At 38.6% G+C, this 140938-nt stretch overlaps 12 protein-coding genes across 23 annotated transcripts; 7 read left to right on the top strand and 5 right to left on the bottom strand.

Moving 5' to 3' along the window:
* Positions 1-2293: 2293 nt before the first annotated feature.
* On the bottom strand, positions 2294-13430 carry LOC148082438 (uncharacterized). 2 transcript variants are annotated; one of them, XM_087789615.1, is made up of 9 exons: positions 13266-13430; positions 11702-11812; positions 11347-11577; positions 9525-10118; positions 9362-9422; positions 7951-8021; positions 6609-6663; positions 5729-5923; positions 2294-5187 (listed from the first exon to the last, which is right to left on the bottom strand). In XM_087789615.1, exons 1-9 carry the CDS (start codon positions 13402-13404, stop codon positions 4539-4541), a joined length of 2106 nt encoding a protein of 701 aa, XP_087645741.1. In that variant the 5' UTR covers positions 13405-13430; the 3' UTR covers positions 2294-4538. The 2 variants fall into 2 exon arrangements, with proteins under 2 accessions (XP_087645741.1, XP_087645742.1); XM_087789616.1 differs by having other exon boundaries at positions 11702-12166; positions 13266-13339.
* Positions 13431-16740: 3310 nt separating this feature from the next.
* On the top strand, positions 16741-20382 carry reeld1 (reeler domain containing 1). The gene is made up of 3 exons (XM_087789612.1): positions 16741-17115; positions 17181-17317; positions 17998-20382. The coding sequence occupies exons 1-3, from the start codon at positions 16865-16867 to the stop codon at positions 20043-20045; spliced, it is 2436 nt and encodes an 811-aa protein (XP_087645738.1). The 5' UTR covers positions 16741-16864; the 3' UTR covers positions 20046-20382.
* A 1077-nt stretch (positions 20383-21459) lies between these two features.
* Positions 21460-28144, bottom strand: slc10a7 (solute carrier family 10 member 7). Of its 2 annotated transcripts, XM_087789628.1 has the most exons (13): positions 27923-28144; positions 26526-26608; positions 26321-26457; positions 25931-26006; positions 25555-25593; positions 25440-25475; positions 25281-25364; positions 25043-25208; positions 24473-24524; positions 23680-23753; positions 23416-23561; positions 23279-23326; positions 21460-21953 (listed from the first exon to the last, which is right to left on the bottom strand). In XM_087789628.1, the coding sequence occupies exons 1-12, from the start codon at positions 28020-28022 to the stop codon at positions 23306-23308; spliced, it is 1014 nt and encodes a 337-aa protein (XP_087645754.1). In that variant the 5' UTR covers positions 28023-28144; the 3' UTR covers positions 21460-21953; positions 23279-23305. The 2 variants fall into 2 exon arrangements, with proteins under 2 accessions (XP_087645754.1, XP_087645753.1); XM_087789627.1 differs by lacking the exon at positions 23279-23326.
* A 5963-nt stretch (positions 28145-34107) lies between these two features.
* On the top strand, positions 34108-37917 carry LOC148082441 (endothelin receptor type B-like). The gene is made up of 7 exons (XM_087790207.1): positions 34108-34542; positions 34743-34870; positions 34929-35127; positions 35845-35994; positions 36157-36290; positions 36368-36476; positions 37795-37917. Exons 1-7 carry the CDS (start codon positions 34108-34110, stop codon positions 37891-37893), a joined length of 1254 nt encoding a protein of 417 aa, XP_087646333.1. The 3' UTR covers positions 37894-37917.
* Positions 37918-39794: 1877 nt separating this feature from the next.
* LOC148082442 (transmembrane protein 184C-like) lies at positions 39795-45019 on the top strand. 3 transcript variants are annotated; one of them, XM_087789624.1, is made up of 12 exons: positions 39804-39957; positions 41036-41208; positions 41395-41525; positions 43017-43053; positions 43124-43329; positions 43405-43479; positions 43592-43685; positions 43773-43885; positions 43953-44052; positions 44263-44340; positions 44449-44542; positions 44620-45019. In XM_087789624.1, the coding sequence occupies exons 2-12, from the start codon at positions 41092-41094 to the stop codon at positions 44886-44888; spliced, it is 1314 nt and encodes a 437-aa protein (XP_087645750.1). In that variant the 5' UTR covers positions 39804-39957; positions 41036-41091; the 3' UTR covers positions 44889-45019. The 3 variants fall into 3 exon arrangements, with proteins under 3 accessions (XP_087645752.1, XP_087645750.1, XP_087645751.1); XM_087789626.1 differs by lacking the exon at positions 41036-41208 and having other exon boundaries at positions 39795-39957; XM_087789625.1 differs by lacking the exon at positions 39804-39957 and having other exon boundaries at positions 39967-41208.
* An 897-nt stretch (positions 45020-45916) lies between these two features.
* LOC148082443 (NACHT, LRR and PYD domains-containing protein 3-like) lies at positions 45917-51126 on the top strand. Of its 4 annotated transcripts, XM_087789620.1 has the most exons (10): positions 45917-46013; positions 46467-46524; positions 46902-46973; positions 47251-47322; positions 47480-47545; positions 47622-47708; positions 47914-47993; positions 48106-48197; positions 49128-49253; positions 49329-51126. In XM_087789620.1, exons 2-10 carry the CDS (start codon positions 46499-46501, stop codon positions 49650-49652), a joined length of 945 nt encoding a protein of 314 aa, XP_087645746.1. In that variant the 5' UTR covers positions 45917-46013; positions 46467-46498; the 3' UTR covers positions 49653-51126. The 4 variants fall into 4 exon arrangements, with proteins under 4 accessions (XP_087645746.1, XP_087645744.1, XP_087645745.1 ...); XM_087789618.1 differs by having other exon boundaries at positions 48106-49253; XM_087789619.1 differs by having other exon boundaries at positions 49128-51126.
* A 178-nt stretch (positions 51127-51304) lies between these two features.
* Positions 51305-68623, top strand: LOC148082444 (serine/threonine-protein kinase DCLK2-like). Its single transcript, XM_087789614.1, has 18 exons — positions 51305-51385; positions 51635-51675; positions 52514-54590; positions 55778-56453; positions 59228-59616; positions 60502-60628; positions 60760-60891; positions 61101-61180; positions 61635-61707; positions 62010-62115; positions 62215-62272; positions 62374-62493; positions 62561-62707; positions 62780-62913; positions 63012-63089; positions 63339-63435; positions 64324-64404; positions 64980-68623. The coding sequence occupies exons 4-18, from the start codon at positions 56018-56020 to the stop codon at positions 65103-65105; spliced, it is 2184 nt and encodes a 727-aa protein (XP_087645740.1). The 5' UTR covers positions 51305-51385; positions 51635-51675; positions 52514-54590; positions 55778-56017; the 3' UTR covers positions 65106-68623.
* Positions 68624-70776: 2153 nt separating this feature from the next.
* Positions 70777-84437, bottom strand: LOC148082445 (uncharacterized). The gene is made up of 17 exons (XM_087789630.1): positions 84057-84437; positions 79398-79434; positions 77716-77756; positions 77383-77488; positions 77028-77163; positions 76688-76850; positions 74938-76032; positions 73864-73908; positions 73144-73312; positions 72416-72659; positions 72154-72345; positions 71938-71993; positions 71660-71865; positions 71477-71508; positions 71213-71387; positions 71047-71141; positions 70777-70971 (listed from the first exon to the last, which is right to left on the bottom strand). Exons 1-17 carry the CDS (start codon positions 84142-84144, stop codon positions 70861-70863), a joined length of 2991 nt encoding a protein of 996 aa, XP_087645756.1. The 5' UTR covers positions 84145-84437; the 3' UTR covers positions 70777-70860.
* Positions 84438-85524: 1087 nt separating this feature from the next.
* On the top strand, positions 85525-97121 carry LOC148082446 (FHF complex subunit HOOK-interacting protein 1A-like). Its single transcript, XM_087789632.1, has 18 exons — positions 85525-85628; positions 87096-87179; positions 87492-87677; positions 87970-88168; positions 88603-88830; positions 88896-89058; positions 89615-89726; positions 91229-91330; positions 91490-91546; positions 91620-91706; positions 91815-91982; positions 92044-92123; positions 92195-92367; positions 92434-92545; positions 93926-95037; positions 95112-95290; positions 95368-95488; positions 95790-97121. The coding sequence occupies exons 3-18, from the start codon at positions 87573-87575 to the stop codon at positions 96020-96022; spliced, it is 3231 nt and encodes a 1076-aa protein (XP_087645758.1). The 5' UTR covers positions 85525-85628; positions 87096-87179; positions 87492-87572; the 3' UTR covers positions 96023-97121.
* A 590-nt stretch (positions 97122-97711) lies between these two features.
* LOC148082447 (uncharacterized) lies at positions 97712-100632 on the top strand. Of its 3 annotated transcripts, none has more exons than XM_087788196.1 (10): positions 97712-97869; positions 97962-98018; positions 98223-98276; positions 98479-98588; positions 98667-98751; positions 98974-99053; positions 99115-99205; positions 99273-99344; positions 99655-99804; positions 100303-100632. In XM_087788196.1, the coding sequence occupies exons 1-10, from the start codon at positions 97782-97784 to the stop codon at positions 100365-100367; spliced, it is 852 nt and encodes a 283-aa protein (XP_087644322.1). In that variant the 5' UTR covers positions 97712-97781; the 3' UTR covers positions 100368-100632. The 3 variants fall into 3 exon arrangements, with proteins under 3 accessions (XP_087644322.1, XP_087644324.1, XP_087644323.1); XM_087788198.1 differs by having other exon boundaries at positions 99691-99804; XM_087788197.1 differs by having other exon boundaries at positions 98667-98739.
* A 585-nt stretch (positions 100633-101217) lies between these two features.
* Positions 101218-103917, bottom strand: LOC148082448 (uncharacterized). 2 transcript variants are annotated; one of them, XM_087789636.1, is made up of 5 exons: positions 102645-103917; positions 102347-102402; positions 102184-102234; positions 101748-102107; positions 101218-101445 (listed from the first exon to the last, which is right to left on the bottom strand). In XM_087789636.1, the coding sequence occupies exons 2-5, from the start codon at positions 102393-102395 to the stop codon at positions 101324-101326; spliced, it is 582 nt and encodes a 193-aa protein (XP_087645762.1). In that variant the 5' UTR covers positions 102396-102402; positions 102645-103917; the 3' UTR covers positions 101218-101323. The 2 variants fall into 2 exon arrangements, with proteins under 2 accessions (XP_087645762.1, XP_087645761.1); XM_087789635.1 differs by lacking the exon at positions 102645-103917 and having other exon boundaries at positions 102347-102485.
* Positions 103918-104067: 150 nt separating this feature from the next.
* Positions 104068-116554, bottom strand: LOC148082449 (GRB2-associated-binding protein 1-like). Of its 2 annotated transcripts, XM_087789634.1 has the most exons (14): positions 116021-116554; positions 111238-111366; positions 110224-110389; positions 109305-109494; positions 108609-109228; positions 107334-107416; positions 107148-107257; positions 106756-106887; positions 106592-106674; positions 106274-106339; positions 105898-105994; positions 105123-105252; positions 104865-104999; positions 104068-104774 (listed from the first exon to the last, which is right to left on the bottom strand). In XM_087789634.1, the coding sequence occupies exons 1-14, from the start codon at positions 116093-116095 to the stop codon at positions 104616-104618; spliced, it is 2175 nt and encodes a 724-aa protein (XP_087645760.1). In that variant the 5' UTR covers positions 116096-116554; the 3' UTR covers positions 104068-104615. The 2 variants fall into 2 exon arrangements, with proteins under 2 accessions (XP_087645760.1, XP_087645759.1); XM_087789633.1 differs by having other exon boundaries at positions 106592-106887.
* Positions 116555-140938: the final 24384 nt, after the last annotated feature.

The raw sequence follows: 140938 nt of genomic DNA on the forward strand, positions 1-140938 counted from the left end.
AATGTTTAGAGTGTTTCCAAATGAACCATTGTTTAGAAAAAACAGTGAAAGACATAAGAACCATGATCGCAGGATTTTTTACTTTTGGAGTTGTTTCTCCCTCGGGGAGCACTTTTAGCTAATTGAATATTGCACCATGATGAAGACTTTTGAGGACCCTTTTTTTTTGCCTCTGAAGGTGACTTTGGTTGGTGAAAATACATTCATTTCTGTGACTCAAGTTGTGTGAGCAGGTCTGCACCGGAGCTCCTCCCTAAAGTTGCATAAGTGCACACATGACTCTCACAGATACTTTATGAGCCAGTTTGTTACATATATCTTCTATGGGGATGTGCGTCTGTAAATAATCTTGTGTCCATTAGCAACTCGCTTTGTACAGAGGAGTTAAAAAATACCAGTATTAACATGTACTTAAAATTCTAGGACATTTTAATAGTGAACTTTTTGTGCTTCACACTTTTTAAACAGGACACTTGATTTTAAGTCTCTCCAGCGTGTCTAGGGTCTACCTTGTGGTTTATATGACAGAAGATAAAAGTGCCGTTTACATGTTTGAAGTCTTTATTGGATTTTGCATATTTTGCCATTATTAGTCATTAATTAGGGAGATCATGTGATTGCGATTAAAAAATGAATTGTTTCCCAGCCTGTATAAATACAATTTAAATGGCTGTTTTGATAGGTATTGTACGAGTTTGAGAGATTTGATTACAAAATAATAAGCAGAAAACAGCAGGTCTCCTGGGATTACAAGTGAGTATTTTAATGGATTTACTTTTATAAATGCTTTTATACTTTTACAATAATGTTGGCTTTTTTGATGAAATTATGAACTTAAAGCAAATAATGATGAAGATAAGGGTCTTTGCTCTGAGGACTCCTTTCTTTTTAATGCACTTTAACAGCAACACATACAATTCCGGCCTCTATCGTCCCCAATCTTTTCTCATAAACTCAAGACTCTTCTGAAACACAACTTGAGCCCACAATGACTAAATGAATGCAGTTAGATGCCAAAAACAAGTGTGTCATGTTTGTCGTTTTATTCCTTCAGGGGATCGACCTACTTCAGCGTTCATCATGGTCCCTGTGGTCAAAACTTAGAAACCAGTACATTTTACAGTCAATTATTTTATCCCAGATCCAACTGTCAAATCTTTGAATGAATCTTGATGTTTGCATAGCTTGGCCTTAATCTTTCCTCGAATGACACCTAACGGTCCTTGGTCGACGTTGGCGGTTTGATTGATTTCTTCACGCTGAATTTAAATCTGTTTTTCTTTCTCATCTCTTTTAATATTTTATTGTTTGCAGCTATCTGTGTCATAATGCATGAACACATGTATTTTTGAACCCATTATTTTCTGTCAACAAACATTCTGATCAATAAAAAAAGGAAAATCTGTTAAATGCACACAAAAGATGAAGAAGCTGGATACTCCACTACGACCGTCTTCGTTGCCTTCCACATTCCCCCCACACATCGAGTCACAATCTGTGAAATCTAATAAGGATCTCTGGGAGCCTCTGACCTGCCCCCAGCCTTCACACTGTTCATGATTTGTCAAGCTCCCAGCTAATGGTTACCTTCCTCCATTGCAGCTACTGACTGTATAACATGCCAGGTATCCATGGTTACCAGTGAGGAGAGGAAGGGACAAGGCCTATGACGATTAACACTCATCCTCCCACTCATTCATAAAGTGTGATGCTGACCTTCATCCTGCTAATCATACTGGGGTTTTATTTGTAATTACTTGTTTAAGACCTGAAATCTTTGGCTTTGTGACGGAGTAGTTGTTTGACCCAGATGACAAGACAAACGAGTTAAAACAACCTTGAATTCTTGGATGGATGGAAGGGATCAGACCGAATTTGTCAGTTAAATCTCTTACAAGTACAGCAACAGTGATGCTTTGAAGTCATTATTAATACATTACTTATGGCTTTATTTCCTTGTTACATTCAGCTAGTCTTGTTTGCTCAAGTTTTCTGCCTCTCCATATTTACCATACATTTTTTTTGTTTTATTATATTTGAGTCCTTTAAGTTATTATTGTAAACGCCAAATAAACTCTTATACAAAACAATCCTTTTGTTTTATCGTTGCTTTGCTTACGACTGGGAAGTTGTAAGCAATGGAATTAAAAAAACAACATTTTTTAACCCTTAAACAACTAAATATGTTCCAAGTTACCAGCAAGATTTTTCCAGACTTTATTCAGCAAAAGTAGTAGCAGACTAGAGCAAACATAAGAAACAAGAAAATTAAAAAAATAAAAGCTAGAAAGAAACCTTTTACCAGATGTATTTTATTATCATGCTTTGTTATGTAGAAAGAACCCATAAAAGAAACAGGAACTATCGTAACTACATTCAATGTGTGCACGTGATCGTAAAAAAACAAAAACAAAACGATTCCCTCTCAACTCTTGCAGTTCAAATTCTACACGCCAAAACTGTATTATTTTCATGCCAAGATATTCAATGGTTTGTTATTTGCACAAATTGACTTCATGCTTCTTATATAAAACAAAACCAATTCAACCCACCGTCTCTTCCTTTGTTATTTAAGATGAAAAGTCATTTTTAATAAAGTCAACAACTGCAGCATGAGAAGTAGAACGGCAGTTCTTTAACCATAATATACATACCCATGTTACCATGGAGAGAATTGAAAACGTTAAAAAGAAGAGAACGTTTTTTAGGAAATAAATTACCTTTTTTTTTCTTTCTTTTATTTATGTAATCTATTTTAAAACATGTGTAATTATGATTGACATGCGCGAGGACGTGTTGAGGCGATGTCTTTCAGGGATAGTTCATTAATAACTGTCATTATTAGCGTGATTGTCTTTTTTCAAAATAATATTTCGACTATTCAGTCGTACTTATTTAAGAGTCTTACGTGACTTTTGCTTCCAGCTTTATGACATCAAAGACTCCTTCTGGACGTACAATCGTACTAACTCAGGTTTGAGACACATGTTCAAGCCTCTGAATGAAGGTAGCTTCACCTGGCAGTGCGTGCTCCAGCTAACAGAGAGCAGCATTTGAAAGTCTCTGGTGAAAGTAAGAGGTTCAGGTTCAAGATGAATTTACAGTACACAGAAAACCAAAATCCTGAGTCCACAAGGCCTTTTTTCTGCTGGCAGTTCATGCTCTGAAGTTATATGGGGGCAGATTACTAGTTATACACAAGCTTTAGAAAGTTCTTTGAACAAGATGAACAAATTCAAACACAACACAAAAATACAATCAGATAAAAACATGACAACCGTAGCTATCAGTTAGCCTTAGAAGAGTCGCCCGGCAGTTGATCACATGTCAAAGGCTCTTACATGCAAAATCAGTGCAATATAAGTGTAATATTTCATACGGCATGTCCTCAGGAAAATATGTCTTTGAAGTCCTCTTGGTTTGGTCGTGTTAGGTGAAATAATAAAGGTACTCTGAGAGTGCTGTGTTCAAAGAAGGTGCAAGCAATCTACAACGGTTAGGTTCTCTGCAAAACTACAAAGTGCAACTTCAAATTAAGACGTTTCAGACTCATCAAAGTGTCATGTTGTTTCGTAAACACAAGTACATTTTCAATATACAACACAAATATTAGAACTTGTGTCGCCGTCCTTCAGAAACCATAGAGCTGAGAAATCGGGTCTGACCTGAAATATAAAGTGTAGTTTTCTGTCAATTTTATACATGCGTTTAATGTAAATACTATCATTACAGTATTAATTGTTTTAAGAAATACTTTCAGATTAATTGTTTGATATCCGTGACACCATTCAAGTCGTGCTGAAGAACTGATTCCAGAGGTAAGTGAGCACTTGTGGTTTGCTTGCTGCAACTTATGAACGTCATAATGGACCAGTAAAAAAGATTCACTGGTTCACGTAAACACAATATATGAAAAATAAAATTAAAATCGAGGTTGACGTTGCACCTTATACGGAAACAAATGAGGTTCATCGGTCTATTCTACTTTAGTAATCATGTCTGTGTCTCTGTTGACAGCAACTCTCGATTTGAAAGCCAGTGTTTTCTGAAGGATGAGCGAGACAGGCCATAAATATGTTACAGGGTTAAATAGCAAAGAGTCAAGTGATTAAGTGACGCACAAAAGCAGGCAGTAGAAATCACAAGCATGATGCAAAAAAGTCGATCCGAGCAGATCCTCGTGTTTGGTGCGTTCAGTGTTTAACAGTAGCTGTTATTGACATTCTCATAGATGACGAGGAGATACATTTTTGATCTTTACATCCATCTCAGCAGAAGTCTGGGGGTAGAGGTCAAAAAAGAGAAATAAAACGAGAGATGAGAGCAAAGATCGGTAAATATAAAAGAGTATTTGAGGTTAAATTTAGAAACAAAGTGAGAGGGAATAAGCAGCAACAGAGGACGTAGGAGAAATATGTAGAAAATTAAAGGTGATAAAAATGAATAAAAGGTTGAAGATGAGTGGATGATCACTGAGAAGTGAGAGAGAAACAACAAAAAAGAGATAAGATGAAGCAGGAACAGCAAAAGGGAAACATTCATGATGACGTTTTTAGCCCAAGATAGTTGAGAAAAGAGTGTTTGGTGGCAGAGGTCGAGGACGACGAGGGTAGAGAGGGGAAACTGGAGCGAGGTTTGAGGGAAAGGAGCGTCGTGATCGGGAGCAGAGGGGACAAATCCCTCCACCCGACTTGGTCAGAGAGCGAGGGATGTAAAGGACGTAGGAAGGAGGCGGAGGAAGCGGTGTCCGTGTGCAGCCTCTGAATGTGTTTGTTTGAGCGCTGATTGTCTCCGTGCACATACGTCCGGTGCGTGTGCACGTTGCTGGGCGCCTCCGTCGTGCCCCCGCTCACGTGTCCGGGATGCTTGACCCTGCAGTGCAGCCGCAGACTGTCCCGCCGCTTAGCGCTGTACGGGCACAGCTCGCAGGTGAACGGGCGCTCCCCGGTGTGGACGCGGACGTGCTCCACCAGTTTGTTTGCCGTCCTTGTGAGGTGGCCACATCGGTCACACCGGTACTGGTTGCCTTGGCGATGACCCTGGAAGTGAACCTGCAGCTCCTGTTGCCCTGGAAACGACCTCTGACAGATGCGGCAGCGATGCTCAGAGGTGCTTGTCTCCAGCTGGGTTGCCATGGCAACTGACAGAGCTCTACCGCTGCCAGCAGAAGGAGGGGTGACGGGGCATCTAGGAGTCATAAGGAAAAGCGAGAGGTGAGGCACAATCACTCCAGAGATCCACGCCGGGTCGCCGCCAGTCACCCACCCACACTGTACGCTTACAACACAAATAAACAAATGTCACTCTCAGTCGTTGACACACCGGAGCCCTTCCCCTCAAATACAAAGTGACTCACACAGAACCGCAGTGAGACTTTGTTTCTTGTCACTTCAAAGTGAGAAAAAAACTTGAGTGAACACAAAGTTTTATTTTGAAGGAGGATGCAGACTAACACAGCACTCGTGTGTGATGTCGATTCGGACCCGGTCTGCCGGCGAAAAAACGGATTTGCCCCATTGACCTATTATTTTCTTGTGGAATCATTCTCCGCGTTACATTACATTATTAAGAAATTGTTTAAAATATTACGCAGCTTTTAACCATCAACGATATGTAATGTGTTTTTTGATTGTGAGAAACATGTTGGCTTAGTGATATTTCTATTATTTTAAATGACACATTTCTTCAAATGAGCAGAAGGACTTCTCTCACACACAGTGTTTTTTACCTGCTTCCACCGATGTCCCCCGTGTCACTTCTTGAATGAGCCTCCACATGAGCTCTCATGGCCGACTCCTTACCGGTGGAGTGTCCGCACGCACAGCAGTGCAAGGAGAAGGAGTCCTGCTCCCACTGCCGGTGCTCCGTCATGTGACTCCAGAAAAGGTCGTGCGCCTCGATCTCGAAGCCGCACACGTGACACCTGAAATAGGCACGGCAGGCGGGTACTGGGTCAGCGGGTTGGCATGGCAATGGACATGAAGCAGGAGCCTCTTCTTGCATTTTTTCCCAACTGAGGTTATTTTTAGTGTGACCCCAAGTCAACTGACAGGAGTCTCAAAGGTGGGCCAAAGGTACGAAGGATAAAGACACCGACTGTGTATCAAAGGACTCGAGATCAAAGACGGACGCACTCTCCGAGAAGCCATGACTCACTATCACAGGTCCTCATCATCACTACACAATTTCAGCAGTGACTCATTACCACATGCAAAAACAGCTTCTGTCTCTTCATAATGAAAGAAAGGTCGTTTACTTCAGTCTATTGTACACGCATCACTGACACAAGTATTGTAAGGAGGGTCAGGAGAAGGAGCTCAAAGTAATGTGCTGTGCCTTTAAGAAGAAAAGAACACCTGATGTAGTAGAAGCATGTATTATTCAACTGATTGTGCCTTAAAGAACAGTTTTGCAGCACTTGGTCACAGGGCCTCGGTGTCAGAGATGAATGAGAGAAACTATGTTGTGAGCTGTTACAGTTCTGACAACGGCTGCTTGTATAAGTGGTTACGTGTTCTTTAATTGCCACCCTTCAGTCGATAGTTTGACTTCATAACATTTCCTCTTCTATCATTTTCAATGTGTGTACTTTTAGACAGCAAGTGTACCTGAAGAAGAAGGAACATCCAGGCCTCTTGTTTTTACTTTGGCTGTTTTGAGCACCTGTAGGGGAGAAATAATCTGTTATTCTTACACAGAAATAAGCCTATTTTTTTGTACCGAGCTCATCCTGAATCCACTAATGATCAGTCCCTGCAGGGGTTGTTATTGGTAAACCTCTCCGCACACCTCCGTAGCATCTTTAGCAAGAAAGCCAGAGGGTAGTTTGGTGGCAGCGTGGATCCATAATATAAGCATAATATGTTTTATGAGACATTTATTAAAAAAAAAACACAAAAAACAATAAGACGAAGGCAGAATTATAAACACAAGCCTACGCCTCTTCCAGCAGAGGCCCTGTGTTGTAAGCAATCTTATAGAAAAAACAACTAACACAAAAATGCAGCTTGGACAAATGGCAGTGAATTTTTGATTGACAGGTCACTTGAAATGATTGGAAAATGTTTTGACATCGTTGTCGAACGCTTGCTAAAATGTATTTGTGTTAAAACAGTTCTTAAATTATCTGCAACCATGGTGTGATGGGGATTGAAAGGAAAAATAGTAAAAGGTATTTTATCCTACCTTTAAAATGAACTTTTTATCTATGGTGTCAGTAAATGTCTAGATTTTTGTTAAACTTCATTTGCAAAAAAATAAAACAAAGAATGAAGACAGATGTTATGAAAGTAGTTTCATATATAATTCTGAATTTAAGACCACATATTTCAACAGGACAACATTGATAAAGAGGGGTCTCCAACTCAGTTGGTCCGGGATTTAAGTTTGATTAATTTTTGTCAACTTGCATTATTCCTTTCACATGATATACCTCAGTGGAATTTATATTTTCTTATGATTTGTGTTGGGTAACTCTGAAATAATAGAAATTTCTAAATTTTTAAACAATTTCCCGAAGGAGACCTCTTGAGGGATCAATAAAGTTTTACCTTACCTTACCTTACCTTAAATATACAAATAATCTACACAATCAGAAACTGGAAAATGTTTACTTATTGTATGTTTTGTGTTTCCAGTATGTACTTGAGCTATAAAACTGATAACATCTATTGTTGATAGTGATTATTTTCATTTCTATGTGACAAAGGACAAATAGGGAATCTCTTGGATGGTCGCTGATTATCATCCCAAATTTAAGCCCCTGATAAGCACTCATTTGAGGTCTTCTTTACTACAGAATCAAACTAGTTTCTCTAAACACTGCTTCAATTTAAAAGCCTCACATGAGACTTTACCATCATTCAAATCTTTACAGCTGTAGATGCCAAGCGGTCTGAATGTTATTTCGTTGTGAATCTGGTGTGTGTGAATGTAAGAACAGTGACTTACCATTTAGAGGCTGCTTTAGGCTCAGAAGAGGAGATAGTGAAGGTGTTTGGCTGCTTCTCTTCAACCCCGGACTGAAGAAACACATTCAAAGAGACAAAGTCAAGTCTAGACTTCTACTAAGATCTCTGTTGTGCTCACATCTAGGTTAGTATATATTTACATTTCTCTTATTCACAAACACATCGTTACATGTCTTTCTCATTCTAACTTCTTCTAGATATAACCGGTCAGATTCATTAGCAGAAAAAAATACAAATGATGTCATCTCCATTCAGGGATGACGTGATGATCTCCTCCCAGTTGGAAGTTTGTGGAATTATCCATAAAGCATCTTAACAAGAGAAACTCAATCATATTAAGAAGTTGCTCTTCCAACAGTTTTGTCTTTCACAAGGCTCTGGCTTCTGATAACACATTCAATCAACACTCAAATCAAAATTTGACGTATACTGTATATAATATAGTGTTTATAAATATATAGTTATTTTAAAATCATATTTTTAAAGGGTTGGAATGTTGACCAGATGAGTTCTTACTAGTTCATCTGTGCACCAGTGAAGCTTGTTAAATACCCACAATTCTATTTTTAAAATATTTATTTTAAATACTTGTAATACTAGTTTTTAAATATCCATAATATCTATTTTTATTTATTTTAAATACTAAAAAATTATATTTTAATTTATATTGATTAACTATTGTTAATACACTGAATACACGGCTTTCGTGTATTTCTCGTTGCTGTATTGTTCTTTTGAGTGACACTTTCCAAAAGACCATGTCCAGAAAAAGATCAAACTAATTATAGATTTGTATGTTTCTATTATCTAGTAACATGGACCTATGGTGAATTTGAAGAGAACATTGAATAATCGCAGCTTTAATCAGTTTATAATTCTCTTCCATTGGCCAAACAATTAGACAAGAGCAGCTGCTTCTGAGCCTGTGGGTGGTTTGGAAATCACATCATTTATAAGATCTAGGTGGTTTTTTTTTTATATCAGAGGTGAACACATGTATTTTGGAAAGGGGCGACATTTGAGTTCAGTTATTTATTTCAAAAGTTCAACATAAAATTTGAGAACTTCTTCATGAACAGACAGGAAAGACATTTAAGTATAAGCATCGACTCTTATCTGCTTGTTTCTTGACAAAAGTAATCATAGTCATTAAAAGCCTATGTGATGTTTAAAAATGTACAATTATATTTTTTATTTTTTTTATTTTTTGGTTGAAAGGCAGCAAAGAGGGCGCCAATGAGTGAAATAATGAACAAATGACAACATCTCAACTGACCCTATAATCAATAAAGATCAACAAGATGGTTCAATAATTTCCATAATGTAGAAACTGACAGTTGACCTCAAAAATACTTCTAAAGATGTACATCTAAATTTACTAGCAGCAGCACCTGTTTGCCACTGGCGGAGTCGTCCTCTCTGTCAGATGGTTGTTGGATTTGGTGACTCGCTCTGTGGAAAGAGAAAACTCAGCTCATGTGTTTCTGGTTGAGAGTGTGTCATAGGAAACACTTCCAGGACATCAAGCAGATGTTTAAGAAAAGAGTTGCTCACCTGAGAGCTGATGCAGCAGCGTGGACGCCAGGTTCACGGACATGTCTTGCCAAAGTGCCGCCCCGAGACAATGGGTGGTCATTGGTCCCCCTGAATCCAACTGCTCTTCAGTTTTGAACACAGAGGTAAACATGTCTTCCTTCTTCACTCCATAGAAAGATTGGTTATCGCTTTGAACTTCGGAAGGAAATTTCTCCTCCATCATGATTCCAGAAAAAAGATCCGCTCCATGGAACGTCTGCTCCGGACGCTTATCGTGGAAGCGGAAATGGTGGCCAACTTTGGCCTGCGAGGACGGGAGATTCAAATCCTCGTTCTCGATCTTCACTCTGAACTGGAAAGCGTCAGAGCTGCCAGACTGGTGGCTGGAGGTGTAAAAGGCAGGTTTCACCTTAAAGCTGGGGAGAATCTGTTCCTCGGTTTTACTCATGAAGAGATGGTGGCTTCTCATCTTAGGAGCGGTGCGCTTGATGAGAGGCTCGGGGACCAGATCAGACACTTCCACTGGTACCTCCTCCTCTTTGACCTTTACGCCATTAACTTTGACCTCTTGGGTCGCAGCGAGTGTTGCAAAATCTGTATGTGTTGCTTCACCTGGACGAACAATGTTTCAATGAGTATTCGCTCTCTGACAAACTACGATTTCAACTAAACGATCCAGCTTCTCCCTAATCAATCTGATCAATTTTAACCCAATAGACAAGAACATGTGTAGTACTAGTATAACAAGCAATCGTTGTTGTTTTAAATATAAATATATAGATTTTTTTGTTAACTCTTCAACCCCCACAGCTATGTTTGCATATTTTCAATTTACTTTGAATGCAAGTCTACATTTATAATAAAGTACATATGCCTTTGGCAATTACTTTTGTTTTTTGGTTCATAAGGATTTTTATTGTCATTTCATTCAAAAGGATTGGAGCCATTTTTTTTATTTAATATTATTTTTCTTGAATCTAATTATTATTAATTAATATGTTGACGTAAAATAATTGGATTTACTCTACTCTCATTGCAACATGTGATCAAACAAACTATTAACAAGGTAAAAAAAACTTGACGATACCTCGTTTAAATAAGGAAAGTTTAGTTTTTTTGTTGAGAAAAATTAAACCAGATGCAATAAACCTGAAGATTAATTTAAAATGAATTTAAGAATCCATTTCTAAAACATTTGAGATGTTTATTTTATATATTATATGTTACAGCTAAGACTTTAATTTGATTAAAATAAAATGACCTTCGATTAACTAGGGGCTCTGAGAAAATATATCAATATTTCTTGTACAAATAAAGCTTACTTACTACATTTTTTAATCAAATTTTCTTATTTTTATTACAGGATTTTTTAATTATTTATAGTTCAATTAGGTACAATCGTCTTTATTTAATTTAAAATGAACATGAATATATTCATTAAACATCCTGCATCTAGATGACAAAAGTCATCACGTCCTCCACCGCCAAAGAAATGAAATTCGGCGAGATCCTGGCAATGACTGAGTACTAGAGGATACAGTCGACTACAGACTGTTGGAGCCGATGTTTGAACATAGTTTGTTTCAAAACAAATGAAATGCAATTTTGGTCTGTAGATTCAATACTACAAATATATTCTCGGTTCCTACAATATGGAAATATATTGCGATTGTTACCAGTGCATCATGATACGTATAGCATCACCAGTTTCTTGCCAATACAGTTGTCTTAGTAAAGATAGTAACTTTTATTTGAGCTTAAATTTAAATAATTGCAACTTTATTATGATCACGTTAAAAGGATATACATGTGTAGTGAGAGTGGAGGATATGACACATACCTGCCAGTTTCCTCAACAGGTCCGAAGCGAGCGTGTCCACCGTGGCGTTGTCGTCAGGTGTGTGCGTCAGGGACGGGGGTTCGGGACTTGCCCCGGGACCGTCCGGGGACAGAGCCAGGCCCGGCTCGTCTTGCTGCCCTCCTCCATGTCCCGGCGGAATGACCTCACATCTCGGCTGCTGCTGCAGCTCCTCGCGTGTCCCGGGCCGCTGCTCGGCCTTCTGGGTGGCTTCTGCAGACATTTGCGATTTGCATAACTCAGCCGATGAACACATGGCACTGCATGACCCACATTGATTGAAAATAAATCCAATGGCAGATATACTGGAAGCATGTGTGGCTTCATTGATTCGTACCAGATAGCCTGATGAGGAGGTCAGACGCCATCTTGGTGCTGACATCGGGGCTGAAGAGAGAGGTGGCTTCTGGGAAGGGACTGGAACTTAGACCCAACTTGCTCTCCAGATCTGTTGTATTCGAACGAGCACCATCACTGATGTGTGTTTCAGTGTGTATTTTCGCAGGGTGTGTGTGCCATTTGGCTGCATCTGATGGAGGCTGCAACACACTCGACCCACGCTTCATGTTCCAGAGTGTGTTTGTGTGTGTGTGTGAGGAATAGAGAGGGAGTCAAAACTCAGAAGAGGGCATCAGAGAAGGAAGAGGAGGACGAGCTTCTAAAATAAGACCAGTTTTCCAACATATGGACAGTAGAGAAGCGTGATTGAGAAATAAAGGAGACCGGGGTGAGGAGAGCGAGCGGAGGGGGAACGAGGAAAGGGAATGCAGTTCTCACTGAGCTGTTGCTGCCTCTCATTGACCTGAAAGAGAAAGAGAGAGAGAGAGAGAGAGAGAGAGAGAGAGAGAGAGAGAGAGAGAGAGAGGAGAGGGAGGAGAGAAGATGGATTGCGAGGATGAGCGAGAAAGAGGAGCAGAGATGGCGAGGATGAAGGGCGAGGGAGGACAGGAGCGGAGAGAGGAAGAGGAGGGGGACGGGGGAGAAAAAAGAGAGATGAAGGGAAGTGGGGAAAGACAAGAAGAAGAAAGGAACAAAGTGAACCTCTGATTAATAAATTATTGAAAAGGATAAGGCCCAATAATTTGGGGATAAATCATCTTGTTATCACCATGGCAACCCCTGCTGTGTCATCGCCTGCCCTGACCTTCCTCGCCACCAACAATGATCAATTACCATTGATAACCCTCAGCATCTTCTCACACCAGACATGATGGTCCAATGGTTTCTTGCGAACCGGATCATCACTTTGAAACGTGAAATTGAGCCAAAATCTGTGATCAATACTATTATGTTCAATATCAATAACCAGCATTGACACGATCAAAGGATCGATTTTTTTCTCTCTCTCTCCACATGATCAAGTGAGAAATATGTATCTTAAGTCTTTCGTTTGTTTGTCATGTTTGACTAAGACCGTGGACGATCCACGGTCTCCTGCCCCCGTCGACCCCGATCCCTGCCGCCGCCGCCGTCTCCAGGCGACGGTCCGGGAGACCCGCCGCAGTCATGTACCGTCGGCGGAACATCATGACCGGACACCCAGCACAACGCCAGGACCCCCTGGTCCTGTGGGTCCTGCCGGTGTCAAAAAGCCCCGGGAGTCCCCTCCCTTGCCTCCGCAACATGGCTGGTCGTCAGCAGCACCGAGTCAGAAAGTCACTCCCGGACTGAACGGAACCAAGTGAAAGGCTGCTGGTTCACGAGTCCGTCCTGGATCGAGGGCAGGTGTCAAGAGCCCCCCCCCCCCTCTCTGTCCCCCTGCAACATGGCTGCACGGTAACCCGACCTCACAGGACCTCACGAGTCATTGTCACGGGTCAGTTAGCATCGAGGACCGACTAACGGCTAACGCACCCGCCCCGGGACACACGCGCGCGGTTCTTGTCGCCTTCGTGACTTACCGGCGCTGGGGGTTGCAGGTGGAGCTGGTGGTGCAGTCCGGGGGCAAATCCTATATTTAGACTCTTCTTTCATGTGAAATGTGGCTTTCCTCTCGAGACCGTCATGTTTTTTCCCCGGTCCTCGCTCTCGACCCGACATCCACGGCGGCGGCACAGAGACGTGTTTCTACCCCGGAGTCGAGGATGACGGGTCGGTCACCGAGCAGGGCAGATGGAGGTTTCCTCCTCCTCTCTCTCTCCTCTCTCGCCGTGCGCGTGTGCGTGCGTGCACTTGTTCGTCGGTGTGTGCGTGTGAGAGGTGAAATACACTAAGGAGCATCAATGGAGGTAGTAATATATATATATATATATATATATTTTTTATATAATATTATAGTCAATGACCATGTTTCTATAGATTCAATGTCCTGAATAGGTTAGGATGAAATATTTCCCTACAGGTCAGAGGTCAGGAAAGTGTTTCCCAGGGGTCACATGTGGCCCTTTAAACAATATTATTTAAGCCCTAACAGTAATACAATAAGACAAAACCACTTTATTTTCTACCTATTTAAACCTGGTTTAATTTTTTTCCTCAGAATCCCGAAATATAGATTGAATTGATAAAATTGTGGATTCAAATCACATTCAATATAATAAATGAAATATGTATTATTATTTTACATTAAAAAATACACTTTTTCTTGTAACTAAGGTTCACAATTTCCTGAGGACGTAATTACCTCCCTCCCCTGTCATAGGTGAAGGAATTCTAGCAAAACTGTTTTTCATTGACGTGAGAAGGAGACATGTTTCAGTGCAGCGTCCCTAGACATTAAGATGCCTTGTGTTTAAGAAAGCTGAGCCAAAAGGGAAAGCTCCAAATTAACCATCTTAATTTAGTCTTAAATATTTTAAAAATTAAAAGTGTTACTTTGCTTAGAATGACTCACACCAGTGAACCAAGCTACCAAGTATACCATTCAGTCTTACATTAAGGTAACTTTCTTTACACTCCAGATGTTAAAAAAAAATACTCACCAACATAACTACCATGAAGAGCAATTGATCAAAACTGTTTGTTTTCCTGCTTGAGACCTTGGCTCCTGCAATGGTTTGAGTGATGCCACCTGCTATATATGATGGGCAAAGTAATTGCTTTTTTTCATTAGAGAAATATGCTTATTTTTTTTAACACATGAGAAAATAATTCTATGTATAACCTTAATGGGAACTTGGTTTTAAACAAAAACACATTTTAAATTAATATTTTAGGGGAAGATTATGTGGGATTAGTTTAGAATGAACAACATACATATTTGAAACACAATGTAAGTGTTTTATGTAAGTTGTACAGTGATCAACACAATAGAATTTAATTTTTTTTTTTTTTTTACAGACACAAATATTTTGTGGGATTTAGAAAATATAATAGAGATTCTCACAAAAAAGCTTTTATTTTTGCAGAAAGTGTAAAAGTTAATTGGCAGAGAATTTGATTTTTTTTCCCCTTCAAATGCCAAAATGTTTTTGATCCCACGGAAGTAAACATGTCCCTCAGACCCATGTTTGGGTTCCAGAGGCTGGTCGGACAATGTGTGCAGATCCTGGTGGGAGGCGGCTACAGCTGGTGTATATCCTGTTACTTTTGGTCGGGGGTCTTAATCCCATCGACAAACAGCAGCAATACACCTTCAGTCAAGGCTTTATTTAAGTTTTATAGGAAAATATGCTCCACTTTGAAATACAAAATACAGAAAAAATATTATCTTACATTAAAGTGAAAATAGTAAAAGTTGAGGGCCCAAAGTATAATCCTTGAGGGTCACCATGGATTATAGATGCCACTTTATGAAGAATGCAGCAAATCGCTTTTAAATATATCCTCTCATTTTGATGTAATTCCTGAAAGATGAAGAATCCTCTCACTTCCTAAACAGTAGCAGTTAAATTCTTCAGTGTGTTGCCTGTGCATTTGAATTTCAATGGCCTGGAACATGCTTGTGAATGAACGGTGAAGCTCTATGCCTTGTAGCTCTACGTCACTCTCCCCGAAATCCCTCCAAACTTAAATCCCATCAGCACTCACTTTCAGCAAACCAGCAGCTTGAGCTGTCAGGAGAAGTTTTTCACAGCGAAAGAAGATGAAGGGACCACTGTGAACAACTTTTGAGATATTTATCAACAAGGTAGGAACCTAATTCCAAATATTTCTTTCTTTTCTATTATTATTAATGTCTTTGCATCGTTTAAAGCATTTCAATCTCAGCTAAAGACAAATATTTAGTGAGTGATGTAACCCATTATTAACATTAAAATGTCCAAATAAATATATATATTTTTTTATCATAAATTGGGAGTGAATAAGTAAGAATTTACAGATGATTAACATATAATAAAGTTTTATTGTTGTTTTATGATTACAATAAAAAGTGTCCCTACATATGTCCCCATTTCTATATGTACCATTCGCAAGTCTTTATCATTTGTTTAATAGTACACCAGCATACATGCTCTGATTTAAGACTAGTTAACTGTCTTTTATATGTGTAGATGCAGCAGCAGCTGCTGTATCAGAGTCTGGGCTTGTTCCTGGTCTCTCTGGCTCCACCTGTGCTGTCATTTTCTCGAGGAGCGGGTCACTCCGCCTGTCAGGACTTGAGACCCGGACACATCCGGGCTCATCCTCAGGATCCGCAGAAGAGTTACGTGACCTTGCGGACGTCTTCGTCCTCCTATCGACCAGGACAGCTCGTCACAGGTAATGTCTACAAAAACCAGTAAGGCTGCTGACAGTAGCTACTTATACTTGTTTACATCAGTATTTGTTTCCTCTGCACTGTTTCTCTCTAATTTCCAAGTTTGACATCAGTTTTTCTTTTTTCTTTTATTAAATCAAATTTACAAACAATGTTTGCAAACCAAAAAACACAACATTGTCTTGGTTTGTGATCTATAGTGTGTGGGTTTAGAACTCTCATCTATTTTTAAATGTAATTATGGTAAATACACAATTTAAACATCTTGAATAAACATTTTAAAAATGATTTATATTATATCTATATGTTTTATATAATGTATTTTTAAAATTGGCGAATAAAAGTAACAGCTTGGGTTGGATATTAAATGATGATGGCCATAGTGATTGGCTACATGTCCAGAGTGTCCCCAGTCTCTCGCCCCGAGCAGCTGGGATACACTCCAACCACCCTGCGATCATGTGACCAGAGGGAACCAGAGAAGATGAAAGGCCAGCCTGGTCCCTTTTCAGAACAACGAGAGGAGAAGCGAGAGAGAGAGAAGAGAAAGAGAGAGAGTGCAATAGAGGGGAAAGAGTGAGTGAGAGAAAGAAAGGGGGAGAGAAAGAGAGAGGGAGGAGAGACAAAGATAGTGAGCAAGGGAAGAAAAGACAAAGAGAGAAAATGCGATAGCGAGGGAGAGAGAGATTCATTTCATGCCTGCATGTTTTGAAGGAGGAAGCAGGACTGGCTAGTGCTAGCCCACCTCAGCACCAGGGAGCTACAGCAATAACAACATCCATCACCATCACGACATGAAACCCTAATTTGTTTTGTTCATGTTGTTTTGTTTCAGTGACGGTCCGCAGTTCCAAAGACTTCATGGGCTTCCTGCTCCAGGCTCGCAGGGTGGACGGGTCAGGGGTGAGGGATTCAGACGGATCCAAGGCGGCGCCGACCGGAGCCGGTCCAGTGGTGGTCGGGGGCAGCTGGGCTCTCGTGCCCCCCGGGACTCACACACTCCGCTGCCTGTCGGAGGGCGACACACTCACACACTCCGACAAACAGCTTAAGAGAAACCTGTCGTTCGTGTGGAAGGCACCCAATGAACCAATCGGAGACGTTCGCTTCTAGTAGGTTCTTTTAAAGGTACTCATGTGTGGAGAACTGCCTCAAACGTTTGACTTTACCTGTCCAGCATCACGGTCGTGCAGTCGTACTTTGTGTACTGGGCTGGGATTGAGTCGGAAGTGGTGAAGGACAAAAGTCGCCCTCTCTGGCGTAGAAGTGACGGAACAGAGATGGATGGAAGCAGAAAAAACACAATCCCACCAGGTATGTAAGAAAAGTTTTTCACTTTTAAAGAGCCTAACCCTAATGTGAAACTCTAACTCTCCTGACTCACTCACATGTTTCAAATGTTGAAGTTCTTCCACTCCAAGATGCAGGAAGTCTCTCATCATGACCATGTTTTGAAATAAGTACTTTATAAAGTCCCCCCCCTCGTCTGAAATCTCGGTGAACAAGAGGTTACGAGAGCAGAGTCTATTATGATTTAATAATGGCTTCACCACTCAGCCAGCTGTAATCACACCCCGCTTTGTTTATACAATGATTACCTTGAGGTTGAGACTTCTGTGAAGGATGACCCACTGTGAAGAACTTTGATGTTTGACCAATCACAGCAGAGTGGGTGTGGTTATAGTAGACAAGATTTTATCTAAAAAAAACGTTTTAAGTGGGCTGGGCTTAAGTGCATTTTCTAATATCTTTATTAAAAGAGAGTTTTGTACAAACAGACACATACTAATGAGATCAATAGAGGTCGAAGATATATTTAAGAGACACTTAAATCAACAAATTAGTTTCACTATAAATGTTTTAATTAGCAAAAATGAATGGTCTGTAGCAGGTAATAAACTCGAAGCCCAGTGGCCAACCTGGTACATTGTGTGACTTCAAATATAAAAGCTTTTTTGTTTGGCATTCAGCTCTGTCCACTTGTTTCTTCACAGATCTTTGGTTCAATACAAAACCAAACATCATTTTGACATCAGCGACTCCTTCAATGTCAACTCAAAATCAAAGTTTTTCCAAAACTGCCACAGAAGATGTGCAGATAAGTAGCACCACGACCGCCACAGCCACTCGAAATGCGCATCGGACAGTTGGACCATTCACAATTTTGACGTCTCATCAGAGGGAATCAAAGAAGAATACAAATGAAACCTACACGGTAGTCAAGGATTCCAGCACTGGAAAAGATTTCATCACCAAAGCCACGTTCACAAGGACTGACTCTCCTTTTTCCTTCAAATACGAACCTACTTCTGCACCATCCTTCTTAGCTCTTGAAGAAAACAAGAGAGATGACATTGAAGGTTTAAATCCTCACAATGACTCTGACTTGAAGGACAAAACACAAAATCCAGAAAATGCGTGGGAGATCCTACAATATACCACCCTGTCTGCATTTAAGACATATCAGACATCCCATGATCAGACCAGTAAGTCCAAGCTTGAATTCCTCACGCAGGAGAACAATGATGCCAACACTCCCTCTAAAAGTGACACCTCTCAAACTGTGGATACGACATCTTCTAGGACCAGTTCCAGAACATATGCTAATCTCTTCACCGTCGCTCGTAGATCTACAGACAAACCCACAAACATTCCCAAACATTCTAACCCTTCTTCACAGATAGATACAGATTTGTCATCGACCCGGATGTTGCAACACTCTGACCAGTTCAAACCAAACACAGCTCATACTCTCAGACCAGAGCTCCTTCTTCAATCAAACCCCTTTAGTCAACAACCAACATCTCCGTCTCTTCTCGGTCTTCTCTTGCAAACATCAAGCAGCCTGTATAAGAAACTTCCAAAGCAAAACCCATTCCAAACGAACCAACCTAAATCAGCCACAGCCGAGATAGACCTCAGTATAAGCCCTGACAGGAAATCCCATGAATACACAACAGACTTGACTGAGCTTGAGTTAAGATGGAATCAAGCAGAGTCCACTGTTGTACCACGATTAGCTTCCTTACTTGATACAACATCCCCAACAAACAAAGGTAGGGACATTGGACGTGACCAGTCTTCACATTCGTCTTTCACTTCTCGACCCATAAAAATGCCTCAGTTTTCTACCACTGAAGCAAACCGACTATTCAGTGATTCTATGTCAACACAGTCAGCACACGAGGATTCTGAGGGCAAGACACGTTCTGCCTTTTCTACACCTCCAACTCCGTCACCAATAGCTAGGCCTCCTGTTTCACCTCAACAGCAGCCCTTCTTCACACCCTCTTCACGACCAACGAACGGCTCATCAACACCATCTGTACTTCCTTCCTTTTCACCCACTTTTTTACCCGTTTCTTTACCATTTTCAACCCGTGTCCTGTCCTCATCCTCACCCTACAGATCCTCATCAAAACATTCAATTCCTTCTACCCCTTCAACTATAGTAACTTCAAAGGAAACCATTTCATCCCTTGCTCCCTCTTTTTCTTTTTCGGAAACACCCTCAACCTCGATCCACGCAGGACCTTCTCCGGCTCTCCGGCGTGCCCACAACAATCCCTCTCAGACACAAACCAATTCTGGCTCAGCAACCCCTAAACCAGAGGTCCATCTGAACCCCAAACCCCATCCGAACCTGAACCCCAAATCCAATGTGAACCCGGGAAACAACATCAAATCAAACGCTCCAAAGGTGGACACGAAACCGCCGCCTAAACCATTTGAAACCCCAGACACTGGAGGGACATACCCCGACATCACATCCAGGCACAGCCCATGGGAGGTCGGCATGCTGTTGGGCTGCTCTGTGGGACTCGGTATGATGCTAGTTTTCGGAGTGAGGTACGTGTATCGCCAGGCTTGTGGCAAGCGGACAGAAGTGACACTTCGCGACAGGGAGAGACGATACGCGACCGGTGAACGAGGGTTGATCCACGTCCAGGAGTGTGGAGATCTAGTGAGGGTCCGGCGGCTCAGGGAGAACAGCTTTGTGCTTCTGGCAGAGTACGATATTTTAGCCGGCACAGGCGACTGACTACGATGATCGATCCTCTAATTACTAAATACTCTTTAATCAAGTAGCTAACTTTACTGCAGGGACATATTAGCTTGAGTTATAGCAGCCACTATGAGCTGTGCTTTTTATGCGTGTTGTTGCCACAAAGCTTTAGTTAGTCTCAATCTCTAGCACGACCTCTTGGTGGTTTTATTCTGGCTATGGCTCATGCACTGACCTTTCTAAGAAGGCCAATCAACAGGTGCATGTTTTATTAGAATCAGATTTCAGAACCATATATATTTTTACTCTAAGATGTCATCGGTTATACTTTCAGCAAACTTTCTCACTTAATAATAAAAAATATTTTATGCTTGGTACGTCTGTGTGGTTATCTTTCAACGGACTGCGGCTTCGCTGTGCTTCGATGAGGTTTGCTTGTTCATGTTTCAGTAGCGGCCATTAGAAAATACACAAGATTGGCAGAGGCCTACTTTATAATGACTCCATCTTAGCATGTGAGAGAAGAGCCATCTGTCCAAAAACTATTATAGGGCTGCCAATACAAGAGCAGAGTCCCAGAGGAATGCTTGAAAGTTCAGGCTGAGTGCACACTACTTCTCTGTGCTTAAAAAAAACCCGATTAATTTCACACACCTGTACCCACCTGAGTTTCTTACTGGAGTGTAACTCGATTAATACGATTTATTTTGAAGGAACATGAAACATTTTTGCTAATATTTTATAACTTGCCAGGCTGTTTGATTGCCTGAGACGTGGTATGACAGACCGACTAATGGTGGAATTATATATAATTTGGCCAAATAAACTGGGGTTTGACTTTGAGATACTTTAAGATTGTACTTTGCAGCAGTAGATCCTGCTTCCTGTTTGTAAATCTTCTCAATGTAAGTAACAATTCCGTTTGAAGAATAAACAGTAATAAGTCTCTTTAAAAGTATTTTTTAAGGAATGGGTGGAGTCAGTCCAAACTTCAGTAAATAATCTTAGTAAACAAGAATGCTTCACATTGAGGGGTTTCAACTTCTGATGTAGGATGACAGTGACGACCATCAACCCTTTAAAGCATCTCACAAAACTGTTTCTGTTATTTTTAAGAACACTTGATGAAATATAACTTTTCTGTTAAAAATCTTCCTTTCAACACGAAATTGAGAATATTTATGAAATACTTTTTATAGGCTTAGATGTTGTCATCATTTTTTTTTTAAAAAAGAATGAAATTTAACAGATCTTTTTGAATTTAAATAATAAAAATAAAGTATGTATTTTACGTTCTCTTGTTGCATAATGCAGTTTATAACACAGTTTTGAAATCTGCTTAAGGGCCAGAAATGGACCCTGAGCTGGACTTTTCTCTTTTCCTGATGAAGACAATTGAGTGTTCGTCAATCCTTCATCGCATTTCTGAGGCAAATAAAACGTAGCATGATATAATTTACGTTTTTTACTCCAGCTCATATACCTTCTCACATTCAAGCATCATGTACAAAAGTGACATTTCAGACAAAAGTAATATTTGTCAATATAATATTTCATCGTCAACAATATCATAAAGTCCAGCCTTAGCTTTGACCTCTCAAGAATAGAAAGTGTAACAAACTCCATATCAACCGGCAGTGTGAGCAGAGAAAAGGGAAAAGAAGTAGAGTTTGGTCCTTGTAACAGTTACCCGTCTTGATCCCATGGGGCGGTGCTTTTTAAAAAGAATGTTGAAAAATATGAGTCTTTTCATAAAAAAATAAACATCGTTAAAAATGTAGAAAATACAAAGTCTCTGTGGTAGGAATGTAGTCTGTGGATGTCAAAGGTAGATCGCAAACCAGGTAGAGGTCTCGGTTGCTTGATAGAAGGTGAAAAGGCACGTTAACGCCAACCTTGGTCCATCTTTTACCTTCAGATCGGCTGTAGAGAAATCTTCGCTGCCTGGACAGAGGAAATAAAAAAAATAAAAATACTGATGGACTGATCAAAACCAGCTGAGGTGAAGAAAACAAAGCTCTTCTGTGTTTGCGGAACAGATGGTAAAAGATAAGGCGGTAACTTCTGATGATAGTTTTGTTAGAATATTATTTAACAGGCATGTAGTTTTCTAAAAATACTGAATCCTAACCACCATTGTGCATTTGGTTGGTTAGGCCTAAACTGCCATAACCAAATACAGTCCAGTCCACAGAAGGTTCCCACTGGTGCAGAAAGAAGGAACTTACAGACAATACTGTTTGGATAGTTAAGCCGTCTTACATCATGATGAGTACCTTTGACAAATGTGTGATGAATTAAAAAAGGTCCAACAGAGCAGAACAGGTGTGGTTTGAGCCTCACAGTCATTATGCCTGCTGCTCTTCAAACCTTTGGCAATCATCATATACATATAAGATTATTAGGTGTTGTGTGAAATATTTCTCTCTGTTTGACTGGAACACACATGGAAGCCTTGACTCCACATCTGCATCAGTGAACCTGAGCCATCCAGAACTTGTCTCACCTGTTGCACACTGGACACACCTCAGAGGGCAGCAGCTTTGTTAGCAGAAGGGTTAACAGGGAGGTGGCCAGAACTACTTGTCCGTCTCATAATCTTACAAACTAAATATTGACCTTTTTTTTTAGAAAATAATTTAATTTACTTTAACGGTTTCTACAAGGATGTGTAGTCGGCATCTTAGATTTTGTGGCTTTTAATTTCAGACTCAGGTTATCAATATGTTGATTCAAGATAGCAACGTCCTGATTAAACAAATCCTCATATTTATGTATTTTTATTTCATTGTACTTCAGATGTGATTTTAAAATACTTTTTTTATTTTTTATTATCCACAGATGTGTATATATCCACACCCAGGTTTCCAGTCTTTGTCCTCTATATGTTAAAACATTTTTTTGGATATGAAACACACAGTCGAAAAATAGTTGTTGTTTTTCTCTCTAAACATAGATGTTACACTAAACCAACACTAAAACAATGTTGGTTTATGTATTTTAAATATCCTGCAATTCAATGAGGGACATTCACAATGAAACATTCACATAATCAATTGACAAAATTACGTGAAATTATAATTCATTGACGTTATCACCACCACCACCAATTTATCGAATTAAACTGAATTAAATTGCAGCTGATTGGTAGCTGCGGTTATTTCCTGACACCAGCAGGGGGCGTCAGAAAAACGCAGCCTACTCATGATTCAGGGAATCTGATTCATCAAATGATCAATCAAACTAAATTTAGCTTTGCATCTACTCACTCCAGACGGCAGTGACGGGCCTTGGCCCTATCTCAACAACAGACTAGGCTGCAGGAGACAAAAGTGGGTTAGAGCTGGAATATAGCAGATCTGGTGAGAAGCTGCACCTGTACAAACGAGATGAAACAGCCTCTCACCTTCTGACGACTGCTCATCCAACTGCGGATTGTCGGCACCAGGATGGAGCCCAGGAGGATCTGAGCTGGGTGGTAGATGAGCAGTGGCACGGAGATGAGAGACAGATGCTCATAGCCCTCAAACACGATCTTCAACATGGGGATACCTGCAGACAGAATCAGTGTGGACCGCGCACCCACAAACATTGTCACTAACAACACACAAATCTAACACTCCGGACGGTTTGAAATAAATAAATAAATAAATAATCATGGGTCACTGACCAAGGGTAAGAGACTTATGTGTTGAGCAGAAGATGATGGCGACCGTGTCCGCTGGAGTGAATCCTGAGCCGGGACTGCAGAGAGAAAGGTGACATATAGTTGTCGATATAATAATTTTATATTGAGAACAATCATTAATATACAGGGCTGTCATCCTCCATCTGTCCAAAAAACATATGTTCTTCAGGGTGTGAGGTGTTGTAAGTAAGTAAGTAAGTAAGTAAAGTTTATTTGTAAAGCACCTTAGTTTTAAGGATCGGGGAAATGCGAGTTCTTCTACTAGAGCGAGTCAGAATTCTTGCTGCAGAGTTTTATATTAACTACAGGCGAGACACTTCCTTCTTGTTTAGACACGAAAATAAACTGTTACAATATATACTTGAGGACAATATGTGAACCAACATGTACTCCTATTACAGGATACAAGAAAACTGAAATATCAGCAATACGTTCTAATGAAAAGTTGAAACACTCAAGAAAGCGATTCAACTAACAGCCTTGTAAAAAAAATGTATATATATATATATATATATATATATATATATATATAAATATATATACACACAGTATATATATATATAGTAATGTTAGTGCTAATACAATTTTTTAGGTATCAATCCCAGCTCCAGATGTGTTCATTTGTCCGAGCAAGGCATTTAACCCAACTTTATAAACAAGACCAATTTACAAAATAAAATAAAACACGAAAGACATATGTTGGTGTTTGCAAGGTTCATTAAATAAACTGACCTTTTCATCTTTTAAAACATGTGTGTTAATTATATACACTCACCGTGTGGAAAAGGCAAACGTGAGCGTCATGAAGCTTAGCTGGATGAAGAAAACTGAAAATTTAAAACAGATTTTAAAATCATTATTAAGAGCAACACATTTAAAATGTTTACGTTAATATAAATCGATATAAATTTTATGTTCATAGAAACATACTGTATAATACTTTTTATTATACTCGGTGGTGGTACCATAACTATCTTGATACCTCAATTAAAGCTATTCATATATATTTTTAGCATCAATTAATTTCAATTCATCAATTTGAGTTTCTCTTTTGGTGTCAAATTCAATTATGCAATATTAAAACTTAAGTATAACATACTCACCTATAACATGATATTTAAAATGTTTTTTTTTTTAAATACTGTACATCTAACATAAAATAATTTAAAACAAAAAATTAGACATGAGAAAACATGAAATACAAATATAATAGTGTAAAAGCAATATTATTTTAAACTTTGGCCAGATTTAGAGATATTTGAATATTACTGTGGTTAAAGAGGCTCGAATCACAAACACAGGCTGGAACAAAAGAGGACGAGCTACAAACACAGAGAGCACTGACTGATAAGAACGACCAGCAGCAGACTGGTGGGGTCCAGCTCGATGTTGGGATTACTGAAGGTGTCGCAGAAGGTCGTGTAGATTATCATGAGCAGAACTGCGCTGCTGATGGCACCGAACGGAGGCTTCTGTCGCTCCAGAAACTCTCGGATAAAACCACGACAAACCTGTGATGAGGAACCCGAGTCACTTGCTGCCACAGAGGAAACGAGAGATGCTCTACATCTATGTGTCAGTACCTGACCCAGGACCAGTGGAACCACTACCGTCACAAAGAGCTGGGAGAAGATGGAGGAGAAAGGAACTGAGGATGAAGAGCCAAGCTGGAGATGATAAAAAGAATTACAGATGTCTTTGTTTAAAAGTGGAAGGCAGTGAAGAAAAGAAATGATACTTACGAAGAGCAGCAATAACACTGGAGTTACAACGATCCCCTGAAGCAGGAAGACATGTGGTTAGAGGTCTAGCCAGGGTCACAGCACGTCTCGAATATTACGGCAGAAATGGACTCACCAGGAAACTTCCAAAGGCTGAATTGAAAATGGCAGCAGCCTGACGGAGAGAAAGTGTCAGTCAGAGCAGTAACAACACTGGGTCTATTGGATCAGTACACATGCTTTCAAACAGATACAGCTTTTGTCTGTTGTGCTGTGTTTGTGTTTCCAGCTGAGCTGCTAAAGCTCTGCTGCGGTGATGAAAGCACAGAAATCAGAGCCTAAAAAACTACTTTTATCTGATTATAACTACATGAAACCTTCTTTTGTTATACAATATGAAGACAGAGGAGTTGATTTAATGCACGTATTAAAGAACAGGTTGTCCAGTCCTGTCAGCTCAATGTGACTATGTTTGGTATATTGAAAATTAAAGAGTGTGAGTAGCGCCTTACTTCGTTGCCTCCGACAGATTTGGTGAGAATGACGGCAGAGGAGACAGGAGGGGGCATGCAGCTCACGGTCTGTAGCCTTGACGACAACAAATACAAGTTAAGTATGGTTCACTATTTTTAATCATCGAGGATCGACCATTAATTTTTAGATAGTTAATAAGAAAATAAAAATTGCCTCTTCGGACACTTTTTACATCATTGAATATTTGAGTACGAGGTGAAAACATGAAGAGTTGCAGTAGAGAATTTTTAGGCCCGTTCACGATTACCCTCATTCCTCCCTCCACCCCCTAAAGGTAGTGGTGAATATGACTCTTTATACGTGACCCAGACTTCATGTAAAATGAGCCCGAGAGTTAAATAAAGGTTTCATTCAGAAACACACTGTACCCTCTGAGCAGCCAGTGATCGATGGCCGTCAGCGCCAGCACTCGGAGCAGCAGCCAGACGGCCAGCGGGAAGAAGACGAGGGTGAAGGACTGGACAAAGAGGTGAAGGCGGACATGTAGCAGGGCGCTGGTTAATTCCTGCGGAAGAGAACGCCACATCACCGACGGCATGGGAAAAGCATGACCTCTCAAGAGGAATTTCTTACCTCCGTCTTGAGTGACAGGCCGCTGTTGAAGAAGATGAGGGAGACGGCTACGTAGGCTACTGTGATCTCTGGCTTTAGCGGACCTTTGAGATGATTCAACCATGAGAGAACAAACAATTAAAGAAATACATAAAACTATACTTTGAAACATAACAGACCGCTCAAGTAGAAGAACTCACATTTCTCCGATCCTTAAAACTATTCACTGGCTTCCAGCTTCTTTCAGGATCAACTTTAAAATTCTGGTTCTTACTTTCAGATCTATTCATGGTCAGACTCCTCCTTACATCACTGATCTGATCCAGCCGTACACCCCAGCTCAGGCTCTGAGGTCTGTGGATCAGAATCTACTGATGGTTCCTCGAACACGGTTCAGGACCAGAGGAGAGAAATATTTTCAGGCTGTTGCTCCTAAGCTTTGGAACCATCTTCCTCTCTCTTTGCGCTTGATGGAGTCTACTGACTCCTTTAAGAAACATCTTAAGACGTTTCTATTTGTTCAGGCTTTTCCTTGATTTTCTGGAACTCCTGTTGTGTGCAGTTTTATCTTGATTTTTAAATATATACTTACTTATTGAATATTGTTTTGATTGTTTAAGCGCTTTGTGACCCTGGTCTGGAAAAGCGCTATACAAATAAAAAAAATTAAAAAATAACTTTATTTATGTGTGTCTAAGTACTAGAATAATCCAATCTAAATTGACTTTAGTTTCTACCACTGGTTATGTGACAAATCTTAAATAAAAAACATCCAACAGTAGCACAGCATGTCCACTATCTTATCTACAAAAGTCATTATGGTGTCTATGTAAACTATGAAAGCGATAAACCGCTGATAAGAACGTGTATTATCGCTCAAAGTGTTTGTGACAACCTTGTAGTCGCAGCTCGACAGCAGTGTTGACTTAAGTCACGACACGTCACGGAAATATAACAGCTCGCCGTGAAATGTTGGTCAAAACGACGCAAGCATGTGTGTGTTGACATTGATGCTGAAATGCAACGTGTCACTGCGGTTGTAACACGCGCGCGGATACGCATCCATACGCACACCCACCCGCCACCAAACTCCATTGAGATTTCATCAACTTCTTTATTCAATCGCTGTTTACGTCTTAAACGGGACAGTTAACCAAACACGCCATAGTTCAGGTTAAAGCACTCGGTGTCCTTGTAAATTCGGTTTAGTTATTTTCAGATAATATCTCAGGTTGGACATATATTCTAAAGTTAAAAGAGTACACTAGTGTGTTTAACTAATATATCCATGTTGAGTCGACAGATGGAGAAGACATGTTTTAAACGTAAAGTTTCACAGATTTGATACACTTTTGAGTTAATATTATTATTACTTTACATGTCGGTTCAGACTAGTTGTAAAGTCATCCTCGTCTCACCTCCTCTGACGCCGAAACTCGGCTGGAGTCGGGCGGTGAGAATGACCACCACGATCCCGATGATGAACCATTCCTTTCGTATCCTCGCCAGCAGTCCCATGTTCGAGCCCCGGGGTTGTCCGGGTTCACCCCACCGGCCACTGGACCTCCGGCCAGCCTCTCCTGACCCACTGGTTCGGCTCCGTCGAGGCTCGCTCCCGCTGCGGAGGAATCAAACTGAGAACTGACGCTGACGCTTCCGGACACACGGCTAGCACTCGGCTGTAAAGGCAGCAAGCAACGCGCATCAGCATTTCATATTACCGTAAAGCATATGACGCGTTTGAATTTTTGTTTTTGTTTTAAATAATGGGTTCATTTTAGCATGTTAAGTTCCACCATAAATACTTGTGTTGTTTGTTATATACTACAAAATATATACGACTAAACTTATCTGGATGTTCTGTTCTATGTTAGTCTTTGTATGCTTTGTCTTTGTTATTTTTCTCTGATCTATGTTATTTATCTTTAGACTTAGATTGTATCATCTTGTTCTTTCTCTTTATTTCTCTTCGTTCTTGTTCTTATTTTATTTGTATTTATTTTTTTTTATGAAAAATTGCTGTATTTGCTGTGGCTATTGGAAAAAAAACAATTTCACGAAGGATTCCTGAGGGATCAATAAAGTTCTACCTAACCTAACATAACGTAAAATAAATATTGTATCATATTCAAAACTCACATATTATACAGTATTCCCACTTTTTTTATTATGATCACAGCTATATTTAATGGCACTATTGCACTTATATAGTTCACAAATCTGGACTACTTATTCTATCATTGATTTTCTGCTACTGAGCATGGAGCTCAACCACTACATGTTTCTTGAATATATTTTCTCCACACCACAGAAAGAGGCTCTTAAGAGCTCAGAGAACAATCAGCATCACTTGTACAAGATTCAATCATCAGCATGACATTCTCTGTCTTTTGTCCAGCAGTGCTTGTACCACACCTAGAGAATATACCTTTTATTGGATATTGACCACAATTTAACAACACCTGAGCTAGGCAGACAAAATTCACCTGTTTAAAAATGTGGGTCAATACAATTGTTACCAAAGTATACATTGCAACCAAGTCAGTTGCTGTTAGAAATGTCAGCTAACTTCCCCAGAAACCGAATGGATTCTTCAATATTTCCATCATATTTCCAACATCGTTTTAAACATTGTCATAATTCGACACAACAATCTACAAATCAAAGGTTTTGACACCAAACGTTTGTCATTTTTCCAATTACATTGTAAAATATATCATTTTTTCACAAAAACAAAAATAAAGTATGAACAGCGCTATGCTATTCATATGTACCTCTTTAACTAAGCTTAGAAATACTAAACACAAAAACAATTGTATTAGTAAAACAGTGGACGGAACAGTAGGTCATTGCAACTAAAAAAGTCACCGCTAGATGTCAGTAGTCTTCCTCAAACGGACTTTTCCGGCATCGATATAATTTCCTCCGAGAAGCTGTGAGTTCCAGTTGATATGGTGTTAATCTTCACCTGAAATATCAAATAAATAATCTCATAAAGTACCGTTTGTTTTTGTATACTAAATACTAATAATAATATTGCCACACTGATAATAATACCAAATAAAACATATTAGGCATGTTTTTGTGTTTCTTACTATTTTTAAAATTATACCCAGGCATTGAGGATATATTTAACTTTAAAGAAAAATGTATTGGATATGGTTTTACGCCCTGCAGTCATGACATAGCCCTGGTGAAGCATCCTCAGAACTTCATTGATGTTTGTCCACAAGTGAGTGCAGCTGACTATTGATCTTCCAAAGAACTTGCAGAAGCATGAACTCACAGAGAACTAAGATACATTTTTGGACTAATGCACTGTTCATTTATTATTTAATAATTATTCTTCGACTTGCAAGTATACTTCTGATGCCTATTGAATGTTTGAAGGGAATATAAGCCCTTATTAAATGATCAAACCACTTCTCACAGTGAGTAGAGAAAAGGGATGTTTGCAAGAACATGGACATGAAACAACACAAGCAACTCCCAAGCAGCAATTCTTTCTGGATTCCAAAACAATTCGCAAAATAGCCAACATGTCCGGTGGACAGTTTTCCATGCAATTTTTAGACTTCCCCTTTGCACTGTGACACTGTAACCAACAGCTTCACTAACAAACTGCCACTTAACATTCCACTGCTTGACTGCAACAGCTGAATAAAGATATATAAATAAAACACCTTCCAAATCATTACTCAATAATGTTTTTTATGATCAATGGCTGAGAATCTTATAAAGAGTCGTTTTTCTGTTCATTTAAATTAATAGTTCAATTTAAAAATATGTTTCTTGAGTCATAATTGACATAATCTTTTCTTTAATTGCATTTAATATCATTTTCTAGAACTCTTTAATGACTGATCTCAGAAATACTTTCTTACACCTAGTTGACTTGTAAAATAGCAGATATGAGAATAAAAGTAAAATTTCTAGCATGATTTCCCGAAAGAGAAAAACATTTTTTTCCTGCTTATCTTTTTATTTATCCCCACAGATGTTATTCAAGTTGTCTGCACAGCTGTGATGGAAACTGGGTTTACTGTGGTGGACGTGTTTGTATATTCTTCAAAGAGTCAAAGGATCTTCATTAAAGTTACATGTTTGGAGTGGAAACCAGAAGCAGACGAGAGTGAGATGTTGTTTCCTGAATGTTCGTTTTGATATGAGCTTTAGGTTTGGCTTGTTTGTTCTCAAGTTAATGATCTTCAAGTGCAATTTGTCAATTATCCTGCGATGCCTTTGTAGGGAGTGTAAATACACCACATGTCTATCTACGTTAGATTTAACGTCAGGCTGCAGTTCACTCAGCTTGGGTGGTTGTCTTGAACACTTAAGTTAACATTTTCATGATTTTCCTTTATAAGTCATTGGTTGTTTGGATAAAAATTCCAGTTAAATATATCTTATATGAGTCAAACACAGTGATATTTGAGTAGTGAAATAAAGCTTATATGATTTACAGAAAGTGTGCAAGAATTATTTAAACAAAATTAGGCATGTGCATACATTTAGGCATCACAAAAGAAAAATTACTCAATATTTTGCATCCTCCTTCTTCTTCAGAGATGTTTTCAATAATATTCAGGTCCGGGGACTGAGATGGCCAATCCAGAACGTTATACTTGTTCCTCTGCATGAACACCTTAGTAGATTTTGAGCAGTGTTTAGGATCATTTTCTTGTTGAAAGATCCAGCCCCGGCGCAACTTCAACTTTGTTACTGATTCTTGGACATTGTTCTCCAGAATCTGCTGATATTCAGATGAATCCATGTGCCCCTCAACCTTAAAAATATTCCCCGTACCTGCACTGGCCACTTCAGCCCCACAGCATGATGGAACCACCACCAAATTTTACTGTAGGCAGCAAGTTCTTTTCTTGGAATGCTGTGTTCTTTTTCCGCCATGCATAACGCCCCTGGTTATGCCCAAATAACTATATTTTAGTTTCATCAGTCCACAGCACCTTATTCTAAAATGAAGCTGGCTTGTCAAAATGTGCTTTAGATACCTCAAGCGACCCCGTTTGTGGCGTGTGCAGAGAAAAGGCTTTTTCCACATTACTCTTCCATAAAGCATCTCCTTGTGTAAAGTGCGCTGAATAGTTAAACGATGCACAGTGACACCATCTGCAGCAAGTTGATGTTGCAGGTCTTTGGAGCTGGTCTGTTGGTTGACTGTGACTGTTCTCATCATCCTGTGCCTCTGTTTATCTGAGATTTTCCTTGGTCTGCCACTCCGGGCCTTAACTAGAACTGTGCCTGTGGTCTTCCATTTCCTCACAATGTTCCTCACAGTTGAAACTGAGAGCTTAAATCTCTCAGATAGCTTTCTATAACCTTCCCCTAAACCATGATGTTGAACAATCATTGTTTTCAGGTCATTTGAGAGTTGTTTTGAGGCTCCCATGTTGCCACTCTTCAGAGAAGATGCAAAGAGGAGAAACACTTACAATTGGCCTCCTTAAATACCCTTTCTCATGATTGGACTCACCTGTGTATCATGTAAATAATATAAACTTTATTTCACTTCTCAAATATCACCGTGTTTGTCTCCTATAAAATATATTTAACTGGAATTTTTTATCCAAACAAACCAATGATTTATAAAGGAAAATCATGAAAATGTACAGGGGTGCCAGTTTAGACTAGAGCTGCAAAAACGGAATGAACAAAAATAAAACAACAAAAAGTAGGTCTGTGCCCAAGGAGGACAAAAACAACAAAAAACTGAAAGAATTGTAATCCATGAGTGTAGAGAATGAACATACCTGGGAGTGACGATTATAATCTGGCGCCTGTTGCTGCAGGAAATGTGTCTCTGCTGTAAGCTCTGCTGCTGTATTGATGATTGTCTGATGAGCTGCAGCTGCTTTGAGAGCAACAGGCGCCGTGTAGCTCAGGATGCAGAAGAGTCATACAAAACAAGTTTAAAAAGAAAATCATGACAAAACATGACATTTTTTACACTTAACATTCTTTTTCTACTCGGAAAAAAACATATATTAACATAATCCTAAATGCTGTACATATTCACATACTTATTTTTGAGTCATTAGAATGATTTTAATACTAGTCTACTTTTGAGTTTGCCCTTTAAAAGATAAGTATTACTAATAGTGAATTATTACACTCATGGTAATTACACCTAATAAGGGGGTTAATAGAAAGAAGTTAATTTTCACCAAAGTTAATCTTTAATTACTTCTTTATTACCTGTTAGTAATCAGTAATTAAGGTCTTGTTCAGCTTGAACTATGCTATTAGGGGTAAAATATGGTCACTATAAAGAAGATTTAGTATTTTATAATTATTAGTACTTAAATGTACTATTGGTTGAGCCATATTTTTACTTTGTAATACAGTTAATAATAAAAAAGAGATTTATTTCTGGGTAAGAAAATAACTGTTTATCCACCATTCAAGGAGATTCAAGAAGAGGAAAGACGGACATTTTAAAACTAGTTATATATTTAGTGAGCTATTGTGTTTATAGCACCAGTGTTCATCCTATCCTAGTTGTTTGCTAATATAAGCTCAGTCTGGCCTCATTTTTGTTCAAATGAATCAATAAAGTAAAGCTCCTTGTGAACTTTACAGTCAGTGAATCCACACCAGTGATTTATTAGGGTTCAAACACACTTGTGTGTGTTTATGTGTCAGTAAACGCTCTCTCACTTCATATCCGTAAGTTAATGGGAATTTCCACTGTGTTTAAAACGTCTCCTCTAATACACAGAGAGGGATCTGAGAAGGGGGGGTTCGGGAGGGAGGTCTAATGGTGGGAAGGTAAAGTCAGCTGCCACTGTCAAGACTTCATTTGTTTCGTCTTTGACTCGGAGGGAGAGCATTTGTCCTCGAGCTACACACTTAAGCTGGAAGATATTAAATCATTAGGAGACTCAAATTCAGGAGAACGGTGACAGGTGAGATTCAAATCATGTTTCTAAAAATTCGTTAATGATCACATTTTTTTGTAATCCAAAAATAACTCTTACTTAAATGTATAAAATGAGATACTTCATGTGTATGTACAGTATGGAATCATTTGAGGCTGTATTTTATATCAACCCAAACGATTCAGCATCATTTTTCATCTGTTTGAACATTTGCATTACTTGTTGAAATGGTTTTAAGAAAAAATATAGTTTTCACATGAAAGTCAAATATCATGTTAGAAAATCATCTGGACTTTAAACATTTTAAAACATTAAAAACATCATTAATCTTTTGTGTTTGCAGATGATTCCGTGGGCCAAACTACTATGAATCCATTCATGAGTTAAAATCTCAAAGAAAAAAAAAGGGGCTTTTTGGTGTTAACGTTACCATAGTTGCTTTTACTTTCCCAAGAAACTTCTAAATCTTCTAATTAGAGGATTTATAAAAACAAAGACCTTGTTTTGAAATTTAATTCTCAAAACATTAATTTCCTCTGCACCATCCAGAAGTGAGCTCGAGCCCACGTTTTGTCCACAAAATGAAGTCTAGACTACTTTCATCTTGCTTGCTTCCAGTCCTACTGCTTCTCTCGTGCCGCGGTGATCTCGTTCTCTGTCATAACAATGAATCAGCGGATCTGTCGCGCATCATCGTGAGTGCCATGGACCTCAATGTGCCATCGCACGGACCAGAGAATGACCCCCATGTTCATGGTGAACAACGACTCCTAGTCCAGGAAACCATCCACAAGCCGGACTCTTTGGAACCCTCACTCAGAAAGTCCAAGAACCCCATCAAACACAGACACAAGCATGAGAGGAAGCCTCACGTCACGAACACTTCGGTGACGCTCGAGAGACGTCCGATGCTCGTGCCCAACTGTGTGCACCAGACCTCCATCCAGCTGGCCTTCAAGTTCATCAACACGGCTCTGTCCTTTCTGATCTTCACGGTCGGCATCATCGGAAACGCCACGCTGCTCAGGATCATCTGCCGGAACAAGGGCATGAGGAACGGACCCAACGCTTTGATAGCAAGTCTGGCTCTGGGAGACCTGATCTACATCGCCATCGACATTCCCATCAACGTCTACAAGGTACGTCACATGATCGCTTACCGTGGAGTTGCTGATCCTCAACCTTTCCTAGTTTTATTTCTGAACGCACTGGGTGAATCTGAGATGATCTTCTCGTCACCATGAGTATCTCCTCACCAGGAAGGCCTCCTGCAGCAGAGTGTGTGACTGATAAAAGTTTTTAAATAACCTGCTTACTGATAGGATGTGTTTGTGTGCAGCTTCTTGCCATGCAGTGGCCGTTCGCCGACAGCCCCTTTGGTCTCTTCCTGTGTAAGCTGTTTCCCTTCCTGCAGAAAGCTTCAGTGGGCATCACAGTGCTCAACCTGTGCGCTCTCAGTCTGGACAGGTAACTTCGGTACAGTTCTGAGATGTAACGCCGCATAACTACGTTATCCATACGGCAGGTATCGAGCTGTTGCATCATGGTCTCGTGTCCAGGGCACAGGCGTTCCCATGGTGACAGCCGTGGAGATCGTGCTGATCTGGCTGGTGTCGGCGATGCTGGCCGTGCCAGAGGCCATCGGCTTCAACATGGTCACCTTTGACTACAAGAACGTCACCATAAGAACGTGCATGCTGGAGGCACACACTCCCTTCATGACCGTGAGCGTTCCTCTATTTCATTATTTACTTCAAGATATCTTCACGTATTTGACATTTTCAAACCTCTGCACATGTGAACAAACTAGTAATGGGCTGATGAGGGTTTATAAAAACAAAAAGGAATTCAAAGATGGCCTCTCTCAACTACACTCTTTCTCTTCTAACCACGGACTCTCAAATTATGAGATGAGAGCGCCGCCTTTTGATCTTTGAAAAATTTAAATCAAGAAAAAAAATACTGTTGTTGGTTAGATTGAATTAAAGTACTATATGGTATAGATGTATGTAGATGATATTAATAATAATGTAGTATATATGTGTATATATTATGTTTTATATGGACATCTTTGAGTATGTACTATTTCATGTTATATTGTGTAATATGGATAATATGAGATATAGTTATATGTTATGTATTACTATGAGAGCTTATATGTTGTGCATTTCTATGGATGTTAAAAAATTAATTAATTAAAATTTTTAATTTACTTCGTTCTTCCTGCTACTTTTTTTTCAGACTGCAGTGTTTTATCAATCTTTCTGTTTATTTAGCTCTACTTTTTTACTTCGTATTTCTGTCTTTTATCTGTACTGATAGTGACCTTTTTTAAAAATGTTCCAACATGGAATATACTCACGTGTTCCGTCACTTGTAATAAACATCAGACAGACTTCATCATTAATTTAAAATTAACTAATAACAACTTCATTTTTCAGTTCTATCGAGACGCTAAAGACTTCTGGTTGTTCGGGTTCTACTTCTGCGTTCCCGTTGTCTTCTCTGCTGTGTTCTACGGCCTCATGACTTGTGAGATGCTGCACCAGAAGGGAAGCCTGAGGATGTCTCTGAACGACCACCTGAAGCAGGTGAATGAACTGTTTTGTGTCATGACCTGGAAAGATGATGTGCAATAATGTTACCCGATGATTGGAATGATGGTTTATGAAGTTCTGATTATTGATGTTGAATCTTGATAGATGAATCGTTATAACAATAATGGAGAGTCGTGTGAATATTTTCTTCTTCAGAGGAGGGAGGTGGCCAAGGCGGTGTTTTCTCTGGTCCTGATCTTCGCCTTGTGCTGGTTTCCTCTCCACTTGAGCCGCCTGCTGAAGAGAATGGCCTACAAATCCAACGATGCACACCGCTGCGACCTCTTAAAGTGAACTCACACTCCATAGTTAGCGTCGCCACAGTTTGTTGGTCATTTATTAATCATTTATTCTAAACATCTTGCAGTTTCCTGTTGGTGCTTGACTACTTCAGCATTAACATGGCGACCGTCAACTCCTGCATCAACCCCATAATACTTTTCTTTGTGTCCAAGAAGTTCAAAAACTGTTTCAAGGTAAAGACCAGGAGTTTATTTTTGAGAGGGTGTGTGGTGATGAGGGGCTAAAAGTGTTTATCTACATCAGAGGGTCAAAGGGCGTGAGATTTCATGCCGTCCAAGAGGAGAAATGAAGAGACACACTGAGAAAAGATAAGATGTTTAGACACTGTGGACATGTTTGGAGGCTGTAAGGTGAAAGGGAGGAGAGGACGTGCTTAAAACATCTAAACATAGAGGAGGAGTGACGTTAACAAGCTGTAGTCGAAGCTAGTTTCACATCCGAAGGTCAGTTTACTCCACATGACTTTCCAACTTCTGCAAGTGCAGAGAAGGACTTCCTTATTTTGGACATGTATTTAGAAACCATGACCCCGGGTTAGGCTAGATAAGTTACTCTTAGTATGATTGATGAAATCAAAACTGATGAAAATGATAACAAGGTAAACAAGTTTTGTTTGTGACTTGGATTAAAGTGTGATTTAATAATGATTTAGAGGTTTTAAGGGCAACATACTGTATGTTTAATACCAAGATCACATGTAGATCATATATCAGTTTTTACTTTGAAATGAATCAAATTACAGCTGTCGAAATAAACTTGAAATCTTAACAAAGCATATTGGGCTGTCGATTAAACCACTATTTAAAAAGGAGAAAGTAAAAATGATGGAGGGAAAAAGGTTTTTAACATAAACTTGTTTTGTTTTTGTCTAGACCAGTACATATTACACATGATTTTTTACATAAATAAGTAAATTTATAAATTACAACCCCTGAATTTAAATGTTACAGGAATTTAATTTAAATAAAAGTGTTTATTGGCAAAACTTAAATATTTATTTATTTATCTTTATTGGTTTTTCACATTTTTTGCAAAAACATTGACATTAGACACAAAACAACATAAATTAAATTAAGAAAAATAAAATAAAATAGAGACATTACAAAAAAATAAAAATAATAATAAAGTAATAATAATCCACATTAGACAACTCCACATTAGTATCAGTTTAAAGTTGATTTAGTTTTCTTTAAAGAAAAGTGTTTTTAATCATAAACACTTGCTTTGAGTGTTTAATGGTTGTGGAGAAAGTACAATGGAAATAAAATCCAACTAAACAGGGCAAGTGTTTAAAATATTGAAAAATAAAAACAGTAAAACAAACAGTCTTCTCGTAAGAGAACCTCCAGAACAAAGTGGATTATGTCAGTGAAGGTCTTGCTTCAACAATTCACTTCTTACAAGAGCAAGAAGAACCTTGAAAAATGTGTTGTGATTTTAGAGCAATGGTGAGTAAAATGTTCTAAATCTTTGCTCCCTCTCTCTCTGCAGTCGTGTCTGTGTTGCTGGTGTTACTCTGGCTCTCTCTCCAACAGTCTGCTGCCTCTCCACCGTGGGACCAGCCTGCAGTACAAGCACACCAACCACTGAGCCACATCTGCGACCCCGAGACTCCACATCCCCTCGACTCAGAGATCAAATCTTACAGGTCATGACTATCAATGAAGTTGAGTCATAGATCTCTGTACTTTAAAACTGTAAATACTTCACTTTCATATTGTATTCTTCCATCACTCGTCTTATGTCACGAATACTTGACTCGTCAGCAATGAAGAATCCAAGGATGAAGCGAAATAAAGATCTATACGGGTCAATATAAAGATACTAACCATAATCGGATGTCTTTTCTGTTTGTTTTTTTATATAAGAGTTTTTTATTTTATAAACTTTTTATGTTACTTTTTATTTAATTATATTTAGTGTATTTACTTCTTTTTTTTTTAATTCTTACAATGTTTTGTTTGTTTCTTATAGGACAGGCTGATTTATTTCTATCGTATATTTGAACATTGTTTTGTATTCAATACATTATGGACTTTTGTTTGATAAAAAAAATGAAATAAAGTATTTGTCTGTAGATACTTTTGGCTGTCCCATTTTTCATTTTTATTTAAAATCATTTACTCTGATTTGATTCTCGAATTTTCACTTCACTCATTTCTTTTTCTGTTGAAGTGTTGATGAAAACTGTATTTAAATGTATCTTAGCTGTATTCTTCTAAGGTTAAATGTGAAATTTATTTTTTAAATGAATGACACAATTGTCTACAGATTATTCTCTTAATAGGGATTCAGAGAGATACAAATATTTTTAGTGTCGCATCAAGAAAAACAACTACTCAAACAAAATATACAGGATGTGAAAGTAACCATAGTTCTACGATTTGCTGTAGCATGTGTGTGAAACTCAAAGCCAGGGCCAAATCTGGAAGTTACTTCATGTGACCCGTGGGATGGTTGGTTAATAATCAAAGAAGATGTTTGGTGTATTCTGGATATTATGACCTACAAAGGTGCCAGTGATAAGATAAGGAACAGAGATTATGAATGATTACAATCATAGAGACTTACAATTACATCACAACTAATGTTGAAGGAATCAGCATGTTTGGTGAAACAGGAAAAACACCGAGATAATTATGATAGAAATTAATTTAAAATATATATATATTTGGTGCTGAAATTTAAATAACTTGTTACTAAATAATAATGAATACTCAAAGTATTACAAATATTTGACATCTATGTGAATATATGGAAAAGGAAAAATGTGTAGCTCGTTTTTCTCAAAGCGATTAGGTTGTATTAACTGCCCTTATATTGGTTTCAAGAACTTGTTTATCACTTGTAAACATAACCGCATTTTCCGACACATGGTCTTAAGACCCTGTATTTGACGTCATCGTTCACGTCCTAAGCAGCAGCACTGCAGACATCTGGCCTCCAGCGCTCACACTGATGCTTGCTTTCCTCGTGTACAAATACTTGCTGTGTATTGTGTGAATTGAGTCCGAGTATCCACCTCTAAATATTCAGGTATTGAACAGCCACGCGGTTTACCTGTCTCGTGTGTCACACGCGTGTCTTCCAGACATTACGTCATAAGTAGACGACAACTTCAAATGTCAATCTTGACAAGTTGTTATCACTGTGCTTTGATTCCGCTTAAGGTCTACTATCCCCCATGACATGTTTATTAACGAAAATAAATAGAAAATTAGAAAATTAAACACGTGATGCAGCAGTTAAATATTGTGGTGCTTTGCTGCCATCTTGTGTTCGTTAGGTATAGTAACGTCAAGTAATCACTACTAAAATAATATCCTTTTTTTAAATTTTTAAATTAAAAATTTCGGGGAAATTTCATGTTAAACACTAACCATTAGTCGATAGTCAAAATTTAAGAAATCAATCAAACATAATATACAATGACACAACGATGATGCCGGACCACGTGACAGCGACGCACAGCGTAAACACAGAGAACCAGGAGGACAAAAACAAGGGTTGCTCCCCGAACCAAGTGCACAAGAGATGGCTCTGATGTTGGCACGCCGGGATGGAAACTAGAATTGGAGACAGGAAAGAGTCCCGGAACCCGATCGGGTTGACTGGAGCCAACCGATGACGGGAGGAGCAGAGATGCGTTGCCTGGTAACAGGAGGGGAGCAGGCCTGAATGGTTGTTGTCGTCTCCGATCGCTTTCAATATTAAAGCCCTCGTTTGACGTATGACAGGATCAAGGCTGAGGAAGCTTGCTGACATCGATAACTTTTCGGGGGATTGTGTCGAACAGTATATCCGCCACACATGTTAAAGCAGTAGCTATGATTTAATTAAAAAAAGATATATAATCTAGAAGTAGAGAATGTTTTGTTTTGAGTCGTAAGTGTGCCTGATTTTTTTTTTTTTTTCATTTAGATCATATAAAGAGTTTGATGTACCTTTTCATGTAAATTCTGGGAGTTATTCCATTTAAAGCTGTATTTAATTTGCCTTTATGATATAGATGTATAATCCATTTACATTCATTTCATATGCACATAGGAAATTATGTGTGGGACATTTCTGGTGAAACGAAACAGATTCATATTTTCTTTTCCATGGTTGACAAGTCTGCTCTTCCTGTGGTGACACCTGCAGTGGGTTTTCTGTTGTCAGTGGCCAGAGCTGTTACACTGAGTGAAATGTCACTATGTTATTTATATATATATATAATTTGGGTCTTATTAAAAGTATTAGAATTAAACTACTTTTTGTAGTCGAGGAACCGTGTATTGTATTTTTGTTAAATATTGAATGCACAACAACTATTCCTTCGCTACTGAAGGCACCACACTCGCCAGTAAAAACTTTATTCTCTCTGTTTTTAAACGAAATTCAATAATGTTTTGTCTAGTTTTGGTCAATGTAGATGAAGGAATCATTTGTTTTCGTTATGTTTATCATCACGTCTTGTCTTGTTTTATATGTGATAAAGGCTCGTTCTACCTCATCATTGTTTTTTTGTTTTTTTGTTTTGACGAATGAAACATTGAGTTCATTAAGACTTCCGTTGTTATACTGTATGTACAACAAAAATAATTTATAATTCATGAGTGATGTTCTGTGTTTTCCTCTACCGGTCTGTCATCACTAGCAACCCGAATTCTTATGACTTTTCCTTTTTAAATATTGTTAATAAATGGTACTATTCAAGTTCAAACACATCCACCCTTGTGTCTCGCTTCAGGTGACACCTTGACAACACAAGCTGGTTATCGGAGTCAAACAGAAGAAGACAGCATCATGCCTTGCTCATGTGCAGAGTGGCGTAGATGGATTCGTCCACTGGTCCTGGTTCTTTACTTCCTGCTGCTGGTGGCCGTTGTGCCTCTATGTATCTGGGAGCTGCTCAAGGACAAGGTACACCTTCACCTGTTAGACTACAGCCACGGTTTTCAAAAGCATCGTAGGACAAATTAATGTTATATATTATCATTACATGGCTTGATATGGATCACATGCTTGAGGACATCTGTTTGGATCAGGCAGTCGTTTGAATCACAGATGAAAGAGTTTGTTTAAAGGTGTTTGTGTGTCTCCACTCAGGTGGGCACTCACAGCAAAGCGTGGTTCATCGCCGGTGTCTTCGTCTTTCTGACCATCCCCATATCTCTTTGGGGGATTTTGCAACACATTGTCCATTTCACACAGCCGGAGCTGCAGAGACCAATCATCAGGTGGAGCCGAACTCATACAACTACTCATCTTTTCAGTTTCTGTTACTTGTAATAATACTTGATGCTGAGGTGGTGACCAACAGTCTGATACTGCTATGATTCATCCCCTTAGGTCTGTCATATACTTCTTGGTGGGGGAATTTTCCAGAGAGTATTTAAAATATGATTTACTTGAACTTCTTCAAACCTTTCGATCACATTCAAAGCATTCTATATTCATTGTACATAGGAGTAACTCTCTAGTTTCCTTCAACATTAAAATTGTGATACAATATTATATATCATCAGGGAATACATATGGGCCACCAAGTTTTAAATGCCTATAATTTGCTCAAAATGTAAAACACAAAAAGTATTTACAGTACACTGCAACTAGACCACCTCCACAGAGAGGAATAAAGTGAGCGATGAACGTAACAATGTCCTAATTTGATTATTATTCATTTATGTTAATCTAATCTTGTCCTTTACATCAGTTTCAGTATAATTGGAAGTTTTATAAGATTTTACACTTCTAATCATAGGCTAGTTTTATATTGTATAGATCGAATATGTACAATCTTAGAATTTTAACAGGAGTAAATCAAGTTATAAACTACGATCAAACACATTTTATTTGTTATCAAACAATTTTCAACTGTAATCAATTTTTTTTTAAACTCTAATCAAACAATTTTCAAATGTAACAAAACAATTTACAACTCTAATCTAAAGAATTTTAACTCTAATTAAAACAATTTCTACTGAAAACTAACAATTTTCTACTCTAAATCAAACAATTTTCAACAGTTGAAATCAACTGATAATCAACCATTTTAACGGTAATTAAACTATTTTAACTGTAATCAAACCATTGTAACTGTAATTAAACTATTTTAACTGTAATTAAACTATTTAAACTGTAATCGAACCATTTCTAATTGTTATTAAAATGTAATCCCTGCCTTCCAGAAATACATATGAGGTAGCGTAGGCTGTTCACCTTGACCCAGCGACAACACAAGGGAACCCATTTGTTTTCATACAAACCTTATTGCAAAGCAGCAGATATTTACATAGTTCAATCAGGGTGTTTCCAGGAGAACAGTCATGTCCCATGTTTTCCTAGCATTTCTAATCTCATTCAGACATTCTCCACGACAGAATGTTGAATCCTCAAACATGATAATGCCACACAAATCTATGATTGGTCAAAAAAGAAAACAGGAACTATGGTCATGTCATACTTCTCTTTTTCTATAAAGAACCTTTGTCTACAATATAATGAAGCCCTTGTGTTTTCACAAAAGGGGAAGTATGGGTGGCGGTCAATGCTTCCTGGTTTAAATTCACAGCCAGCTTCTGTCCTACAGCAGTAGATTTTCAATGTTATATCCGGGCTTGCAGAGTCCTGGGAGAGGCTTCAACATCCACAAATTCATCAATGTTTCGTTAACAAAAAAACCCAACATATTTTGATGATTATGGTCTTGTTGCCGATCTTTGTTTTAGGATACTATGGATGGTGCCAATCTACAGTTTGGACAGTGTGAGTTCACATCGCTCACTTTACAACAAAAAAATGTGAGAAGTGAGCCTTCGTGTCTCTTCCTTCTCAGTGGCTGGCCCTTCGGTATCCAAGTCTCGCCATCTACGTGGACACCTGCAGGGAATGCTACGAGGCCTACGTCATCTACAACTTTCTCATATTCTTGTTAAACTTCCTGAGTAACCAGTACCCAAGCTTAGTTCTGATGCTTGAAGTCCAGCAGCAGCAGCCTCACCTGCCCCCCCTCTGCTGCTGCCCGGCATGGCCCATGGGAGAGTAAGAGACTCTTGAGTCTTGAAGTGACTCTTACATGAAACTACAAAAGTGTATTCAATTTGTTTTTCTTCACAGGGTGCTGCTGTTCAGGTGCAAGCTGGGAGTCCTTCAGTACACTGTGGTCAGGCCTGTGACCACGGTGATCGCCCTGTAAGATTTTTGATGAACCACATTTGACATTTTAACTACTTTTCTTTAAGAGCAACCTATAATTTCTGTCATATTCTGGGGTGTGGCCGTAAAAATTGTTTTTCTGTTTCAGTATCTGTCAACTGTGTGGCGTTTACGACGAAGCAAATTTCAGTTTTAGAAACGCTTGGTCCTACCTGGTCATCATCAACAACATATCTCAGTTGGTAAGCACTTCCTGAAATCAACTGTACTTGACAGTGAGATTCCAGCTTGATGCAACGTCAAATAAAAACCAACATCTGTGTCTCTAGTTTGCCATGTACTGCCTGGTGCTGCTCTACAGAGCGCTCAGGGATGAGTTGACTCCGATCAAGCCTGTAGGGAAGTTCCTCTGTGTGAAACTCGTGGTCTTTGTTTCGTTCTGGTAAGCACAATCGTGGGAACTCTGGGGAATTAATAGATTTTAAATAAGTATATTTCCCTCTCTTTAGGCAAGCGGTGTTGATCGCCATCCTGGTCAAGGTTGGTGTTATTTCAGATAAACACACCTGGGACTGGGACAGTGTGGAGGCTGTGGCCACAGGTCTACAGGTGATGATCCCTAGACACACACACGCCAGTTCATACACCCACAAAGCACACACCCACAGTATTTACATAGTTAAATGTCAGCTGACAAGGATGGAATCACATACTAAAAAAACCCTTCAAGCATTTCAGATGAAATGCAACTGAAAATGTTCCGTCTAGAAAAAAACAATGAAATAAATGACACATTTCCTTTCCTTCTTCATCTTTTAGGACTTCATCATCTGCATAGAAATGTTTCTGGCAGCTATTGCTCACCACTACACCTTCACGTACAAGCCGTATGTGCAGGTAAACACAAAACAGCAAAAAAAAAACAATCATTTGGAATAACCAGACGATGAATATGTGAACACAACCTCCTTTAGTCTGATGATGATTTTCTTATTTTGCTAACAGGAGGCGGAAGAAGGGTCTTGCTTCGACAGCTTTCTGGCCATGTGGGACTTCTCTGACATCAGAGCTGACGTCACTGAGCAAGTGCGACACGTAGGTGAGTATCTGTTGAGCAGACTTTTGAGTCCTGTTTGCGAACATGAGCTCATTCAATTCCCTGTTACCTTCTCTCAGGGCGAACGTTCCTCGGTCGCCCAAACAAGATGTACTTTGGTACAGCAGCTCGACCCGAGCACACGGAGCACACTGGTCTTCTCAGAGCCTCCTCCCAGGATCCTGTTGCCGTGGCAGCCACGTCAATGCCATCGTCCCCTTCCTTGAGCGGTCATTACCAGGGTCTTGGCTACACCCCTGCTCCTCACTCTATATCAGCCCCCACGGGTTTCACGTCTTCATCGTGGGAGGACCAGGCGCAACCGGTCGACAAGGCATCAGAATCATGATCATCCACACATTAGAAAATATGAGATGTGAGCCAATATGCTCTCAGTTACAATGAATAATATTGTGCTAAGTTACTGTGGATATGTTGAATTTTAAGATTTTGTTATGAATAAAAAAAAATGTAATTCTGCTTATGAAAATGAAGTGATTTAATCACATGTGATTTCCATAAAGTACATTCTAAACAAGCTACTTGATGATCAGGTTGTGAAATAACCCCCAAGCTGACGAGCTGGGAAATGAAACTTATTTTTACATAGCCCTGCCATACTTTTGGACATTTTTTCTGGAACTCCTGTGTTCTTCTCGGTGTTACCTTGACCTTTTAAGTATTTATTTTATTGAGTATTGTTTTGATTTTATAAGCGGTTTGTGACCCTGGTCTGGAAAAGCGCTCTACAAATATAAAATCACTTAATTACATGTGCATCACATTGTGCTCTCATCTTTAAAAAAAATGTCAAATAAAACTTCATGGACATTTAAAGTTGTTTCATAATGTTACGAAACAATTAAAGTAATTATATTTAGTTTGCCAATTAAAACATTTGGATTACCTTGAGGTGTCAAATCTGTAAATTTGATCCAGTGGGTGAAAGTAACCAGGAGCAATCATGGATAAAACAAGGTAATTACATCTAATTTTGGGTGTTTTTATTTTTACTTTGCATGTATCCAACTCACAATAACTTTTTGGATGTACAATTCTGCTTATGAAAATGAAGTGATTTAATCACATGTGATTTCCATGAATTTGAATGATATACATGCTGACGAGCTGGGAAATGAAACTTATTTTTACATAGCCCTGCCATACTTTTGGACAAAGAACTGCCTAAAGGCTGCATGTTTGTCTTTTGTCTGATCTGAATCATGTTGAACGTTATGGGCAAGAAGATAATATAAGAAGGTATCTTATTATTATTGATAATATATTTTATTTATAGTGCAATTTTCGAGAAATCACGTGACTTCGTAGAACAGGGCTCCTCCTCCGGGGAGGGATGGGAAATACATCTTATGGGCGAAAACATTCAATCCGGAACTATTTGCGATGAGAGTCGGTACGACTTGGATGATTTTTTTTCTCCAATAATTTTAGCAGCTGAGAAACATTTCCAAAGGTACTTAGAGGTTTGGTCCGTCTATCTTCCGGAAAACGAAAAGCGGGGCTTTTAAACTTTTTTTTTCAATATGTGCACATTTTTCCTTTTTCCTTTATTGGAAATATAAAAATGTGCATATATTGAAAAAAGAAAAATGCCCCGCTTTTCGTTTTCTGATTCTCGTTTCAAAATGTAATACGGCTGTTGTTGTTGTGTTATTGTTTGATAGAAATCGCTAGAGCTTCTGCAATTTAAAAAAGTTCGTAGCTACGCATTTTAACATACAATTCTGCTGTGTATAATATGTGAAGCGTTTTCTGACAATATGTCAACTACTGAATGTTTTGCACGTCTGGAAATGTTTGCATGCGTTTGTTCTGCAGTAGTGCATGTTTGTGGAGAGACCAGGACCAGGAAAAGGGCATTCTCTTTTTTTTAAATTTACAGTAAACATTTTTCTTTTTTCTGCAGGCAAAAAGAGGCTGAACAAGATCCGTCTCAACATGTCGACCAGTCGTTTATCCGTCGGGTAGGTTTTGTATTTGAAGAGTCAACTTGAACACGCCCTTCCTGTTTACGACAAATTCACATTTGATATATTTAAACTCTGCCTTTATATTACATGTAAAAGACAAAAAAGATGTTTTAATTAGTTAATAATATTGAACCTGATTTTAAAACGTATTTGAAAATACCCAAAGGTTTAAAAACATCAAGGTAAATCGTTTTTTCAAATGTAAATAGTCAACTTGAACACGCCCATCCATCAGTTTTAAGTTTTAGGTTCACTTTCGATTCTCAGTAAAGATGGTTATCAGCCTTCCTGCCAGCAGGCGGCGGCATTCAGCTTTCCACGATGAAAGACAAGTTTAAATCATGTTTATATATTTCTTTGTGTAATTTTAGATGCTTCAACTCTGCAAAGAGTAACGTGTCAATGATGGAACCCATGAACTTCAACTTGGACCAAACGAAACGGTAAAGCTGTTTTTAGGACCTTTACTTCTTTTTAAACTTTTTTAAAATTAATTTATTAATGTTATCTTAGTGTTTTTAACTGAGCTTATTTCAGTGACACTTTTGTGTGTTTCTTGTACAGCACTTTGTATAAACTGCTGTTGTTTTTTAACTGCTTTATAAATAAAGTTAAGTTTCAATTTCACTTACAGTTATCAGTAAAGGCGGCGGCATTCAAGCTTTCCACGATGAAAGACAAGTTTAAATCATATTTATATATTTCTTTGTGTAATTTTAGATGCTTCAACTGTGCAGAGAGTGACCGGTCAATGGTTAAACTCGAGGACTTCAACTTGGACCAAACGAAAAGGTAAAGCAGTTTTTAGGACCTTTTACTTGTTTTACTTTTTTTGACTTATTTCTTAGTATTGAGATGATCATCTTTACTGATAACTGTCAGTGAAACTGAAACTCAACTCCACTCAACTTTATTTATAAAGCAGTTTATACATCTTCTCTTCTTGTAGTCCACAGGTGAAAAGCGGTCAAAGAAAAAGTCGGAGCGACTCCTCCGTGATTGAGGACTTCAATGGGTAACGCAGTCTTTCAAAGAAAAGTCAATAAATGTTGATCAAATTTGAATTTAAGGATAACAATGTCATATCTTAGCCCAATGGTGGACTGGGAGTCACGGGAGTCCGGCTTGAATGAGAAGTACTCATCCATGGGCGATGATGGATGTTCAAATTCACTATGGTAATACTCAACAGCAAAAACTAATACTAATACTAAGAGATTATGCAAAAAAAAAAAGTTAAAAATAGTTAACTAACTGTCATTTGTTAATTAATAATGATGAATTATTTGCTTGAAAAAACACTAGTAGTTTTGATATTGCGATATTACTCAAATATCCATTGACTGAATTAATTCATCTTATAGTATATATTCTTGTCTGCAGGAACGCCCTAGAAGAGATGAATAAGTCCGTGGAAGGCAGTACCAAAAGTTTTATGCAGCGTTTGGGATGCGATGAAACAGGTGAAACTCAAATGTCTTATATTTAACCATTAGTGTTGGTGTTTAAAATATGTTTTATATCCTCTGATATGAATGGACAGCGATGAATACAAACAAATGTTTTTCATTGCAGGGTTTGGCATTCTTTCTGCAAAGAAACATTTGAAATTGTTCATGAGACAGAAATATGCCAAAACCTTGGGAGTCATGTCTGATCCAGAAGAGGTGAACTTTTACACAGATGTGGTGACGGGTGAAGCTGAAGACATGTTGAGCACAAATAAGTGTCCTCTAGAGAAGAAATTATCCAACAGGTTCCTGCCCAGTCTTGAAAATGCCCTGAAACCAGGACCTGGCCAAGAGAAGCCTATTAGAACTATAGTAACTGAGGGAGTAGCTGGAATTGGGAAAACAACATCTGTGCAGAAATGTATTCTCAACTGGGCTGAAGACAAAACAAACAGAGACGTTGACTTTATATTGACTTTCGCTTTTCGAGAGCTTAACTTGGTCAAGGGCCAAAAAAGCTTGGACCAACTTGTGACAGACTTTTGCCCTGCCCTCCATGGGCTGATAGAGCCGGAGGACCTGAACAGAGCCAAGGTAATCGTGATCTTGGACGGCCTGGATGAGAACAAACTCCTGCTCGACTTTCACTCTCCCAACATAGCGTCAGTGAGCGAAGTTACAACTTTGAATAATCTTCTCGTGAACCTCATTAAAGGTTCTCTGCTTCCTGATGCTCAACTCTGGATAACTACCCGTCCAATGGCTTCTCTTCAGATCCCTGCAAAATATGTTGATATGGTGATGGGAATCAGAGGATTTGGCGTTCCTCAAAAAGAAGAGTACTTCAGGAGAAGGTTCTCTTCAGACCCAGACACTGCAGATGCAATTATCTCACACATGCGATCTTCAGCCGCTTTCAGCACCATGTGCCAGATTCCGCTCTTTAGCTCCATTTCAGCCCTTCTCTTTGAGGAGAACTCTGTCGCATGTTCTGACGACAGTCTCACAGAAATGATGGTGCATTTCTTGCTGGCTCAGCTAAAGCTCAGATGTAGAAAGTATGGAGAGGGTAGAAACAAGAAATCACTAGAAAAAAACAAGGATTTTCTATCGGGACTTTGCAAGCTTGCATTTGTTCAATTGCAGAAGAAGAAGCACAGCTTTGACGAGAGCGACCTGGACAAGTGTGGCGTTGACTTCACCGAGGCGATGATGTACTCTGGGTTCTGCAATAGAATACTGAGAGGGAAGGATGTGCCCTGCAAAACAGAGGTATTTGTCTTTGTGAATGTGACAATACAGGAGTTCTTTGCAGCCATGTACATCCAGGATTGCTTTCTGAACAAGGACACAGCAGAACTTGAAGACATCCTCCATGAACCAGAGTACACACTTCCTGACGTCCCGAAGGAAGCGTTCGAGAAAGTTTTGAAGGGAAACCTGAGAATCCTTGAAGGTCTAATGAGGTATCCAAAGCAGAGCAGAGAAATCATGCAGATGCATCTGAAAACCATCCAAGGAAACTTCTCCCCTGCAAACCGCATCACCCGCTCCCAGAGCATGGTAGGGATGGGAGACCTCGGAGGTACAGAGAAGTATCTCCAAAGGAGTCACACAAAGACAGAGGATGAAGGTTACAATCCACAAAAACACTTTCGTTTCCCTCCTTGAATCGATACTTTACCATGGTGGAGAGGCTCAAAGGTACCAGTGACCATCATATATGAAACAGGTCATTGTGAGGGACTAAACTGAAGGGATTGATGAAAGGAAGGTCCCGGCTCAGGAGGCACGCAGTCAGGTCAGGCATCAGGCGTCAGGTGGCAGGTGGCAGGTGCAGCATGGGTGACCTGTGACTTACGTTGTCAGGTAGAAGTTGGAGTAAACATGAGGTGTAAAGAAAGTTTTACATAGAATGTTATCGTATGTATTAAAAGAGTCAAGAGTGTGAGTCATTTGAAACCTCTCCACCAGGTCTCTGTATATTGAGATATTGTTTAACCAAATTAAGGCAAATAGTAATGGAGCAATATTTTTCTAAGTATATTTGTAACTTTTGATAGTGGGATCTGTAAGTATTTAATGGTTGTGTGTGTGTTTTTTTTATATCCACAAATGTGAAAGTCATATTTGTAACTATATTTGTAAATATATCATTTTAATTTACAAAACAAAACAAAACATGTGTAAAACTTCTGAGTGTGAAACTAAATTTTACATGTGGATCAGCAATTACAAGTATTCTTATTTTACAAGTCTTACACAGATTCACCACTCACAAGTTTATTTTCAGACAATCGTAGTACAAAATCTGCAAAAATCTGACTTGTAAGTCTTGCAATTGCAATTCATATAACCTTTTATTGTATCCTTTGTCTTTGTTGTTTTTCTTTGACCTATGTTCTTTGTCTTTATCTTTAGATTGTGTCATCTTGTTCTTTCTCTTTATGTTCTTCTTCTTATTTTTTTTTTTTTCATTATTTTTTATTGTTTATGAAAAATTGCTGGCTATTGGAAAAAAACTATTTCAATCAATAAGGTTTTTACCTTACCTTACCTTACCTTAACAGCCACTACATGGCTGTTAAATTAATTGCAGTCAAGCCATACGACCCTTAATGACCGAACATTACGGTAGCCGTGAAGAAGAATGAAGACATGTCCAAGAGAAAACCACTCTTGTAAATTGAAAGTAAAATGATGAATCTTTTATTCAGGTTTCTACAAATCTAAACATTTTCTTTCTTGTTTATACATGAAACTTTGTTCACTTTGTCAGATCTTTGTCAACTATTAAGGGTTTTTGTTATAATTAATATATATTGTGCTATCAACATTGACATTAATAAACTGTACTTAATTGACAATAAAATCAATATTTCTACAGTAAAAATACATGAAACTTTGGTCACTTATACTCAAAACCTGCTGAACAAGAAAATAAAGTCCGATCTTTGTCAACTATTAAGGTTTTTTGTTATAAGAATAATTATATATTGTGCTTGACTAACATTGACATTAATAAACTGTACTAAATTGACAATAAAATCAATATTTCTACAGTAAAAATACATGAAACTTTGTTCACTTATACTCCAAAACCTGCTGAACATGAAAATAAAGTCAGATCTTTGTCAACTATTAAGGTTTTTTGTTATAAGAATTCATATATATTGTGCTTGATAACATTGACATTATTAAACTGTACTAAACTGACAATAAAAATCAATATTTATACAGTCAAAGTACATGCGGCAACCCTTGACCATAGTAACATGCCCCCTCAGTGACCCGGGGCATCAGATGCCAGTAAACGTAAATGTATCCCAGGTGCCAGCGGTCATTCACCTTCTTCGCCGGTAATTTCCTCGAAAATAATGATGTCTTTGAAACCAAGTGGACTAGTAAGTGTGTACAATGACTTTTGTTGTTAGTTTTAGATATCTGTCTTCCTAAAACTAGTTTCATTCTGCATGTCATTCAATGTTACTGATATGATACATATACCTAAAGGTTTTGGAAGTTATGTTGAGGTTGAATATGAGAGGGATATAAAACTAATCTTTCATATCTATTAATAAAGAAATAATTTAATTCAATTCTTCAAATAAATAATGTAATGTAAAAGTTTAAAAAATATATATATTTTACAGGTCCATGTGAAGATACAGTGGAAGTGCAAGTGTTTTGGATGGTAAGCTTTCAAATAGCTATTATTTTAATACAATGGTACACTGTTTTGTTACAATAAAATATTTTGGAAGATCTTATTTTCTGTATACTGAGGTACTATGAAGAAATGTGTGTGAGCTAATATTATATATTGATTATACTATTTATTTATTATATACTTACAGAAGATGGGGATTGTCCGTGTTCATCCATGTTTTCTCTCATAGTAAAGTTTTAACTAATGGATGTTTAGCGTCAGGCAATTACAATCCTACCATCTAGTGGCTGTTATAGGAATTGCAAGATTTACAGCTAAGTAGGTAAGTAAGTAATTTGTATTTATATAGCGCTTTTCCAGACCAGGGTCCCAAAACAAGACTTGTAAAATAAGAAGACTTGTAATTGCTGATCCACATTTAAAATTTAGTTTCACACGCAGAATTTTTGTTTTGTAAATTAAAATGATATATTTACAACACAAATATGACTTTTACATTTGTGGATATCACAACACACATGCAACCATTGAGTATTTACAGATCACCCTCTCACAAGTTACAAATATACTTAGACAAATGTAAACCCATAATGAGTTGCTACTAAACATTTGAAGCTAAGCTAGAAGAATCAAGAATGAAGACTCAAGAGCAGCTTTATATGCCAGTACACATACATGGAATGTATACACACAAGGAATGTTTTGTGGATGTGGACATTCCGGAATTGGTTTAGTAAAAATAAGAATGAGAAATAAAATAGTATGCAATATATACAAAAATACCAAAGATAGTGAACACAGTGCAAAAATTATCAAGGAGTGCAATTCTTCAGTTCTTGTGGTGGGTAGTGCTTGTCTGCAGGGCTCTGTAGCGGCTGCCTGAGGAGAGGGGCACCAATGATGTGCTATGTGGCCGCTGTGAACCACACGGTGATTGAGGAGGAACGCACCGCCTTCAACATAACTGCACTGTAGAAGTGAAGCAACATATGCTACAACAGGCCGTGTCTCCTCAGCTGACGCAGGAAGTACATCCTCTGCTGGGCCTTCTTCAGGATGCAGGTGATGTTAGCCTCCCACTTCAGGTCCCGGGATATTGTTGTTTCCAGGAACTTGAAGGAGTCCACGGCTGCCACAGGGCTGCTGTTGATGATGACAGGGGGAAAGGGTTGAGGGGTGCCTTCTGAAGTCCATCGGCATCTCCACAGTCTTGAGCGTGTTGAGCTCCAGGTTGTTCCTGCTGCACCACCGGACCAGCAGCTTGACCTGAAGACGATATGTGGTCCTGGATCAGGCCGATGACGGTTGTGTCGTCTGCAAACTTCAGGAGTTTGACAGAAGGGTTGTTCGGAGGTGCAGTCGTTTGCGTAGAGGGAGAAGAGCAGTGGAGACAGGATGCATCCCTGGGGGGCGCCAGTTCTGATTGTTATCTTGAAATATTTGGGATTTTTTTTGTAGCGGGTTGTATGTAATGTTTTCCACTCAGCTCTATTATAAGGCAATAATATAATTTAGTAGCGTCACTTACATGACGCAGTGGTGTATGATGCCATTTAGTATAGAGACTCAATGTAACAACACATAATAATAGCTGAAATTCGAGTTATCAGTATCCGATCCAACCAAATATTTCTACACATATTGATGGTTAAGATATATCCTCAGGTTTACACACAGATATGTACCTGTGTTTATCAAATGTTAATGTTAACAATATTACCTACTATAATAAAACTATTCTTGTATTAACCTTTTGCTTGTATTGTTCACAAACTAAGGTTAAACTATATTACTTTTTAACATCCTGCATTAGAATGGGTCATCAGTGTGTGCTCTGTGACCCCGATTGTTTTTCTGTTCCAACATTCTCAACACCTTGAGCCTAGGAAGGACCATCAGCTCAGATTCCTTTATTTACAGCAACAAAACATGGAATCTGATAAAGAGGCTGCGTTTTGTTATGTTACATTTGTTACTGAACAAAAATAAAAAAAAAAATGTTGTTGGATTTGTTTTAAATTAAAAAACAAAACATTCACTACTTTGCTATCCATTCTCTCCTGGAAATTCTATTCCAGCTCTCATTTGTTCCGGAGCTTCTTCCTGTGCCTTGATACAGTCACTGGCGAGTTGATCAAAAACTAAGATCATCACTTCATTCTCAAGGAAAGTTAAGGTTCCAGACAACACTTCCTGACACATGTTTACATGGCTTGTGACAAAATTTAGAATTCTAAAATATAAAATAACACAACACAACTGCAACGTGTTTGTTCTGCTGCATTATTTTAGACTTCTGTGCAAAGAAACATCTAATCACTAATACAAAAGGTAATGGATTTATTTAAACACCAATATGTTTATGTAATTTTTCCAGTTTTATATATATCACACTCAAAACAACAGAGAGAAAAAACCCTCACACACTTTTCCTCCTATGTTTACACAATCATTTTCCATCGACACAAAACCCTGTTAAAGACAATCACACACAACATGTTCACACACTTTGAAGCCCCTGCAGTGATGCATCAACCTGCCACACAATGGAGAGAGGGAGGCAGAGCTACTTAGACAAAGAGGGTGGGAGAGAGTGGGCGGGGCCACGTCAGCACGTACTGCCGGCGGAGGAGGAGAGACGGGAGTGTTCAGCCGGTTTTTTTTCTCTCTCTCTCACTCTCTCTCTTTCTCTCTCTCTCCTTCTCTCTCTCTCTCTCTCTGCTGCAGCGGCCATGCTGCTGTCCGGTACCTCTTGCGGTCCATCCCGGTCACCCACCGGTGATACCCTCCGCCCGCGCATCCCGACGACTCCGCGGCCGAGAGCTCCAGCCCGGTCCGGATCCTAGCGGGAGGAATCCACCTGCCGGATGTGCCGGAACATACCGGAACGCAGAGAGCCTCAACCTCCATAGCAACAAACCGGTTTCACGACAGTATTGGTAGGTGCCTCCTCCTCCTCCTCCTCCTCCTCCTCCTCCTCCTCCTCCTGCTCCTGCTCCTGCTCCTGCTCCTGCTCCTGCTCCTGCTCCTGCTCCTGCTCCTGCTCCTCTTCCTCCTCCTCCTCTTCCTCTTCCTCTTCCTCTTCCTCCTCCTCCTCTTCCTCTTCCTCTTCCTCCTCCTCCTCCTGCTCCTCTTCCTCCCTGAACGGCAGGGCGGATGGATGGATGGATGGATGGATGGATGGATGGATGGATGGATGGATGGATGGATCTGACGAGACAAGGTTTAGTAATATAATATAATCATGTCAGTGTGTTTGTCAGTGTAGAAAATCAACATTTTGGGCCTTGTAGCAAAACGTTACTATATGTTATTTGCAATATATGTATTTATTTTTTTAACGTGGGGGAATATTGTTATCTCACTGTGATTTGACTCCATTTTCAATAGTGCAGTTTCTACATGCAGGGAACATGTGTGAGTCAGGTCTGCTGTCAGCCAGTCAGGAAAAAGATGCTGAGCACACCGGTAGACAAAGCTTGTGAGTGGAATGACCACGAGGAACTCGGTTTAAGTGCAAATCTAGAGGGTCTTCCACATCATTGTGTTCCTCCCTTTATAGGGGACACGGGCGAGGTGTAGCCCGGGGGGCCACACACGGGTGTTCGACCGTATTTATAAGACAGTAAAACAGAGTAAAAATGTTTCTTACAACTAAATTCATTCATCCTAAGTATAACTTTGTTCAGGACTTTTTTTTTCTTTGTCCAGTTTGTGAAGTTGTAGTTATATTAATTATATTAAACTTCATTTTATGTTGATCTTTCTCCTTTCTTTTTTTTTTTTTCGTTTTTTTCCATCATATTTTGACCACCCCTTACAACAAACAGAAATGATACAGACCCTGAGGAAATATTGTTGTCTGTCCCATCTTGAGAGTCTTGTTTGGAAATGTTGCAATAGCAGCAACTTGTTTTCCAAACCGCTAATATTGAAACAATGGTCTTGTGTGTGAGTTCCTCTGTACATTAAAACAATCTCTAGAAGAAATGCAAACCAAAAATAATTTAAAGTAAACTTATTAAGGATGATACATTCCCTCTTACCATGAACCTGAACTCTGATACCTTTGTTCCACTTCTTTGTCACTTGTTTCTCATCTGGATTTCCTTTTGTATTATCCCAGGCTGACCAAACAAAGAAGATCAAGCACCTGTCAGATCTTTTCCATGCTCTCTTGTTGACGGGAACAAGCGACGTCAGTTCTCATCAGCTGGACTGAATAAACTGGACTACAACAAGAACTGACGGACAGAGGTGGCACATTTCCTTGAGCTATGAACCTGTAAACCTGTGAAGGATTGAGGTTTTGTCTTATCTATGGAGTGTGTTTTGTAGCAGAAGCTTCGCACCACAAACCATCATCATGTCCATGAGTAAGACAATCGAGCTGGAGCACTTTGACGAACGTGAAAAAGTTCGTAGGGGTCGTTCCACCCGACCTAAGAGAGATGACTCGAGTAGCAGCGTTGGCGGCGGGGGGTCGGGTCCCAGCTCCAGGGCCAGCAGCCTGGTCCCCAGCCCCGCCCACAGTGCCAACTGCAGCTACTATCGCACCCGAACCCTGCAGGCCCTCACCTCGGAGAAGCGCGCCAAAAAGGTGCGCTTCTATCGCAACGGAGATCGCTACTTCAAGGGGCTCGTCTACGCCGTTTCCAGCGACCGATTCCGTTCGTACGATGCGTTGCTGATGGAGCTGACCCGCTCTCTGGCAGATAACCTCCATCTGCCTCAAGGCGTGCGCAGCATTTACACGTTAGACGGCATCAAGAAGATCACCAGCATGGATGAACTGGCTGAAGGTAAGACTCCTTATTCAAGGTCTTCTACGGTCAAATGCTTGAGCTAGTTTGGAGGTAGTGGCCATTGTAACCCAAGTATATGACTCTGAAATGACAAATGGACTTCAAGCAATCAATTGATTTTTGTCTCTTAAAGCTCTCTGAGCTCACGATCCATTGTTCACTTCCTGACTATTAAATTATTTATGATAAAGTGCAAAAGGTGAAGGAGTAGCAGGGTCAAAAGATATCTGAAAAGATGTGCTGGGATCAATCTCATATGAACTCAAGAAGAACCTTTTGAGACGTGCAGCTTGAGGAAAAGCTGTGATAAACACCAACTAATCTTTTGTATCCGAGAGCCCAAAAGACGGATTGCTGGCTCCACTTCAATAATACAATTCAGTGTTCGGTCCTCCATAAGCTTATTAGATGAGCACAGGAGAATGTCAGAGATGATTTTGATGGATAAGCCTTTGGCCTCAGTGCTCTCTTGCATGTCTTAAATTAATCCACAGATGACGCATCATCACTGGTATTGACATGTGACCTAATGAGTGTTTGAGACAGGAAACTGTTCAGCCATAGACACACAGTTGTACATTAGTCCTCAACACTTTAGATCATGAAGTGATGGAGGGTCGCTCCAAGAACAGATTAGAGATGGCTCATTGACAGGACACTGAATCCATACTTAATCGTCTCAACAGAGGTGACACATGGAAGGAAAACTTAGTGATACCTTACTCTTGACGGAATGATTCTTTTCAAACATTTAATGAATCAAAAGACTATTTAACGACACACTTTTACCAAAGATTTAACAAAGAGAAGCACTTGCTATATTTTTCTGAGCTGACTTTATTCTGATAAAGACATGAAGTCCATGCAATGTTTTGCGTCACAACCCTGAGAAGAGTCATGTTAGCAAAATAAAATCTAGCTAGAAACGTGTTCATGATTTCATTCATCTTGAGATTCATAGCCCTAGTTGTCAGCAAGGAATTTGAAGTTGAATTATTCTACGGTTCTCATATTCAAGGACGGTTCTTATCTTGCAAAACCGAAATAGTTCTGCATTATATTTGTGTTTATAACGTGAGATGTTAGTTATTAAATATCAACTTTTATATTTAAGAAAAATGCACATGACTGTATCCGATAGATTCACAGACAAAACCCTTGATTCTTCACAGACAGACAAGAAAAACTGTATAAGTGATATGAAATGTATAATATGAGTGTTTTCATGTCGTAGCCGAATGTTTTGGCATTTCATCTGACATGTTGATGTGTAAAGAGCATTTGGCATTCTCGCTGATGGTGACTGTAATGGTTGATTAAGGGTTAGAAGATCAGTTCGGCCTTCTAAAGTCACTGGATATTAGTGTCGTAATCTGGCTGTTTAATCCCAAAATGTGAGGCTTTATCTGAGATTCTCAGCAGGACCTTCAGGTCACAGCAGCAGCACTACATGGATCCAGACATTCTTGTCAGCGGTTGTCCTTTGAACATACCGTGAATCTCTGAGGAAGAGAAAGTGTGTCTCTCTGCTGCTGAATCACGTACATTGTGTACTGTTGTGTAGGGATTTGGAGCAGGTGCAGCTGATGGCTTGGGGAGGTGTGCATGTGTCTAATTCTGTAATGTGTGTGAGAGAGTAGGGAGGCGTTGAGGCAAACACAAACTCGGGGCATTTTAACTATGTAGGAAAACAAGAGAGGCTTGCGTGTTTGGCTGTGATATTAAGGGAATATCAGCAATCAATAAGAGTTCATTGGATCAATGGTCTGGTGACTATTTAATGGACCAAAAACCCTTTGACTAGTTGTGTGTTCTTCAAGGTGAATAGGAACAAGCTAGTAGTAGATTAAAAAAATACTGTTTTAACTTGGCTTCAATTCTTACCCATGGATTGTTTTTTTTTTAAACAGCAAAACCTTAATATTTTCCAAGACTTTTCGGTCAATAATCGTCTTCAATTGGAAGAGACATGTTAATCATAGCTGCTGCTGATCAATAAAATAGTCAAATCGCCAAATATCATCTTGAAAAAAAATCTTAAAACTAAAATTGACATTTTAATGTAACTATGGGGTCAAAAAATATGAAGTTATTTTTCATCTGACAGCATCTTTTAAAGTGTGTTGGTGAAACCTGTGGCGATTTTAAAATTTGGGAACAAATCAGCTTTACTAATGCAGCTGTCACGCTTATCTCACGATATATTTTAAAACACTCGCACAATTTTCGGAATGATTTTATAGGGAGATTTCAGTGACATTTTGTAATTGGTCAACTTTCTTTCGGTTGAATGAATAGGTCTGAAAGGCCACAACTTGGCATTAAAAGCAGGTGGAGCCTGCTGTGTAGTATCCTCTCATTCTCAGTCATTGCTCGGACCTTGAAGGATTTCATTGTTCCTTTAGCTGCGCAGGAATGTTGTGCCCGAAATTTAATTGTAACACCATAATAAACAAATGCTGTGAATCTTGAATTAAATAAATAATTAAGAAAAAAAAGGGATTATTTTTATTTTTATTACACTTTAAAACACTGTGATAATATAAAAACAATTTTAAATATTTTTCTTTTAAAATAAATAGTCTATGCAGTGTGTTGCATATCGATACAGTTAAGTGAAGCAAATTATTAATTGATGTTTTATGAAGTCACGTGTAATGACCTCCTGTGGGGAGGAATGCACTGCCATAGTGCTTTTTAAAAAAGCTATATATTGGAGTACAGGTCTCCCAAAGTTCTAAAAAATAACCTTTTGCCCTTCTTTTGCACAGGCGAGTGTTACGTTTGTGCCTCAAACGAGCCTTTTCGTAAAGTAGATTACACAAAGATTACCGTCCCAAACTGGAAGCCAGGAGCCACCTCTGGAAACCCCACAGCAAGCTCAACGCGGGCAACCACGACGTCAACTGGAGTATCGACCAACACTCCTGCTGGAGTTAAAGAGCGTCCCGAGGGCCGGGAAGGCCGCGAGAGCAAAGACTACATCAAGCCCAAGCTAGTGACGGTCATACGTAGTGGCGTGAAGCCCCGCAAGGCAGTGAGGATCCTGCTGAACAAGAAGACGGCCCACTCCTTTGACCAGGTTCTGGCGGACATCACTGAGGCCATCAAGTTGGACTCTGGGGCTGTGAAGAGGTTGTACACTTTGGACGGCAAACAGGTGAACAGTTGAACTGCATGACTTCTACAGTGTGTTTCAGGAGCAAGCAGCCATTGTAGCGTCTTGATCTTGAACTTAAGTGACATTCATTTTGACTGTTCAGAATATTTTATTTGTATTCTTTTTTACCATGTTATTTATTCATCAATTATACAACAAACATAATCAGAATCAACAAACATAATAAGCAGAACACAGAAGGTCTGGAATGTTTGTAACAGTCTAATCATATCATACATTTTATATCTCCAGTACAACATCGGCCAGTGGAAGAGATGTGGCATCTCTAATCCGACCTAAAACTAGTTTTGGAGCTCTGGAATTGAGTTTAGGATTTAAACACATCGACTGTTCACTGCTGTTCCTATTTTTATCCGGACACACATGAACAGGTTTTCTTCTTTTGTAGTTGAAGATAAGAGAAGTGACTGGAGCGATGCAGAAAGGCAGAGCTGCCAGTGTAGACGAGGCTGCTCACTTACGCTCTCTTTTCTTAAGGTTGCTCAGGACTGAAATAGAGGGCTCGTTTCAAAACAGATTTTGTGACACATAGTGTCTAACACATGTCCGAAAAGATTAAAACGAGTCTTATTTTAGCTGCTGCACTAATCCTGATATAACTTGAGTGTTCTGGGCATCCAACCGTAATGCTAACCATGGTTACCACAACAAGACTATTGGATAAAGACATTAAAAAGGAACTTTGACTATAAAAATGTTGTATTTATAAAAAAAGTGTTTAAAACATTTATTATACTGCTCTATTTTCTTGTTTTAAGGTGCTTTAACTTCAATTGAAAAGATGCAGACATCCTTCTCCGCGAAAACCTCCAGCCTCTCCACATGTTTGCCTGATGAATCTTTTTTTATTTTGCTTTCCTTCAGCTGACTTGTCTGCAAGACTTCTTCGGAGAAGACGACGTCTTCATGGCGTGTGGGCCGGAGAAGTTCCGCTACGCTCAGGACGATTTTGTGCTGACACACATCAGTAAGACGCCGGCCTTTGTCAACGGTGAGTCACTTTTAATCCTTCAGCGAATTAACCTCTCATCAAACTTTACTTTGCTGGCGTTGTCGAGCTACACAATCATTTCTCCCCCTGATAATAATCATGTTCACCCTCTTATCTCTGTCATACTCAAGAGTGCAAATCCAAGGGGCCTCGCTCGAGCACTGTCCAGAAAGCAGCAACTCCAAAGACCCCTGTGGTCCTCGGGTTGCCCTCCTCCAAGACTTCACCAAAAGTACCAACCAAGACCAAGTCGACAAGTTCAAGTAAGATTCCCCACTTTTCTTAGCTCTCAGTTTGTACTGTATAGTTAACTTCCTATCAAGTCGCAATTAAGGATTTGATTCCCCTTTATTGAACACTTGAAATTGATTTATTTCAATTATCTTATGTTTAATGAATGATGACTTGACGGTTCAGTCCAAATGGTTAAATAATGAAGCACTTCTCCCAATTTTAAACACATTGTCTACAGCCAATGAGGCACAGTCAGCTGGAAAGTCATCCAGGTCCAGTCCCTCCCCAACCAGTCCCGGGTCACGTCGAAGCCTCAAGGTAGGAGTCAAACTGAGGAGCACTAATACTTTCTTTGTGCAGGATGCAAGCATGTTTCCTTTCAAATAATTAAAGTTGAACTAAAAGCACATTGGTTCTTTAAATAAGGCCAAATATAGTCGATGATTTTGATAAGTTTGACTAGATAGAATAGTTATATATTATTAGTTACATAAAACACATTTGCGTAATTATACAATATTTGCCAATGTATCAAAACAAAACACTTCTGATCGAGACATTGACTGTTTATTTGTGTTTTGAAAAGAATTTGTGATTAAGTTAGCTTTAGAGAATACAGAAAGATGAGTGGTAGGATGGTTGCACAAATTTCCGTTGCTTAGCGACAATTTAAAAGACGAAGATGTATGCAAACGTATATAAAAAAAGGAATTTTGTCAGTCATTTTCTTTCCGTAAAGAAATTAATTTGTAATATTTTATACTTTGTCCAGATTTCTCCTCGTCGCTCTTCCTCCACTGACATTAATGGAGACACGGAGCAGCCGGATGATTCCACAGTTGAAGGTGTGTGTACACATAAAAAAATAAACAAATGTTATTTTAACCAATATTAGCACTGAATAGAGAATTGATTTAGGGCTAAAAAGCCAGGGAAATGATTCACAGACGTTGTAAAGATCTCATCTGTATAGCTTGCACCGTTCTCAGTTCTTGCTGTGAAGACTTGTGCTTTTGGGGTAGCGATGTTTTGGCGTTTTTTTGACAGCCATTAAAAAAAGCACTTCACCAAAGTGCTTAAATTAAAGTAGGGGTGAGCAGTTTGGACTACAAATTGATCGATTCCATTCATCATCTCTGCTCTACAGTCAACGGAAATCGCTCCGTTTCCTCCTCCATGATAAACGACAAGTACAAGATCGGTAAAGTCATCGGAGATGGAAACTTTGCCGTGGTGAAGGAGTGTGTTGAGAGGTATGCACATCTAGATTTCCCTCATTTTAATTTACTATAGATGCAAAATGCGACAGTTCTATCATGCACGGTTGTAAGTCCAGGTGTTCTTATCTGCAGGTCCACGGGTCAGGAGTATGCCTTGAAGATCATCGACAAAGCTCGATGCTGCGGAAAGGTGATGCTTTGTTATTGAGGATAAATCAAGAACAACTTTTCTTGTGGTTGATTTTAATTTTTGGAAATAACCGCGAACAACTGCGTGATCTCTGTGAACAGGAGCACCTGATAGAGAACGAGGTGGCGGTGCTGAGGCGGGTCCGACATCCCAGCATCATCCAACTGATTGAGGTCGATGAAACGCCGTCTCAGCTATTCCTGGTCATGGAGCTGGTCAAGGTGATTTCTTCTTCCTCCGTTTGACTTTTCTTGGTACACTGAACGCATCTCCCACTTCCTCTGACAGGGCGGTGATCTATTTGATGCCATTACGTCGTCCACAAAGTACAGCGAGCACGACGCTAGCGCCATGGTGTTTAACCTGGCTGGAGCTGTTAAATATCTGCACTGCATGAACATCGTCCACCGAGACATCAAACCAGAGAACCTCCTGGTACTGTGGATTTTTCCCCTTTATTTTACTGTTGATATACGTGTAGTTTTAGCTTCAACATCTGCTCTTCAGGTGTGTGAATATCCAGATGGGACAAAGTCATTGAAACTGGGAGACTTCGGTTTGGCAACTGTGGTGGAAGGACCGCTGTACACAGTGTGTGGCACGCCGACGTATGTGGCACCGGAGATCATTGCAGAGACAGGGTAGGAGATGGAGCGCCAGCTTTTTGTATAACTATAAATAAAGAGTAAGAAATGTGTCAAAATGCACTTCATATATGAACTCTAACATCTGTTTGCAGTTATGGCCTAAAGGTTGACATCTGGGCAGCAGGAGTCATCGCTTACATTCTTCTCTGTGGATTCCCTCCATTCCGAAGGTAAAAAATAACCCACATACCTTCAAAAAGTTATAGATAGTGACATTTATCTAATTAAAAAAAAGGTGTTCATAAAAAAAAAAGAGCTGATTCTACATTTGTGTTTTGTTAACAATATTGTACTCCACCAACTATGGTTTTTATATGAATATTTAATTTACACTTTGCATTGTTAGAAGACTCATTAGAATAACTTAAATTTTACAATTTAAAATTGGAAATGATGCTGTGGGTTTACCTTCTGTGCAGTGAGAACAATGTCCAGGAAGAGTTGTTTGATCAGATCCTCAGGGGGAAGCTGGAGTTTCCATCTCCTGACTGGGACACCATCAGTCTGCCAGCCAAGGTAACACTAAACTCTGGTTAAGACTAAACAGATGGAGACCCTTGCCAGGCCTGCACTCATAAACACCAAGACATCTAATAGAGGGCGACAAGAATGCTATATCAAGTTTGAGTGTAGTAGTCATTCTTATTAGGATATGGTTTAGGCGGATCACTTCATCCCTTTACCTTCTTAAAAGTAAAAAATAATAATGATCAAAACTAGTCTGTTAATTTCCAGACATAAATATATCAAACTCAGGCCACAAAGACACAAAGAGTTCAGTATTTAGCAATAAGGCTCACACATTCATGGAATATTTTTTTATTTATTTGTCGGAATGTTTCAACTAGTATTTTCTGTAGATGCTGAAGTCCTAATAAACATCCACTGTCTTTTGATAAACTGTAAGTCCACATACCATCTGACGTTTGATGGAAGTTTGGTCCGGGGCTGGGCTTTAGACATGCATTATTACAAAATAACAGAAACTCAAGATACATTTTGATACTGTGGTAAGGGAGTAGAATTAAATGAAGTCAGTTCATTTGAAGTTAAATCACCAAAGTATTTATCTCATTTAGAATTTCACTTTGCTCCGCTGATATTATCAAGAAACACAGTGAACCAGATACGTTTGTTATAACCATTGTGGTATCTCAGAGTCAAGGTGACCCGAAGTCCTGAAAACAAACAAGCTCCTTGGTTTTAATAAATGCATATGCAGTGGTGGAGGTCGTTCACCTTGACCCAGACACAACACAAGGGTTCAAACAAATACATTTGATTTCGGAAATTTGGGTCACCTTGACCCTGAGATAACACAAGGGTTAAGCATTTAATATTCAAGTTTAATCTTCAAGATTATTTTGAAACATCCTTACGCCTGCTCTTTAACATACTCCTCAGATGCTTATCAGCCAGATGCTGCAGGTGAACGTTGATGCCCGTTTTACCGCGGAGGAGGTTTTGTCTCACCCCTGGGTCACGGTAAGTACAAGCAGAACTCATGTTTTACCCTCCAGCAGTGTTTAGCCATGACTTCAGTTTATTTTTATTTGTTAAACTTGGACAGGAACAGTACTTTACTTTAGGACTATGACAGTATATATTTGGATATAACTTATCCAAATAGCCTAAAGGCTTAGTTCACCTAAAATTTCCAATTTCACTCATTTTCTACTCACCCTCATGTTAACTAAGCGTTAGGAGAATTCCATGGCTTTTGGAGAGACAAACAGAAGTGCAGAGAGATTTTCCGTGACGGACTGTGAGTTCAAGCCGGCTTAAAATATAGACTTCTTAAAAAGAAATGGCTCAACAATTCCTCATGTTGAGGCTTCAATACAAGATGACATTACAGACCAGCAGTATGGAGGTATTTGGATGATTTTAGGTGTCTTTTTGGATGGAGAAAATTGAGCATTGTTCGCCACCATTACATGACCATTACATTTTTGCCTATAACACCAAAAAGAAACAGATTACTTAATTGTTTCATTTGAACTAACTATTTTACTATTTACTGTTTTACTAGCTCACTTATACCTGTTTTCTTTTTGCAGGATGATGCGCCCATGGACTCCAACACTGTGAGCAGCAATGAGGAGCTGGCACATTTAGACACACTGGAACCAGAACCTCAGTCACCAGTACTGGAAACCAAACAAATCCCCTCACCCATGGTTTAGACCTTCTAAATATCAGCTGGACCAGATGGATAATACCAGCTGTTTTTGTCAACAAAACCAGGTATTAGTCCATTTAGACCATGTTCCTTTGCATCACTCAATCAAACTTAAGCAAAGTAAAGGCAAATCGAATTTCTCTGTCTCTAAAACGTTCTCTAAAACAAGTGGACCTGTTTCATCACTGGGAAAAAAAAAGTTCCTCAGCATTCGCAACTCCTGATAAAACAGAATTCTGAAATACCTGCTGCAAACATGTGCACTTCAGTTCCAGAATGACATTCCTACACACTTGAAGTCCCCTCCCAGCTGAGTGCCGACCACGTCATTATCGGGACAACATGAAGGTGCTCTCGAAGGAAAAGCCGTCATCTTGTTTTTATCCCACCTCCTGTAAGTGACCCTTAACACGGTTAGTGGCTCGAAGGAACTGGAAAGGATAGAAACCAAATCTATGTGGACAGACTTTTGATTCCCTTGTTGTGCTGGCTCTACGGCAACCGGAATGTCTTCCAATGATTCTGGGAAACCTCCCACCTGCCTTTGTTCTCCAATTCTCCTCCTGTTGACCCCGGGTTCATGACTCTCTGACTTGTTAACCACCAACCCGAGGAGATAAAGTGCACTGTGCCTGTTGACGCTGCTGACTGAGTGCATCTAAAGCCTCACTGTAAACCACCATAGCACACGCCACACACTGGCTGCAAGTTGGGTGCTCATGCTGTTTTTAGTCAAATATCCTGGGCTTCCAAGATAGTTTGACTATTTTGACCCGGGTCAGGCTGGGAACACACTGACAAGGAAAATGCTGTGGTTCTATACACACCTCAACCGCTTCCGTATATTTATTTAATAAGAATAGTTTCTTGAATTATTTGGTTTAAATGCCATAGTTTTAACAATAATTGCCGGTTAAAGTCAACTGCTTTGATGGGAGACAACTTTGCATGGAATCTACACACTTTATTAGGTGTGTTTGCAGGGTAAAATGCTTTTGTTTTGACAGTCTATAATGCATTGATGGATGCGTTGACACTGGCTTGAACTAAAATCAACGACGGCACAAAAATATAGTCAAAGAGAATAAGCTTGAAGCGGTATGAATTATGTCGTTTTAAAAATGTCGTGTTTACACTAAACTCTTATTTTGAAAAAACGTGTCCATCAATCTTGTAGAGAACAAATTGTGTCAAACCCTCCAAGACCTAAGGGAATCTTAAAAAGGCAGGAATTATATCTAATTTGCTGATCGACAAAACGCCTTATATAGTTGGCTATTGTTGAGTTCAGTTATTAAAGCGTAATTCTTTCATTTTGTTTTAAGGAGAATATATTTAAGAAAGTTAAACGACCTTTTGAGTTTTTACAAACACTCACAATAACTCAAGGACACATTTCAAAAATCCTCACTGGCTTCCACCAGCAGTGTACAAACCTGGAGCTCCTTTTCTTCTCCCCTGCTGTCGCCTTCACAGGGTATTGTAAATATTGTGTAAATACGTTTGTTTGTCAATCGGTGTCTGTCGGTTTGTGTGCGAGTCAATGTGAAGTAGAGAAACAGTAGCAGTTAAAAAATAAAGAGGAACAATCCCATGATATCAAAGAGGAAGAGGAGCTTTTAAAAAAAAACATTTGTGTCAGCTGTTGTCAGTGTTCCTGCTATCATTCAGGGACCTAGTTGTGTTTTATGATCTCAGTAGCAAATGTTCAGTGAAAACACCGCAATCAGTCTGTAAGAGTTTGTGTCAAAATGCTACATCAATCATGTGTGTTTGTGGGATTCTAACCCGTCACTGTGTCATTTTTCACGACCACAGAAGTGTGCGCAACATTGGAAAAGGGGTCAGTTGTTTTTGAAAAACTTGAAAAGTAGCATTCCAGCGAAATGCGTCTACCTTATGCAGTGTTATAACGACCTTTATGCTTTCCATGGCCTTGACCTTTAGCGTACCACTGGTTTAGAATGAACCACAAGTCTTGAATGTCAACAACAAACAGTTCCCAATGTGAATTTCACAAATAAAGTTGTCCCATTAATGAAATAAATAAAAGCCAACTCTATGTTGAATAGTCTCAAAACTAGCATGTAGCACATTAGCGTATAGCAGTTTCTCATAATTAGCTTTTACAGATTCAATGAATCGTAGTAAAAACATACACTTGTAGCAGAATTTTAAAAATGTGAACGTAAAAAACAGTGAATATCACGTAACAAGCACGTTGGATCAGTATTGCTAATCTAGTGACCGTTTTGATTGTTTGTCAGCAGAAGAACATAGCAGGATTCCAATCGCTCACCTATGTTTTTGTCATTTAAAAAAATAAATCTATTTAAATTCTTTGTTTTGCAATACAGTTGTAAATGACCACAGCATTGAAAACTGTCATCGATGCTAGTTTATAGCATGCTAGCGTGGGCTGTTTTGATAAGCCTAAAAACAAATGCCCTCCCACTTTTTATTTATTAATATCCACCAAAACACTACTGATATAGTGGATTAGTATATTAAAGTGTATCATCTAATCCTGGCGGAAACACTTACCGAGTAGAATTGTTATCAGCATTCGCTGTTAACTAGTAGTGCTAAGCCTGAAATAGACTAGCTTGTACCGTTTGGATGAACCAAACATGAGAAATTGTGTTAACAGATAACTAGTTTAATCACATATCTGTTAACACACTTTTGATCCAATAATTCAATGACTTGAACATAACCAGAATAACACACAAGATGAATTCTAGTAACCAGTGGTTGGTCCTTTACTGCCTGTTTGAAAACCCGATCGTCTTAATTCTCTTTGCTTTAAACCAAACGAAGCCTTGTGTTGATTCTTTTAGAGCCACGTTGACCTCTACCTGCAGTTTACTCTTAGAACTTTCCTGTTGAGCACTCGTGGTGAAAGACAGTACCTTTGTAAATGTGACGGGAAACCTGATCTGAGATAGTGAATATCATTTTCACCGTTAGATCATTATTGATTAATTACGCCTGTAGACAAAATAAAAAAGCATTTAAATCTGCGCTAAATGAAGGAATATCAATATCAGGTCAACTTTCTTTTTTTAAGCATCTACCTAGAATTGCTGGTGAAATGCTCTGCTTATGTGTGTGTGTGTTTGTATCTGCAGATGCAGTGAGTGATCATTCCACATTATGCCTCATTTTATACAGAAGTGATGTTTTGTAATGCGGTGAACAACCTGGACTAGTTTTTCTCAAGTGTGAAACAACCTCAACCTTCTTTTATTCTTCGATGTAATAAACAACAGTGAAACCTGGCAGCTAAAACAAGACTTTCACCATAAGCCAGTTGATTACTGGTAGAGAGAAGTCTTTATTAAAACTAGTCTGGGATTGTAGCAGCGAGAGAGTGGCGGTGTTTTTGAGGGCATGTTGTAGATATGTTCAAACAATGACGTGTCATGTGTGTCTGTTGAGATCTGGGTCTCGGTGTTCCTGTAGACCTGATTCATATGATTCGAAGAGAAGATGCACTCAACTGTGAAAATAAAACTGATGCAGTCACTTTGTTGTGAGTGTTTGTTCATGATATAAATCATAGCTACTTCCAACTAAGTTTCCACATCATAACATCATTATTAATGTTTGAACTCAGAGTTAGCACTTACCGGTAATAGTTTAAGACCGACCCCAATTTATAGTATTGAATAAATACTTTTCAACTGTATTGAGAGTGGACTATGAGCTTATTGGGCTAAAGACTACACAACTGTGTAAAAACAAGTTAAAAAAGCTAGAATGATTCATTATGATCCTTAAATGTCGATCATGAATGATGACAGTCTTCCTCTGAACACTGTCATAGATAGATTGTATAATTCCAAATCTGGGGGCAGGAGTGAAGTGAAGGGATTATGTTATTCTAAATGAATCTTTGTATCTTTTTCTTTGTGTTATACCCGTAGATCCATGTTCTTTAGATTTCCCTTTTTTCACCCCTTGCACTTTGTTCTTGTTTTTATGAATCTATTGTCTGCTGTGTACTGGAAACCAAATTTCCCCCGAAGGAGATCTATCTATCTATCTATCTATTAAAAAATAAATAAAAATAAAACTTGAAGTTAACATGTTTAAAAGCAAGTATTATAACTTTCACCAGGCAAAAAAGGCAACTTTAAAAAAAAAAAAAAAAATTCTATTAAAAAATAGACAAATGTGATAAAAAAAAGCAACAATTATAAATGTGAATTATTGCAATTAAACATGATTTTACAACCCAATGGAAAACATCACCTACCTGTGTGTTCTGAAGCTTTTTCACCATGAATTGCATTGTTCACAATAACGATAACATTGAATAAAGATTAACTGTCAATTAACATCTTCCTTCTACCGTCTAGCATCTGGAGTTGACCTTGACTGGCTTGGACACATGTGACTAGCTATTTTCTAGGCAAGTTAACTTCCATATGTCAATCACCCTGATGTGTTCAGCCCATGCATTGCTCTACAACCCTTGCCGTTGTTCTCTTCTCCTGCCCATTAGCCGGATATATACTGGCTCCTAACCACAGCTCAGTGGAATTGATGAAGCTGCTCGGATGAGGAGCTTCATCTCTAGAACCTCTTGGATAACCATGACCTGGGTGACTGAGAACCTTCACGGACAGATTCCATATGTGGGTTGCGCTTCAGTCATTCATCTTAAGTTCAAAACACGTTTCTCTGAACTAAGCTAATGTGTCACTCCGTTTCTAAATCATATCTATCAAACTGTGATACTTTGCACTGTGAGAATCTGGAGAGCACCAATAGAATAGCAGTCACATCATCATTTAGGTTCCTACATAGACATCTACTACCTTACCCAAGAAATTAAAGGCTATAAATGGAGCACGTCAACTAAAATGAAAACTGTAACATTTGTACTCTACTACTGACCTTTTTCCTTAGGCTGCAGCACTTACCACTGAAACAAAAGGCAACATTGTTCAAAATATTTACACTAGGAAAAAAACATTTATGTCCACAAACTTGTTTTGAAGTTTTATTTGAACAAGATAAGCATCAGCTACAAAAGTATTCAGAAACCGTTCTCACTGTTTAGCAGACATTAATGTGTTCCACGCTTGAAATGTGGACGTGTTAAAGTGCAAGAATCATTAATGTTGTAACTGTCTTAAGGGAGGTTGAGGAGTGAAATCTCACATGAGAGTTAATCCATTATTGACAGTTGAACTTCCAGTTAAACTGTTTCCCATCAGCTTTAGAGCAGGAAAATGTACACAAAAAACGTATTGAACCGAATCAACCACAGATAAAAACACCTGATGTCCGGTCAAGCTACAGTGAGGTTCTGCTTCTGTCCGCATGAACGTCAAAATGCATAAACAACCAGATTGTGATGAAACGAAAACATTTGGACCAAAAAAAATACTATTAAGGGTTGAGACGTAGTGTCAGTACCAGTCGTGAATTGATCTAATCTCAGTATTGACTATCCTAAATATATACATCGTTATCATAGCCGAAGAAAGACGATGTTGTCATGGCAACCATAAAACGGCGAAATCATATTGGAATACAAGTCATAATGCAATAAAAAGACAAAGTAATTGTACGGAATCAAATCAGTGAGATATTGTAAGAAATGTTTTTGAATAAAATGGGAAATAAATAATCCTTGACTTCTCTTGATGATGTCTTTAAGATGTTGCATATTGAAAATATCGACTGTGGTTCAAGGTGTTCTGAGAAATAACAAGAATGTTTTGAAATTCTACGGCTGAAATGTGTCATGATACAGGCGAAATGAAATTCCTAGGTACAATCCCACGCTTCCCGCCTACTACTCCCATAATCCACTGCTCGTCCACAGCCTCCACGTGCGTGATGACATCACCGGCCTGAAGGACAGACATGGTTACAGTTGGTAAAATAATCTCATTGGCATGGAAAGTCGACCAACCACACGCACACACCTTCATCGTGAGTTCCTCTTCGCTCTCTGCTGTGAAGTCAAACACAGCTTTGGCCACGCCCTTGCTAGCAGGTTGACGCTCACTGATTGGCTGAGCTGGAACAGTTGAAGATACACATGAGTCATGAACAAGTTAAGACAGAGTCATCCAAACTGAGGCGTTTAACCTTGGTAATTCTGTGTGAAAGCAACCGGGTAAAGACCCACTCGGCCCTCCACTCTTCCTCTCCTCCACTCGTCGTCTATGTGCTCAACTACTTGAATGAGCGCCCCCTTGTGGAAGGAAAGATCTTCTTCGGTCTGACCGGGGAAGTCGAACAGAGCTACAGCCCACTCCTCTGCCTGCGTGAACACATGCACACAAATACAAACAAATGATTTAAGTTGTATTAAATAGATGAAATAAAAGAGTAATCCAAAAGAAGTATCACCTCTTTGGCACAGCTTTCTGGGGTCTTCGTTGCTGTAGAAATGAAAGAATAAAAATCAAAAAAGATTATCGGTAAACCAATGGATTTTAGATTAACTTAAATCCCTTGGGGTGTTTTTTTTTTATAGGTGGCAGATCATTTAAGCATCCCAGAGAATGAAAGAAACAGACGTTTAAATCTCACCGTTACTTTCTATCAGTACTGAAGAGTTCTTGTCAGAGACGAGGGGCTCCACCACGCTGACGAAACTCGCAGGGAAATTCCCACTTTGACCACGAACACACTCATCGCCAACAGGCTCCAGCAAGGAGATGACATCGCCCTGCAAGCAGGTGAGCTCGCCCTTCTCCTCACCTTCGTAGTCGAACGAGGCGACACTCCGAGGACCACTGAACGTGAAGAGGCGAGTCAAATGACTTTTCTTTTGGAACAATGTTTTTAAAGTGAGTTTGTTAACTGACCTGACAAGAGTGTCGGTTTGCTCTTTCGTCTCAGTCGACAGCACAGGAACGTTGGACTGTAAGATCGTCACTTCATTACATGATCAGACTCGAATGGTTTAAATAGTTATAACACAAGTATCTCAAACTATAAAGAGGTTTTTTAGGAGCCCACAGATGATACATTTAAACAATTTTATGCAGTGTGATGCAAGAGTAAGTCATGGCCATGTCTACCTGTGACTCAGCAGCAGTGATGTTATCCAAATTGACCTTTGTATGGCTGACTTGATTCAGAACGAGCTGAGGTGGAGTGTCCAGGTCCAGCAGACATGGTGATGAGTCACGAGGAGGATGAACTGATGTTGTCTGCTCACCAGCAGAGGGAGCAGGACTCAGGTCGTCCAGGACTATAAGAACTTCCTGTTTCTGTGATTGAATAATAAAAGGCAATGTTGAAATATAACCCATGAATCTGGGCTCTGGTGTGTTTCCCTACTGTGTAGCTGTCAAAGAGGGGGTGTCCAGGTTTGGGGCGCGGAGGCAGAGGTGGCCTTTTCTTCTGAGCCTTCTGAGTCTGGAGTGATGACGAAACCTGACCAGCAGGGGGAGCAGACGCAGGAATACAACTGGACTTGGGTGAATGTTGGGTTTGTGGAGTGTTGATGGAAGGAGGAGGGGGCCGCCCTGGAGCTGACTTGACAGGAGGTGGGCGAAGAGGGAGGGCCTTCACACTGGAGGGCCTGAAGAGGTCAGACATTACCAGTTGAGAGGAGAGAAACATGAGCGAGACAGTAAATGTACAGTACAACTAGTAAAACGGTATATATTCAAAACAGAGAGAAATAAGGCATTCAACTTGGCAACAGTGACAGCAGGATGGCTTTCATTTAGACAACTATTATTCTGTGGGCAAAACACAAGCTTTCTGGAGCCACTTTCGTACTGAGGCACCCTTAAATACCACAGTCTGAGCCCTTTATTCAGAGAGGTAATAAAACTCTCAGTATCTATGTCCATGGAGTTGGCAGAGGGTCTTAAAAGCTCAAGGATAAGATGCTTTTCGTTACTGTAAATTCTTTTCTCATCTTATTTTTAATAAAAAGAGAAAATAATCGGCAATAAATACAATGTCTGTATACAAAACGCTGCTTGGCCTATGAGTTGTTTTCAAAGATTAAGAATCACTGGTTTTATTTAGAGCTTACATACTGATGACCTTCTTACCGAGGTGGGAGAGGAGGGTCCGAACTGCTGGTGGCAGCTTTAGTGCCTTGCCTCAAGGCTGGGGCTGGAGGTTTAGACACCGTCACTGCAGCAACACTGGCAGGTCTGGCATGGACAGGGTTTGTTTCAGGTTGAGAATGTCCTACTGGCTTTGGTGCTAGAGCTGGAGCTGGTGATGAAACATGGCCAAGTAAGCATTCACGTTCTCAAATCTGAAGCAATTCACTTCTTCATTGACATTGATTTCAGAACAATTCTTCAAAACTTTTGTTCACAACACTTGACTTTTTTTAAATGCTAAAAAGGTATCCAGATTTTCAGGAATAGAATTAGATTAGAATCAGGGTCTGGGCTTTCTGAGTTTAGAATAAACGATTCAGTAGATTTTAAACGTCATGAAGTACTTACACTAATGTGCATATTCCATGCCACATTAGAATTAGAACTGATGGACACGTAGAATAAAGATTTGCACACTGAAGTGTAAGTCATCGTGGTACCATTCTTTGTTTTCATATCACATGCATGAAGCCAAAACAAAGGAGCGCACACACACGCCACACTGAAACAGAGAGGGACTTTTGCTCAGCTAACAGCTCCAGCATTATTCTTTCACAAGCAGGGGGTTGTTTCATAGATTCCGTTAACACTTGTAAAATCAGTCCACGTGTATTCCAGCACATAGTAAGAGAGAGTTCTTAAAAGCTCCATTGTACTCACCGCTTGCTCTGCGTGGTGCGGCCACTACCTGTCTGGTCGTGACACCTTCAACAGAAGACGAGAACACACTTGATTTAGAGCAGACAAAAACTGGAAAATTAAAGCATCAGGATTAAAAGAAACAGATCCCAGACAAAAATATGTAAAGGGTAAATAATGAAGGCAGTTTGATAATATTATAATGATATAAGTTGCCAACATCAAAGTAGAATAAAAATTGCTCTGCATTTTTTCTTGATTAGAGTAGTGAGTACGTCAGCCAGTCCAGGCACATGCGTCTATACTAGGCACCACTAGACAGATAACTTACTATTTTGACCACTTTAAAAATGGAAAGATTTCAGGATATTCAAGTAAAATTCAAGAAGAAATTATGTTTGCAACATAAACAAATTAAAAGTTCAAACATTTGAACGATCCAGCAAATGTATTTTAAGACGTTTAATTCTGTAGTTGGTAAATTTAAGATCTGACAGCCTTAAAGTGGACACAAAGCACTTCACTGTGCAACACAGTACGTTTGCTGTGTGCGACACGTTTGTATCAACTTTCCCTTTGACTCGTTGCGTCGCTTTCCAGCATCTTTATGTCTCCTGCTGGGTAACTGAGACATTTGCCTTACAATGAGAGCCTGTCAGTCAATGATGGGGGTGTGGGACGATAAATTAAGCTCCGCCCCTTCGGCAAAAACAAGTCCCATATTATAATTGCCAACACAACGTTTGTAATGTTTTTTTTCATATGCAAGTCAATGATTGATATTTGAAACCATGATTTTAAGGGTTATTTTCTATCCATTCATTTGTTCACATAATCAATGCCCGACAGCTAATGTTATTAGCATAAACATGTATGCTTTTCAGTTTTGCTTTGATGTGCAACTTCAATGTCTATGTCTTCATTCGTCAGCATGTTCATCCTTTTTTTTGCACAACCACTTCATCTCATTGTGGCCGTTATACCAGTCCACTCGCTTTAAGCACAAGTACAACTGACAAGGGAACCTCTTGTCAAGCAGAATTTTAAACATGTGATAACTGTGAGGGAGAGATATTTTATAAGCAAATATCTTACCAGTTTGGATTTCTGTCTCGACATCTTGGCTCATAGACCTCATTTGAACAGCACTACCTGGTTCCACAGTAGGTCTGGGTGGTAAAGTTGGGGTCATCTGCCGACGTTTTAGGGACTTTTCTGGCAGTGGGGATCCTAGACTGACTCGTGGAGCAGCTGCAGGTCTCGGTGGAGGTTTGGGATGTGCCGTCAAGGTCTCTTTTACACTGGTAGGTCTGGGGGTCGGGACAGGGGTGGAGAAGTGGGGAGGTTCTGATGCTGGTTTTGGGGTGAGATCTGGCTTTTTATAAGGTTGAGGGACCGAAATTGTAGCAGATGTTAAAGTGCTAATAGCTTCCACATTTTGATCTTCTGTGTTAGTTTCAGTTGCAGCATCAATTTGTCCTGAGTCTTCTGTTGAACTTTCACTTTCCCAGAAGCCTTTGCTTGAAGGCTTGTGTGACAGTATTTTGGGCTTTGGTGCAACTATTGGGGGAGGGGATTTTGCAGGGAGTAGACGAGGACGCGGTTGGGGTTCAGGTCTTTTTGGAGAACCAACGTCTGTGCCATCTACATTTTTAACATCATCCATTACATTCTGCTGCTGCTCAAAGGCCTGAATCCTCGCTTTCAGAGTCGACATGTCCTCTATGTCCTCCTCGTCGTCGTCTGTGTCTGATTGGCTGTCGTGTTGGTCGGGAAATCCCCAGTCGTCTGAGCTGAACGCCTCAAGAAGCTCCTGGAGGTACTTTCCTTGAGTCACCCCCTGCTCAGATCCTGCACGAGCCGCCAAGGTGGCCAACCCGTCCTCACGCAGTTTCACTAAAGTCTGAACTTTGACCCTGTCGTCAACTGCGCTGAACTTCGAGCGAGGGCGTGGCCGAGGACGCTCCCTCAGGACGTGAGAGAAAGTGGTGGCAGGAGTCCTTGCTTCAACAGGAGCAGAGGCTGGACCAACAGTTGGAGCAGTGCAGTTGGAGTTTGACAGAGAGGCAACATCAATGAGGAGGTCAAAGGTCCGAGAGCTCGTTCGTGATGTGATGTCACCAGTTACGTCATCACAAGACACCGTCCGAGGGAAGGGAGGCTGCGGTCTTGGTGGTCTGACTGGTCTCTCTGGGGGAAAAAAAGTTTAAACATCTTTTACTGGAAATCACACACAAATGTTGACTTTTCAAATTTTAATATAAATACTATATAAATACTTCCATGTACTCAGAAGCAGAGGTATGAGAAAATATCAGTACAATTATACATCATAATATTCCTTTCGATGATAATGTGTTGAAATGTTTATCAAAGTTATTTTATGGTTTATATTTCAATTAAGTATATATACAAATAAAAAACTTGATTTTAATTTTCACAATTAACATGCAAACATTCACAGAGTTTGTTAAATGTTTGTGTTGCAATTAAACCTCCGGCCACTAGATAGCAGCACTCATTACTTCCCCGACAGCTAAAGGAACAAAATCACATCCCACAAGAATCCAGGGATGACTGAGTACCAGAGGATACTGTCGACTGCAGCATCTTTTAAAGCTGATGTAAAATCTTCCATCTTCAAGTTAAGTATGCAGGCATAACTACAAATATATCGTTAATCCTACAGTATCACAATATATAAAAAAGATTGTGTAGTTGCCCTTGTATTGTGATACGTTGCGCTTCACCAGATTTTTACAAATACACACCCCTACTCAAAAGCAAATGCATTGTTTTTATCATTATTTTTGAATATTTTACACTAATGAAAATGCATTTTCACCTTGAGTATCTGGAGGATCCGGAGAAGATCTTTTGTCAGTCTGAGTGGAAATGGTTATCGTGGACAATGAATGTGTAGAAGATATGGAGCAGGAGGAAGAAGATGGATGGAGAACCTGCTCCTGGGTCTTCTCTTTGATCACCTCTTCATAGGACGGAGGCGGCTGTTGACAGTAAAAAAACATTTAATTTATACTAACCAGGGTTTATTAAAGGAGCGATTTTGACATTTGAATAATGACTCAGATTAATGTCAGGCTTCTAGTCACGTAATATTTGAGTAGATATTAGTGATCTACTAAGTGATGCAAAAGACTTGAGAATAGTGTGGCATCACAAACCTGAATGGACGGTGGGATCGAGGATCCCCAGATCTGTGCAGGAGGAGGTGGGGGAAGAGGGAAGCCCCCACACGGACCCGGAAACCAGGACGAGGACACGAGTGGCTCAGCGGACAGGATAGTGATTTCTGGTCGCCTAGTAAGTTTTCAATCAGTGTGCAGAGTAAGTAATAAATTAAAATTCATCATTCTTACAACAGCAGATGCAAGTATTTTACACATTTCTACTTTTGTGACACGTCAGCTGCTGAACTAATACTTGTTTGATCAATACATATTAAGCTTCATATATACACTATATATATACAAACACCTTAAGGAAATCAGACATTGAAAGGTTTCGAATGATTTTTACCTTCGGTCTCTTTCTCTTGCTCGTTCTCTATCTCGTTCTCGTTCCCTGGCTCTCTCCCTCTCTCTGTCTTGGGGTGTTTCACTAAGTGATGTTGACCTTGTGGATGCTGTCAAAAGAAAACGAAACCGCCATGTTGGTGGGAAATCTGAACCATTTAACCATGGTTTTTGAACAGTATATAGATGAAGAACAACTAGTACATTATTAAATCTGTCTGACCCAAGGTATGCATTTTAGACCAAGTGAAATGAAGGGCTGTTAATATACAAGACAAGAAGACATGTATATAATTCAAATGATTACTTACAAACACTAAAGAAAACATATACTCACTTCTCTTGAAAGCAGCTCTGATGGATGACAGTGGACCCTGACTAGAGGAGAACAACAAGGGAAAGGTTAAAAAAATGAAGCCATAAGTTCCACTATCTCACCTCTGTAACCACCCTCTGCCCTCTCTGCGTATATTGCAGTGTTTTCCATAAAGAATTTGTTTGACCCAACCAGGCATAAATCATGGAAGTTGATGTGTTTTCCCTTCTGCCTCTCTGGGTGCACTAGGAAATGTTAGATAAAAGCTGTTGTTTTCAACCATTTCTCATTTTCCAGTGAAACTTTCCACAACAATAGTTTTCACTAAACGCAGTTGGGAAACACCAGCTGTTCTACTTACAAACATCTTGTAGATGAAGTAAGGGCTAGAATAAACATAGAATGTGCAACACTTATATTTGTTTAATTTGTCTCGACAAACAATGCCTAACAGAGCACACTGGAATGTTATAGAATGACTTAATTCCCAAATATTTACTGTTCTCCCGACAATCACATTACCATTTCTACAATGTTTTGCTGCAGTTAAAGCTTGCTTTAAGTTAACTTTGGTGGAGTTAAAGATATAAATCAAATTAGTATCCCCGTTGAGTTAAAATAAACAAATGTTTATTTCAATGTTTTGGCTCCGTGTGGCTGAGTTAGGCAGCTTTATAATAGCATAATGTACGACTATTTATGACTACAGAAAGGACACATTGTTTGGTACACACACAGACCTTTTTAAGTTAACATAAATCAAACTCAAGCCATAGCACAAAATCCGGTTCAAAAAGTGCTTTTATGTGGCCATTAGTTGTAAGTTAGGTCAATGCACATATTTATACAGTGACCTATGAAGATGCTGGGGTTAAAGATTTCCAGTTAAACTTCATACATTTTGTTTGGTTTGTGATGGTTCGGATTATGATTTTTGCCCCTTCAGTGATACATTTTCCCATTTTGATGCGATGATACAGAAGCATTGTGGTAACAGTGATACAAAAAAAATCTGGACTACAGTTATTTACACTTGTATATCATGTTGCATTTCAGAATCATGACCCTGTTGTTTTCGTTCTAGAACTGAGTATTAGACAAGAAAGAACTTTGGATTCAGCATTTTTCCATGACTGAACTAATCTATGTGTGTCCGTGTCATTATAACTCCCTTCTTTTGCAGTGAAGCTCCTTTAACCACAAACAGACTCATGACTCACCCCTGACTCTGCACTAACACTCTCCATAAAATATACTCGCTTTCTCTCTTTAGAAGGCACAGTGAGATTTAATTAGAGACTTCACATTTTGACAATGTAATATACCACTGAATGAATACCTTTCACGGCACATCCTGACCAGATCCCCTTCATCCGCAATCAGATACGTTATACTGTGTGACTTCACTAACTGGTTACCAGGACAGTTACTTGCCATAACAATAGTTCAGGGACTTAATGGCAGGACACGATAAGGGCGTCTCTACGTCGGCCAACAGAAAGCAGTTCCATGCAAGACATACTTCGACTTGTTTACTTGCTCCTTAAAGAAGTTTTAACAAGTCAAGCCACACATGCCACACTGATCAAAAGACAGAGGTTCTACTAACAGCAAGCTTCAAAGAGTCGAGACACATCTGCAGCAGCTTGAAAATCCTGATAAAACTCATGCTGATAAACACAGAAAGAAAAAAAATCCCATACCTGAGACGATGTTCTGGTTTGCGTCGTTCAGCACGACCTGAGAGAAACAGAAGTTACAGAGGTTAAGATGATATCGGATTTAAACTGCTCGCTTGAGAACTCTGAAGCACGTCAATCAACGGTGTCAGACTTTGAAGTGAAATTTTTCAAGTTACAAACAAAAATATGGTAGCATAAGAAACAAAACAAAGTGTTAGAATAAGAGGAGGGACTGACTAGAAAAGGACAGAGAAAATAAGCAGTAGTTTGTATTGTACTGCATAGATGAAACAGGAAAACAAAGCCTGAATTTGATCGTGTTACTCAAACCACAGAAGTTAACCCTTTTCCTAAGCTCAGCCGGACGTTTTTACTGGTCCACACACATTTGGTCCATACATATGTCATAATCTTCCAACCCCCTGAATATTTTCAACTATTTTCCTTGGAAACCAACAAGACCTTTTTTTTTTTCTCAGACCACTTTTTAAAAAGTCTTGCTCTGATGAAAAAAAGATCAAGGATATGCTCATTGTGGTCCATCATGTTGTGTCTTGTCTAGATAGGGCAGATGAAAGCAGAACCAGACTGAAAAATTAGAAGTCATCCTTGTGGGAAGAATCCAGAGGTCTGATGTCACTGTGGTTGATGTGAGTGATTAGAGATGCATACATGTTTGAGCACATGTAAAGAAATGACACATCCCTGCAAATTTGCGACAAAACCAAGTTCTTGGAAGCTTTTGAGCTCTTTGGGAAATTGACATTGGGACCAAAGGAAGTTAGTGGGTGTTGCAATCCTGGCAGCTTTAAAATGAAGATTAATAGTGATGTTAGAAATCTTGTGCTTTGTAACATTTTTTCAAGATGCTGTTGTTGAATGCAGGAGTGTCCCGTGAGCCACTCAATGAAAGTCAGCTCGTAAATTTACTCACGGATTCTCAGACAACAAAATCACAGACTAAAGAATGTTCTTTTGAGGAGATGTCAAGGTGACTAAACCAGGAATTCCCTTATTTCTCTGTCAAAAGTATGACCCAAAAGGGCAGCTGAAAAATAACTTAATAAATTCAACAACTTCAAACCAGCTAAGTTGCTGACGTAAACGTTTGAAGGCAACCAAGAGAACAATCACCACGGGCAAAAAATTCCCATTTCCTTCTTGAAACGCTGTGATCAAGTGACTTTAAACCGTGTTAATGTGGTCACAGTTCTTGTCACTAGTGCTAGTTTTTGTAGTGAAGTAGAAATTAGTCAACTTATGAAGTACTCATGAGACAAAGTTTTGAATTCCTTATCAGTTACCGTTTTTCCACAATGTGCATTTAACAATATTATGTCATTTCAAATAACTTTCCACAAAAACCACAGAGAAAATCAGTTTTCTTCATTTAAGAAGGAGGATACAGTAAGAAAAAGGTGAAGTTTCCCCCCTCGGGAGAGAAGATCGGTGTTCCTTCACATAGTTTCCTACCTCTTGCTCGACTGTGGTGCCAAAGATCAGATCAGAAACAGCTTGTGTCCAGAGATATCATGTAAACTGCAAACTTTTTTTTTCTTCCTAAACTAGACTCTTCTCTATCGTCTCTTGTCCAGAGCCTCATCATCATACTGGACCGCCCAATTTGTTTTTGCAAGCTTCCCGATAGGCAGAGAGCAACCAGGAAGTGTGGCCCCGATTGGCTGCTCGGCTTTTCTGCTGGAGTCATCAGGAGCGTTAACACTTCCAGATGTCCGTCCTGCAGCGAGCTGGTTGGTGCGCACAGATGCCCACCACGTCAGACTTTCCTCTGAAATCCCAAAAGTAACGCTTACTTTTTTGTTGTTGTTCGCTTAAGTTTAGAGGTCATAGGGAAGCATTTGTTTCCATAACGAGCTTAAATGAAAGGAAACAATGAAGACAGGAAAACACTTTGTTTAAAAGCCCGACCTATATCTGAGTCAGCTGATTCCAACATGTGGTCACCACCCCTAACACGAACGTTCAACATATTTACCTGTTAGAAAAAAAAAAAGAGAAAAACAAGAGCAGAAAGAAAGGAACATTAGAAAAATATGTTTTAAGAAAATGGTGAGCAAATAAAATCTGTAGCTCAAATTATCTGTTGCTGGGTCAACAGAATAGAACACAATAAGGGGCTAATAAGTCCAGGCATTCTGAAAATACCAATAGTGATTCACAAACAAACATTAAAACTAGTTGTCTTTTGTAGATAATATGTGAAAGACGTCAGCCGATTGGAACCATTGGAATGAAAGCGTGAACACCAACATGAGACATTCATCACATGAGGAAGATCCAAGTTTTTCAGCAGTGATGGAAATGTGTTCCAAACATTTTTCTTCTGGGTAATGACCTTCTTCACGTTATCTGCGCTAATGACATGAAGGCGTGTGCATGCTGCTGCAGATCATTTGAGTTTGATGATGGAGAGTTTAATCTGTGCTGCTCTGGTGAACAGACATCCTTGTATTTCATTATTTACTCCTCTGCATTTGTTGACAAGTCATCACGATTCACAAGAATAAATAAAGTTGGTAACATACAGGCATTGGCAACTTATTTACACTTAAGATAATAAACAGTGAGAAGAAGCTATCCAATAAACATGAAAATATGTTCTATAAATATGAATACTAGTTCATTGTTTTTTAATTACCAGGAAAGAATATATAACTAACATTACATTTAGATTAGAGCAATTAGTTAAATTTCCGTTGATATCATCAATTTATTCATTTATAGTTAGTTCTATCGTCTCACACCAAACTCATGTTTTCACTTTTATTCAAGCTTCAACTGTTTATATTGAAAATCTGTATGGCATTCACCCACCATCTGCAATTTTACCCTTTTGCCTTCTTTCTATTTGGAAGAGTTCTCTACTTGTTATTTTGCTTTTTATGCCTTTATATCAATATCTTCACCAGGTCTCAGAGACAGATTTCACTCCATTCCTAGTGAATAAAATGACAAAAAAAGTCCTTGAATCCAGTGGTACCAAGTTAAAACAGGAGGAAGACAATCGACAAGGTTCATGTGCTTAGTAGATGGGAACACAAAGATTTGTATGAAAAAAGGAAGGCTTACTAGCTCCAGAAAAAAAGGTTTAACAGATATTTTATGTATACACACCTAATGGGATCCTTTAGAGGTTTAAATAATATAGAAATAACTGGTTTACTTCCATCTTAAACAGTAGTTTACTCTAGTGTTAGTAGCCTCAGGCAGATGGTTTCCAACTATTATTCCAGATAAAGTGGAGATGTCTGCTTAAAAAATGCAGAATAAATGAAAAATAAAAACACCTCAATAAACATGGCCCTGTCATAGAAACGTGATTATGAAAAACTATAATTTCCCGGTCAAAACACACAGGTGTGACGGTTATTAAGATAAAAAAAAGTGAGTTGCAACACAGTGAAAGGTGAGCAAATAATAAGTGACGCTCTCTCTACTACTGAGTCATAGTTTCAGTTCAAACATGTCCATTTTTGCAGTAAGACTCTGGCAAGAGATTCTCACATGCAGCACGTGTTAAGCCTGACTACAGAGGAGGTACAGAAAAAGGGTTGACACGTTAAATTAATGTCCACAAATCTTGGCACAGGCCTGCACCATCACTGTGGGGTGGAAGTACTTCTGCATTTATAGCTGCAAATGTTAACCCCATGTTTTAGAAGAGTATTCACAGATTGAGGGGTTAATAATTAGTGCTGATGGTTAATGTTTTGTCAAAATAATTAAACCTTATTGTGAGAAAAGAGGAGCTAGTTAACAAAGTTTCAGGAATTGGGAAGTAAGCTCATTTGTTAATAAATAATATTTTAAAAACAGCCTTTATGTCTTTGATATTAAGAAGGATGTGCCGATCCGATCTTGGTAGCTTGTATTGGTCCGATCCACACCCTCAAATTTAGATTGGGAGTCGGTAAAAAGATCCGATACCAAGGCCAGTCTAGGCAATGTAACTATGTTTACGCTGACATCAAGTGCAGAGGCCTGTCAAGCATTGAATACTAACTGTCGAGGCTCTGCAGTGTGGATGTTCGGACGAGGCGGATAAAGATAAAGAAGCATCAAGACAAAAAAATATATGAGCAGTTGGGAGAAAAAGACAGACAAGACGAAAAGGAACCAGTTAGACAAAAGAAGCCACATGAGCGCATAAAAAAATAACAGAAAAACTTCTCAAATGCATTTAGATGCACAGTCCTATATGTGATTCGAAATGTCAGAAAGTTTACAATTTAACTGTATTTCTTTATGTTCTCATATGCTGGTATATAATAAAATACTTAATTTAAATAAATGCCAGTTTCTTTAATCCAATATGTAGTGTTATCCAACAGTAGGGCATTAATATTTTAACACTGGTATCTGTTGATACTCAAAGCCCAGGTTCTGGTAAACAGAAACTAAATTCATCACTTTAGAATTACACTCATCATAACCGGTTTAACGGTTGATAATTCAGATTGCCTTGAATTACATGACACAGCATTTGTATCGTTTTATAAAAGTCATGGCACATTTCTTCGGGAAAACCGATGGATTTAAAGGACATATTATTTCCACACAAGCAGACTTAATCCATGCATCATCATCACACAAAGGTTATGATGATAGTATCAAGTGTGGACCCACTGTGGGGGTCAAGCGATAACATGGCTCCTGTACCTCCAGAGCTGTTCGCCTGTCGCCGGACCACTTGCTCCCGTGTGTCCCTCATGTTGTCCTCCTCCTCCTCGGACCGTGCCTCGGCCATTTCCCACGGTTCCCCCTCTGCCTTTTAAAAGCGACTCTCCGTCCTCTTGTCGCAGGAATTCCAGGCACCCGTGTCAGCGCGACCGTCCCGCGGCGCTAACATCCACCATAACAACAACCACTCGGAACAAGTTCACCCAGACACCGCCAACTTCTGTCCGGAGATACACTCTTCCGGTGGACAGTTCAACGACTTCCGACGCGTGAATCCTGTTGTTGTCGTTGCGAACAATAGCCGCTGTTCTTGGAAGGACTTTAGGGAAGAAAAAAAAAAAAGACTTTTCTTTCTCCAGCTTCCCTGTTTTGCCCCGGAGACCACTGCTCCCTCGTGACGTCACACAAGGACAAACCAATAAACTCATAACTGTAATAATAAAATAACAACAACAATAAATAGAATAATGACAATAACAAAAACTTTCATTAAAACAAATAATGAAGGTATTATGTTGCCGAGTTGTTGTGCTTATTTTTTTATTTGACTCATTTAACATTTTTAAGGAAACATAACTATTTTACATTTTTATTTGTTTCATTGTTTAAGTATTTACAACAGAAAATAAAATGTTTTTTGTTACATTTTTTACTGTTGAGTAACACCCGTTAACCTGTCTAGTCAGACCGCTACAATAAGTTACTCTTCACTGTCATGTAATTGTGATTTGTTGAAATAATATTGCATGTGTTACTCGTTATATATTGTTGTATTATGTATCATACTTTATTTCGAAGATAAAAGCGTTTTTACTTTGCAGATCGCTATCCTATGTATAAAAGAGATCAGGCAAAAATAATGTTGTTTTTTCGTTATCCACTAGATGGAAGCATTGCTCAGAGACAATGTCACCAACTGCTTTTTATGTTTATCATATCTACCGGTATTTTAGTAGTTTTTTATATTACAATTTCATATATAAGTGGTTTGATTATATATTATTACATTACTTATAAAAAATATAAACGCTATGTATGTAAAAGTTACAGATTTTATTTTTGCAATCTGAAATACAGGTGAGGCACTCTTGTCAACATACACCTTTACATTTATAAAACTCTAAAAGGAATAATACTTTTATAGTAAAATAATATTATTTTATTTGGGGATTTTCATTTTAGATGTTACATCTGATCATCGAATGTTATGGTAAGTGACGTTCAACTATGTGGGTTTAATTTTGTGCTTATCGTTTAAATTTCTAGCACTTCGACTCAACATTTACTACTTGCTAACAGGCGCTTTAGAAATAACCTTTACTTACTTACTTACTTTTTTTTATTAAGAATGTATTTCCTTGACAGATGTGGGCGTGGTTTTGTCATGTGGGCGTGACTTTAGCGATACCTATCGGGCAGCAGCTTTGTGATTGACAGATGAGCGGATTATAGGAGCTACAGTCACGCTGGATTTTTTTAGAACCAGAAAACATTTGGATTTTTACAGAGGCTGGACATTTGCCATTTACTTTTACTACAAGAACTTTTGAGGTAAGTTCATGGTTGTCCAACTTTGGCCAGGTTTCATTTCAATCTATTTTCATTGATCACAATTGTCTTAATTGTGTAGAAGTGTCCTACGTTTTTTAAGTCAGTCCTATATTAAACCAAGAAAATGTTCTAAAAGTATTCTACTTGGATAGTAAAACTCTAATTGCCAGAAGTGTTATTTGAATAAATATAGGGCATATTGAGGGAGAACTTGTTGGACAGTTATACCCATCAAATGAACTTATTGTTAAAAAAAAAGACAAAGAAATTAAAGAAAGAAATACTATAAAGTAGATAATTAATGTTTTGCCAAATTTATTAATAACTTGTTTTAAGAATAGGTCCTTCAGTTATATAAATGTGATGACACACACTGCTTTTTAATTCCTCCTCACCATTTAAATGGATGTCGCTAAATATATTAAAGTGTTCTGTATAAAGCACTTGTTATTTAAATGCAACTATTATATTTATTCTTAAAAACGAAACATGTTAAACTGCAGTTAGCGTGGGAACCACACAGCTGCACACAGACAGGTCAGATTAGATTTTCATGTTACACTTCTGAACGTGCGTCAGTGGTCTCCATAAATATAAATACACATTGGTCGACTGATCAGAAGGGTGAAACTATTGGTGTGTTGTGCTATTGCTGTGGCTATTAAGGTCAGGCGGACACATGCCATCACAGAAATAGAGGATTAAACACACTGGATTAAACATCAATGACTCCTTGGGGATAAATTCCTTCTCACAAATATTCAGGTTTAGATAGAGGCCTTCATGGTTATAATGCATCCTTGAACCAGGAAACTTCCTAGTTTACCCTTGACCACCTAAAACATCTTCGAACTTTTTATCAAGAAGTTTTGAAGTAGGAATAACTGCATATCACGGTGTAGAACTTTTCTGTAACATCTAACATCTGTTTAACCACACATTTGGGTTGATGGTTCAATGTTGTGAGCTTACACATGTGCTATTTCACTGTGAAAAAAATGCAGTTGAGAATCAAATCCGTCCACATCTGTTACTTTAATCTCCCTGTGAGAACGTATGGTTGGTAGAAGTGCAGCACCTGTTTTCTATGCAGATCATCAAGTTGTCGCTCGCTCTGTGGTCAACATTCATCCTCTTGCATTGTGTCTTTATGTATTTAACTTTTGTGCGCAGTTTAAAGTGTCATGTCTATAATCAGTGCTCTTGCAAATAATGAAACCATCAAATAAAAACAGGCCACTATAATGTAAAATGGAGAATATATCATATATAACAATGTTCTCTTGGTAAGATTATTACCAACATTTCGGTTTAATAACATTATAATGAGCTTATGAATTCCTTTGCAATTAAAGAATACAGTATAATACAAACATTTACCAATGGATCAATTTTATTTGTATATTTGCTCTTCAACTGATGATCATGACAACACAAACAATTTGGTGGTGACATTTGTTTTGCCAGTTACAGTGAGCATCTGAGGCTGGAGGCAGGAATCAGAGGATCTTGGACAGTGAACGGGAATTCCTGGCATGTCCTGAACCCAGGGTGGGACACGCTCGCTACCTTCCTGTTTGCCTGTCATTTCCGGCTGTGATTCTTATCAGGCGTAACAAGGCAGAGATGAAAAGAAAAAATTAAAAACTTTATATCCTCTCTTGTGCACCATAATATATATTTATGTGTTTGGATTTGTGAGCTTGTGATTAAAACAACTATTTTATTGGAACTTTTCCTTTAACATCTGAACTGACCCAACTAGTATTTGAGGTGCCATGGATCTACACAGAGTATCAACCTCCCCCTCAACATAAAAAAACATTCACAACTTAATTTACTGTGTTTTCTCCATCCCATAAGGTCTTCAACTCATGCCTGCCCTTCATGAAATCTGTTCTGGATGAGGAGTGAGCATGCTCTGACCCCCTGACCAAGGTCAAAATGATGACCTCTGCGGTTGCCGTGGGAAACCGGAGGAAGTCACTAACACTGAAAGGGGTGGACCCGGAGACGTGTATGATTGTGTTCAAGAACCACTGGGCACAGGTGAACCACGTATTTCATTTTGTGTTCACCTCGTCAGGCAGACACAAAGAGTTGCTTCTTTGTCTCACTTCATTATCACCTCGGATTCATCACCACAGTCTGGTGTGTGAACCAAACGTTGGCCCTCGAACACTGGCTCTATTTATCACAATCCTCTATTTCGCACTCGCACACTTTGTTTGAGTTCTCTGACTGTGTGTGTGTTCTGGTGTCTAAGATGGAGAGTAAAATGAGTTTCATTGAAAAATTAAGTTCTTATAAGCCTAGATACAAATGTTCTCATCACTGGCAGGTTGTGAAGATCCTGGAGAAACATGACCCGGGGCGCGGTGGCATCAGTGCCCTCAGCTTCCTCACCGGTCATGCAGGCAATGGTGGTAGCAGCGCATCAACTGCACGTCTAGGGTCCATCCCGGCCGATGAGGCCAGTGCTGTCCAGAACTATGTGGAACATATGCTCTTCTTACTTATGGAGGAAGAGGCTGGACAAGGTGGGTGTTAACAATATGATGCTGACAAAGCACGCAGGTATAACCTCTGCCAAGGAGCTCATTGCACATGAACAGCAGCATTCAAGAACTGCTTCAGCCCTTGCCTACACTTTTTTTAACTGTACATAAATAACAGTTTTTCTTTTATTTTGTAAACATGTTCAATTCTGTGATCATAAAATATTTACTATACAAGCAGATGGTTGATAGTGAGCATCAGTTGAAAATGCACACCCTTAAATGTATTTGTCTACAATAAGAACTAAATATAATTTAATTAAATTCACTATGATATATACAGTATATATATTTTTGATGCACCTGAGAGAGTGTAAAAAAATGATAAAATATCCAAGTGGAATCAAGCTTTTTTTCCCATATAGACTAAATTGAACCATTCTTTTACACGATGCTTGCTCGTTGGATCTCATCAGGAGGAGCGATGGGGCCGATCCTTGAGTTCGTGGTCCTGGAAGGTGTGATGGAGAGGCTGTTCTTGTGGAGTCTGCGGAGACAGTTCACTGAGGACATGAAGCTGGAACAGCTGAGGATGTACCAGATGCTTCTCGCACAGGCCAGGCAGCCTCTGCTGCACCACAAGCCGGTGCTGAAGCCCCTCATGATGCTCCTGGCCTCCTGCTCTGAAGCTGGACCTGAAGCAGGTGAGTTGATATTTACATCCAGTCCAGCTCAGAGTACGTCACTGAAACCCTGTCCTTTCTTCCAGACAGTGCTGGAGTGGTGGAGGCAGAGCTGGTGCTCCTGTTGAACCAGCTTTGTGCCGCTTTGGTTAAAGATCCGTCTGTCCTGGAGTTGTTTTTCCATACCAGCGAAGACCAAGGAGCCGCCAACTTCCTACTCTTCTCCCTGCTGATCCCGTACACACACAGGTGAGAATGAACAAACCATGGTACAAACTTGAATACTTTTAGACAAATTCATTGAATTGCAATATACATTTATATAACGTTTCTGTTTTTTTTTGTAATTTTTCCGAGTTTATATTAATTATCGTAAACATTTTTCAATCGTTTTTAAATGTCTTTCAAAGATTTATCAATTCCCTTCCAATAAGTTGTAATTTATTTTTGTGTTAATGTGTTAAATTTATTTTAATAGTTAGTACATTTATTTCAATAATTCTATGTATTCTAAAAGATTGTTCATTTCTTAAATAAATTGTTAATTTATTTTTAAAATGTATTAAATTCTTTCAATAGTTTGTAACTTCCTCTCAACAGTTTTTCCATTCATTTTAACAGATTGTCGATTAGTTTCAATAGTTTGCAAACTGATCTTGATGGTCTGACCTGAGGAAGTATGATGAGGTCAATTTTAAGGAGGTGAAGATGATAACTGTGAAACAGAGTCAGAGTAGATCAAATACTGTCATGTACAAACCATCATGAGGAATGCGACAGTAAATGAAGCGTGCTTGTGTCTCAGACAGGGCTCAGTGGGTCAACAAGCCAGAGAAGCTTTGCTGTTCATCATGTCTCTGTCTGCTTCAGAGCCTCGAGTGGCCCAACACATCGCAGACAACACATACTTCTGTCCTGTAAGTCTCACTTTGGACGTCTCGTCTACGGATCAATCAGAAACACCACATGTATCTGCTGTAGCAAAGACATCAATTAATTGAGATATCTTTCTATGAATGTGAATCTGTTTTCAAGAGATTGGATGAGTCATTTTCTCCGTCCATTCTCCCTCCGCAAACTCACCCTTTTTTGTTATGTAATGAACAAATGAGGCGTGATGATGTGTGGCAATAATAGGAAGAAAGAGAAAACCCATAATAGTCAAATTCAACAATGGTCCCTATTGTAATTGATAAACAAAATTCCCTCTACAAAATCATGTATAAATAATCTATTTTTTCTTCTAACCATTCTCAAAAGTTAAGCAGCAGACATTATGTCTCATGTCATGCAAGTGCAAATGTTCTAGCCCTGGTGTTTGTTTTTCCATTATGATATTCCAGAGCCGGAGACAAGTACAGGAGCGCTCGCCCCTGTTGTCGCCTCCTTGTGTTAAAGACACAGATGCCATGTGTGTACTTGTGTGTGTGTGTGTGCGCGCCAGATTTAAGCCCATGTGACCACACTCTGACCTTAATCTCTATGTAAAAAGCAGATTAGTATAGCGACACAGGATTGGTCGAGGGATTAGCTAGACTGCATTTGATTGGATGATCATTAACTTTAGACTCCAGCTGCTACAGCGTTATCGCTTCAGGTTTTAATCAATATAGGAATTTTCCAACAGTTTTGCTTTTGTGTTAAGCTTCATATCCGCTCTGCCGTTATGACCTCAAACTTCAAACTCAAACAAAAATCTTTAGATAAAAGTTACTTTGGAAAAAAAACCTCAGGTGTTAATGTTGACTCTCTAATCTGATAATATGTATTTGATATCTTTGATCATAATGTGTAATAAAAAAAAAAGATACATTATTGAACTATTGCTGTAAAGAGATTGGAAACATTTGAGTGATTCATAGATATAGATACTTTATTTATCCCCTGGAGGAGAAATTATTTCAGTAACGAACTGTAATACACTTATATAATACATCTCATTTGTTTGAGTCCTCTTAATTTTCGTCTTAATTTTAAAATTACATTTTATATATATATATAAGTCATTTCCTTTCTGCTGAATTTGAGACTCAAATGTTGCTACAACCTTCAGTTTCCCTTGTTAGGAGTATTGTTTTGTCTAAATCATTAGAGAATAAAATAAATAAATCGAATATCAAGTCTTTATAAAGTGTTGTAAGTTAACGCATCAAACAAGTATTATATGATTCACCAGACCAATCAATTACCAATTCAGAGTAGGACTGACCAGTGTTTTCACCCTGACATCCCAAGAATAACAAGAAAAAAAGGAACTTGCAACAGAAACAGTAAAGTTAAAGATGAAAATGTGCTTAAAGTTATTCAAAAATGCACTATATATACTGTAATTAATTAGTCCAATGAATTTCATCATTTGACAGCACTAACTATAGCACACACATAACAATTGAAGGTAAACTGATTATAGTAAACACAGGTGCTGGCAACGGGACTCTCTGGTCTGTACTCGTCTCTCCCGGCCCGGCTGCAGGTCTACAGTGAAGACTGGCACTGCCTGGATGAAGCAGACTGGGAACAGGTATTAATGGCAACCAATAAGTTCTGTGATCACCTTAGTTTTATTTTTAAATATTGTTTTAATAATTGGTTTAATATATATTAATTATGAAAGAATATAACATTTTTAGAGTTAGTTATTGTACCATTGTAATGTACTAATAATTACGTGTCTCATCAGGTCCCAGCTCTCGTGGACTTCCTGCATTCTCTTAACTTCTGCAGTGCTGTTGCCAACGTACGACACAGACATGCTTCCAAATTAACCTGAAACATCTTCCATAGCTTCATTGAACATTCCCTCCGTTCAGGTGGCTCATCCCTCCATCCGTGCTCAGCTGCTGAGTTATATCTACAACGGCTTCCTGGTACCGGTTCTGGCTCCGGCTCTGCACAAGGTGTGTAGAAAAGTAAATAATCAGCTTCCATCAATTATCTTGTCACTAAGCTATGTTTGCGAATCGCGATCGAGCTTCTGTTATTCGACCCGGTGCATGTTTGTTCAGCTGACAGTGGAAGAAGTGATGACGACCACAGCTTACCTGGATCTTTTCCTGCGGTCCATCTCTGAGCCAGCTCTCCTTCAGACGTTCCTCTCCTTCATTCTACTACACACTCATGACAACGTGCACATCCTTGACACACTTGTTAGCAGAGTCAACACACCTTTCCAGGTAACACACTCTTCTAATGAGCAAATTATAGATTTTAAAATGGTTCTGGTCTCTTTGACAGCTGGGTACGGTGTCGCTGTCTTTGTTCAAGACGCTGATCGGCCTGTTTTGTGAGGACGTCATGCTGCAACTCGTGTTCAGGTCAGTCAATGGATAATCTTATCGTACAATTGTAACAAGCTGTTGTTCTTAATGAATATCTACATCTCCAGATATTTATTACCATGCCATCACCTAAGCAGGAAGCAGCAGTGCTCCCTCAAGAACAAGGACTGTTACTCCTCCAGTGCTGCTTCTTTTCTTCTTCTCATGCCATCCTGGTGTCCTGGGTACTTTCAAAACACAGTCACACACTTGGAGCTCATCCACTGGCCCAAACAAGCAGGTGAGAACACCCCCCCCTGTTACACAACATATTGCGTGTTTGTGCTAACAATTGAGTTTGTTTTAGACCCACTGATGCCAGAGAGCGTCGGTTACTGTCGCAGTTCAGACTTTCTGATGGATGCCAACTACACCCACTACCTGTGGGATGCTAGAAGAGCCATTTCAGTGTCACAGAGGTCAGCCAATGCGTTTTTTCAAATTTTACATACAGTTACCTTGCTTTTTTTGTTTGTGCTGCTTAGTTATGTTATGGAAAACAGCCCCAAGATAATTCTTTGTCTGATGTTTCTTGTCTGGACTGATTAGCAAAAAGAGAGAGGGGAAGAAAATGCACACAAGCCTAACAATACTAAGCCTAACAATCACAACACATATACACCATGCACTACTTAAAATGTCCACAAGTAGGCGGCATACTCTTATTTCAAAGTCAGAGTCCATTTCTCAAATTGATCAAACAAAAAAATGAGTAGGTCCAACCAATGGTGGCAGCAAGACACACGGTCCTCTAGAAAATAGAAAAGAGACAAAGCAAACAAAAGTGCTGACTCAAAGCGTCAAGGCAAATCACAAAGCCAAAATATCCAATAGGGGAACGAGGAAGAGTCAGAGTTTATTGTAAGACGATCTAATGCCAGCCAATCGGAAGTCTGATGTATATGAAAGGGATGGATAATTGAACACTGTGTAGTCTCTTAGTCCAAGAGCATTGAAGAATAAGAACAACACTGTGTTTGTCAATGAATTTGTTGTGTTTATTCTGTGTCCGAACCATGCAGCACTTCACGCTCAACTCGTCTTCACACGACCTTGTCAAAACCTTCTTAGTCCACCTACTTTATATTTGTCCGCCACACACGGCACTATATTCTACATACTCCCTTTTAGCCAAATCCACCACACAATATTTGGCATCTTTTCTTTTCCTTTATATTTTTTTTCTTCTTCCCCACACTTGACTCTAAACGTGCCAAATTTTACAATTATATTGACATCCTCATTTAAGTAAACTTGTGTACATATTTTTGAAATGTAAACATATGTTGACACAAAATACTTTTTCTGCTTGAAGCGTTCCTGAAATTTGAAGAAATAGACCCTTTTTCCAAAATATTGGTCACCACAAATAACTGGAACCATGAACCCACTGATTTCTCTATTTTAAAACATAGTCTCTGAACCTTTCTGTCCTTACTTTCTGCTCGACTTGCTATCATGTATATCTGGAAACACTGTTCCCACCTTTGCCAGTTTTCTCCGAAGTTGCCAGTGAGCACGAGTGGTGTACGAGTAGCTTAAACTGCTCCATCTTTTCAACAATCTTTTCTTTTCTGTGTCCACTGCACCTGTACGAGTTATCTTAGCCACTCACCGCAAACAAGTGTAAACAGTCCATACCGAATAAAAAGTAAAGGTTGGGATCATAACACTTGGCCCTAAAAGTTTTGCCACAGCATTTTTTGAATTCTGAGAAACAATTCAAAGCCTGTAATTGAATTTTTTGTTATAATAACTAAATCAAAATATACATGTCTTTAAGTACATTTATCTTTCAGGGCGTGTTACCACTGGTCAGCACCTTATGATGGAAGTGAGCCACAGCCAGAGGAACATCGGTCTGAAACACCAGCTGACGATGTCTACGAAGTGGAACAGCGGGACAAGAGCAACTCCATATGTTCTTCTGTCACACAGTCCTCTCTGGATAACCTCTCTGTGGGCCCCCAAGGAAGTCGAAGCAGTTCTGCCATGGAGCTTGAGTGGGATGACATTTTTCAAGAGGATGATCAGTTTTCCACAGGTATTCTTAGCCACACATTTGGTAACGGGAACATCAAAATGGGACTCACTGTTGCGCCAACGCCGCCCCAACACATCCAGGAAATGCGCCGCACGGCTACCAAGATCGTTCACGGCTCCTATGTAGAGGAGTCTGAGTTCCAAGACGATGTCCGTGTCTACGATCTAGTGGCTCAGAAAGATTCAAAATCAGCCATTCTTGAACGAATCATGGCAGCCAATCGCAGAGCTCGTTCCATCACACCAAATGGGATGCGAGCGTCAGCTGCGATGGCTGCCACCACGATAACAGCCGGTCTAACAACTACAGTAACGGACAAGGTGAACCGGATTTCGGCGACCAGAAGAGAGGACGGAGGGAATGAGGGTAAACAGTATTGTGGGAGGATGGAAGACGAAGACGGTGGAAGACACAAGACAGGCAGTCATCCACTGACGTCACAGCTGATAATAACAAATGGTTTCAATGCTGGAAATGACATCGCCGATTTGGATGTTTTTAATGAAGATGAGAAGCACAACTGTAGAAACTTGGTTGCAGTTAATCAAATGAACTCTAAGAACCAGACACACAAAAACCAACATAATGGACGCGTGGAACCGGATGACAACAGCTTCCTGTCGCAGTACTACAAGCTCATGATGTCATTGGGCGTGGAGCCCGACATCGACGAGGGCATGTTCGACATGGACACGTTCAGGAATCGCGTTCAAGAACTGAGACATCGACTTGAAGAGGATGAGGGACTGATGGGTGAATCGGTTTTTAACACTGACAGGAGCGTGGATGAGGCTGTAGAGGAGGAAAGAAAACAAGAAGAAGGAGGGGATAAAGAAGACAGGCAGAAGCACGGTGTTCCATTCACAGGTAATGAGTCTTTTAAATATGAACATAAACAGATCCATTAGTGCTATAATTGATTGGTCTTGTCTTTCATGAAGGGCCCTTCATCAGCGTTCTGCTGTCCAGACTGGAGAACCTCCTGGAAAACTCCATTGCTGTGAACCTTTTAGTGACAGGCATCCTGGCACAGCTCGCTTCGTATCCTCAACCCCTTCTTAAATCCTTCCTCCTCAGCCCGGAGACCCATGAGCACTGTAACGTGCGCACGCTGTATCAGGTATAACATGGGCGGGCGCGAACACCCTCAGATTCATACGTGCTAATCCAAGATAAAATTGTACGACCTGTTCACAGGTGATGGTGTCAGTTCATGCTCAGATCGAGCGCCACATCCAGGCTATACCAGATTATCCTGCACTGGTCACTCAGGCATGGAGGTTTTTACTGGCGAAAGATGAAGACAGCAAGGTCAAAGGTCAGCGGAAATCGATAGTTTATTTTTTTTAAATATAAAATATAATATATATATATATATATATATATATATAAATATATTTAATTCTTTAAATTAAACATAAAGTTATTTGATTAATTTTCACTATTTGCAAGTTGTTCTTCTATTTACTAGTTGATTGTAAACTTCTATTAAATGCAGTTTCATCACTAACCACTAGAGGGAAACATAGTTGTTGAAGCTTTAAACCTTATTGCTGTGTAAGATTTTAAGATGGTAAAAATCTGTTATTATAATTAATGAAATTATTCCTGTGATTTAGAGAAACTCCAGGCAGAAGGAGACGATGTATCGATGGACACGTCTCAACCAAACGGCTCGGTGAGGATTTCTTCTCCTCCATCTCCTCTTGGTGTCCTGCCTCCCTGCCCGTCCATCGCGCCTCAGAACAAGAGCCGAGTGTTTGCCATTATTCTGTACGCAGAGTTCCTGAAGGAGCTGGCAGCTATTGCTCAGGAGCACAGTATAGCGTTGGACTGCACTGCAGAGGAGTAGACAAAGTGATTTATTCACTTTGAAAAGCCAAGTTTTGACTCAGTTATTAATATTTTTTTAACTTATTAATTTATTATCATTGTGTCATATTAGATTCATCGTAAATTTCCCGTTCATTGAGGTTGAAGAAGCGTTATTTTCTACATCAAATGCATTTGCAATGCTAAATTCCTGAAGATACTTGAATATTGCCTTTTGCACATCATGTTCATCAAATGTACTTTATTATCAAAGAAGAAAGGCATGTTGATGAAACTGAACACTTTATTGAATTGTAAGTAAGTTGATTCACGTATTGGATGACTGAGCCATTAGTTTCTAATTAAATTAGTTAATTTATAAACAAGTTAACTTAATCTGGATGAAATGAGTTAAAGTTAGAAAAATAATTTTTTTTAAACTTACTTACTTGCTTACTTTAAAACAGAAAAAGTAGATTTCACAGGTGCTAATGCTAAAGAGATACCAGCTTACTGACGCAGCGAAAGTCTCCTGTCATTCACTAGTTTTGGTCCTTGAATAATTATATAAGTTTAAAATAGCACATCCAAAAGTTAATGCCATCAGATGAATTGCTTTATTGAAAGTATAGTTTGGTGTGCAGTTAGCTTGTTGCTCACAGGGCGATGCTAAATTGGAGCCATTTGTTGTCAACCATAACTTGCTAATATATAATAATAATGTTATATGACAACATGTTCTTTCTACTTTATGATAGTTAAGGTGAACATCGTTACTTGTGAGCTACTGTCACTTTCTGTAGTTGAAGGAAAATACTAACATTCTGTTCAACATTTCAAACATAGGTCATTTATTGTATTGTTTTTTGTGTGTATATAATGAAGGAAACAAAGTGCTTTGTTTGTTCAAATCAAGAAATATGTATGTGCAAACATTAAGGATGACAAAATAAGAAACTTTGCTCTTGTAATGAATGTATAAATTAAATATCCAGGCACTGTAATATATGTATATATATTTTTTTTTTTCTGTTTTGTATATTTTTCTTGAAGATGTTTTTCTTTTTTTTATGAAAATAATTTGTCTTTCGTTTTTCATTTTAATACGACACAGATGTGAATAAAAATGAAAAAACCAATCATGTCTGCTTAATATAAGGTGCTTATTAATCTCTGTAACATTGTTTGTTTTAAAATCATGAATCCCTAAATGATTTCTTCTTCTGCGAAAAGCAAGCCCCATAAATGGGTTTTAAGACACAGTTCACTGTTTTTTTTTCATTCAATACTAAATGATTAGAAATGATTTTGATGACTTGTAAACATACTTATATTATTATTATAAACTTTATTTAAACTCAAACTACGTCGAGTAGGAATTGAAGCATTTTTAGAATCGCTTCACTATTTTGAATTTATAACCGGGGGAGACCACAAAGAGGAAGTAGAAATGGAGGCAGCTCTCACAGACGCATGCACTCTTAAAACATAAGTGTGATCTCTGAAAATACTTCATGATGCTTGACTAAAAAATATTGTTTAAATACATGGACATTTGAAGAAAAAGAAAAAAAGGAGAACAAATATTTGAACACATCCAAACACAATTAAAATGAATTAAAAGTGAAAAGGTGAGATGTTGTTTCGATTCTGCTGCAAAAAGCTGCATTTCAAATATGTTAACCACAGGCGTGGGCCGGATGTCGCCAGAAGAAGAGCGAAGGTAACAGTAGCACGCGACAAAAGCACATTTAGACAGGCAAGCAACTCTGTGAGAAGAAGACAGAAGAACTGCAATCATGAAAAGCTGTTACCGGTCACTACCTTTTAAGCCCAACAGGAAAGTTTTCAACCTGACAATGTGTTGGTGTCGTCTCATCTTGATGGGTGAGTTCCTGCTCCTTTTAACACTCCTGAATATTATCCATACGTTGTAGTGCAAATCAAATCAATGTTGTTTCCTTCGTCTTTGCCTGCAGTTCTATATATATCTTCTACTTCTGATGGTCAACCTAACGAAAGTAACAACATCACAGGTCAGTGTCAATATAATAATCAGTGTTTGCCCTTTTTTTTTTTAATTAAAAAAAGCAACATTTTAAGGAGTAACAAATGTTCTTGGAAACAAAATGGAACCTGTATCAAAACCACAGGAACGACCCTTTTTCCTTTCACATCATTTACTTAAAAAAATGTATATGTTATTGTTGATATTTAAAATAAATATTTTTGTCTTATAGTGGTACCATCCGGTTCTAAAGAACTAAACACAAGTGCAAGTAACAACAGCTCAGGTACGACAACAACACCCTCAATATGTGTCTCTTTTTGTTTTGCTACGTCATTTTAAAAACCCATTTACGCCTTCATTACAAGACATGCAAGTACAGGTATGAATAATGGGACAAATGAAAGGCGTTAGAAACAGTATTGACTGCGTAAACAAGAGACGTGTATTTATATTTTGGTGATCAAACCCACCTGCTTGTCTCACAGAATCATCTCCAAAAGACCTGGTCCCGACCTCTACACTGACCTCTACACTGACCTCTAAACTGACCTCTACACTGACCTTTACAGCCACCAACAGACCAACTGCATCACTGGTATATTTAAATTCTCTTAAAAACAGTCTATATTTCCAGTATAAGGAAAGACTCAAAAAGTGAATCTCGATGTTACAGACCACAGTAAACCAGGATGTAGCAAAAACAACCGACATGTTGGTGAGAACTACCGCTGATAACAGAAGAGCAGGCAAGTCACCAGGTAACTAAACACAAACTTCATTTTGTCTTCCTGTTAGTTAGACCACAATCTCCATGCGAAACCTTCTGCAACAGAAAAGCACCCCCACTTTTTTTTTATTTGTTAGTGTTTGGGGTGGCAGGGAACTTCTTTGCTGAATCATCCCAAAAAATATTATTTTTGCTTCTGTTGTTACATTTATTAAACTGGCACATTGAGAAAATCATTGTTCTTACCTTTCAGCGTACTTGATCTTGGGGATGATGATTGTTGTCATCATCGTTTTGATTATCATCCTCTACATGCTCAGGAGATCCTCCAGGGTGAGAGAAGACAGTGACATTAAAAAAAATATTTTTTGTATTAACTCTCCGCTCTGATCAGAAATACTCCTTCGACCTGCATCCTCAAAGTTCTGCCTCTCATCTCAATCAACCCGAGGGAACATTTGACCCCATTTTACTGGATGATCTAGGTGTGTATGTGTGGGTGCACAAGTGTGTGTGCGAACGAATGTATAACTTTTTAAACATTTTTTACAGGTGTGCCAGAGCTGCAAGAGAGAGAGTGGACGTCGTCCTCTGTACTCAACGGCATTACTGATCCGACAGAAGGTTCATTTAATGAATTTTAACAAAACTATTTATGGATTTAAATATTTGGTGAAAGCGTCCGATATCAAGGTCAGAAAAAAAAACGTTTTAAAAGGTTGACCCTCAAAGTGGAAATCAGTTTATTTTCTATGGTTTATCTTGGGTCACGTGATCAATAACCTGAGCAAGAAGGCTAAAGGGTACGTTTGTGCAATTTATTCAGGACAGTTCTTGAGTAGAGGAGGAACTTTATCTTCCACAATTGTGACCAGAATTTTGTTGAATTCATAATAATGTTCACACCCCTGTCCAATCTTTGTGTGACCTCTAGCTCAGTACCAGAGTTCAAATGGTCTCCCTGTCTCAGATTGTGTATCTGACGACGTCAAGACGGACCTATCGACCGGCTTGTTGGATGATGGCGACCTGTTGGTGGAGATGGAAGAGCAGAGGGAGGTGAATGGAAACAACAACAATCCATGTAAGTCAAACACTCTCACCTTGAAGAGAAGCACCTCAGATACAAAATAGGAAGTTGACTGAGATGGCCGTCACAGCAGCGATTCCGCCACCTGCTGGCAGGACTGAGTCATCGTAACAAATAATATACCAATCCTAACCACGACCGTAATGTCACAAAAGTCAGGCATGTAAACATTGCATGTTTATTCAAAATGACCAGTTTGTAACTCAATGTACCATTTGAAGATCAAGGTTGAGATAAACAAACATTTGTTGAAGGTTTCGCGCATTTGATACAGTTTTGACTTAATAACAGTAGTATTAATAGCATTAATACTCTTTGGGACTCTGTTCTTTAGGGTTCCATTTGTTGTTTGTAAGTGTCTTTGTGTGTCCTAAAATGTACTATCATTATGATATCAGTTATTAGTTTGCATGAGCCAACTGCTTTTTGAAATGCAAATGTCTCAAATATTCTCTTAATTAAGTTTCGTGTTTGTCTCTCTTTTCTTTCCAGTTTGCTCAACAGATTCACTTTTTGAGATAAACCTGGATGAGCCAGTGTGTTCTGGTGTTTCCTGAGGCGTCCTCCTGTCACTCACCTTCATCATAGACCTTCTTTTGACTCCATGAAAATATGTTATAATATCAACATGACCATAACTACTTTCTATAACAATCATTTTCTCTTTTAAAAAAAACTGACTAATCCTTTAGAATTGATTTGAAAACATGTTAATATTTGTTTGGACATGCTTAAAACCAGATTAAGGAGTGTATTTTTTATTTTGTGTTTTTTTCAGAACAGAGGAGGCAATAAATGTAAATTGAGATGAAGAAAAGTTGACCAGTGTTTCCAGTGATTTTATTCAGACAAATATTGTCTGACGTAATGAATTATAATATTGAAGTACCCATTTGGAGCTATGTATTTAATAATAATCTCTGATGAGTTGAAAGGGCTGAACATTGGGAGATTAGGATGAGATTTAAAAAGAAAATAACTTTAATTATTAGATGAGGCTGTACTTTTTAATGTGATACCAATTTGATCAACACATTTTCAAGTATTTTTTTTATTGTTTCAGATGTTCAACCTGTTTTGTAAAGAGTCGTAATCGTCAAATTAGATTAAAACAAAAATGCTTTTTACTCCTTCATATGTATCTTAAATCCTTAGATATTATCATATATTTGAAATTAGGATTCATTTATTTTGAAATATAATAATAAATTAAAGCAAGGCAATAGAAAAACAACATTTTAATATCACATACAATACAATTACAAGTAAATACATAAATAGAAAAATACAGATTCAAATAAAGATTTATTTAATTTCAACTTTTTGGTTAATGCTTATGTAAGTTTAACCAATTCCATTATCAACATATTTGAAACAAATTGAAAAATAGAATACCTATATTAGGGTTAAAAATGAACTAAAACCATGAAAGAAATCTATTGAAAGAGCTTCATAAAGAGGCCTGGATGTTTGAAAGTGACATTAGCTTCTGCAGAAAAAGTGTTTGGGTTATTCAAGCACCGATGTACGTGAGAACAACCGCCGACACAGCCGCGGCCACGACCCCGGCTGTCACCAGCAGTCCCACGTAGAGGCCGTTTTCTCCCAGTATGTCTGGTAATGGTCTCACTATTGCTGCAGAGACATTAAATACGAAATATGAAATAAGTCGTACAAAGAAAGTTACAATACATACATAGAAACAAAAGCAATTTCTCTAAAGGTCAAATTATCATCTGTCCTGAATTTATGCTATCCTATTCTATGCTAGCATCACATATTTATGACATCAGATCTAGAATCTTGTTCTTTTAAAGGGTAAGATGTAGATTGTAAACTTAAAAATCCTTATCATATAGTAGAGTATGGTTAGACAAACACTATTTGGGATCCACAATCCAAGAGGAAGACACATCTCAACCTGGTTCTCCACCTACCAGTGACGTTGAGGTATCCGACTCCAAAGCTACTCCCATAATCCGTGCTGATGTTACATCGATAAAAGCCAGAGTCCTCGGGTACAAGATGGAAGAGTTGAAGGCTGACCAGTCCTTCTCTGAGAGCATCAACGTCACTCTCCACGCGCCCCTCAAAGTGTCCGTCCTGGGACTCGGGGACCTCCACACCATCGCGGACATGATACAAGACTGGGTCCCAGTCCTCGTTCAGCAGTTTGCACAGAATCTGAAGCGACATCGCTGACATGTTGGTTCCGTTCGTGAAGGTCCACTCCATCGTCACGTTGTCGTCCTCCTCTGCCTGGTAGAAGTCCTCAGTAACATTGACGGAAAAGACGTCTGCAGAGAACAAATGAGAGAAGGGATGGAATCAAACAGAAAAAATAATGGTAAGGCATCTTCAAATGTTGCATACGTTGATTCACTGTAGAGTTGTGGTTCTGAGTCTGGTTGACTTCGAGTGCACCTGCTCAAGACAGATGGATCAATGAAACAATAACACGTTGTTGTTTTAGTTCTTAATACAGATTCCACTTCATGAGTTTACAGAATATTGTGAAGTTGAAAGACAAACTAACTGATGCTGAAGGAGGTCAAGGTGATGAGCAGAAGAATCCTGCAGATCATCTTCTTCCTGGAAAACATATAAAAGTGGACTAAAGTTACTGTTGAGAGTCCAGATGTGCTTGTGCAGAAAAAAAACATGTATAAATAAAGTTTTTCATAAACCCCCCTGACACACACAGCTGAACAAAAAAAATTTCTTTATCAAGAAGATGAATATGAACTAGTTTGACTGAAGAACGTGAGAAAAAAACGAAGGTAGTTTAAATACAAACATAGAAGCGCAGAGTCACGGCTGGACTCGAGACTCACAAGGGCGACGCTGCTCAGGAGACTGGATCATCTGGAAGCTTCTTGTGTGTCGCGGAGCTCCTTAGGACAAAGCAGCCGCTCGATCACCCCAACCTTGCACACACTTGCCTGCCTCTGTCAAGACCAAACAAAACCGGAACTGACAAAATAAAACAAGCCAACAGGATACATGAAGAATCAATATAGAATTTAACAACAGCTAACCTGAATTCCAATGATGTAGGCATGTTTATACACACCACCTTTATTTTTAAAAGTTTGAAGTCAACTTACAAACACCGTTTTACAGCATCTTGTGCGTTTAAACTTGGGAGTAAAAATAGTTACTTTTTCCTGTCTTTATGTATGTAACCAAATCTAAAATGTAACTTTTGGTTAAATTTTAGATTTGATACAGTACAAAGTATCAGGATAACCAACCTAAACCTTTTTTTTCTTTTCAAAATATTAAGAAAAACTGTTTCTATTTTAAAAATAAAATGTATTTTTTATTTTATCTCTAATGCTGAGTAATGTTTTCTTTTTTTTTTATTGAAAAGCGGAAAAAAAAGCTCTTCTTTTAAACATGGTGGAGTTGAAAATGGAATGTTCTGTTTTTTTGTTTGTGGTGTCCTGAGGTGCTGAGTGTGCGTTGATTAAACTAAATCAACATCTTCTGTGTTGACTTTTCAAACACTGTGCTGACTGTCCTGAAAACTCACTGAAAACATGTTTCAATGAGTAGAAAAAATGAAAATCCAAGAGCCTGTGATTATTCATTATTAGTTTTACAGTGGTAAAGAATAACACACATGAAGAAGAAGTAGAAGTATTAGTAGTATATTTACCTGTGGTGAAGTGAGAGTTAATACACAACTTATTATGTATTAATACATGAAGAATTGTGAAGTAATGTGGATATCAAGTATGATGACAAACAAAATTGTGACTCACCTCATGTGACGTCCAGATTTCTCGTATTTCAGTCATTTATGATCATTAACTAATGTTGTTAATAATTGTGAGGTTCTATTCCTCGTCTCGAACACTGCTAAAGGAGTCTTGCCATAAGGTATGCTAGCATCCTGAGAGGTTTAAAGCCTCTTGAGGGAGGAAACTTGTCTGACAACTGCAGGAGTATTTTTAAAAAAGGGTGTGGTTTTTTCACGAGTTCAGTTTGGGTCCACCTCTAACAACATTGTTTGATCAATATAGCCTAAATTAAGTTTTGCCAAATATGTTCTTAATTACATTTAAATTGAACATCAAACACAAATTTGTATCCTCATTAACTGAAGATCCTGGAGGACCAGTCGTGCCGAACAAGAGAAGCATTTATTCATCTTTACAACTAGTCTGGTAGATAATGATTTCATGTAATCTTCTCCACTGAAAAACATTTGTTTGAAGGCAACAAAATAGTTTAATAATGACGAACAACATCTCCTATTAAACAATTATTAAATTTATTGAACATTTCTAATACTTCACAGATTATGTTCACGGCACAGATAAGTCACTCTGTATCATTTATACAGAGAAGAAAAAAGATAAAACATATTTTTGCTGCAATTCTTCACCTATGTTGGACCTGATGGAACTTGATGTGTTTTATATCTTATTCTTTCAGGTAAATTAAACAATTAAAATGCTTAAAAACACACCATTCTTTTGGTTATTTGGTTTTGTTGTGATCTTTAAGGAATATTAACGCAACAATGTTGACGTCAAAACAACTTATTTTTTATAGTCAGCACCAGCCTTCTCATAAGTCGCAGATTATTGTGATAAAACCTTTGTTAGCGACATGTAACAGTAGGTCCAGTACGGTCTACTTTTAGAGAAATGATTGAAAACATTCTTTTGTGACTGATAATGACAGTCTCACACCAGTATTGATTCTAAAGGAGGTCCGATTGAGACTTTCATTTAATTTAGAGCTCTTTTAGTGCAGAAAGTACTTTGTTCTCAAAAGTCAAGTCTGTGATCTTGTCATTTCTCCTTCTCTGTGGACATCCGTCCTCCGTGCCAGGCCTCTCTGGTGTTCCTCAGGGCCTTGGTTTTTGTGGGGTCCACCACAACATAGTCCACACGTGTGCTCTGGCCGTTTGTGAGCTTGTCATCTGGTCCGCGATCGTCCGTGCTGCGTCTCTGTTGAGAATGAGATAGAAAAAGTTGATGAATGGAAAGTACGTAAATGTATGTTGATGTGGTAACTAGGAGAGCAGCGAGGATGCCCACCTGTCTGGTTGGGGTTGATCGACCGGTGTGAAGGTCCAAGTCTAGGTACTCCACCTGTTTATCACTCCGTGCTCGGCGCGGCAAAGGACTGCTGACTCCTCCCTCTGATGCTCTGTGCATCATGAGACGAAGGGACTGTGAAAGTAAGATAATATTCTTGTCTCCATCACTGAACCTTGACATGTTCTCAGATGATAAGGTTCATATTTTACTTAAGAATAAATACCTTTCGGAAAGAAGGAGGAAAAATATATTTACCGACTCTCCTGCACTGACGCTGAGATTGGGGGTTGTCATGGGAACGTAGTTGTCATCAGGTTCATCTGAATCAGACGAGAGGGAGGAGCTATGACCCGAATTCTGGCCAGCGGAGCGAAAACTGGATGAACTGAAACAAAGAAAAACTTTCCTTAGAAATATTAAACCTGTCAATGAAAAAAACATACACATGAGAGGTTCCTAATATAAGAAAATTCCTTAATAAAAATATATAATAGTAATATATTATATATATATATATATATATATATATATATATATATATATAATATATTACTATTATATGTCTATATATATATATATATATATATACTATATAACGAATTATAGTAAAATCTTAATCATTTTACTATTTTTTTACTTTATTCATATTATCTTTTGTAACATTAAACATTCCTCAAATGCAGAAAATCAGCTTAAACTTTACAAGGTTCTTTTATAAGCAGCTGTAAACTTCAAAAATAGAGTAAACGCACACACACACACACACCCACCCACCCACACACACACACACACACACACACGCACATGCACACACACACACACATCCACCCACCCACACACACACACACACACACACACACACACACACACACACACACACACACACACCCACACACACACACCCCCACACATACACACACACACACACACACACACACACACACACACACACACACACACACACACACACACACACACACACACACACACACACACACACACACACACACACACACACACACACTCTTACTCTCTTGTGAAGGTTCTGGTAACAGGCGAGCGAACAGGTGGCGGTACTTCCTGCCAGTCCTGCTGCACTGGTGTGATGTTCAGAGGAGCTGGTTTCACTGACATCAGAAAAGAAAAAGAAAAGCAAATGTTGACAAAATGTTGTTTTCCTGAAGCTATCCTAAATAGTTTCTTTAAAGAGATGACATTGAAATTTCTTCTATTCATGGATTCATAATAAAAAACAACGTTTGTCAGGAGCTCTAAAAAAACCGAAAACAGATTCCCTTTAAAATGTAGTATATCAATAGCAATTTACCCTCAATGATGTATTGAAAAATTTGATCAAGAAGGAAACATCAAAGTAAATTCTAAAATTTTAAAGTACATTTTGTTACCTCTGGTTTTGCGAGTGTGTTGTACTGCACTCTCTTTCCTGTCAACAGGTGGAGTGTCACAAACACCTGCAGGGAAAAAGAAAAGGTTAAAGTACGTTCAAGCTTATTTATTTCTAAAGTGATACTCTTTGTCTTGCAAATAAAATAAATAGCGAAGTAAGCTATCAAGTAAGTAATAGCGAAATAAATAGTTTGGGAGATTCAATTAATGATTAGGTTTAGTATAACATCAGTTAGTTAGGCTTGGATTCATCGTGCAACAAGTTTAACAATATTTATTATTATCATTCAACACACATGCATGTTCCAAAGCCTCACCTTTGCGCTGGGGTTTTAGGTTTCTGAGGACCGGAGGAGGAACAGCGGAGACCTCCATACCCACTGATGTGTTAAGGGTATTCCTGCGGAGCGTAGGGGTGAGGGGAGCGGCCGGGGTCAACGGTGAGTTACGGAAGCCCAGGTGGGCCGGTGGTGGTACTTGCCTTCCCAGTGCCGCGGAATCAGTCGCGCTTGGGATTGGCAGAGCTGTAAATCCAGAGGGGTGGGGGGTCATGGAGACGTAGTTGGCTTCACGGAAGTGGTGACTGATGTCAGAGGGAGCTGATGGAGGCGCTCTTGAGAAGAAAAATAAATGTATAGTTAGATAAATATGACTATGACTTCTGAGGCAGGAAATACATGAAGCTAGAAACATGAGTTAGAAGAGTCAGAGTTGAAAAGGTACTAGGGTTTTCCTTGGTAGATACTGGAATTAGAACTGAGTATTCTAGAGGTAGTTCATGTCGAGGAGTTTGCCGGGAGCACTGACAAATCTTACTATATTCAATGTTAACAACATGCCTGATGAAGTTGTATAATTGTGCATGAAACTGACCGTGCAGTGATGGGAGGCTCGGTGGTGGCTGCACTCATGGGAACGTAGTTTTCATCCACATCATCCTCTTCTGAACACACGCTTCCCAACGGGACCATTCCTTTATTCAGCTATGAGAGGAATTAAGACGTTTAAAACAATCCGACAAAAGCAGTGCAAAGGAAATGACAGCGAAACTGGACTCACAAAGTAGCTGTTGAAGCTCTCGCTGAAGTCAAACATGCTCGCTCTGTCAGACAGAGATCGAGGGACAAAAACATTGTCGCAACCTGGAAGACAAAAACTGAATTAATATATATATTAAAAAAAAGAACCTTATATATTTTGTGATGTCGCACAATGGATAGTGTAAGGAGTGGTGAGTATTTTTATTGTTTTGATTAGAACCTTTGAAGGGACGTAAATACTGTGCAAATAGAAAAGTAATTAATGAAATAAAGATTGTTTTACATAGTTAAATGTAATGTCAAGTACGAACTAAACACATCTTCTATTTATAGTATTATTTAGGGTAATAATGAAATGTAATCATGAGGAGATTGAGAAAGGATTTAATTAAATACCCAACAAAGTCTTTATCCAGCAAGCTGTGATTAGTTGTTCTACACTTTAAATACAGGTTAGTTGCTCAAGCAATGAAACAAAGGAATCTAAAACCCTCTGAAGCTTATAAAACACTTGGTCACAGGATCAAACGACAATCACAAAATAACAAATGTGTCGACCGCAATGAGTGATGAAGTCTCACGATACAGTTTGGTAAATCACAGTATACTTCAAAATCTGTGTTGGCTCCGAACTTCTTTTTCAATTACTGATTTTTTTCAGGGAGCGCCACCTATCTCTGAACCTCATGAACCTCATGAACACATTTTATGTATTTATTTAAGTCAGACCTGATCGAAGTGTGGCTCTGATATGTATTATTCGGCCCTTATAAGTCAAAGTGTCTCTTAAATAGATCCTATACCTCTATTGTACTGATCAGTATGTGTCTTGTGTTTGTACAAAACTCTGTTAATTTAAATATTTACATTATAAAATGTGCTTAAGCCCCGCCCACTGAAACCGCTGGTTTGTTTAAGTAAAATATAGTTTATCATAACCAGGCTTACTCTTCTGTGATTGGTCAAGCATCCAGGTTTTTCACCATGCATCATCAATCCCCAAAGTCTCCACCGCTAAGGGAATTGTTGTATAAACAAAGCGGGGTGTGATTACAGCTGGCTGGAGAAGGAGTGAAGCCATTATTACATCATAATGGACTCCGCTCTCATAACCTCTCGTTCGGCGAGATTTCAGACGGGGGAGAACTTTATAAAATAATAACTTCAAATCATCATGATGTGGGACTTACTGCATCTTGGAGAGTAAGACTTCAACATTTTGGCATTTTTTAAAATAAATAAATGTTTTTTAAAAGTCATATTTTACAAATGCAACAACACTGTCATTCCGTACCTGTCTTTGTGTGTCCTGGTGCACTAACAGCTCTACTTCTTGGAATACTGGTTCCATCTTCCACGGTCCCCTCCTTTTGTTCCGACTGCCCAAAGGTGTGAACAGCCTCTGAACCCTCAATAGGAAATGCCATTGCAGGAGGCTTTGGCGGCCGTGGTGGAGGTGTCGGTGTAGAGGAAAACAGCTCCGCTTGGGTAAGCGAGTCCACACTAGGGGTGGAGGATGGACGTCGGTGGGGCGGTGGTTGTGGTGTGGATGCTGGGCGTGGGAACTGGTAGCCACTATATGCTAGTGTCACACTGGGAGGTATGGCCACTGGACGAAGATGGAAGTCCAAAGAATGTTTCCTGGGATGTGGAGACGGATGACAACGGAACCTGCCGCCTGGTTTCTGGAAGTCAGGGGTGAGGCTTACGTCTAAAGATTGGCTACGTGGCGCTGAAGATGAAGCAATCGTCCACGGGACCGTCCTCAAGCCGGAGGAAGATGCAGGAGGGGGTGAAATAACATTTGGAGGAAGAGAAGGTGAGGAAGAAGAGGAGGAGCATGAGGAAGAGGCGGCCGAGGGACGGGGCAGTTGGTTGTTGCTGTCAAGAGAGGTGTGGGATCCTCTTGGTGGCCTGCAACGATAACAGGATTGTCAGAATAACTTTACAAAAATGTTTATTAACAAACAACGATGACAAAGTAGTTTACCCGATGTGACTTTGACAGTTTGATAACCACAAGTAGTCGTCTTCCATGCTGCCGTTTGACTCCACCTGTCGCACACTCACTGGATCGTAGGGTTCAGGTAAGGAGCTGGATATGCTGCTGATGGTGTTGGCCCTGGTTTGAGGGGCAGTGGTGATGGAGGAGATCTCATGCGGAGGTGGTCGAGAAGAAACTGGAGAGAAACAATTCATTTAACAAAAACAACGAATCACTGGTGATTTGTACAATGATACAACGAGTTTAACAATATTTCTTTTTATTGTAGGGGTTAGCTCTCAATGTGGCCCCTTAACCCCTATGATATCTCAGGGCTAAGGTGACCCGAAGGCCCCAAATGTGTTTGTAGTATCCCTTGTGTTGTCTCTGGGTCAAGGTGAATGACCTCCACTGCATATGTATTTATGGAAGCCAAGGTATTTCACCTAGAAACAACACAAGGGATACCGCAAACACATTTGTTTTTTGGGCCTTCGGAACACATTGACCCTTAGATCACACAAGGGTTAACTGCATTTATCAGGACCATTAGGTCAAAACATTTATTGCCAGTAAACAACACTGGATTATTTTTGTAATGTTAATCCATATAAAATCAAATGTATACAATTAAATAAAATAACATATAGCAGGAAAAAGTTATTTACATATTAAAGATAGAATATACCAAAAAATACAATTCAAAATAAGAATTAATTAAAATTAAATAGCATAATTGTTGATGATCAAAGCAAAGGTTTGGTCAGATGAAATATTTGGTCAAATAACCTCCTGAACATCAAGCTACTGAGAGTGAGTGACAGCTTGTTGCTTGTTCACTGTACACCCACGTGCTCACACACTGACACGTCCCACATGCACACGTTCACCACACAACAACAGAAGTCGACTGTGTCCACCGTACTGTCGTCTGTTGGGTTGAAGCCACATAGCAGGCAGATGGACGACACCCAACGGTTCATGTCCTCCTCGGTCTCCGCCACCAGGTACCAGGTCCTCTCCTGCGTCCTCAGGTCGAAGGCAAAGCTGCTCTCCAGCTCCTTCTTGGTGAAAGAAAGGCCAGCATCCACCTGATTGGTAAAAACGGACTTTAGTACGACTGCTTCTCTTAGTGGCGTCGCTTTTACGTTGGGCTAAAGTCGATGGACCCTCTGAAAGGACTGTTGTAGCACCCAGACACACAAAACCATTCATACACACTTACCTAGAGAAAATTTAGGGTATTCAATTAGCCTTCTAATTTAGGTGGTTGCACTAACAATTACACCACACTTTTATAACATGTGCATTCATGGTGAGAGTCATTGAGAATGTTAGACTGCCGTGGTGGGAGAAATGCGTTTAAAGTGGAGGTGAACTTGGGTGTGTTCATGACTCACGGCTATGTGCAAAAACCATACATGTGTGAGACTTTTAACAGACTGTTGCCATCATTGCTTGATTTCCACCAACAACAGTCACACTTCACGTATGATCTAGTGGTCCCCAAACCCCGGTGTCAGGGACCGGAAGCGGTCCGTGACACATTTGTTACAGGGCCGTAAATAAAGAAAAAACATGCCATATACATATAAACACAAACAAGCTCACACATTGGCACAAAGTCTTTAAAAGCTAGGAGAGACACACATACAGAACACCATCGTCGGCATACAATCAAATATATATAGATTCAAATCACAAACATTTTCTTGTAACCAGTCCAGAGGACTGGGAGATTCAGCATTATGTTGAGATGGTTTTTTTCTTGCCCTTAATTTTAGTTTTTTTGCAGGTCATGCTTTTGTAGTTTTACTTTTTTCTATCTGGATGTCGGTCCGTGAATAAAATCCTGACACTGACACAAAAAAGACCCCTGACCTAGAGTACTTTTGTGTATATAAAGGCATCTTTTGGGCATTAGGAGAAAAATACATACCTGTTCACAGAGATTCAAGTTAATAGTTCGTATTGGTCTGCGAGAGTGGGGGTTCTTGTAGTACTGAAGGACGTCCGGCTCTCCACTCAACCGGCCGCTCCGGAGGATGAACCAACGTTTCTTCCAGGCCTGGACAGAAAAAAGCCCAGTGAAACTTGACATATATCCATTTTACGACGACCAAAGGGGCTTATGAACTGGACACTTGTATACAAAAGGTTTGTTTGGATTATAGGACAGTAAAGAACTGCTTTAAACCAGTGCAGCAATAGTTTATGTATTGTTGGACACTTTACTTAAACGTTACCTTTTGCATAGACTGTCAAATGTTTCGTAATGGTCAGTGTTCTTTAGAGCAGAACTATGTAATATTTTGACATTATTTCTTCTTCTTACTATTTATATATACAGTATATTTTGTAATAATTATTTTGTTTTTTATTATTAGTCCCTTTTGTATTATGGGCCATAGCCATAGTTTTATTTTTTCAAGTGTTTCTGGTTCCCATTAGTGTCGGTGCAACTGCAATATTGTAATATTTGTTATCAAATTTCTGTGTTAAATTTCTTCACTAAACAAGATACATTTTTGTTGATTTACCTTCTTGTTTGTTTGTCTTAGTACTCGGAAACTGTACCCAGTACACTCGTCGTCCACACAAAGTTACATAGTGAATTGCTTCGTAAAAAAAACAACTATAGTTCTACTATATCGTGATTGTTCAGAATGAAACCATTCATTACAATAAATATGAAATCAAAATGTTGCTTTAATGTTAACGTTTTTCTCTGTGCAACCTTGCTACCAGTGATTCCCAACCTGTGGGCCGCAGAGCTATTGCAAGTGGGCCACAAAAATAATTTCCAAAATGGTATCATTTTTTTGTGGGAGGGTGGATGTAATTACATAACAATAAAACACACATAATAGTTGTTTAAATTATACAATTCGTTAAGTTTAAAAGGATACATTTTCAAATATTATTTTCACATATTGTGTTTCCTTCAAGTATTATATATGTGATAAGGAAATGAGAACGCATTATAGCGCGTTCGTATTTATGGTGTCGGAGGTGGGCCGCAAAGGTTTTTGAGACTTAAAAGTGGGCCCTGAGTTGGAAAAGGTTGGGCACCACTGGTCTAGACCTTAGGGTCCATGAGTCATGTGACAACTCCTTTACAGCAGTGGGTCAGAGACATAACAAAATGCTTTCTGTCATTTTGACAACATGCTGTAGTTTGACAAAGGAGGTTCACTGACATTGCAGTTACGTTGTTCTCACTTTTGGGGGAGACAGAAATGTTACGTACTGCTGCTTTAATTTAATAATACACACACTCCTGACACATGATTCTCCTTCTCAGCTGTGCTCGGACGTTTTAGTCAAAATCCGACTGATGGTCATGGTTGACTTCTGTAAGGTTTAGCAAATAACATAGAGTTTAATTAAATTGTTGAGTTGAATTTAGTTAAATGATGCAACGCTGCGCAAACGCACAACTGAAATTATGTTTAGTTCTCAGCAGTGTTTTAAAGTGCACAATATACCACTTTAGCATTGAGTCCTAAAGTAAAGTAAAACTTCAAAGTCTTGTGGAAAATAATTAAATGACATTTTTGTCCGGGAGAATTCGAAACATGACAGTGCTAACTAAAGTTAAACTCAGCTGATGATCTCTAATCACCTTCAGATGTTGTGAAATATCTAATAATATTCACTCGGGGGAAACTAAGACTCATGTTCCGACACAGGACATCAGTATTTCTCAATGATTATCAGATCCTATCTTTCATGATTAAGCATGCAGCACTGGAATTTGAGATAATATAATGGAGTAAAGGAAGTGCTAATCCACAACTTCATGTCGTGCTTTAGCGAGTGTTTGTTCAGGTTACGAAGTGACACAAAATCATAGGTCATAGGTCATTTAGTCATAGGTTTAACGCTCCGGTGCACCTGAGTGTTACAAGAAGAACCTCACTGCGCAGCGTATTGCTAAATGTTTAACATGCTCGTCAGGTTTCTGCCCGTGTATTTGGCACAGCTGTCACCGATGAGTCAAAATATCCGGACACATTACTTCAGCTCCGCGTTGAATATTTCCTCAGCTAACCCACTGTGGTGCCAAAGTCCTAAATGTCTGAGCTTCCTTCCTTCAGGGCAGGAAATGGAAGTAAGAGAAAAGGAAAAGTCAATAACGGCACAGTCTTAATCTTTGTCTTACACACAGCTTCTTGCAACGGATCTCATTGTTTTATTACACCCAAACCCCCCATGTACACTTTTGTTTATGACCACTTTCTTACTTTACTCTAATGTTTATGTAAGTAAGTAAGTAAGTAATATTTATTTATATAGCGCTTTTCGAGACCAGGGTCACAAAGCGCTTAAACAATCAAAACAATACTCAAAAAAGTACATACTTTAAAGATCAAGATAATACTGAGAACAACACAGGAGTTCGAGAAATTCAAGGAAAAGCCTGAACAAATAGAAACGTCTTAAGATGTTTCTTAAAAGAGTCAGTAGACTCCATCAATGTGCGTCTCTACACCTATGATGAAGAAAAATACTAGTGTGTACTGCTCTTAAGCCAAAGTTTATGTCATGTTCTTCAAGTTATAGTTAAAGTTGTGGTCGGGTTTTTCCTGAAGTGGTCGTTGTCCCTTCTTGACATAAACATCCGTCTCCCTCAGCCTCCTCAGCATCTCACTTCCCTCTGTCTCTTTTTGTTTTGTTGAGTCCTCTGACCTCCGCATCCATTTAGACACCGCCACAATGGGGCTAACAATAGCACTTCCCTTATCCTGTCTTTAACCCCAAATTAGCACCGAGCTCGTAAAACCACTATCTTTTTGACATCTGAAGAAAATCAATATGTTTTACAGATGCCCCCTCACTTGAAGCCATCCCTAATATTGATTTTAAAGTGTGTCATTTGTGATTGTTTCAATATCTTGAAAAGGATGGATTGCAGGGCGATAAGTTTATTGCAAGTAAAACGGTCCCTGAGTGTGTGTTGAACTTTGGCACAGAACTTTGCGTGATCACATTCTCCTGCTGCTGCCATGACAGCTCGCCAGAGCAATTCTGTGTTGACAGTGGACACACAGCTGGACTCTCCGTGCTATACTGTATCGATATTCAAAAACACCTTTTTGATTTTTGGCTGGATATTATTATTATTGTTATAGTTATTTATTGTTTCGCAGTTCAAAAACATGTGTTTAAAATAAACATAATTGCATATTTAATTTAAAATTAACATGCAACTATTCAAGGTGTACTTTTTTTTGTTGTAGCAATTAAACTTCTGCTAGATGGCAGCAGTCAATATGTACTCCGCAGCAAAAGGAACATTGAAATCCTGCAAGATCCCGGTGCTGAATGAGGATGAGAGGATACAGTCACCCCAGGCAGCTCTTTAAAATGATGTTTGGACATATTTTGGTTTCAAAATAAGTGAAAGTAGTCAAGACAGTAGTGAAAATATATCCTTGAACCTACAGTATTGTAATACACTAATACCGTATCATTGCCCATGTATGGTGATATGTATCATATCGCCACATTCTTGCCAATACACACTCACAATAAAAACTAACTTCTGAAATGGATCACACACATGTCATCATCATCATCCTCATTCATTCCATGAGCCCTTCATTGGCACTATACGTACATGTATGAGAAATGAGGAACAAGACGTTGGTTGTAACAGGCTGATTAACAAATGAACAACAGTACGAGGCAAACCTATGAATCATGTTGTTGTGAACATAATCCAGATTAAAACAAGCCAGTGAAAGTCCACCTGCTAACAGGGGGATTTCCAAACACATGGCTTATCATGAACCTAAATATTTCCATTCCCCTTCAACATTCCTAACTGCAAGATTGAATGAAGGAAGTATCTTAGAGTTTATCTTTCCAACAGAAAATATCGAAAATGGCAGTTAAGATAAGACCCACTCACTGTACAGGCATGCCAGTTATGCTGTGTGTGTGTGAGTGTGTGTGGTGCTTTCCTGTCACAATACAGGATACATTGAAGTATTATGTAACTTTTATTACATATACTATTCAAACATGTACAACAATGCAAATGTTTGAACTGCACTCAAAGTTAAAAAACCTCAATCACACAGTGGAGATCCCTTAACTGAAGGTGAAAAACTAACTTTTTTTTTTTACATATAAACGTGTGGGATGGCTGATCTAAGATAAAAAAAAGAAAAAGACTTTTACTGGTTTAAATTCCTCACACACAGTAAAACACCCCAGTATATACTATATATTGTTCGACAAAACCATAAAATGAAAGTAAAACTGTGATGTTTAACAATATTCCGCTTTGTCCTTGTACTATGTTTATGATTATGACTCTGTTAATCATTATGTTAGTTTGTAGATATGACTAATTTAAACTAAACTTAAAAACATGTTTATTTTTTTAAGATTTGGTCACAGCTTCGTTGACTGTTTTGAGTTTATCTTATAGATTATTATCAATTATCATTAAAACACATCAGATATGTATGGAAAGAGTGGAGTAAATAAAAGATGATCAACAACAAAGATTAATTGGGGAATGTATCTACAACACCATAGACATTGATCAAATATATTATTAAATCATGACACATCAGGTGGGAGGTACCTTCCAAAAGGCTCCTAGAAAGTGTCAATACAAAACAGGGGTACCCTCAGAAAGAGGGGATTTTTTTTTGGAGTGGTTTGTCAACTCGAAACACAACAAACAATGGATAAAAGAGACTCACATAACGTCGAAGCTTTTTCTCTGGTGGTGATTTTCTCAGCCAACCTTCGCAGACCATCTCTCCAGATCCACTCATGTTGTCTCTCCAGTCTGAGGATGATGCTCCTGACACCAGCTGTGCTTACAGTGGTTGATCTTTACCAGCCAGTGTTGGATGTTAAAGTGAGAGATCTACTGTCAAAACACGTCCAAATACTCGAGAGGCTGAGATTTCGAGAGTCGGTTGACCCTAAAGTTGGTCCAGGAACTGTTCCTCTGTCAACAGCCGAGAAAACGAGTCACGCCTCCTCCTGGGAGATTCTTCCCAGAATGACTCTTCCCTCTCTATCTCTCCCTCTCTCCCTCTCTTTCTCTCTCTCTCTCTCTCTCTCTCTCTCTCTCTTTCTTTCTTTCTCTCTCTCTCCCTCTCTCCCTCTCTCTCTCTCTCCCTCTCTCTCCCTCTCTCTCCCTGAGAATTCTGATACCAAACACAAAGCTTGGGCTCGGACATTCCTTCCATGCTCTCCTCCTACTTTTCCTTCCTCCTCCCTATCTGACCATGCCCACTGTAACAGGAAACTTCAATTGTGTGCGCGTACACGTGCGTCATAACGAACCCCCTTTTTTTCCCTCTCATCTTGTTTGTCACATGATGGTTCCTTTCTATTTTAATTTTAACCTATTTTTAAAATTAAACCAATAGATACTCACCATAGGGTCCTTTCAATTAACAATTGATCATATTCTATTAAATATAATTAGTTTGTTTCTGTATCACTTACTGGCAGTAGATGGAGTTGTCGCGCCAGAGGGAATGTTCAAGCCGATAATGTATTTAGTTTTTTATTTTTTACTGACGAACGTTGTTCATATTTAACAAGAAAATAACAAACGAGTATATGTTTTTTTTTAGTTTAAATACAAATAAAAAAAAGCTGGTTTCTTATCCACTAAATACATTTCACTCATTTATTTTTACTCTGACGACATGTTTTTAAGATTCCGTTGGTAGTAAGCATTATTTAATGACATTTAACATTCTTTAAAGGTGGGTTTTAGGAAGTAGCAGTGGCTGTGCATATTTACCTTGACTTCAATCATAATGGAAAGTTATTTGCATCAAAGCACCAAACAGACATATAAATATGCAAAGAGCTCTTCACACTCACTTGTCATATTCTGCTCTGACCCGTGAGATGCAGTCTATTAACCGGAGTGAAGTAAGTCACTTTTTCAACTTTTTACACCTTAAAATCTAAGCTAGTCCAACAATATTTATCCAAATATTTAATACAATTCTATCCGAAATACTGATTAGTTTTAAACTAAAAATGTGATTTTGCTTCTTGTGAACATGAAGAAAAATAAATAAAATATAAAATTAAATTCTACTTTCTTTAAGCCCCAGCAGTTTATTTTATATTTTTTAAAAATCACTAGCAAAACGGTCCAAAATATTTAGTCTTTTTTTTTATCTTCACACAAAATCCTTCAGAAATATTGTCTTTAATTTTCCCAATCATGGACAAACATGACATTTTATTAAGTTATTAGGGTTTATTAAGATTTTAATTTATCAGTGTCAAGTCAGAAAGTTGTGGGAATATCGACTAATGATTATATTCATGAACACTTAAATACTATAAGTATAACACTTTATATATTTATATATGTACAAATGTTATCTTTTATATTCTTTAATTGTATATTTATGATGGAACTGCTTTCTGAAAACAAATAACAAAAAATTGGGAGAAAATGGCCAAAATTCACAGGTAACTAAAAGACATTAAAGAACAAAATATAAATCAAATTTAAAATAACGGCCTGAAGAAAATATACAGCTCAACCGAGTCTTAAACAAGAATTAACCTATGTGGTAGAGTTGAGTTTCAGACCAATGGAATACTTTCGACCAAGTATTACCAAGTTACAACCAATGTTCAACTCATAATGTAGCCAATTATTATGTTTCCACGCAGTCTCAATACGCTTTCTTTTCCCCTAATGAGAAGCAACATTCTTGAATGATTCATCAGGTACTAAAGCATGGTTGCCCAGTCTCATATTTGCTCCCCAATTTTTGATCCCTCTTTCATAGATGGAGATGCTTCCTGATTCGTCACCGTCACGGAATATCTCTTCTCATGTGATGTACGAATGTTTTGAGGTTAAATCTGTGGTGTACCTTTTTACTGTCTTCATTATCTTATACGCACTTATCGCCGTGCCTCTGCACACCTACATCATCCACCTGAGTCGTCATCAGCAGCAGCGTTGCAGTGGAGGTGAAGCCATGGTGAATAGTTCCGCTGACCTGTGTACCTATCACCACATTGTTCTGGATAATTTGGCTGTTTTGGGGATATTGTTTTACTGTATTGGTGCATACATTGATTTTCAACAGCTGATGTTATGTGGGGTCTACTTATATCTCCTTTCCTCGCCTGGACAAATGGGTTTCCAAATCCTCACCTGCATTGAGCACTATCTGGCTATAGTTCACCCAATGACCTACCTTCGTTTGAAGAGGACCAGAGGCTCCCGAATCACAAACATTTTTGCTTCGTGTGTTTGGCTTTTTTCTTTTTGCTCTGTTTTGTTAGCCTCTTTGAACAGACAAAACTTCCCCAAAATCATGTCTTTGGTCTACAACATCCTTGTGGTCATCCTTATTTTGTTCTTTAGATTCTCTGCTCTTAGAAATCTGACTAAGTCAGGAGTGGGGGAAGTGGGTGGGGATAAAGAGAGGGGTCGGATGAGAAAAAGAGCTTTACTAACCATCAGAATAATAACAGCTCTCCAGTTGTTTGGGTATGGAGGACAGAGTTTTTGTTATTTAATGTACATTTTGCGAATTTTGGACAGAGTGACAAGTTGCTTTTTGGCAATTACTTCGGCCTGCTACATTTTCCCAGGCAGCTTTGTCCTCCCTCTGCTGTTCATACACCGAGCGGGCAGACTACCGTGTTACAGATACAATACAGAGGCAGACACCATGAAATTTGGATGAGACAGCAGCATTTAAACAAATGCTACACATAAGAGCCTATATTTGTCCTTTGGAGTAAATAAATATATACATATTTTTGACTTTTGCTGTTTAACCAAAAACATTCAAGATGGGAATTTAACACAAATGTACATTTAAAAATCAGTTTATAACTTCATTTTCTTTGATCCATGGTATAATCATTGATATCTGTGTTTTTTTGTTTGTAGTAAATGGTAAACATCTGGTAGTGTCAGTCATTGTATATGTACTATTTTGATCTGTTAACATATGTATGGATGTTCCTTGCATGTTTGTAAAGGCCTTTTGAGTGTAAAATCAACAAGTTAATAAATTGTGGATCACTTCCTCTTGTAGTGAATCATGATCCCTGTGGAAATTCCTTCTTTGGATAACGTATCTATTTCAGAGAACCTTGCACAAACCCAAGGCCATCTGCCATATAATTTTAACCATTGGGTCCTTCACCTGTATGACAAACAGGCGTTGAACCTGGTCCTGTGGAGAAAAACTGGCTTGGAGGGTAAGAATTCGTGATCCTCGGAGACAGAAGTCTGTGAGATGTCCCCTCTACCTTAAGAAGAATAAACAGATGGACTGAACTACTGTATGTGTCGTGCTTCCAGAATTAGTTTGCTGGACTTTTTGAATAAAGACCCACTTGAGATGTCCTTATGTATGAACATGCGTAGATGTGTATGTATACATGTATTTGGATGCATCTACGTGTTAGAAAGTGTTTGATTTGACTAAAGAAAGAAATGAAATGAAATGAAAATCCTCTGTTTGTTGGGAAGGAATCAAGACAGAACCAATCGATTGAATGATCCCAGAATATTTTTTGTTGTTCGGAAATGACGCATGAAGTATTCGAACAACTGCAATGGAGTGATGGAGAAAGTAGAAAGAAGGACATTCCACGGGTGAGCTTCAAGCAATCTGAAGCTTCCATCACATGCTTTACGTGGACCTGCCGCACTTCAACTCCTGGAAGATCGACCTGCGAATCGTACTTCCCTTCCAAGAAAAGCAAGCGTATCTTTGAGTTCCACATCATGTTCCGGTCTTGCCCTACAACTAAGAGTGAGGTCCGTCTCCCCTGCCTCACGCCCTCTCAAGAGGCCGAGAAGATCCATGCATCAGAGACTTGTGATCCCTTTGACCGAGTAAAGATACGTTCCATGGTCGGTGACACTAACTCGGTCAAGGAAGATCTCTGCCAGCCTGCAACGGAGAACCAGGCCTGGACCCGACGTCAGCGCTTTCCTCCACCACACCGTCTTCACTGTGGTCCCTCGTCGAAAGACGTTCTCCCCCCTGGTCTCTGTCTGGCCCCTCTTGTCGAAAGACTCCTTTCATCAGTATCATCGTCATCGACACTTCCATCTGCTCCTGCTGCTCACTTCTTCATCCTCCTCCTCAATCTCAACCGCTTCTTCATCACGTCATCTTCTATCCTTTTGACGACGGAAAAAACTCCATGGTTAATCATTTTTATCATAAATTTATGTGTCCTGTTTAAATCTGCTGGTTGATATTTGACATTATGTGAGAAGATTCTTTCTCTTAATTTTGGTTACAAAACGTGCGATAGAAACTCATTTTTGACATTCATCATCACAGTTTTTTTTAAAATAAATCTATAAAACTTTACACTGCTGTACATGTATCCATTTTGTTGTGTAACTGTATATTTAAGAGCTCAGTAAAGAACAAAACATCACAACAACAAGTAGTGACTTCAGTTAATGAGATTTATTAAAATAAGTGTTTCATAGTTAATTAATAACCAATTAATTAATTATTATCCACATTCATTTAATAGTTTCCTTTTTACTATAAATCAAAGTTGCATCTCCAACTTCAGGTATTCTGACCTAGAGGCAATTTTAAAGTTAAATTGACCAGAATTTAGATGTTCTGAAAGTACAACTTTTTGTATAATGGCTGTAGTGACTACACTCTTAATTATTTAACCAAGCACACCAAAAGCACATATCAATGAAACAAGTTTATTAATACCATATGACACATAATTGCAAGAATGCTACACTATTTTTGTAACAATAATTAATCATCTTGTTTTTTTAGTAAGAGCAGCCTGTGATCCAAACTGATGTTTCTTTAAAACCATATGCAAAACCAAGTGCAATACATTTGTATAAAGACACCGATAAACCTCTGTGTTGCAAAGGAGCTTGGCACTGATTTAAACAGGACCGCTGACATGTGAGTTTCTTTTTTTTGTTTTGCTGACTCAACTTCAAAATATAAGTCTTCTGACTGATTAAGAATAAAGTTCAGTTTGTTAATAGTTACTAAGATTGGTTAACGTATTCAAGAACATTGATTTGAAATACACACAGTACGCACTGTTTTACTTACAGTAAAAGTTCATTTGAAATAGTCTCTTATTGTAATTAAAGTGTCTCTATAGACATTATAATGTTATCCTCACAAATTGTCAGTGAAGGAGATGATATGATAGAGGACTCATTTGAAACAATAACTCCTTAATACAATATATATCAATTACTTTTGACAAAGTTATTCAAAATAAGAAATCCCAAAATTATTCTCACTTATCCCTATCCCCTAGGTTGATTCTTGAAGCCATTATTGTGATATAAAACTACTACTTATCACATCAATCTCACTAAACATTATTTAGTTTACATTATAACATAATTAATATTTATTTTGGATGCATATACTGTATTGATGGTAAATCTTATATGTAATCTGTTTAGTCTCTTAGCTAAAAATCATAATCTACTTGTGTGTGTGCCAGACAAAATGTGGAAAAAACTTAAGAGAATTAAGGTAAGGTAAGGTAAGGTAAGGTAAGGTAAAACTTTATTGATCCCTCAGGAGGTCTCCTTTGGGAAATTGTTTTTTACCAATAGCCAGCAATTTTTCATAAACAATAAAAAATAATACATAAAAAATAAAGTAAGAAGAACATAAAGAGGAAGAACAAGATGACACAATCTAAGTCTAAAGACAAAGACAAAGAACATAGGTCAAGGAAAAAAAAACAAAACAACAAAGACAAAGATACAAAGACTAACATGGAACAGAACATCCAGATACTTTCACTCCACTCCTGCCCCCGAACTCAGAATTGTACAATTTAATAGCCCGAGGGATGAATGAGTCCCTGAGTCTATTTGTTTTGCACCTGGGTAGGAGCATTCGTGCACTCATTCTGCTTCTCTGCTCACTGATGACAGTGTTCAGAGGATGACTGTCATCATTATCATCATGAATTATCATGATTTGTATTTAATTTGAGTTACAGCTTTTGTTGCCAGGTGTTTAAACCATATCTGCTAACTGACTTTTCCCTTGTTTTCCTCTCAGCGTGAACATGTCTTCCTCCTCTCCAAACTTCTCTCTCACCATTCATCCTGCGGAGAACTTCTACACAAACATGCGGCACTGCTTGCTTTCTAACCTTGGATCTGTGTCCACACTGGTCTACAGCCTCATAAGCTTCACTATCCTCCTCCCTGCTTGTATCTTCATCATCTACCTGGTTTGCCAAAAATGGCGACAGCAGCGCTCCGGCACAAAAAACATGTCCCATACGGATGTCTTCACCTTCAACGCCAGTATCGCTGAGCTGTTATCTGTGGTGGGCTCCACAATGTGTCTCTGTTCTGCATACTTGAGGGATGAAGGGTTGCTAAAGCCAGGGCTATATTTGTGGTCCATAAAACTGTGTGGAGTCATTTGGTTTCACATCCTAACCTGCTTGGAATGGTACTTTGCTGTCGTTCATCCTGTAACTTACCTGGGCCTGAGGAAGTCGGGCAACAACCATCAGAGAAACATAGCAATTGCATGTGCTTGGCTACTAAGCCTATTTGGAATCCTTTTCTTTGACATCCTGGATTATCAAAGCCAAGTCGTGTCATGGTCCATTATCATTGTGCTTGCCATGATCATCCTCGTTTTTTTAAGTTGCTCCCTTTTGGTTCGACTGATGCACCCAGGACCACAGGACCGCTTTGAATCCAAGCAAAGTGTAGATCCGATGAAGCTCAAGGCACTGATCACCACTACAGCGACAGTGGCAGTTATTTCGATGAAGCTGGCGGTGAATTTACTGGTTCAAACAATGGGGATACAGCATTTTGAGTTAAATGAATCATGTCCTTTGATGATGTCTGTGATCTGGTTCAGTCTTCCCAGTGATTTCATTCTGCCACTGCTTTTTCTACACAAATGGGGATTTCTGTGTCATAAGAACAAAACCGATATGTTCAGAGTTTAGAATGTGTTCTAGTCTTTCCTTTTGGAAGAAATAACCCTGGGACCTACTTACTGGCTGCTCAGGGTGAAACCATGTTGGTGGAAAAGTAAGTCATGATTGACCCATAAAACTGAACAAGCTTTGCGTGATGTGGCATCAGTATCGGGTACGGACATGACGGATTGTTATTGCTGCAACACAGACTCATCAGATTGAGCTAGATGGTAAATCTGTGTCAATGTGAATCTATCGGTTCTCATGACAAAAAGGGGTGTAAGCCTCTGTCTGCTTTCTATTACTGAATTATAGTTTAAAAGCCAAGTTGCAGCCATCTTGGAAATGCAGTTTTCAAATTCAACTTCAGAGTTCGGACACGGTGAATTTCGATTGGTTGACAACATTTCAAATTCACAGAAACCAATCAACAGAAATGTTAATGGTATTAATGTTTCAGAACCTAGATATTTTGGACAAGCTTCTAAATGTTTTTTATTTCGAAAAAATCTTTTTTTTTTTTTAGAGGGGGTGTATGTGACTTTTGATCTTTCTGAACACTCAAATCAAAAATATTTTGAAAAATATTCCACAAAGGTTGTATATATGTTTCAATTGCATACATTCATACATTTGTAGTAATAAAACCCCTCCGCTGCTGTTCAGTATGAAATGTTTGGTGTATTATTCTGCAGAAAACCAGCAGAAGATTTTTGACAAAATGCCTCGTAGGTGTGTGGCCACGGAGCGATCCAACATGGACCGACCAGAAACATCCAGAGTTCAGCGGACTTCAATATATTATGGTTATGAACGTGTACATTTTAAATGAAGACCCTTCCGACCTTCAAAAGCGGATGGAAGGTAGACTGTAGTGAACATAAAGTTTGGTCAAGGACCGTGGATAGCATTAATCTTCAGTGGAAACAGAGAAGCTGGTTATTTATTCTAACACAAGGATATAAATGCTGGACTTATGACGTATGAAGAAGTTTGAGGATCTTTCTCACTTAAGGGATATGCGCTTAGATTCTTAGAGTCATGATTTTGTATGTAAGTCTGAGACGATGTAAGTCCTTCAGTTTCTTCTATATCACATCAGTTGTTTCATCTCCGTTCACTTGTTTTTCCTATAGAAGTCGATGAGATGCCGCCAAACCTTATGTCACCCATTGTTCTCTCAGAACAGAAGGGCGGCTGAAAAAAAAGAAACCTTTCAAAAATCCATCCAACTACGAATACCGAATAATATCGTGTGAAACGCAGGTGTGTAAACAGGTGTCCTGAACTGGTTTGAATGAGGAGCGGAGTTTATTGGCTCTTGTTATTTTGGATGCAAATTAAGTGTCTTCATGGGTTGTCACTCAAACACCAGCTATTCACTAGTGCCACAATTTTTCATCATTGAAACGAGTTTGCTTTTTATTAGAAACATTCTTTCAGCCATTTTAAGTTTGCAGTTCCTTAATAAAATGCAGTTCATATTCATGAAATGATTCCTCCTTGCTCAACAAGTAGATTTTGATAAATCTACCATAATCCAACACATTTTGTTTTCCACCTGCAATTCTACACCCAAAATTATTATTTTAATAAAGATATATTATTATATAATGTTTTTTTCTGTTTGATTGACCCATGAAACATGTAACAATTACACAATATTGTAAATTATAACAAAAATGGTAAAGGTTCTTTAAACTAGAAAAAGTAAAACATGTAAGCAACTAGTTGCACTAATACTATATATTTTACAATACCAAAAACCACATGAGAATTAACATATTAATTGTATAGTTTATAGAAAGGAAAATCAAAAATAGTCAGATTTTGTTTATTTAACATAATCAACGTCCAAGCTTGCTGTTAAAGTTCAATAAAATGGTTTCTCTAAATTCACATGAACTTGTGCTGCTATTTATTGAATACATAATAAATGACTTACTCTTAATAAAATGCATTTATTACATCAAAGTAAAATATATTTCTTCATTTTTTCCTTGATTAACATACCTTCACCAGTGACAAACAGATAAAAAATACACCCAAAGAGAACAATAGTGTTGTGTTCATCCAGTTGGAAGCAAGTTTAAGCCAAGTTGTAGTTGTTGATGTCAATAAAATACAGGAACTGATAGAACCAAAGAAAGTAAATTAAATAGTTGCATACATTATAGTTGCAAATCATAGTTTGACTAATTACAATGGTAACACGTGTAGCAAACTCACTGTTGTAGAGACATCGGTTCTAATTTCAACCCAACCTTTTTTGAAAAGATTGGTAAAACTACTAGTTACAGCAAGAAGTCCCCCAAAAAAGCTGATTATTATATACTAGTTCAAGAGAATGCGAAAAAAAATACAGCAGAAAAAACCTTACACAAAATGTATGTACTCTCATGAAGATGAAATGTGCAGTTCCATTAGCAGAAAAATCCGAGGAATTGAATTCACATGACTGTAATATTAAATTCAATGAAAGTACAACCTTAGCCTTTTGATTGCATCAAGTTTTTTTCAGGTTTTAAGAGTCTTAAGCAAAAACATGACGGGCAAGATCAAGTGAGAGGGGATGTTGAACCACCATAGAACCACTTCCACATAACACCTGAGGCCACCATACAGCTTTGGTTGAAAATACATTAGAGTGAACATCAGGCCCAATAAGAACTTTGAAGACAACATCACCAGAATGATCAAGATGATGAAGAACGCCTTTCGCTTTTTTTGACTCAGTCCTTGTTCATCCTTTTTTCCAGGTCTGGCACGCTTCAGAGTCCAGAGGACAACAAGACTGTGAGCACTGATGGAGATCCAGGTTGAAGTCAGAATGATGACATTTATAATGATGCCTAGAATGAGCGACCGCAAAAACATCAATGAACCTACAATGCTAAGCAACCAGACAAATAAAACACTGATGTGTCTCATTATGATTCCTTTCCTCTGTTTCAGACTGATGTAGATGACAGGATGAACCACAGCCAGGTATTGATCCAAGGAAGTATGAAAATGCAAAAGTATTGCAGCGTACCAGGTGCCTGCCATTATCACAGTTATATATTCTGTTTTTTTTCCTCTATAGTTGACAAGACAGGCGACCGATCCCAGAATACTCGCCATGTTTATGAGGGTCATGTGGAGGGTGAGGTAGTCCGAGTGAGGCATTCTGGAAGTAGAGTGTTGCACTCTCCACTGAAGGTAAAACTGGTAGAGGATGAAGGCGAAGAGAGGGAATTGTAAGACATTCACAATGTTGTAGGAGAGAAAATTGAAGCGGACGGACTCCAACATAAAGCAGTAGATGGCGTCAGTCGAGTTAAGTGAGCTGGAATCATTTGTTGCACCCATTTTCCCTCCTGGTGAGATTTAAGAAGAAAATAATATTTAATTTTTCTCAGTCGGGAACCTGTAAAGAAAAAGAAAAAGTGTTTACCAGTTGACTTGATCGTGAGTCCAGTTCGTTGTTACAGCGGACGACAACTGTTGATAGATTGTGCTTTGCTTGAAATAATGACACAAATGTGTTTGCATATCCTCACCCCATTGTGTTATAGTATCAGACCATATAACAGAAGACAGTATCACATATTTTCAGATTTAAAGATAAAGATTCACATTTTTAATGACTCACGACTCAAATAAATTGATGATCACAGCTCTATTGCTGATCATAAACCGAAATGTTGTTTCAAGAAATAAGGAAAAAAAAGCCATCCCTCATTTTCATAATGTAGTTCATCTAAAGTGTACATTTACATGACACAAAATGGGAACAAAGGTAGCTGTCAACTAAATAGCTGGTCGAAAAGGTTCACTTAGAAATAGTAACTGCATTTATTGGTTCAAATATTGCAAAAAAACCCTTCATTTTTGACATTCCATTTAAACACTTATTATTATCCTCTTCTAAAATTAGACACGTTACGATAGAACACAGATGTCTAGATACGAAAAAATGTTTGTGAACTTCATCTGGCTTCAGCGTAGCACCCCTGGTAACTGAACAGGTTAGTAGCGCTGCCATGATGTGCAGATGGTGTCTGCAGGCCAATACATGTTAAACAATGGAGTTCAAACTTCAAAGAAAAAAAACAATATAAAATGTATCTTCAAATAGACAAAAGCACTCTAATCCTTCTTCTGAAATCATTTGTGCTAGTGCCGCCTCAGCAAATGCTTTACAGTTTGGATTTATTTATCGTCTTTTAGTAGCCTTGAGCAGAAACATGACTGGCAAAATCAGGTTAGAGGGGATGTTGAATAACCATTCAATAGCTTCCATGAAACACTTACAGATATCACTCTGCTTAGTAATTAACAACGTCGTTACGATCAGACTCCAAATAAACTTTGAGGACAACACCCCCAAAATGATCGAGATCATGAAAAACGCCTTTCGCTTTTTTTTACTCAGTCTTCGTTCTGTCTTTTTTCCAGGTCTGGGACGCTTCAGAAACCAGAGAACAACAAGACTGCCAGCAACGATGGAGATCCAGATTAAAGACATAATGATGAAACTAACGATAGCAGAGGTCTTATTACCCATTTCAAAGGTCCATGAACCTACAATACTAAAGAACCAGACCAATAAAACACTGCTGTGTCTCATCATGATTCCTTTCCTCTGTTTCAGACTGATGTAGATGACAGGATGAACCACAGCCAGGTATTGATCCAAGGAAGTAAGAAAATGCAGAAATGTTCCAGCGTACCAGGCGACTACCAATACAAAGATTTGATTTTCTGATATTATTCTATAGTTGTCAAGAATGGTGACTGATCCCAGAATACTCAGCATGTTTACAAGGGTCATGTGGAGGGTGAGGTAGTCCGAGTGAGGCATTCTGGAAGTAGAGCGTTGCACTCTCCACTGAAGGTAAAACTGGTAGAGGATGAAGGCGGACAGAGGAAAGTGTAAGATATTTATTATGTTAAAGGAAAAAAAGATGAGAAAGAAAGGCATGTCTCTCAAGCAGTCCAGGGAACTTGAAAAATTCATTTCTGCAATAAAAAAGACATTTTGATTTAGTTAGGATTAATGTCAAATGAAGTATTTATCATTAGTGAGATACTTCATATTTAACTGTTCAAGAAGTTTGAAAGTAAAGTATTAAAGTACATTGTGGATTTTTAAAATATGCAGATAGAGAACGCACCATTTTTACATGCAAATGTGAAAGATTTTCACCACAATTGTATATAACGCTTTGGAAATGTGTATTGTTTAATACAAGATGCAAGTTTTCAGTTTGTAATTGAAGTAATTTAGAGTTCGACCTAAAACTAAAAAAAAGAAAGAGCATATTTCACTTAATCCAGACGGATCTGTATGTTGTGTTTTACTGCGCTTACGTACCTGGAATTAAGAGTCACAACGAACCTTAGAAATACAGGAATACAGGAAAATATATATTTGTATTTCCCCCCCCCCAAGAGTCACTTAATCAATCCTTAAAAATGATGGTCCCTGTCATCATGATGAAGAGTCAAGTGCTTGTTTGCAGTGGATGACAGCTGGGTTAACATTTCTGAATTATGATTTGCATGATTTTCTTTCCTTGTATTTTGAATCTTGAGCGTTTCATCGCTTAAAGGATTTGCATGCGAGTCATATTTTTCCAGAGATAGATTAACCAAATACACCATTAACAGAGGAAGACACAGGGCTGCATGTCTGTGTAGGATTTCATTTATTCTGGTCATGGATAAGCAGTGGGTTCCAAAGAGAGACAATTTCAAACTGGCAGAGGAGAATTAGGGATGGGATCTGATCATATACAGTACTGGCACCTGGTGATAGAAGAAGCAAACAGGTGAGCCAGGGCTTAATATGTTGAGGGGTTTACTTTCAAAGCAACAGACCTGGCCTCATCAGGCTACTTATATTCCTGGAATGGAAAGTGTCTGTTCACATTGTCACAAGGCAAATACTGAAGTGTTTGGCAGTTGAATTTGAGCGGGTAATCACCATCATTTTGATCTGAGTTGGTACTTGGCAAGCAACATTGTTTGTCCAAGTAGCTAGTTTCACTATTATAGTACTCAGTGTAGTTCAGGGGGGGGCAATACGTCAGCTTCGCCATCGACCGGTCGATGGCGAGGCTGTTGCAAGTAGATCGCGTGATTTAATAAAATATGATATAAGAAAATAGTGAAGAGAGCTCAGATTGGCTGCTGTGCATGTCAATCAAATGGTTATTGCGCCGATTGGTTGACAATTTGATTGACATGCACAGCAGCCAATCTGAGCTCTTCCAGTGAAAGCACGGCAAAGTTCATATGAATCGAGAATAAAAAGAGCAAAACGTACGACAGTCATTTTACGCAATTCAGGAAAACGATATAGAATTATAAGCTTGTTTTTTTAAAATAATATATCGAACAAAATAATGCGCGTTTGATCGCTGCAGGTCTTCTCTACAAGAGTCACACAAACATCACGTCAGTTCCATCAAAGTCAAGCTACAGGTTCCAATGAAAGCGCAACAAATGCCGGTTTTCCTTTTGTGATCACGTCCTTAAAACACACTTGTATTAATACGCCATCACATGATGAGTATTTGTAAATTACCTTTATCTTACGAATATAATAAGAATACGCTGAAACCCAAACACGTTAAACAGGTGCAGGTGAGACACACATTCTAATGACGATCAGAGACGATCAGACAAAGCGATGATGATGTGAAGTTAGTGATGAACAGTTTTATTCTCGTTAAACTTCATCTGAAGATGTTTTAAAATTTAAATAAAAAATGTTTGAAAAATAATTAATAGCAATGAACGACAGATGGAAGTAGGAATGAGGAATTTGCTGCACAACAAAAAGAAAGGTTGAAATTTGTTCATCTCAATTTATATTTGATTTTCTGAAAATCTAATAAAAAATGTTGATTTAATCATATTAGATTAGATTAGATTTATTTTGTCCTTGTAGGGATATTTGTCTTTAATACATAGTACACCACAAATGAATATTACAACACAACAAAAATACATGACGTAACAACAATAGTGACAAACTAATGTGGACACACCAGTGGACCTTCTGTTCAAAGAATCTGTGGCTGATAAGATAAAGATAATCACAATAACAACACATTATTAAATTAAACCATTTGTATCGTAGACACTATATTTTCATATTTGTTTAATGACACTATGTTGCACTTGATTACGTACTACAGATAATATTTCTAAATTTTACAACTTTTTGATGATGGTTAAAAGTTCTCCGGTTTAACATGTAAGATGTAAATAAAACATTGTGTAAGATTTAAAGTATATGATTTTATAAAATGTACATTTTTATTCTGAAACAATGTGCCAAAAGGCAAGACAAGATTAAATTAAAAAATGAAAACACAATTTCAAAGATGGAAAATGCCCCCCGTTTTCCAACACACACATATGACTTGATTTGTTTAAAGAGAAATCTTTATCCCAGATATTTGTAGATGGAAACGACTTCAATGGTTGCTCCTCCAATGCGCAAGGGAGGGGATGATGTCCACAATTATCTCCTCTGTTTTCTTCACATATATACAAATATCATTTATCACAGCACAGATATCCAAAGTCTACCTGTGCGTCATCAGGGTGAAGAGAAGGGGGCTCAGCTCACAGTCACAGGGAAGCTTAGTGTTGTGTGCTCCTTGAGATGTCGGGAACTTAATCACACAGATAGAAAGAGAGAGCATTAGGATAAGCCCTGGGGTTTCTCTGTGTTTGGGATGAAGTTGTTTATAGCAAGTGGGAGGTCCATAAAAGCAGGTTAACATTGAAGTCTTTTTTCTAGGACAGGTGGTTGATTGATGTGGCTTGGAAGGAATACAAGTGATGATCCACAGGGACATTCACAGGGCCTTTAAAATGTGGTGTGAAATGAGGGCACTTGTCAATTGTCATGTGGTTATCCAGCAGAAGTAGAAAACAAATCAAGTTTAAAATATCTTGAAAATAAACTAATTTCATCGTTTCAGATTTTTCATTAAATATTTTGAGGTCAATAGTGTTGAGTACTGTAATATATCCAATCAAAACAACATTTCTGATATCAAGCATTCAAATATCCAAACAACATGTTACTCAGTCAGGTCAGTTTCTTGACTTGATCACACATGATAGTTTTGGTCAAACACAGATTGTGGAGATATCTTTTTTAAAAGATCCTGTTCTCTGAAAAAGTAATTTGGAACTTTAATTGGTCCACACATTGCCAGAGGACATGAATAGTAATAACATGGAGTATGTTTTTGACTACCAGGAAATAAGACGGTATCACACCAATTCTTCTAACTATACTACTACATATTTACTTACTATTCTATCCTCAAGCATTCTATTATAAAGCATACATTGTTATCTGTTTTCTTTTATTCTTCAAGCAATTGACGGTGAAATGTCCCAACAAGACCACTGTCATTGAAGTACTGGTGAATTAATTCATGTTCTGGTTCCCTTGCACAAAAACATGACAGGCAAAATGATGTTAGAAGGGATATTGAGCCACCATTCAACATTTTGCAATACACAGGTGACCGCATTGTAGTTCCCTCGCAACATCATTACAGTTAAGAGGATACAGCAGATAAATTTAATGGACAACATCCCCAAAATGATCGAGATTATGAAGAACGCCTTTTTCCTTTTTCCACTCAGTCCTCGATCTTCATTTTTTCCAGGTCTGGGACGCTTCAGAGTCCAGAGAACAACAAGACTGCCAGAAGCGATGGAGATCCAGTTTAAAGACAGAATGATGAATTCAACAATCAAGGCTAAAATTAATGACCAGAGAAACAACAATGTACCTACAATACTAATGAACCAGACCAATAAAACACTGATGTGTCTCATCATGATTCCTTTCCTTTGTTTCAGACTGATGTAGATGACAGGATGAACCACAGCCAGGTATTGATCCAAGCAAGTAAGGAAATGCAAAAGTATTCCAGCGTACCAGGAAACCACAATCATCATGGTAGTCGGCGAGACTGATTGTTCTTTAAATTTGACAAGACAGACAACTGATCCCAGAATACTCAGCATGTTTATGAGGGTCATGTGGAGGGTGAGGTAGTCCGAGTGAGGCATTCTGGAAGTAGAGCGTTGCACTCTCCACTGAAGGAGAAGGATGTAGAGGATGTAGGCGAAGAGAGGGAATTGTAAGACATTCAAGAGGTTAAATGAAAGAAAGACGTAGATGAACGGCTCAATTGTCAGACAAAACGGGCTACGTTCACTTGAAGCATTCATCTCTGCAATAAAAAACAAAATTTTATTTAGATTTATATGAAATGGAAGTGAAGAATCTTATTATATTCACCACCACCTTTTTTTTAAACTGTGAAAACTGCATCTACTTACCTGGTATTTAGAAGGGGAGACACACAAAACTTTCCTAAAGAGTTTACTTGATGGTTCCTGAAAAATGCAGTTGTGTTGAGTCCAGAGCTTGTTGGCAACTGACAACAACACTGGAGGTATCAGTGTCTGACTCTGACTATATTGACAGGTTTGACTGAAAAATTAAGAAAAATACATTAATACAATTTGCATATTTTTTTGTTGGTGTTAAATCAACATATGTAGTCGCTTATCAAATTATATTTTGGATTTTCATGCAAATCCATATTTTCCATAATTTTTCATATTCAAATTTGTATTTTTAAGATCAGCCTCTGTGGTTGACGTTTGATGGGAGCTCTCATCAATCAAACATGCACTTCTTAACAGAGACTTTTTGTCCACGAGGCTGACAAGCTAATTCTTGTTATCCTGGTACTCTTGTCTGATATTCAATTTCTCTGACCCTGTTTTTATTTGGTGTGTTTGAATATATATTTTTGTGGGCTTGATTTTTCTGGCCTGGTGGCTCTTTTTTTCTTTTATCTTTACTTTTTTGCAGCCTGTTTAGACATTTTGAGCAAAATCAGCACTGTTGAAAATAAAAATAGACACTTTAGATTAAAAAAAAAAAGAAGAATTATTGCCATTCCCCAGGTGATTGATAACGATAACTAGAGTGAATACGATTTTCTGTTAGTTGAAAAACGTTTTTTAATTGGAAATGGGAATAAGGGAATAATAGAAGAAAGAAATGTAATGATTCGTTTTTATTTTGGTTTTATTAAGTATGTTTTCTTGCGTTTTTCTCCATTTCTCTCCATATGAAACTGACTCAGCTGATCAACAATAATAGTCATTTAATCTAACCTCGGCTTCCAGACCAGTGTGTCGGATCAAAGAAGTTCATGTATATAGTTCCCTGTTCTTTCCTTTCTTTCGTGTTTTATTACAAAGTTCAGTAGACGTTTTGGCTGTTGGACCTTTTGGAAAAGTCGGACCACTATTGTTTCTGCGATTGTGGACTTTGGTTGGTTTTGTTAAACTTGTGTGTATTAAATCGTTTTCATATATAATTTTTACTGCTCCTGTGTCTGCTTCATATTTGTCACTTGTACTTGGTTTTGCTCCACATAAACCGGGACAAAAAATGTATTAACTTGGTATCGTGGAACGCATCCCTCTTGGAAATGAATGATATTTATTAATAGAAGAGGAAATAAAAGAAAAGGGAAACCAGAATAGAAAAGAATATATATAGAAGTAGCAACTTTCCACACAAGTTCTACAAGCAGTTGTAAAAATGTACACGACTACACTTGTCATTCTATTTGAATAAAAACGTTGTTTTTTTTAAAGAGTTTTTAATAAAACACAACATACAATTAGGCTCAATCTGGCATTAGAAAGAATAGATTTCTGAGCATTTGAAAATGTGCCATGAATTCATGTTTGAAGAAGAGAGTCAATCTAATACTAAGCAAACTTTGTTAAACATGTAAAAAAAAAAAAGCAATAATGTTTCTACACTGATATTCATTTCAAGTTTTAAATATGTATTTAAATTCTTTCTTAGGATTGCTTTATTCATTGGTGTGTTTATGATACCTTGATGGTGCAAAACTTCTCACACGGAAATAGAGAAAATTTATGATAATAGATGTTGGCTGGAAGTGGTTGATGAAGACATTTCAGGGCATTTGGTCGTTTATTTGAATCTCAGACTTTGATCAGTTGACTTCAGTTTCCATTTTATCATTTAATCTACAAAAAATTGAATGTTTCACAAGCAGCTACTGAAGTCATAGATTATAGAAATTGAAAAGGAACAGATAGAATATTTTATACAGTACTACATTCTGTCTTCTTTCTGTTGTGATGTGAAATCACGTTTGTTTTTTTATGACTTAATAGTTTTGAGTAAAAACATGACGGGCAAGATGATGTAGACCAATACCCTAATGTGATGAAACAATACATCATTGTATTATTTGGATTAACAAACATTAAAGTTATGAGAAAACCCAAAAGAATCTTTGAGGACTCAGTCCTTGATCATCTTTTTTCCCCCGATTTAAGACGCTTCAGAGTCCAGAGAACAACAAGACTGGCAGCAATGATTGAGCTGCAGGCTATATGCAGAATGATAAAATGAGTAATGTATGCTAAAGTGTATGACCAGAGAAACAACAATGAACCTACAATACAAATGAACCAGATCAATAAAACACTGATGTTTCTCATCATGATTCCTTTCCTCTGTTTCAGGCTGATGTAGATGACAGGATGAACCACAGCCAGGTATTGATCCAAGCAAGTAAGAAAATGCAAAAGTATTCCAGCGTACCAGGCGACTGCCATCATGTTAATTTCCCATCTTGATCTTTTTCCTCCATAGTTAACAAGACTGGTGACTGATCCCAGAATGCTCAGCATGTTTACAAGGGTCATGTGGAGGGTGAGGTAGTCCGAGTGAGGCATTCTGGAAGTAGAGCGTTGCACTCTCCACTGAAGGTAAAACTGGTAGAGGATGAAGGCGAAGAGAGGAAATTGCAAGATATTCATGATATTGTAGGAGAAAAAGATGTTGATTACAGATTTAACTTTCATGCAGTCCAGGATGGTGGGACTTGAACCATTCATTCTGCAAAAATCAAAGTAAATGTTATTGATAAAATTGTATATATATATATATATATATATATATATATATATATATATATATATATATATATATCACCCTCTCCCTACATTAACAGTACTTTTGCATAAGAGGTGAAACGTCTATGCAGAACTGGACTATGTCTCTCAGCTAGGAAGAGCTAGATGATGCAGCTGGGGAGAGAAGAGCCTGGGCAAGACATTGACGATGTTGTAGTAAAGAAAGATGTCCCTAACAAACTCATTCAGTCTAGGTTGGGGGGAACCTGAACCATTCATTGCAAAGAATGAAATCATGTCAAATGTAAATTATTTTATTTGGTTATTGTAAAATAAAGAAAATAATCTTGAGGAAATAATTTAGTTTAAAAAAAATCCAACTACTGTGTAGATGTGTAAATAAATACTTTGGATAAAGATCCTTCTTACCAGATGAATTAATGTGTCTTCAACTACCTGGGATTTAAAAGAAAAAGTTTTTTCCACGGGTTTCAAAGAAGATTATGTCAAACATTGTTCTTCGTCATCATTACAGAGTCAAGTGTCTGGATAAAGCTGTTAAAATTTGAGGTGAACCACTGGATGTTTTTTTTTTACGGATTTTGTCAACCCAAATCCAGTTCCCAGCCCACAGAATGTACTAGGTACCTTAACGGAGCTCTCTATGGCACTAAATCAAGGAAGACAACCATGGACCAGACACCGAATGACACATTCCAATAATGATCCAAGGAGAACAGGGAAGGCCCAAGTATGAAGTAACTGTGGAGCAACTTCAGATCCCATTAGCAATTAACATTTTTGTGACATACATCGCAAACACCCTCAATGTCTCCATAAAAACTGTCAAACCGCACATGCATGACTATGGACTGACTGTCTCGCAGTCGTATAGCGACCTAACAAATGATCAAATTGACCTTTTTAGTAGCCACAACATCATGTTTTACGCCCAACGTTAACTTTTTGTGCTCGCTGTTTGTGTTTCTAGCAAAAGTTCACTGTGTGCGCGCTCTCTTGCTTTTGACCCCGATGTGCCACCATACAAACCTGCTAAAAATGCCCTCCAGCAGTATGTCTACCAATGTCTCTGCCTCCTGATGAGGGATTGCATACACCTCTTGCCATTTTTTAAAGAAGCCCATGGCTACCTAGATTTAGTGGTTCCCTTTATCAGTACATTGAAACAGGCCTATGACATCAACAGCCACTCTCTCCATTGGAGCCCTTGGCGGCCTGCTTCTGGATTAATCAGGTGGTCCTTTGTAGGCTGCACAAAGGTCACACTGAAAAAGTCCTGTGTCACATCTGAACCGGCCCCAATAAATCCTTGTCGAAGCCGGCGGAGTGTTTTATTCACGTCAATAACCAACAGTTCCATAATCGGTTTTCACTACAGCATCTCTTATTAAAGCTGGAAATATCACCTGCCACCTCTCCTTCCCGATAGCAGGTTCCTTCCAGGCTAGTTGCACTGTAGTTTGCACAATGTCTTCACCTGCTGGTACAACTTCCAGCTTTACCAGCATAACATTAGAACCCATGTCTGCAAGAGCGGTGCAAGAAGTTCTGTTTGTGGTCAGTAGGGACAATGTATGGGACAAGGTATTGTCTTTAGTCTTAAGTTCGTGACATCGTGACATCGTGACATCATGGGTCAGAGAGTACCACAATTGCATTTATGCTGTATGTCTTAATACATGCATATTTGACAATAAAACAAATTGACTTGACTCGACATAGACAGGAAGGGAAATGTTTCCACTTACTACATACTTATACTTAAATTATTTTATATTCTGTTTAAAGTAATGTACTTTTTAAATAAACAATTATTTTATTAGATTATAAACACAAATGAAGAAGTCAACCCTTTTTTACTTTTCATCTTTTTGAGGACAGTCCCTTATTACGTATTACTTAAACGTTGTGTCCCTGGCCGTCTGCATAGAGATCCATGTGTTTTATCAGGACAATTCGATGGAATATTTTGGTTCAAATGCGCCTCTGGTCAATACAGCACGTAGCTCTGAATAAAAAGATATGGGGCGTTCCGGACAGACATTTTACCTCTTATCAAAGAGTACTGTAATTGTATGGGGAGAGAGAGAGAAAAAATGATACTTAAATGTTAAATGTTAGAGAGAGAAAGGATGTATGTTTTTTTTTAAAGATATGATTTACATACAAAAGCTACTCAATGCAACATGACTCAATTTACTGTGTTCTGATTGGATGATGCAAAACATGATAACATGCAAATAGATGTATTGACTCGTCCAACAAAAAATTTAAAAGCTGTTGTCATCAGCGGCAACCACACATTGGACTCTCTGTCATGATAACAAGGAACTTTGTGTAAACCATTGTCTTGTAAATTGTGGAAAAATCATCTTTTTTCAGACCTTGAAAGTTTTTTGTGACTCTTCTTTTAAATCTCAGGTATGTTTACACACATTTATTCACCAGGCATTATAAAGCAGCTCTGGGTAGTTTTGTGCACCTTAATAATTTTGTACTAAAATAACTTTAAACTATTTGAATTACTCATCCACGTGACTTTAGGTGTTTTCTGTGAATTTTATTTTCACTGTTAAATTTCTTGGGGATGACGTGAACATACTACATGCCGGTTGTGGTGGACAACTTTGTTTTACGGTACAAAAACAAAGTTAAAGTTATGTTATTTACAAAGCCGTCTGACACATCATATTTCATTATCCACATTATGATTCATTACCTCATCGGTATCTATCCTTAATTCAGCCAATGGAAGTCTGGAAACAGAAAATTAGTCCAACTGCTGCAAACTGGGTCATGGGAACTTTTGCACTGTTTAGCGAGTGCTCATGGGAAATCTGGTCTAGCGTCGGGCTAAACACTACCACTTTAGTCCACTGGCGTCGCTTGATTAAAAATCGCATAGAGCTGCTTTAACACACACATTATTCCAGGAAGGTAGGTTCCAAATCAAAAAATGTAAATTATATATTTATGTAATTATTTTTATATTTATTAAATAGTAGCAAATTTTGAATGAGAGAATCGTGTCTCTTTCTTCTTTTTTTTCTTTTTCTATTTACCTTAACCAAATGGCATATTTAAAGCTTAACATTTATATTTTGATTTCCAATATTTAAAAGATCTGTTTCATTGCAGGAATGAATGGTTCAAGTCCTCTCACCTCCGACTGCATGAAAGTTGAATCTGTCATCAATCTCTTTATCTGCTACCACATCGTAAATGTATTACAATTTCCTCTCTTCGCCTTCATCCTCTACCAGTTTTACCTTCAGTGGAGAGTGCAGCGATCTACTTCCAGAATGCCTCACTCGGACTACCTCACCCTCCAAATGACCCTCATAAACATGCTGAGTATTCTGGGATCAGTCCTCACTTTTGTCAACCATTACAAATATAAAAAGATCTTAAAATATGTAGCCATTATACAGATAGTCACCTGGCACACTGGATTGTTTCTGCATTTCTTTACTTGCTTGGATCAATATCTGGCTGTGGTTCATCCTGTCATCTACATCAGTCTGAAACAGAGGAAAGGAATCATGATGAGACACATCAGTGTTTTATTGGTCTGGTTCATTAGTATTGTAGGTTCATTGTTGTTTTTATGGTCAGGCATTTTTGCCTTGATTGTTGAATTTATCGTTATGACTTTAATGTGGCCTTCCATCGCTTCTGGCAGTCTTGTTGTTCTCTGGACTCTGAGGCGTCCAAGACCTGGGAAAAAGGCTGAACGAGGAATAAGTCAAAAAGAGCTAAAGGCATTCTTCATGATCTTGATCATTTTAACAATGTTCTCCATAAAGTTTCTATTAGGTCTGTTGTTAACTTTAAACTACTTAAAACCAAAGTATATGGTGGAAGATTGTTTACTGCTAATATTGTATTTGTGGTCCACCATACCCTCTAACTTGATCTTGCCCGTCATGTTTTTACTCAAACTCTTAAAACCTTATCAATGATTCCTCAAGGAACATAATCCATTGACTGAAGTAGTACTTAAGTAGAGGGAGGATGTTTTTCAGTCTTTACTTTGTGTAATAAGAACGTTTCCATTTCTATATTGTTTTCTATCTGAACTCCTACTTCAGATTTGCAGCGTACTGAGATGAGATGCTTAAACCCCTTTCAAATGAATGATTTGATGTGTAACTCAGTATTTGATTATATTTCTGCATTTTATTTTTAAACCGCTGAATATGATGTGTTGATATGTTCAGGTTTAAATGATTTAAAGTCTCATTCTGAGTTGTTTTTCTTGTTTTTCTAATAAATATGAACTGTTGTGTTTATAATGTTGTGTTTATAATGGCTAGATTTAGTTTTATTTCAAATGGACAGACGAATAAACAACCTTGTTAGAGTGATGTGAAATGTCTCTTGGAACAGTCTTTGTGTTTGTATCTGAAAAAAAAGAAATCTAAAAAGAAAAAAGAAAAACGATCCAATTAAAAAAAAAAAACACAAGATTGCTGAAACAACTAAATTCACCAAAGCTAATAGTCAAATAGAATAGCCATTGGCTTCTAAAGAATTGATATGTGATTATGCAATATTAGATAGCTTTTGACAGATTAATTTGGGGTTAGTGTTGGTTAGGTTTTTGACTTTCTGCTTATTTCCGCTACAGCACAAGTTTAAGGAATCAGTATTGTCAGTATTTACCCTTTATATCTCATGGGCTTGAATTGGCGAAAAAAACCCATCCATCTGTCCGTCCGCCCGCCCGCCCGCCCGCCCGCCCGTCCGGCCGTCCGTCCATCCATCCATCCATCCATCCATCCATCCATCCATCCATCCATCCAGGGAGAGGCAAAAGGCTCATGATTAAGATCCCACGTTTTGCTATTTTTTTTTCCGAAAAACACAGAACACATCTGTAACCAGGGAAAGCATTTGTCAACTTGCTGCAAGTGAGTAAAAAAAAAAAAGACCCAGTGTCAAGTAGGAGGCCACATTCTCCCAACTTTACCTTAACTTTTGGATATCATGCAATTGGTTAGTTGTTAGGTTTTCTTAAAGTGTACTGTCTGAGCCAGCTATAACATAACAAAAGTAATGTCCACAGGAGCCAAATGCCTGCTCTCTGGGACTTCTAGTGTTAAATAGTTTTGTCAAGTTGCCAGTATATCTTAATTTAACAAGCAAAGCAAAACAATATCATTTGATATTATTTATATTCTTTTGCAGAATGAATGGTTCAAGTTCCACCAACCTGGACCGCATGAAAGTTGAGTCCTTTATCCATGTTTTTCACTCCTACCATCGTGAATGTCATACAATTTCCTCTCTTCACCTTCATCCTCTACCAGTTTTATCTTCAGTGGAGAGTGCAACGACCTACTTCCAGAATGCCGGCTCGGTCGCCTTTTCTTATCAACTATAGAGGAAAAAGATCAGAATATATAACCCTGATAATGGAAGGCACCAGGTATGCTGGAATATTTCTGCATTTCTTTACTTGCTTGGATCAATTGGCTGTGGTTCATTCTGTCATCTACATCAGTCTAAAACAGACGAAAGGAAGCATGATGAGACACATCAGTGTTTTATTTGTCTGATTGCTAATATTTTAGGTGCAGTTATGTTTTTCAAATATCATTATGAGCCTGTTGGCATATTCTCGAACTGCAGGAACTGTTGGT

Source organism: Callionymus lyra, chromosome 4, assembly GCF_982586985.1.
Source record: "Callionymus lyra chromosome 4, fCalLyr1.hap1.1, whole genome shotgun sequence".
Lineage (NCBI taxonomy): Eukaryota > Metazoa > Chordata > Actinopteri > Syngnathiformes > Callionymidae > Callionymus > Callionymus lyra.

Excerpts from the sequence above, each read along its gene's own strand:
- LOC148082438 (XM_087789615.1), bottom strand. The coding sequence starts at position 13,404 with ATGTCGGGTCGAGAGCGAGGACCGGGGAAAAAACATGACGGTCTCGAG. Across the intron at positions 6,664-7,950 it reads CCTAAAGCAGCCTCTAAATG|GTGCTCAAAACAGCCAAAGT; the intron begins GTAAGTCACTGT and ends TCTCCCCTACAG. Across the intron at positions 5,188-5,728 it reads GGGGACATCGGTGGAAGCAG|ATGCCCCGTCACCCCTCCTT; the intron begins GTAAAAAACACT and ends TATGACTCCTAG.
- reeld1 (XM_087789612.1), top strand. The coding sequence starts at position 16,865 with ATGGGCTTCCTGCTCCAGGCTCGCAGGGTGGACGGGTCAGGGGTGAGG. Across the intron at positions 17,116-17,180 it reads ATCGGAGACGTTCGCTTCTA|CATCACGGTCGTGCAGTCGT; the intron begins GTAGGTTCTTTT and ends TTACCTGTCCAG. Across the intron at positions 17,318-17,997 it reads AAAAAACACAATCCCACCAG|ATCTTTGGTTCAATACAAAA; the intron begins GTATGTAAGAAA and ends GTTTCTTCACAG.
- slc10a7 (XM_087789627.1), bottom strand. The coding sequence starts at position 28,022 with ATGGGACTGCTGGCGAGGATACGAAAGGAATGGTTCATCATCGGGATC. Across the intron at positions 26,609-27,922 it reads GAGTTTCGGCGTCAGAGGAG|GTCCGCTAAAGCCAGAGATC; the intron begins GTGAGACGAGGA and ends ATCATCTCAAAG. Across the intron at positions 23,754-24,472 it reads ACGTTTGCCTTTTCCACACG|TCCCGGCTCAGGATTCACTC; the intron begins GTGAGTGTATAT and ends TTCTCTCTGCAG.
- LOC148082441 (XM_087790207.1), top strand. The coding sequence starts at position 34,108 with ATGGACCTCAATGTGCCATCGCACGGACCAGAGAATGACCCCCATGTT. Across the intron at positions 35,128-35,844 it reads CACACACTCCCTTCATGACC|TTCTATCGAGACGCTAAAGA; the intron begins GTGAGCGTTCCT and ends TTCATTTTTCAG. Across the intron at positions 35,995-36,156 it reads TGAACGACCACCTGAAGCAG|AGGAGGGAGGTGGCCAAGGC; the intron begins GTGAATGAACTG and ends TTTCTTCTTCAG.
- LOC148082442 (XM_087789624.1), top strand. The coding sequence starts at position 41,092 with ATGCCTTGCTCATGTGCAGAGTGGCGTAGATGGATTCGTCCACTGGTC. Across the intron at positions 43,480-43,591 it reads GTGACCACGGTGATCGCCCT|TATCTGTCAACTGTGTGGCG; the intron begins GTAAGATTTTTG and ends TTTCTGTTTCAG. Across the intron at positions 43,686-43,772 it reads TCAACAACATATCTCAGTTG|TTTGCCATGTACTGCCTGGT; the intron begins GTAAGCACTTCC and ends CTGTGTCTCTAG.
- LOC148082443 (XM_087789617.1), top strand. The coding sequence starts at position 46,499 with ATGTCGACCAGTCGTTTATCCGTCGG. Across the intron at positions 46,974-47,250 it reads AACTTGGACCAAACGAAACG|ATGCTTCAACTGTGCAGAGA; the intron begins GTAAAGCTGTTT and ends GTGTAATTTTAG. Across the intron at positions 47,546-47,621 it reads GTGATTGAGGACTTCAATGG|CCCAATGGTGGACTGGGAGT; the intron begins GTAACGCAGTCT and ends GTCATATCTTAG.
- LOC148082444 (XM_087789614.1), top strand. The coding sequence starts at position 56,018 with ATGTCCATGAGTAAGACAATCGAGCTGGAGCACTTTGACGAACGTGAA. Across the intron at positions 62,708-62,779 it reads TCAAACCAGAGAACCTCCTG|GTGTGTGAATATCCAGATGG; the intron begins GTACTGTGGATT and ends TCTGCTCTTCAG. Across the intron at positions 62,914-63,011 it reads GAGATCATTGCAGAGACAGG|TTATGGCCTAAAGGTTGACA; the intron begins GTAGGAGATGGA and ends ATCTGTTTGCAG.
- LOC148082445 (XM_087789630.1), bottom strand. The coding sequence starts at position 84,144 with ATGGCCGAGGCACGGTCCGAGGAGGAGGAGGACAACATGAGGGACACA. Across the intron at positions 73,909-74,937 it reads CGAGACAGAAATCCAAACTG|GTGTCACGACCAGACAGGTA; the intron begins GTAAGATATTTG and ends CTTCTGTTGAAG. Across the intron at positions 70,972-71,046 it reads AAGAGGAACTCACGATGAAG|GCCGGTGATGTCATCACGCA; the intron begins GTGTGTGCGTGT and ends TCTGTCCTTCAG.
- LOC148082446 (XM_087789632.1), top strand. The coding sequence starts at position 87,573 with ATGATGACCTCTGCGGTTGCCGTGGGAAACCGGAGGAAGTCACTAACA. Across the intron at positions 91,331-91,489 it reads ATGAAGCAGACTGGGAACAG|GTCCCAGCTCTCGTGGACTT; the intron begins GTATTAATGGCA and ends GTGTCTCATCAG. Across the intron at positions 91,707-91,814 it reads TGGCTCCGGCTCTGCACAAG|CTGACAGTGGAAGAAGTGAT; the intron begins GTGTGTAGAAAA and ends ATGTTTGTTCAG.
- LOC148082447 (XM_087788196.1), top strand. The coding sequence starts at position 97,782 with ATGAAAAGCTGTTACCGGTCACTACCTTTTAAGCCCAACAGGAAAGTT. Across the intron at positions 97,870-97,961 it reads GTGTCGTCTCATCTTGATGG|TTCTATATATATCTTCTACT; the intron begins GTGAGTTCCTGC and ends CTTTGCCTGCAG. Across the intron at positions 99,054-99,114 it reads TGCTCAGGAGATCCTCCAGG|AAATACTCCTTCGACCTGCA; the intron begins GTGAGAGAAGAC and ends CGCTCTGATCAG.
- LOC148082448 (XM_087789635.1), bottom strand. The coding sequence starts at position 102,473 with ATGTTTTTTTTCTGCACAAGCACATCTGGACTCTCAACAGTAACTTTA. Across the intron at positions 102,235-102,346 it reads CTTGACCTCCTTCAGCATCA|GTGCACTCGAAGTCAACCAG; the intron begins GTTAGTTTGTCT and ends TGTCTTGAGCAG. Across the intron at positions 101,446-101,747 it reads CGGATACCTCAACGTCACTG|CAATAGTGAGACCATTACCA; the intron begins GTAGGTGGAGAA and ends ATGTCTCTGCAG.
- LOC148082449 (XM_087789633.1), bottom strand. The coding sequence starts at position 116,095 with ATGAGTGGATCTGGAGAGATGGTCTGCGAAGGTTGGCTGAGAAAATCA. Across the intron at positions 107,258-107,333 it reads AGAGCTTCAACAGCTACTTT|CTGAATAAAGGAATGGTCCC; the intron begins GTGAGTCCAGTT and ends TTCCTCTCATAG. Across the intron at positions 105,253-105,897 it reads ACCAGAACCTTCACAAGAGA|TTCATCCAGTTTTCGCTCCG; the intron begins GTAAGAGTGTGT and ends TCTTTGTTTCAG.